Consider the following 137,683-nt stretch of genomic DNA (forward strand, 5'->3'; position numbering starts at 1 on the left):
GATCCCAAACACACCGCCCGGGCAACAAAGGAGTGGCTTCGTAAGAAGCATTCCAAGGTCCTGGAGTGGCCTAGCCAGTCTCCAGATCTCAACCCCATAGAAACTCTTTGGAGGGAGTTGAAAGTCCGTGTTGCCCAGCAACATCCCCAAAACATCACTGCTCTAGAGGAGATCTGCATGGAGGAATGGGCCAAAATACCAGCAACAGTGTGTGAAAACCTTGTGAAGACTTACAGAAAACGTTTGACCTCTGTCATTGCCAACAAAGGGTATATAACAAAGTATTGAGATAAACTTTTGTTATTGACCAAATACTTATTTTCCACCATAATTTGCAAATAAATTCATTAAAAATCCTAAAATGTGATTATCTGGATTTTTTTTCTCATTTTGTCTGTCATAGTTGAAGTGTACCTATGATGAAAATTATAGCCCTGTCTCATCTTTTTAAGTTGGAGAACTTGCACAATTGGTGGCTGACTAAATACTTTTTCCCCCCACTGTATATGATGAACAGAGAGTAGCAGTACGCACTACCCTCTGTAGTGCCTTGTAGTCGGAGGCCGAGCAATTGCCGTACCAGGCGGTAATGCAACCGGTCAAGATGCTCTCGATGTTGCAGCTGTAGATCCTTTTGAGGATCTCAGGACCCATGCCAAATCTTTTTAGTTTCCTGAGGGGGAAAAGAGGGGTTGGCGAGAGGTGGGACACAATGCAGATAGCCCGGTTAGCCAATGTGCGGGAGCACTGGTTGGTCGGGCCAATTGAGGTAGTATGTACATGAATGTATAGTTAAAGTGACTATGCATATAAGATAAACAGAGAGTAGCAGCAGCGTAAAAGGGGGGTGGCACACAATGCAAATAGTCTGGTTAACCATTTGGTTACCTGTTCAGGAGTCTTATGGCTTGGGGGTAAAAACTGTTGAGAAGCCTTTTTGTCCTAGACTTGGCACTCCGGTACCGCTTGCCATGCGGTAGTAGAGAGAACAGTCTATGACTGGGATGGCTGGGGTCTTTGACATTTTTCAGGGCCTTCCTCTGACACCGCCTGGTGTAGAGGTCCTGGATGGCAGGCAGCTTTGCCCCAGTGATGTACTGGGCCATACGCACTACCCTCTGTAGTGCAGGCCGAGCAATTGCCGTACTAGGCGGTAATGCAACCGGTCAGGATGCTTTCGATGTTGCAGCTGTAGATCATTTTGAGGATCTCAGGACCCATGCCAAATCGTTTTAGTTTCCTGAGGGGGAATAGGCTTTGTCGTGCCCTCTTCACGACTGTCTTGGTGTGTTTGGACCATTCTAGTTTGTTGTTGATGTGGACACCAAGGAATTTGAAGCTCTCAACAGTCGAAAAACAGTTGATTTGATATGATATGAATGTAACATATTTACTGTTTGTGATGAAAGACCAAACCAGGTGTGAGAACACACTCTGGCTTATTTAGGGTGCGTTCCTAAATTCACTCTGGAGTGCCAGAGTGTGCTCTGGGCGTTCCTAAATTCAGAGCAGTGCCAGATTGTTTGCACACACACATACGCCCAATGTTGATTGTTGCCCCAAAACTATCCCACCATCCACAGAGCGTTTCGCTCTCGGAGTGTTCAGAGCGCACACTGTACGCTCTGGCCGAGGAGAAGGGTTGACCTGAGTGTTCAGAGTGCACACTGTACGCTCTGGCCGAGGAGAAGGGTTGACCTGAGTGTTCAGAGTGCACACTGTATGCTCTGGCCGAGGAGAAGGGTTGACCTGAGTGTTCAGAGCGCACACTGTACGCTCTGGCCGAGGAGAAGGGTTGACCTGAGTGTTCAGAGCGCACACTGTACGCTCTGGCCGAGGAGAAGGGTTGACCTGAGTGTTCAGAGCGCACACTGTACGCTCTGGCCGAGGAGAAGGGTTGACCTGAGTGTTCAGAGCGCACACTGGACGCTCTGGCCGAGGAGAAGGGTTGACCTGAGTGTTCAGAGCGCACACTGTACGCTCTGGCCGAGGAGAAGGGTTGACCTGAGTGTTCAGAGCGCACTGTACGCTCTGGCCGAGGAGAAGGGTTGACCTGAGTGTTCAGAGCGCACACTGGACGCTCTGGCCGAGGAGAAGGGTTGACCTGAGTGTTCAGAGCGCACACTGGACGCTCTGGCCGAGGAGAAGGGTTGACCTGAGTGTTCAGAGCGCACACTGTACGCTCTGGCCGAGGAGAAGGGTTGACCTGAGCGTTTAGAGCGCACACTGGACGCTCTGGCCGAGGAGAAGGGTTGACCTGAGCGTTTAGAGCGCACACTGGACGCTCTGGCCGAGGAGAAGGGTTGACCCGAGAGTTCTGACCCCACAAAGAGAGTCAAGCACCCAAGCTAACTGGCTAACGTTGGCTATCTAGCTAGCTACTTCCAGACAAACATGAGAGAACAGCTCACTCTGACCATTTTACTTGCCCTAGAAGAGCTGGTTAGGCTGTTTTCATGTTATCCAGAGCGTTGGTGACTGTAACTGTGCTGCTGGCAACAATTTAAATATGATTTTTTTTGCCGGCATTTACCGGCACCGGCCATATTCAACAGGTGTTGAGCGTTTGTAAATTCATCAGTTATTATCACTCTCTGGCACAGAGAGTGCTCTGAAATTGGAGTAGATAGCCAGAGCAAATTTACGAACACACCCTTAGACTACTAGCCTTATTTCCACTGTGCCTAACTGGGCACTAAATAAGCAGAAGTTGCAATAGTACAATGTTCTCCAATGCTGGAAGGGGGTCCTGAGTGAAAATGAGATTACTGTGAAGGCTGCAGCAGTAAGACAACAGAGCCTGGGTGATCCAGACAGATAGACAGACAGGCAGCAGGTTGCAGTACAGGAGAAAGGGCAGCACTGCTCTGTTTCTTACATCTCCCTTGAGCTTTCCTGACCCAGAATAGTAAGGGGGAAAGTTTGTTTTCTGGGGTACCTGAAAGTTGCAGACACCTCGTTCTATATAGGCTGGATCCTTCATCATCCAGTGCTCTCCTTGTTTCACTCTCCCAGGCTCCCTCTCTTTCTCTTTACTTTCTTCAACAGCATCCCTCATTCTTTCAACTCTTCCTCATTATTTTTGTCTAGCTCTCTTTGTGTTTCACAACGTATCCTGTTTCTCAGTTGTAAGGCTGTTGGTTAAGGTCCTCTTTAGTTCATGCAGGTCTCATCCTATTTTCATGATCTGACTAGGAAAAACTTCAGGCCCTACTCATACTGCATACCATTCCAGTGATGCTTGCTCTTCTTAACTAGTGGCCATTAATTTGTTCCAATTCCTCTCCCTCCCTAGACACAAGCCCCCCGTACCTGCCTTCTGCACCTGTTCCTATTATCCAGCCTGGGTTTTCTTAAAAAGTTTTCATTAGCAGTCATACTCCATTATCCCATACTATCATACTGTTTCAATGAAAACACTGAATGTGAGAGATTAGAAACAGAGCAGGACAGGACAGTATGAAACAGGGAGGTAGAGTGAGATATTAGAAACAGAACAGGACAGGACAGTATGAAACAGGGAGGTAGAGTGAGATATTAGAAACAGAGCAGGACGGGACAGTATGAAACAGGGAGGTAGAGTGAGATATTAGAAACAGAGCAGGACGGGACAGTATGAAACAGGGAGGTAGAGTGAGATATTAGAAACAGAACAGGACAGGACAGTATGAAACAGGGAGGTAGAGTGAGATATTAGAAACAGAACAGGACGGGACAGTATGAAACAGGGAGGTAGAGTGAGATATTAGAAACAGAACAGGACGGGACAGTATGAAACAGGGAGGTAGAGTGAGATATTAGAAACAGAGCAGGACGGGACAGTATGAAACAGGGAGGTAGAGTGAGATATTAGAAACAGAACAGGACAGGACAGTATGAAACAGGGAGGTAGAGTGAGATATTAGAAACAGAACAGGACGGGACAGTATGAAACAGGGAGGTAGAGTGAGATATTAGAAACAGAACAGGACGGGACAGTATGAAACAAGGAGGTAGAGTGAGATATTAGAAACAGAACAGGACAGGACAGTATGAAACATGGAGGTAGAGTGAGATATTAGAAACAGAACAGGACGGGACAGTATGAAACAGGGAGGTAGAGTGAGATATTAGAAACAGAACAGGACAGGACAGTATGAAACATGGAGGTAGAGTGAGATATTAGAAAATGGTGGTGTCACAAGTAAGAAGTAGTGAGAAGGAGAAGTGAGAACTAAAAAGAGAGAGGAGGGAGGTCAGTTCTTCCCTTCCTGTTAGTTCTTCCCTGTGTCCTCATTACTGACACTGACTGAGTGTTGAGTGCACTCCTTGCTTTAGGATGGAGGTTGAAGGTGGGAGGATATGCTGTTTTAGTGAGATGGTACTGTAACAGTATCATAACCCTAACACACACACACACACCCCAGGCATGAGGCACAGAGAGCGAAGCATGCTGCTCATCAATCACAAAGAACAGAACTGCTCAATAAGGTCAGCTGCCCTGGGCTCTAATTTTCTCTCAGGCTATTGTCTCTCAAATGCACATCAAACTATTAAAGACTGCTCAAATATCTATAATGAAGTAAACTTATTCAACTATTCCTTCTGACCTTAGAGAATGACAAAGTGAGAGCTGTATTGTGTGAACTCTGCCTTACTCCCACTGCCAAATTCACACTGACACACACATAATTTATTGGGTGGCAGGTAGCCTAGTGGTTAGAGCATTGGACTTGTAACCGAAAGTTTGCCAGATTGAATCACCGAGCTGACAAGGTAAAAATCTGTAGTTTTGCTCCTGATCAAGGCAGTTAACCCACTGTTCCTAGGCCGTCATTGAAAATAAGAATTTGTTCTTTACTGACTTACTAGTTAAATTAAGGTTAAAAAAATGACAAGGATAAGCTATCTGACCCACTCACCAGAGAGGCGAAAAAGGTGTGTATTAGTTTTGCTCTCAGTTCTGAAAGTGGTATTGCCATTGGTTATCATATACACCCTTATCTTCTTGTGCGTAAAGAATCACCCACAAACAGGGTTTTTCTGTTGCTTTATGTTCAAAAACGGAAAGCATTATCAATAGGGATGTAGGAGGTGGTTTAACCCATGAAGAGACTTAAAGAGTCATAGAACTGGATATGTGATAGAGAAAGTGAGGAAAGAAAGAGATTGAGAAAAAAGAGAACCAAATACTTTCTCATGACATTGGGTTGACATTTCTGGGTCTGCACCTTGTCTCGCAACGCAGTGGAGAGAGAGAGAGAGGAGAACAGGAGAGGGGAGAAGAGAAAGGGAGAGGTAGAAGAGGGTGGAAGAAGAGCGGGACAAGCTGTTATGTCCCATTTTTTGCGACTCTACATGCCGCTCACACTGACAAGTCACTGTTACACCTCTTCCCCCTTCCTCCATACCTCCGTCCCTCCACCAGTCCAGGTTTAGAATCCTCCCGCTCTTCCTCCCTGAACAAAACATAAAGTCCCTCAACCCTGTGTTATCTATACATGGAGAGTGTGTCATGGTTTCCATATTCTGTGTCATCAGTGTCAGTCTGCAGAGGGGGAACATAAACAAGCGAGCGGCACTTTTTAAATTTATACTCAACTAGACAAGTCAGTTAAGAACAAATTCTTATTTACAATGATGGCCTACATCAGCCAAACCTGGATGACACTGGGCCAATTGTGCACCACCCTATGGGACTCCCAATCATGGCCGGTTGTGAGACAGCCTAGAATCAAACCAGGGTGTCTGTAGTGACACTTCTTGCACTGAGGTGCAGTGCCTTAGACCGCTGCACCACTCGGGAGCCCAAATGGACACCACTAAAGTCCAGCTGAGTGGGTAGGTGCCTGTGTCCGTGTCAATGGATGTGTCCCAAATGGCATCCTATTTCCTAGTGCACTATTTTTGACCGGGGCCTCTGTTCAATAGTAATGCACTATACCTGTATAGGGAATAGGGTGCCATTTGGGACTCGGGCTATGTCTGTCTGTAGTGGTGGTGAGTGGTATTAACTGTCCCTGGGGGATAAAGGTATCTTATTGGCTGGGGGTCATTAGCTGGGCTTTCATAACAACGCAAAGTCCCATTATGCTCACCAGCACGACAGGGCTTCCTTTCAATTTAATCAAACAATGATCACATTACCACATTACACTGAGTGGTTCTCATTAACTTATCAAAGAGACTCCGTGTAGATACTCAGTAGTAGAGATAGATAGTAGTACCACTAGGCAGAGGAGTCAGAAAGTATCAGTGGAACATGTACATCATGGACCCTCTGGGTGAGCATGTGGTCATTAACCGTGTATGTGTCCCAAAGAGCACCATATTCCATATATAGTGCACGACTAGAGCTCTATGGGGTCCCATTTGGGACATAGTCGTGCACTATCTTCCTCCGGCTGCTGTGACCTCTTGCTTCTGTAGCTGTGACCTATTAGAGCATTAGAGCCATGTATGTCAGTGCAGAGCTGGGAGAGTCAGCTGTGTGGAGCCAGATCCACCAGGAAACCAGCGCTCAATGTAATCTAAACATGCTAAATGTACCTCCCCTCAGTGTTCTGCAGCCCAGCAGGCGAGCAAACAGAGACAGGGCCATATTGCAGAGTCACACCCCACAGAGATGGAAGCAGTGGATTGAAGGAGCCAGAGGTTTTGGGGTCCTGGCCCCACACTCTCAGTGGTTGGTGGGATAGTTTTGGGGCAACAATCAACGGTGTGTGTGTGTGTATGTGTGTGTGTGTGTGTGTGTGTGTGTGTGTGTGTGTGTGTGTGTGTGTGTGTGTGTGTGTGTGTGTGTGTGTGTGTGTGTGTGTGTGTGTGTGTGTGTGTGTGTGAGTGTGTGTGAGTGAGTGAGTGAGTGAGTGTGTGAGTGTGTGTGAGTGAGTGAGTGAGTGAGTGTGTGAGTGAGTGAGTGAGTGAGTGAGTGAGTGAGTGAGTGAGTGAGTGAGTGAGTGAGTGAGATAGTAGTACTAAATCAAAAGTGCAGAGTCAGAAGCTGAGTTCCACACCCACAGGTGTGCAGAGGGCGTCCTGCAGGATAAGGACTTCCCCAGTTCTGTCATGAGTCAGGATCTACCTGTTATGTAACCATGCCTGGAGTAGAGCAGTGACACACACCTGTACCGACCGGTCCCACAGATGTCTTACCGTACAGCAGGGCATACACACATGCATGCATACACACACACACACACACACACACACACACACACACACACACACACACACAGTTTAATTAATGTATAATTAAGCCTCCATATAGCTATAGACAAATGTATATGTGCACTTAACTTAACTCTGTGATGAGCTCTTTAGTAGTGATGGTGTGTGTGTGTCTGTGAATGCGTGTTTGCCAATGTGCGTGCCGTGAGCTTATGTGTGTGCCTGCGTGTGGGGTGGATATATTTGCACATGATGCAGAAACATTGGATGATGTTGAGTAATTTACAGTTCTGGTGCCAGTTTAGCCTCAGGGACAGTGCTAGCAGCAGCAGCAGCCAACTCTACCACCTCCACACCCGCAGAGTTTTGCCCAAACCCAGACTACACCCACAGCCTACCCGTGTGATCCAAACCCACACACATCAGGACTTTACGTAAAACTCAGCCCAAGTCTTCTCCCACATAGAGAGTTTTAGGACAGACATACTCACAGTACTGCACATATACTACACTCTAGCCTGTTTAGGAGACTACAACAAGTCACAGTGAAATGCAGTGAGGGAGTGGATGCAGTTTTGACTAAGCAGTTGCACTATTGTAAAACCACATTTTGAAGATGGCAATCAATCATCATCACCCATTGGTATAAATGTTTCATGATGTGTGTACAATAGTAAGATCATTCAATGTTACACAGGAGATGACCAAGAATCTGTGAAACCAAACGAGGACACTTGTGCATAATAACTAAGACTGCTGCGTCCACAGTGCAGTGTGTATGTAGCTACCTGGTCGACGTCACATTGCCACAGTCTACAGAGCAAGCGAGCAGTAAAGGCTACTTCCTCGATCAACGGAATCACAGAACGAGCAACGGGAAGGAAGACAAGAAAAAGAAAAGTCACAGAACAATAAATTATCTCTACATTTGCAAGACGAGGTAAGTCAAGGGGAAAATACTTTCGGTCATTTGAACAATTGAGAAAGACGCGTATACGTTCATAACTTCGCTGTTGTTACGTTTTGCAATGTAGTTTAATACCTTTTTAGGTTGATTATTTAAATAGGCTTTATTGAAGAAAACATTACATACAGTGCACTGGAAACTTTACGAAAGCTTGCGCAAAGCTTGCGTGAATACTAGGTAGGTAGTATTTCCGTAACCCCAGAAAATGAAGAAAACGTTGTCAACTGTAATGTTATATATTGATATTGGCGTGCACTGACATCCGCTACATTCCGGGTAAAAAAAATTGTACAGTACATTTTCATGTGCAAGGGGCAAATGAATTATTCAAATAGAAACTTGGCATTTTCGAATACTGGGGGAAAACGTGGTTGGTTTTCATACTTTTGACTAATTGTGTATTTCTCAACACCATGTATTTAACTAGGCAAGTCAGTTAGGATCAATTCTTATTTACAATGACGGCCTACCCCGGACGACGCTGGGTAAATTGTGCGCCGCCCTATGTGACTCCCAATCACGGCCGGTTGTGATACAGGCTAGAATCGAACCAGGGCCTGTAGTGACGCGAGCACTGCGATGCAGTGACCACTGCCTTAGACCACTGCCCCACTCGGGAGCCCCACTATTAGGCTATATCTCACGAGACTATTTTCAATATTAGGAGAAATACCAAGGTCTTGGGTTGAAATGGGGAAGCTTTGTATCCTCCTATCTTATTCCAACATAGAGTTACAAGCCATTAACACACCACTTGTGACAAACAGCCACATCCAGGGTTGGTTGTCACACAGTATGGGCAAAGATTTTTATATCTAACCCAAGATAGACCACAGCCTGTCGTTTCCAATGGAGCAAATTAATCATAGTCGGCAGCACAAGTAAGGAGGTGGGCAGAGCCAAGTATACCCGAGCCAACAAGGTGAAAAATGTGTTGAAGTGCCCTTGAGCAAGGCAGTTAACCCTAATTTACTCTATACTACTATGGCTGACACTGTAAAATAACACTTTTCACTTCACCTATCCGGTGTATTTCACAATAATCGCAGTGTTTGCCTTTTTTTCTAGCAACAATTGAACTAATTTACAATAAAATAAACAAGTTCAGCCGTTATTTGAAAAAAGAAAAGTCTTTATTTATTTAACAGTATTTCTATCTAACATAATAAAAATAAATAAGTAAAAATGTATTAACCATAGTTGAATATTTGCTTTGACATTGTAGTTCTTACTCCACTCAAATTGTCATATCAACACTTAATAAAATCAACAGTAACCATCAGATATTTGGATGAAAATATATATATGTGTGTGTGTGTGTGTGTGTGTGTGTGTGTGTGTGTGTGTGTGTGTGTGTGTGTGTGTGTGTGTGTGTGTGTGTGTGTGTGTGTGTGTGTGAGAGAATGTTGCTGCTGACTCTCAGTCGGAGTCACATGACTCACATTTTTGACAAGCAGGTCCGGACTGGACCAAATCTGAACCAATCAGAGATGCCTGTGTTTCACAAGTTTGGACAGCACAGTATACAGTAGAGCATAGTAGAGTACAGTACAGTAAAGTAAATAAAAGTGTAATGAACTCAGTGCAGTACAGTAGAGTAGTATAGAGTACCGTAGGGTACAGTAAAGTAGAGTATAGTTCAGTACAGTATAGTACAGTAGAGCACAGTAGGATACAGTACAGTAAGGTAAAGTAGAGTACAGCACAGTATAATGTACTGTATTATGTCCTACTGTACTCAACTGTACTGTGGTGTACTATAATTTACTGAATTAAACTAAACTGTACTCTATCTTGCTCTACTTTACTGTACTCTACCAAATTAAACTGTTTTGCACTGTACTGTGCTGTAGTGTGCTGTCCAAACTTGTGAAACAGATGTCTTTTCAACATCTGGAAAATAAGTATTCTAGGCATCTTTTCATCGTCATTTAGCTTACTGGGTACATTGTTACAATGGGGATGGTTGTCAGATTGTAACAAGCAACCCCAACATCAATTTGACAACCATCGCCAACCACCCCAATGCTAATTAAGATGCTAGTTACCACATTGCTTGACCTAGGAACTCACAAATAGGCTTGAAATAAAGCTATCCCTTTCCTCGTTCCAATAAATATATTTTATGGATACTTCCATCAACTATTTATAAAAGAAATAACAAGCATACAAATGTTTACTTTCAACCATGAAACATTCTATTAACCGTCTCACCTCGATGTTTTGTGATCCTGTCCTGAATTGACCACATGAAGGACCTCTCCTATAGAGGACACACATGTTTATGTTGAAATGATTACACAGTAATAATAAGCAGTGATAATCAATCCATGAGACAATCAACCGTGGTCTTCCCTTCTTCAAATTATTCTCAACTGTAAACGCATGGGTCTTATTGTGAGCAGACTGTCAACACATTTAAATAAATAAAGCCAGACCTTACTCAGTTATGAGACAATGAGAGAAAACATTATTTTTCATTTGTAATACCTTGCTTTCAAAGCACTCTGGGGTTTCTCAAGATCATGACATTCTGTGGGTTCATTGTGACATGCATGATGCAAGGCATTGCCATTGATGTAGAAGCAGTTTTAAAGACTTCCACTTATCCACACTGTTCGGTTTATTTCCCAATTACTGGACATGTCATGACCACTTCTGCATGTTTGTTGTTCACTAATAACTAGGTTGAAAACAAAGGTAGTTTCTATACATTTACTGTCAAACTTTTATATGCAACTTTACTTGCGAAAAGAAGCCCCTTTTTAAGTTGCATTGCATTTGATGAGTCAACACTGTGTCTTATCATAATGCCAACTGAATTTTGTGAACCACATCCACATTTGACAAACAGCGCACAGATGAAGCAAGAACAAGACAAGATTTCTGTACACCCACCCGTTAACCAACTTGTACTGATCTGATGGTGTGTGTGTGTGTGTGTGTGTGTGTGTGTGTGTGTGTGTGTGTGTGTGTGTGTGTGTGTGTGTGTGTGGTGTGTGTGTGTGTGTGTGTGTGTGTGTGTGTGTGTGTGTGTGTGTGTGTGTGTGTGTGTGTGTGTGTGTGTGTGTGTGTGTGTGTGTGTGTGTGTGTGTGTGTGTGTGTGTGTGTGTGTGTGTGGAAGTGTGTGTGTGTGTGTGTGTGTGTGTGTGTGTGTGTGTGTGTGTGTGTGTGTGTGTGTGTGTGTGTGTGTGTGTGTGTGTGTGGAAGTGTGTGTGTGTGTGTGTGTGTGTGTGTGTGGAAGTGTGTGTGTGTGTGTGTGTGTGTGTGTGTGTGTGTGTGTGTGTGTGTGTGTGTGTGTGTGTGTGTGTGTGTGTGTGTGTGTGTGTGGAAGTGTGTGGAAGTGTGTGTGTGGAAGTGTGTACAAGTTTGTACAAGTGTGTACAATGTACATGGAGTAAAGATATCATTTAACTTCCTATTCCATTGTGTACCACTATAAATACTGGACTGTGCATTGTGCTGCGTCCTCCATCACAGGGTGGTCATCTTTATCCATATGCTACCAGGCTTTTTTTCTGGATTAAAAAGGGGTTTAGGTGGTGAGCGTGACAAGGGGCGTGGCAAAGGGCCTGAATTTTAGAGAACATTTTAGAGGCCCCCATCTTGGTGGTGTTTTTTGTTGTTGCATTTTTAGCACTTTTAAGCCAATTACAGTGTTTTTTATTGCACAGCTCAACGATCAGAAGATCATGCCTACACTGTAACATCGTTCAGCTAACTAGTTGCCATGGCTTCGGCTGTGACTGCATTGGACCTGTGTCATAGAGTAACAGCTGAATAATGATCACTTTGAATGGCCCATTACATTTAAGTTATGAGTCTGTGTTAGAAATCTTGTAGTCATTACCGCTCTCTCTCCCTTCATCCCACTCTCCCTTCATCTCCCTCTCTCTGTTAGATCATAAGTATTTGTTCTTGCCCGTTGGTTTGGTAACAGACTTCAACACTAAATTGCACTATATGTAGTACAGTACACTACTGGCTCTAATCTCTCATGGACAAACTACGTAAACATAAATGGTACCGTAGATATGTCATGATACAGCGGGATGCGTGAGATAACAAGCAGCATTAGTTCCGGTGTTTGTTTTATCACTGGTTATTTGGACAAATCACAATTTCGCAGGTGTTAGCATCCTTCGAATTTCAGGAGGGAATATATGGCCCATAGACTTTACGTAACTTGCAAGAGAGTGGAGCTTTCCGTTCCGGTTCCGATCCTCGTTCTATCTCTTCTCTATATCTTATCTCAATTTTGTTATTTTAACAACCAGGTAATCCAATAGCAAAAAAAAGTACGATACATACAAATTGCCCTTTAAATGTAGTATGCTACAGTACTGTAAATTACAGGATATTACACTGTTTTCACATTAGGCAATACACTTGCACTACCCATTAAAATTGACTAAACATCACATTTCCATAATGTCTATACCATGTGTGATCATTGAAGAAATGAACTAAACAATGTTTAGCAGACACTAGTTTGCATCAAACTTGTCTTGAGCATTTGGCCATAGGTTCCCATCGAAATCTCAGTGAATATCCTCATTGTTCATGCACCTGGGAAAAAACCTTTTGGCATGGCGAATCCAAGCCTGATTTAGGCCTGGACTGAAATCATTGCATACCTCATCCATGGCCTGAATGAGGGTGGTACGCTCATGGGGATGACAAGCAAACATCTTCCACTGGGGTCACATACCAAAATGTGTGGACTGTTGTCACTTTGGATTAAAGTATCTGCTACATAAATAGCATATATTACAGTATTACAGCACTGTTTTGGCCAACGCAATTTTAGTAAAGCAGTATGAACCTCTCCCTTTCTTGTTTTGGACATTCTGGATTATTTGCATATTGGTATTGTATTGATATTGTATAACTGCACTGTAGGGGCCAGAAACACAAGCATTTCGCTGCGCCTGCTGTAACATCTGCTTATCTGTAGTAGACAAACCAGTTTACATGGCAAATCTAAATGTTTATCAAATGTTTAAGTGATCATCAATTAAGAGCAGTCGGATTAAGTAGTAGTAAAATATATTTTAACAAAAGAGAAGATAATCATGTCAAAAGTAATGTGAGCATTGCAATGTGAAAGGCAATTACTTTATATGAACATGTATTTCAATTTGAAACATGTATTTCTAGATGAAACACTAATTAGGTGTTTATAGACTATTTTTTACTGTATTATTGACTGTATGTTTGTTTATTCCATGTGTAACTCTGTGTTGTTGTATGTCTCGAACTGCTTTGCTTTATCTTGGCCAGGTCGCAGTTGTAAATGAGGACTTGTTCTCAACTAGCCTACCTGGTTAAATAAAGGTGAAATAAATTTTATATATTTATAACACCAGCACGCTTATATATATATATATGACCCAAATATATATATATAGGTTTGTAGGTTTGGTGAAAAAGTGACTATATGATTTTGTGTGATGTACTTAGTCAATTAAACATGTGCTTAGAGTTGTGAAACAACTGGCTTTTTTTTGATGATCTATTTTGAGCTTGGAAATAAATCTTAATCACCAAAGCTTTATTTTATTTTATTTAACCTTTATTGGCAAGTCAGTTAAGAACAAATTCTTATTTTCAATGACGGCCTAGGAACAGTGGGTTAACTGCCTGTTCAGGGGCAGAACGACAGATTTGTACCTTGTCAGCTCGGGGGTTTGAACTCGCAACCTTCCGGTTACTAGTCCAACGCTCTAACCACTAGGCTACCCTGCCGCCCCAATATATTATATTATTATAATATTATAATATTATAATATCAAGTTTGAGAGGAGTAAAACAGTGAGCTGACATTCCCTTTTTATGCATTGTAGAGAGGCCCACAGTATTTGAGCCTCGCAGGTCCCGTTTTGGACGTGCGTAAAACCCTGATGTAGTCTACGTTTCCATGCCCAACATGAAACGAGAGATGATAACCTTGGTGAATACTGGTGAACCTCCTATTTAGAAGTCATATGTAACCAGTAAAAATAGCTTGTTTTCCGTGTCATATGTTCAAAACCCAAGCCCTCCCATAGGCCTACTATAACGACGGCTGGTTCGACAGCAATCCCGGTCTTTAAAAAAAAACATGGATATATTATGATATCTTTACATTTTACATGTATTTATTGTTGTTTAAAAAAAACTGGTGGCTTGTTTTTCGTTACATTTTATTACAGCCAAACTTCTTAGAAGGATTCACCTTCCTCGCACGCTCGCAACTTCTGGAGATGTGTGAATGCGATCTGATCTGTAAAATGGTTCCGATTATGTTCATAAAACATAGGCCTATTGGGAGCAGTATAACGCTGCGTGGATATTCTCCCTTTCTATTTATATTGGATCTTTGTCCAGCATCTGTGAAAAGTTTGGATGTACGTAAACCCTCCATTGTATGCGTTGTTTTAATATGATATGCCCATGGGGAGAAATGATGGTGCCTGTAAGTTTGGCATAGCCGATTTAAAACAAGTTGTTTCGTTTTGATTACAATTATTCGTTATCTTCTGAGGCTTTATCAATCATTCATTTAATATTGCTTATTGACAACGTTAGGCATGTCCATGCTCAGCCATAATGCAATTTACAGTAATCCTAGCCCCTATATCAGTGCTAATTATATGTATATATTTTCATATAAAAACCAAGCAATTACTTAACGTATTTAGAAAAGATAGGTCTGTATTTTGTATTTTTCTTCTGTAAACCATTTAACAAACTATAGCGGACTAACATTGGAATTGGAGTTGATTATACGCAATACATAAAAGACTGTTTTGCCTTTGAACACGCTCTGATTGGCCAGTGAGGGCCAAGCCTCGACACACCCACAACGTGTTTATTCATCAAAACCCAGCTCTTTCGAGCCAATGCCATCAAGTGCGCCAATAATTGTGATAGTAAAAATATTCCTGACACACCCTTGAACATATAAGCTACTGCCTGTGGTTGATTTACCAAATAGAGCCCAGTGGTGTGTGATGTCATTGTCTGAGGTGCTATCAGTCAGCTGTCTGTGAGTCATAAGGGGAACAGGCACGCACACACAGAGTTTATTATTGTGTGAATGAGAGAGAGAGAGAGAGAGAGAGAGAGAGAGAGAGAGAGAGAGAGAGAGAGAGAGAGAGAGAGAGAGAGAGAGAGAGAGAGAGAGAGAGAGAGAGAGAGAGAGAGAGAGAGAGAGAGAGAGAGAGAGAGAGAGAGAGAGAGGAAACGGAAGGGGTTATGAGCTCACAGCACATTGATAAGCTCTACATAAATATAATGTGTTATTATTATTAGGTTCAGTTGCTACCACATATACTGTACAGAGAGAGAACTAACTGGTGGACAAGGTTAGTTAACAATGGACCTTGAACATAGGAAGAGAAAGGGTCCTTGTCAACCCAGGCTCTGATCTGATAGGTAATCTATATCAATCTCTGTGATTCCCTGGTAACACACGCACAGGCATGCACGCAGTCACACAAACACAGGCACGCACACACAGAGTTTATTATTGATCAACACCTGAAAGCAGCATAGCTCAAGGCTTGAACAAACACATGGACACCTCCTTTAGTACTGCATGACATTCCTGTCTCTCTTCCACCTCTTTCTGTCCTCTTAACGTTTTCTTTTTTTCCTGTCCTTGTTTCTGCCTCCATTTCCTTGTCTCCTGACTTATTGTTGATGTGTATGGGGTGGTGGTGTAGAGCTGGTGAACAGAAACACAGGACTTTGGACATATTGAGACCTGCTCCCTCCCAGGAATGCAGGGAAATACCTTCACTCCCAGAGTTACACTCAGAGAGGATCAGTTAACCTTGTGGGGACACACAATTCAGTCCCATTCAAAATCCTATTTTCCCTAACCCTAACCCTTACTCTAACCCTAACCCTAACCATAGCTCCTTACCCTAACCCTAAAACCAACCCTAGCTCCTAACCCTTATCATAATTCTAACCCTAACACTAATTCTAACCTTAACCTTGAACCAAGTAGCATTTGACCTCGTGGCAACCAACAAAATGTCCCCAGTTAGTCAAAAATTTGTTTGTTTACTATTCTTGTGGGGACATCTGGTCCTCACAAGAATAGTTAAACATGTCAACACACACACACACACACACACAAACACACACACACACACACACACATGCACATTCTTCAACACCTGCTCCTATAATTTCACACCATACATACGTTCTCACGGACAAAATGATCAAAGCAGCTGTCATTGACAGAAGTGCTTTGCCTTTCTGTGTTCCTACTGCAGCCTATGAGTGTGTTGCTTTGAATTAGGATTCTCCTAATGTGATATTGAACCCTCAGTTTAAGTTTAACCGGCAGTTCACAGTGTCATTAAAGTCAGAGTCTACTTGTTGCAGTATGTGAGAAGGGCATTGTTTCTCAGATTTGAATCATTATTTAGTTCAGTGATGGATCTCAGGCCTATTTCACAGAGACAGTTTCTGTTTGTTTAGGTGACTCATAGAATCTCTTTCTTTCTCTCACACACACACATCTCTCTCACTCTCACACACACATACGCACGCACGCACGCAAACACACAATCTCTTTCTGTCATATGACTCGATTAGGGGACTGATATCTAATCGCTTCTCCCTTTCTCTCTGTCTCTCCACATTTCCCTCTACCTTATCCATTTTGCTTGTCATCTTGAGTGGATACATATCACACCTTAGGCTTTGCTTATACTTTTACAATGATCAAACAATGAATGAAACAAATATCCATATTAGTTGCATGTGACTGATGATGCAGGGTGTGTGTATGTGTATGTATAGCTCTCATCACCATTGGTGATGTTCAGATGCCATATCTTAATTTGATCATCCCGTTGTTGCAGGAACATTTTTGTGTATTCAAGGTTTAAAAAGGCTTCTAAAGTTTGTAATTTCCACTTAAAAATGTCAGACTTGATTTGCCCTAATTAAAAATGTACCAACCCCTACAAAAAAGTCCAGTAATTATAATCCACATAACAATTGACATTTCCTGTTGCTGCAGGATTATTTTCCTGCTGTAGCAAACTGGCTCAAATTAAGATCCTACATCTGTAACTGAATCACGTCTGTCATGTGCGTATGAACAGAAGGCTGAGTGATGGACTGTTTCTAGAAATATGTTGCTGTGGTTACATTCTGCTTGGCCATGTCTTTGAACAGGTGGCCCAGTGACGCGTCACCATGGAACCCTTCTTGCGGATCGCCTTCAACTCTTACGATCTGGGTGTTCTGTCCCCCTTGGCCCCTTCTGATACCCCCTTCTGTGCCATCAAGATGAAGGAGGCCCTCACCACCGGTGAGAATCTGACTATTACTATAGTTACTAGTGTGTTATAGTAGAAATATATTAATCCCATTGTCCCACACAGTCACATTGTAACCCTGTCATTAAATACTTTATACTGTATGTCCTATGAAAGTCATACACGAGGACCAGTGTTGTACAGATATGCAGGTTTTTAGATTATTAGACAAGAGTATGAAAGAAATCAATCTCTATCTAATCTCTCTTTCTAACCTCTCTTTCTAACCTCTATATAATCTCTCTCCCCCCCTTCCCTCTCTCCCTCCTTCTCTCCAGAGCGTGGTAAGACACTGGTTCAGAAGAAGCCCACCATGTTCCCAGCCTGGAAGGCCAGCTTCGACGCCCACATCTATGAGGGGCGTGTCCTGCAGGTGCTGCTGATGAAGACTGCAGAGGAGCCATTGGCCGAGGTCACAGTGGGCATGTCTGTCCTTGCCGAGCGCTGCAAAAAGGCCAACGGCCACGCTGAATTCTGGGTAAGAGGGACTTTGACTACAGCCTGATTCTCTACTGTCCTGCATGAATTGTGTGTCTAACTTGCAGATGATTGTGTGTGTGTGTGTGTGTGTGTGTGGGTTCAGGTTGACCTGCAGCCCTCAGGGAAGGTGATGATGGCAGTGCAGTACTTCTTGGAGGGAGCAACTGATACAGGTAAGACTCAGGAGATGAAGCCCACCTCTACTCTTCTCATCCTCCTCTGTTCCCCTCCTATCTGGTCTGTTTGTGATCTATATTTTATATGTCATGTTTGTCACTCTGAAGCTGTCTGTCTGTTCCCTCGGTTCTCATCTGTTCAATGCTCACGTTTGGAGTACAGACGGAGCAAGAGGGAACAGAGACAAACTGTTTGTTTGTGTTTGTGGGGACCAAAAGTCCCCACAAGAATAGTAAACAAACTCGAATTTGACCAACTGGGGACATTTTGTTGGTCCCCACGAGTGTGTGTGTGTGTGTGTGGGTGTCAGCATGGACAGAGAGGACTTGGAGAGATTGGGAGTATATGTCCACTGCATTGAATCATATCTACAGTATAAGTCTCAGAGTCCCTGGTCCCTGTTCTAAAGTTTTTATCTCTATCCTTTTACACAAAGACCCACTCTACTATGTGTATGTGCTATCTATTCCACTGTCATCTGTCTCACTCAAGCACACACACACACACACACACACACACACACACACACACACACACACACACACACACACACATAGGTTTTGTGTATGAATACCTGTCTGTTAGTTTTTAAACATAGTTCTCTTACTGGCTCTATAAGGTTTTGCCGGTTTTCTCAAACCAACAGTGGACCAATCACTCCAAATGTTGTCACTACTGTTCCTAACGCTACAGTGATGTTTCTTAACCATAAGGCTGTGCTGTTAGCCTGACTCTCTCCCTGTCACCTATAGAGGGAAAGCCTCCCACAAAGGAGGAGGTAGGGGGTCCCACCATAAACCGCAGACGAGGAGCCATCAAACAGGCCAAGATCCACGAGGTCAAATGTCACGAGTTCATTGCCACCTTTTTCAGACAGCCCACCTTCTGCTCCGTCTGCAGAGAGTTTGTCTGGTCAGTTATCAATTTTGTCCAGCCACCTGTCCTCATGGCTCTTTACTCCTAGATCTACTTTCTGTTAGCTTCATGCTAACAGAAGTCATTCCCTATTTACACGTTTTATTATCAGTTCCATTCATCCAATTTAAGTGGCAACGTCTGGGTCGGTCTACTTTATACTGAGAGACTGAGTGGAGGGATAAGATAAGGCAATGTCTTAGTATGGCCTATGATCTCCTCCTATCTATCTAACTTTAGGGGTTGTGTTTCCGGGAGTGGGTCAGAAGTCTTGCATTGTCTGGAAATGCCAACACAAGACTTATCAACATTTAGCAATGTATTTGCAAAATCAGCACAGCTTCCACTACTAGTCCTGTATTATTAAACTGGAGTTGTGTTGTAGTAGAATAGGTTGTGTCTATGGAGATGGTGGATGAGTATCTGTGTGCTGCTGTATAAACGGTGCTCACCTGTCATCTATATAGTCCATTCTCACTGTGTCTCCATTCATCATCACCGGCCCTCCACAATCTCTCACTCTTATACCTTTGTATTCTACAGGGGGCTCAACAAGCAAGGGTACAAGTGCAGACGTAAGTGTACAATAATGTGGACAACCTACTGCTATACAACCACATACACATAACATCATAGATACACATCTATAAACCCTGTAGTTATAAACACTACCTCAATGCAGAGCAGATTGTACAGCCCTACCAGTGACTTCGATATCTGCCTGTATGAATGGTGCTCACCTGTCATCAATGTACTCCATATCTCTTCTCTCCCAGAATGCAATGCAGCTATTCACAAGAAATGCATCGACAAGATCATCGGCAGGTGTACGGGCACGGCAGCCAACAGCCGGGACACTGTGGTACGTTGGGACTACTAATTAAGTAATTAATTAGATTATTTATTAATTAACTTATTTGTGTCAATCCAATGTGGAGTTTACTCCCTATGAGTTTTCCGTTCTATTGACTAAACTGGTCAGGAGGTTTTCCTCCATTAATAATGTGAACAATAGCTGTGATGCCATTAGCTGTCAAGGTGTCATAGGGTCAGAGTCCAAACTGGCAGGCATCAATCAGACATGTAACCTTGACCAAGGATGAGGTCCCCTCACATCCCCATCAATATTCATCAATAGAAAGGGCCAAAGAGCACATGTAACTGAGCTTAGAGGTTACATTCAAACATGACGGAATTACCTTCACTCATACGTGAGGGGTGGTGAGAAGGGGTGTGTTCTGAGTTAGAAAGGGGCGTATATAAGGCCCTCTCTAGACTAGAGAGAGAGCAGGAGAGGAGACCAAGAGAAAGTGTGCCTGTCTATGACAGTCTACAGGACCCCACTGAAACTACTACAGACAGGACCTAGGCTCAGGAAGAATAACACCATGGCACGCGAAACAAAAGAAGATGGGGAGAGAACAAGGAAGGAAGGAGAGAGAGAGAGAGATGCGCGGGCCATGAGGTACCCTCCCAGGCGGGTGTTTTTCCCCCCTGGTACCGATGGATCTGGGTGTTGATGAGTTGTGTGTGTGTCCATCACAGTTCCAGAAGGAGCGCTTTAAGATTGACATGCCACACCGCTTCAAGAACCACAACTACATGAGTCCTACCTTCTGTGACCACTGTGGCAGTCTGCTGTGGGGCCTGGTCAGGCAGGGCCTCAAGTGTGAAGGTAAGGAGCCGCGTGTGTGTGTGTTGTGTCTGCATTGTCATTGTATTTAACTATATACTGTAACTCTTCTATGCTCTTGTAGATTGTGCCATGAATGTGCATCATAAGTGTCAGGATAAAGTGGCCAACCTTTGTGGAATCAACCAGAAACTACTGGCTGAAGCACTTACACAAGTCAGCCAGGTGAGTGAGGGAGCTGATTGTGTGCATGTGTGTGAATGTGTGTTCTTGCAAGTGCATGTGTGGGTGTGTGTGCGTTGACATATGTTACTGAATGCGTGTGACACCTGACCCAGATCTACTGTATCTGTATGGCTATGGGAACCTGAGCTTCTTGTCCTGGGCCCAGTTTCTTTAAAGTTCTGGATTTCGGCTATCGGGTAGGATAAAATGCATCGAAAAATAATTAATAGGACGGGAGTCCCAATTGAAGTCAATGATTTGTCTGTTCTATTCATTCTATTTCTATGCATTTTATCCTATCCGATGGGTGAAATCCAGATAGATAACTTCTGAAAAACTGGGCCCTGGTATGTTTATGGACAGGAAGACTTTTTGTGGTGCTGAGTCTTCCATCAACCCTAATGCTCCTTATCATGGCCCTGTCTAGCCAATAGCAATTAACTACCTTCCCCTGGACACTATGTTTATATATTATGTTATGACTAAGGTCTGACTGAATAAGCTGCTATGTCATTCTTAAGTCAGCATTATGTAGGCTGTATAACAATGGGGTCAAGTGAAATGCTGTATGACTGTTCAACAACAGTATGTTACAGCCCATCTTTGTTTATGGATATCTGTCAAAGGTGACAACGAAGGTCTTATTTGCTTCTCCCTCTCATCACCCTTCTATATACAGTGGGGAGAACAAGTATTTGATACACTGCCGATTTTGCAGGTTTTCCTACTTGCAAAGCATGTAGAGGTCTGTCATTTTTTAAATCATAGGTACACTTCAACTGTGAGAGACGGAATCTAAAACAAAAATCCAGAAAATCACATTGTATGATTTTTAAGTAATTAATTTGCATTTTATTGCATGACATAAGTATTTGATCACCTACCAACCAGTAAGAATTCCGGCTCTCACAGACCTGTTAGTTTTTCTTTAAGAAACCCTCCTGTTCTCCACTCATTACCTGTATTAACTGCACCTGTTTGAACTCATTACCTGTATAAAAGACACCTGTCCACACACTCAATCAAACAGACTCCAACCTCTCCACAATGGCCAAGACCAGAGAGGGTGTAAGGACATCAGGGATAAAATTGTAGACCTGCACAAGGCTGTGATGGGCTACAGGACAATAGGCAAGCAGCTTGGTGAGAAGGCAACAACTGTTGGTGCAGTTATTAGAAAATGGAAGAAGTTCAAGATGACGGTCAATTATTATTATTATTTTTTTTACCTTTTTTTAACTAGGCAAGTCAGTTAAGAAACAAATTCTTATTTTCAATGATGGCCTAGGAACAGTGGGTTAACTGCCTGTTCAGGGGCAGAACAACAGATTTGTACCTTGTCAGCTCAGGGGTTTGAACTTGCAACCTTCCAGTTACTAGTCCAACACTCTAACCACTAGGCTACCCTGCCACCCCAAATCACCCTCGGTCTGGGGCTCCATACAATATCTCACCTCGTGGGGCATCAATGATCATGAGGAAGGTGAGGGATCACCCCAGAACTACACGGCAGGACCTGGTCAATGACCTGAAGAGAGCTGGGACCACAGTCTCAAAGAACCATTAGTCATGGATTAAAATCCTGCAGCGCACGCAAGGTCCCCCCGCTCAAGCCAGCGCATGTCCAGGCTCGTCTGAAGTTTGCCAATGACCATCTGGATGATCCAGAGGAAGAATGGGAGAAGGTCATGTGGTCTGGTGAGACAAAAATAGAGCTTTTTGGTCTAAACTCCACTCGCCATGTTTGGAGGAAGCAGAAGGATGAGTACAACCCCAAGAACACCATCCCAACCGTGAAGCACGGAGGTGGAAACATCATTCTTTGGGGATGCTTTTCTGCAAAGGGGACAGGACGACTGCACTGTATTGAGGGGAGGATGGATGGGGCCATGTATCGCGAGATCTTGGCCAACAACCTCCTTCCCTCAGTAAGAGTATTGAACATGGGTCGTGGCTGGGTCTTCCAGCATGACAACGACCCAAAACACACAGCCAGGGCAACTAAGGAGTGGCTCCGTAAGAAGCATCTCAAGGTCCTGGAGTGTCCTAGCCAGTCTCCAGACCTGAACCCAATAGAAAATCTTTGGAGGGAGCTGAAAGTCCGTATTGCCCAGCGACAGCCCCGAAACCTGAAGTATCTGGAGGTCTGTATGCAGGAGTGGGCCAAAATCCCTGCTGCAGTGTGTGCAAACCTGGTCAAGAACTACAGGAAACGTATGATCCCTGTAATTGCAAACAAAGGTTTTTGTACCAAATATTAAGTTCTGCTTTTCTGATGTATAAAATACTTATGTCATGTAATAAAATGCAAATTAATTACTTAAAAATCATACAATGTGATTTTCTGGATTTTTGTTTTAGATTCAGTCTCTCACAGTTGACGTGTACCTATGATAGCAATTACAGACCTCTACATGCTTTGTAATTAGGAAACACTGCCGATTTTGCAGGTTATCAAATACTTGTTCTCCCCACTATGTATTATCTCTCCCTATATTTCCTGTATGTCTTTCAGAAATCCTCCACTCGGCGCTTGGACCCAACCCTAGCTGACCCAGATATAGGGGTCTATCAGGAAGTCAATAGGAATTCCACTACTGGTCTGGATGTTAATGGTCAGTCTGTGTTTGATTTTATGAACATATTTGATGTGTTATTTTAAATTAGCTGAAATCAAGTTTGTGTGAATGGTCTGGAGTAAAATATGTTTTTATATATAACGTTAATTATAATGATGATTATGATTGTGGTGATGACCTTATAAGCTGTGTCTTCCCCCAGACGGCCACCCTTATGGCAGGCTGTGGAAGGGCTCCAGCCCGCATCCCCCATCTCGCCTCACCCACCTGACACTCATCAACGTAGACAACTTTGTCTTTCACAAGGTCCTAGGCAAGGGCAGCTTTGGCAAGGTAAGCCTGGTACAGCAGACATTCAGGATTCCAGAGCAGTAAAGCAGTAAAGCTCACCACAGTACAGTTCACATACAATGAAGCAGTAGGGACAACAGACTTTAATATTACCACCAATATAATATTTAATCAGGCTCTCCTCTCTTCTTTCCTTTATTCTGTCCCTCCTCTCTTCAACCCCCTCTCTCCAGGTCCTGCTGGCAGAGTTGAAAGGTCAGGGGGAGTGGTTTGCGGTGAAGGCCCTGAAGAAAGACGTGGTTCTGATGGATGATGATGTGGAGTGTACCATGGTGGAGAAGAGAGTCCTGGCCCTGGCCTGGGACAACCCCTTCCTCACACACCTCTACTCCACCTTCCAGTCCAAGGTACAGACTGTAGCCCTACACACACTCCTTGGTCCTCTTACTGTGTGCCTTTCTGGTTATTATAGCAACATATAGCAGCACTATTTTTTCTGATTAACATTACTAATAACAATAAGTGTCTACAAAAGCTGTCTCCAATAAGAAGTGATGTAAACACAGACTCGCTATCATAGCTCATTACACTACTACTGTGCTAGGTAGCTTTACAGTATGTGTTATGATGCCTGACTTTGACCGTGTTGTCCACAGGAACACCTGTTCTTTGTCATGGAATATCTGAATGGAGGAGACCTGATGTTCCATATTCAGGAGAAGGGACGCTTTGACCTCTACAGAGCAACGTGAGTTTCCCCAGTCACACAGACCGAGATAAACACACACCCCTAATGTCACTATTACTCACTCATAGAGACATACAGACACTCACCACCAATACTTTGATGGAAACCAGACAGCTATAAAGCAAAGACGGTATTTACACAGTGTGAGAATGTAGCTGTGTGTTATGGGGTTTCCCTGCTACATACAGGGAAATTATGCATTGGTGGATTTTGGGTTGGTCACCGTTCATGGGTAGCTGTTCACCATGCAAATGAATCTGTGTGTCTCTCCCTGTCAGTGTGACTGTATTTGTTTTTGCAGGAGTCCCACAAGAGAAAGACTAGATTCAGATAGTTTGAGTGAGGTCAACCACAGAGAAGGTACAGAGTCGCATGGCTGTTGAGACCTTCTGAGTGTGGATCTGAAATGGGATGTTAAACTAACTGGTGCTTAGTTATAGTGGTGTTAAAGTTTTTCAGTCATTAGGTGTCTCTATCCCCTCTATGCTCAGGACAGGTGAGATGACAGGAGACATTCACTTCTACACTGTTGCCAGCTATACCTGATCCAGCATTGGCATCTGCTCCTATTGTCCTTACCCACGCTCCCCAAGGACCGTCTCAGAATGTTCACCTCTCTGCTCTCACTGTATTAATCATTAACTAATTGTGTGTGTGTGTGTGTGTGTGTGTGTGTGCAGCACACAAGCTGGCAGTGCAGAATGGAAAGTCTTGTGGGTTTGGTTTCCTGGTTATGTAATATGTTTCCCAGGGTAGTTTGGTGAACTGTTGAGTTTCAAATGAGTTCCACAATCACATAACAATAAACCTGTATCCACTAACTGACCCTAAGCATCTTAACGCAGTGGCACAGAGACACTGGGCCACACCCTAAACACACTTAACACAGTAAAACCCAATAAACCTGTATCCACTAACTGACCCTAAGCATCTTAACGCAGTGGCACAGAGACACTGGGCCACACCCTAAACACACTTAACACAGTAAAACCCAATACACACTGTTTCTTACTGAGTAGCCTCTTCACAATTTGGCATACTGTTGTGAGGTTCCCCCAGAATACTACACTGTGCATGTGTCTACATGCATGTGCGTGTGTGTGAGTGTATATGGGTCGTTCCACCAATAGAGTGCCTTTCGGGTAGTGTCATTTGGTAAAGAAATTCAATAATTTTAACATTCTGTCATAAAGACCACATGTTCTTCATAAAAACATGTTTTACCAACTAAAGCGGTTAAATTTAAAAAATACTTTAGTAAGTGCCAAATAAAGTAACAGGGCTGACCCTAACACAGTAGATGTTTTCAACATTAAATCCCCTTGTGACAGGGGGAATGGAAGCTTGTTGTGTGCAACACTGAGGGGCAATTAAAAGTTTGGTTCATGTAACAGGGTTGACCTTAAAATGAGGTAGAGGTAAATGAATCAGTAATCACATGAAATAAATAATAATCTTCAGAAATGACTGTCAAAACAACAAAATAACTAGGGCTTTACCATGATGGTGGAAACTTGGGGGTTAAGTGGGTTACAATATTCCAAGAAGTCAGAAAAACGTGAGGGACATGTCTAAATGCTGATTTTTGGAACTTTAACAAGTCTTTATTCATATTAAAAATCTGATTTATTGAATGTTCCGTGTGGTTCATATTAAAGGGCACATCATTTAATATAACAGGCTTTTAAAATTCAATATTGGTGCACTATTTCTACTTAAAATATCAAAAGCGATCTGTTCGTTGAACAAACTACCCATATGATGGTGTGTGTGTGTAGCCGGTTGATACCAGGACATCTTAGATACGGCTGATGCGTGTGACAGTATCTACTTGTGTGTTGAGTGAGAGTCAGAGGAGAAACCTGTCTGGACAAAGCTTACTTCAAGTCAATCATTCAGTCTCTCAATCCCAATCAATCACCAGCGACAAAAGCATACACAGTCTCTCTCCACCTATGTCAAGGCCCAATCAGTTTCCCCATGCCAGAGTTGAAAAGAGAAGCAGGTCAGAGATACTGTAGGCTAATCCTTCAGCTGTGGCTAGGCTGGGGCCACTGGGCCAGGAGCACCTCTCAGGTTTCACCCTACAGTATGAGGCCATTGTTCAGCTCTCCTCTCTGAGCACCACTCTATACAAATGGCCTCTTCAATAATGCAGCTAGCTACACACTGGACTGGAGTCCTCAGCGACAGACAGCAGTGTTCAGGGACTAACTCAATAGGAAAGTAGATAGAATAGTACTCTGCTGCCAGCCAGCTGGATCTCTAGACTGTGTAGTGATGTTTATCTCTCTTTTTCCTCCCTCCTTTCTCCTCTCCCTCCAGGTTCTACTCTGCTGAGATCATCTGTGGCCTTCAGTTTCTGCACTCCAAAGGGATCATTTACAGGTAAATAGCAAATGCCATCATCAGCACTCTAATGTACACTCACTAACTTCTTACTCACTCAATCACATTACCATACAGATAAAAGAAAATGGCCAGAGCCCTTCCACCAAGGATTGATATAGTGATAGTATCACGTTGTGGGACAGTGAGTATGTGATTATTAGCTGTGCTTTTCTGTCCTGTCACAACTCTAGTCACCCTCTCAACCTTTCTACACCACACATTTCTTCCCACCATGTCTTACCTCCAACTCTCCCTCACTTGTTTTGTCTTTCTGCCCTCAGAGACCTGAAGTTGGACAACGTGATGTTAGATCATAGCGGCCACGTAAAGATAGCAGACTTTGGCATGTGTAAGGAGAACGTGTTTGGAGAGAGCCTAGCCACAACCTTCTGTGGGACTCCTGACTACATCGCTCCAGAGGTATGGAACACAGACATACACTCTCAGAAAAAAGGGTTCCAAAAGGGTTCTTTGGCTGTCTACATAGGAGAACCCTTTTTGGTTCCATGTAGAACCCTCTGTGGAAAGGGTTCTACCTGGAACCAAAAGGGTTATTTAAAGGGTTATCCTATGAGGACAGCCGAAGAACCCTTTTAGGTTCTAGATAGCACCTTTCTTTCTAAGGGTATACTGTATACATGGCTGCATCTCATGACACCCTATTCCCTATTTAGTACCCTACTTTTGACCAGAGCCAAAGTAGTGCACTCTGAGAGATGGGTTAGGTGACAACATCACAAAAACGATGCGCACGCTTCAATGGGGCAAAAGTCTGTGTCCATGTGTTGTTGTGATTCTGGATGCAACAACGACAAGAAGCTGCCATGTGGGGAATCATAGGTGGCTGTTTTGAGTTTTTTCCACTGATGTCAAGTTTATGCTAATATGGCAACAATTTTGAAGCTAGCTAACCAACAACTGTAATGATGTATTTGAGAGACAACAAGTGTTCATTGTGGAAATGTATTTATGTTTTCAATAAAAATTGGAGACTAAGTACAGTTTACGTTCTCAACAATCTAAGCCAACCCTGTCTGTTTGCCCCCTTAGTTGAGTCTGTTTCTCTCCTCCTTTGTGTGTTTTTACCCTTGTTCACTGTTTCTCTCCTCCTTTGTGTGTTTTTACCCTTGTTCACTGTTTCTCTCCTCCTTTGTGTGTTTTTACCCTTGCTCACTGTTTCTCTCCTCCGGTTTTGTTGCTAAACAAGCGACCTGTCGATAGGGAATAGGGTATTATTTGAGAAGCAATCACTGCAAATATACCTTTGCGAGTGTCTCACTATGATGATGTCACTGACCGTGTCTTTCTATCTGATGACGTCACTTTTAGATACTGCTGGGTCAGAAGTACTCCTTCTCCGTGGACTGGTGGTCATTCGGGGTGCTGCTCTATGAGATGCTGATTGGTCAGTCACCCTTCCATGGTGATGACGAGGACGAGCTTTTTGAGTCTATCCGCATGGACACGCCACACTACCCTCGCTGGATCACCAAGGAGACCAAGGACCTGATGGAGAAGGTCTGCTCACCCCATTCCCTCCTCCCATACAGTGTCCTATTCTGCCTCGGAGTCTATTTCTCTCCTCCTTTGTGTGTTTTTATCCCTTACTCTCTGTTTCTCTCCTACGTCGCTGCAGCTGTTTGAGAGAGACTCAACTCGCAGGCTAGGCATCGTTGATAACATTCGTGTCCACCCCTTCTTCAAGACCATCAGCTGGCCCGCCCTGGAGAGGAGGGAGGTGGAACCCCCCTTCAGACCCAAAGTGGTACGGTCTAGACATGAGGTTTTATAGTGATGATAAAACAGTTGTAATATATGGGCCTACCATAATATAACGCACAGTATTTGGAGTCATTTCAAAGGGGAGAAGAGGCTGTCACTGACAGCCATTCATGTATCTAAACAAAGATCTACAATAATTTAACTACTGAATGCTCAGTAGAAATTAGGCATAATTTGATTAATCACCGATTGTCTCCATGTATCACTTGTCCTCCCTACTGATTGACATCTCTCCTGCCAATAACAGAAAGCCCCCAATGACTGCAGCAACTTCGACCGGGAGTTCCTCAGTGAGAAACCCTGCCTTTCCCATGGTGACAAGAACTTCATGGATTCCATGGACCAATCAGCTTTCGCCGGGTTCTCCTTCATCAACCCAGAGATGGAGCTTCTCCTGGAAAAGTGAGGGAAGGGCCTGTCAACCAATCCCCATGCTCTTAGTTCTCAGTGACATTACTGGGGTCATAGGGGACGCCAGCGATACATTACTAATGGGTCGTTCCATGAAATGGTTGTCTTTTGGACATGCAAACTTTTAAGAAATTAATTTACAAATATATTTTCTTTCAACATTCGATTGCATTCAATGTGATCAAACTCTCAACTTGAGTGAGCTGTTCAATGTTCAGTATTTGTGACTGTAATAGAAGCACAAGCAGTCTCCTACGGAAAAACACATTTTTCTATCGAAAGACATAAAAATCCTATGAACTAAGAGCATTTTATCTTCATTTGTACCACATTGTCAACCCTGTTACAGACACTTATGTTACTGCCTAACTATTATTTAAATGCATGTTTGAGATAAATCCAACATTTTCTCATTGATTAAGTATTCCTTGAACAAATAACTCACGTATAATATCAAACTGATAAAGTTACCGTTGGGCCTCTAACAGGGTTGACGATAACATTGTTGAGGTTTTAGGTGAAAATCATCCATTACTCCTCATGTGGTGAAGAGCATGGGACCACATGGTGCTCATGAAATTAGGAACTATATTTATGTTCCACACATAATGAAAGTTTAATCAAATAAAAATATTCCTAACATTAATTGAGCGAACAGGGTTAATGTGTTGAGATCGACCACCTCAGTCAAAGATGATAAAACAATTATAAATAGACCAAAAAGAGAGAGAGGACTTCCTTCCCATTCCACCATGCTTTTCAGAAGACCCAATTGATGTCCACTGCTGTGAATCATTTAAATGGGTGGGAATGGTCCATTATTTAAAAGGGGACAAATTGTTTGCAGAAGGGTTGGCCTTAAAAATGAGGGACAGAAGTGAATGCATCACTAATCACACAAATATAAATAATAATCTTCAGAAATGACTCATAGCAGCACAATAACTAGACCTTTACAATGATGGTGAAACGTTGAGATATTTTGGGATTAAGTGGGTTGAAATGTTCCTAGAAGTGACACAGGTTTGATGGAGGAACATGTCAAAATGCATAATTCTGGCCTTTATTCAGGTAAAAAAAATCTGATTTATTGAATTCTCGATGTGGTTTAAATTATAGTGCACTTCATTTACAGGCTTTTAAAATTCAATATTGGTGCATCATTTCTACTTACAATATCAAAGGGATGCAAAAGGCATCCATCTGGTGAAACGACCCTAGGGTCAGGGTCAGTTTGTCAAGGTGTCCTCATTCATGTGATCAAACCCTCAACTTGAGTGAGCTGTTGTATGTTTAGTATTTGTGACTGCAATAGAAGCACAAGCAGTCTTTGGTACTTAGAGAAATTATAGGATTTAAATGTATACAGGAATGGGCCTCTGTTGTACAGATATACTGTAGGTGTTACTGTTTTGTGTGCATGCTAGGGTGTCCAGATGTACACAGGGGGCCTTATATTTTAATGTTGTGACTTGTATTAGGGTTGGAAGGTGTATGTGCGTGCGTGTTTGTGGCTGTGAAAGGAAATGTTTAAAGACCTCATACCAACACCAACCACCTCTCAATCACAACCTCTAAATGTGTCACATGTTCTTGAAAGACTAACTTAATCCAAATGTCCAGTTCGTCACTGCATGGGGAGCCTTTGCCTCTATTGTGTGGTCATTTGGACTGTGTGCCATGTAGTGTTAAGAAGACCAAAAGTTCAGACTGAGCAACTACAGGAATCGCTGCCGTTACATGTAGCCTCAAATGGGACAGGGAAAGATTTGGTGTATGATTATTGTGCTTATTGTGTATGATGCTATGTGAAACTCTTTATTTGAATTGAACTCATTGAGATGCTGTATATAGATCTATTTATCTATATGTATATTGTTGTAAAATGTATATTATTGGTGTGCTAAGGATGTGCTTTTTTTACTGTCTCCATCTTTTACATCTTAATAAAAAATCATCAACTCCTAGTGTCTTCAGTCATTCTACCATATAAAGCATTTTAGATAGCGTGGTTTATAAAACGTCACTCCCTGCTATCACTGCACTCAAGAAGAAATGGCATTTGCTTTTTGCAAATTGTGAACAGACACAGAAACGCACACAATTGGCACAAGTAAATGTCCATTCTAAAATCTTTTTTGTTTGTTTTTGTATGCGATGTTGAACGTAACAAGCAGTATTCCCATGAGACTTCCATTTCTTATTTACGGTAGTTCCTGCATCCAAAACTCAACCGTTGGGGTGACCACGCCGCCTAGCGGGCCCACTTGCATAATATACACATCGTTCTGGTGACGTTGTAGTGACTTCCCATGTGTACGGAAGTTGATAGCATGAAATCTCTGTATGTAGCTGTATGTAGTCAGGTCTGGTCATGCGATCCACCAGAAAAGACAAATGGCACAAAAATTAGTACAGATTCATACTTCATAACGCACTTACTGTCCGTATCTGTGAGTCTGCTCCTTTTCACGGTGCAGTTTCTGGAGAAGCCTTGTCATACGCCTCAAAGAAAGAGGGCTAGCTAGCTAGCTGTACGATGAGTTCCCAAGATATGTTGAAGAATGCCTCCACTCTCGCGTCATACAATGTCTTGCTTCAGGTAAAGTAGCTAGCTATTATAATTAGCTATGCCAAACTCCTTTTTTCAAGTGTCCTTGATAAAATTCCTTATATCCACTCCCTCAGAGTAGCATGTGGAGGACATACTTTTAAGTTAGTTGTAGTGAAATATGCTTTTATGTAGCAATTTTTTTCTGAATGCCGGGATTTTGTAGCAGTTGTTGATACGATTATCTAGCCAATATGCGTTATGCTACAAATTGTATTTGTCACATGCGCCGAATACAACAGTGAAAGGCCTACTTACATGCCCTTAACAACCAATGCAGTTTTAAGAGAAAAAATACGTGAAATAAAAGTAAACAAATAATTAAAGAGCAACAGTAAAATAACAATAGCGGGGGTATCGGTACAGAGTCAATGTGCAGGGGCATGGGTTAGTCGAGATAATTGAGGTGATATGTACATCCGTCGCGCTCTCGCTGAGGGAGACTGAGCCTCTTCTGAGCGCAGAGGACCAGAAGTGGGGATCTATTAGCTCAGTGCGCTATCAGGCAGCGGCCCACTCCATCGGCTACAAAGGTAGGAAACATCAGGACTGGTTCGATGAGAACTCTGACACCATCACAACCTTACTGGACAATATGCACAAAGCGCATCTGTTACCCTTCACAAGCAATGGCGCAAACAACCTTGCGTGCTCTGCAGAACAAATGGTGGACGATAAGTCACAGGAAATCCACATTTCTACCAATCAACTAAAGCACATTTATTTTTTAACCTTTATTTAACTAGGCAAGTCAGTTAAGAACAAATTCTTATTTACAATGACGGCCTACCCCGGCCAAACCCTAACCCAGACGACGCTGGGTCAATTGTGCGCCACCCTATAGGACTCCCAATCACGGCCAGTTGTGATATAGCCTGGAATCGAACCAGGGTCTGTAGTGACGCCTCTAACACTGAGATGCAGTGACTTACACCATTGCGCCACTCGGGAACTGGGCCCTAGACGTTGGCCCTAGAAGTCGCTCCATCTATGGCCCTAGAAGTTGCTCCATCACTCCCATGAAAACAGCTGATAGTCTGACTCTCTTGAAGGACTAAAACTAGATCCTGATGAAGTGGGCTGACCAGTTTGACGCACTACTCAATTAGCACTCTCCTACAGACCTTCCAAGAGGTGTTATCAGCTATACGTTCCCTCAAGAACAACAAGACTCCTGGCGCTGACAGCATCCCGGCAGAGCTACTTAAGAAGGGAGGTTACTTCTGCACCAGAATGCTCCACCAGTACATCACTGAGGTTTGGGACCATGAGATATTCCCTCAACAGTGGCGGGATGCAAACATTGTCACCATCTATAAGAACAAGGGTGACAAGTCCATTTGCGGCAACAGCCGGGGGATATCCCTTCTGGCTGTTGCCGGCAAGGTCCTGGCCAAGGTGATGCTCACAGGCTGGCGAACAACATCACAGAGGAACTGCTGCCGGAGTCACAATGTGGATTCAGAAAGAACAGGAGTACGGTTGACATGATATTCATGGCACAGCAACTTCAGGAGAAGTGCCGTGAACAACATTAGGACCTTTTCATGGCCTTTGTCGACCTCTTCAAGGCCTTCAACACTGTGAGCAGGGAACTACTATGGGGCATTCTACTCAAATTTGGCTGTCCAGACATATTTATCAACATCCTTTGCCAGTTCCATGATGGGATGATGGCTCGGGTGGCCATAGGAGGCCAGGAGTCCGCGCGCTTTGGTTTGAGGCAGGGGTGTGTGCTGGCACCAGTACTCTTTAACATCTTCCTCCTATGTGTCACCCAGCTTCTCCACAAGGAGCTTGAGGACAGCAGCGGGTTGCGGTGGACTTCAGGCTGGATGGAAACCTATTCAACAACAGGAGGCTCCAAGCAACCACCAAGGTTTTGATGGAGCGGTTTCTTGAGCTGCAGTGTGCTGATGACTGTGCTCTTGTGGTCCACACTCCGTAAGACCTTCAGTCCATCCTTGTAGCGGCTGTGAGGGTCTATAGTAGGATGGGACTGTCTATCAACACCACCAAGACAGAGGTGGTCTGCCAATGGAGATCCAGCCCTCCACCCACCATGCCTGTCTTCACCATTGAACACAAATCACTGGCAATAGTCCCGTCCTTCAAATACCCGGGCAGCATCCTTTCGGAGGACTGCAGCATCGACCTCAAAATTCAAAATAGGATCAAGCAAGCATCAGCTGCCTTCGGGAAACTCAGGTGCAGGGTCTTCCAAAACAGGGATCTCCACCTCCACACCAAAGTCGCAATCTATTAAGCCGTCTGCATCACCACACTCCTTTACAGCTGTGAAGCCTGGGTCACTTACAGTCGCCACAACAAGCAGCTCAAGTGATTCCACATAAGATGCCTGCAGCGCATCCTGAGAATCATCTGGTGCAACAGTGTGGCTCATACAGATATACTAAGACCAACTGCAAGAGTATGGAGGCCGTGGTCCCCCAACACCAACTGCAAGAGTATGGAGGCCATGGTCCCCCAACACCAACTGCAAGAGTATGGAGGCCATGGTCCCCCAACACCAACTGCAAGAGTATGGAGGCCATTGTCCCCCAACACCAACTGCAAGAGTATGGAGGCCATGGTCCCCCAACACCAACTGCAAGAGTATGGAGGCCATGGTCACTCAACACCAACTGCGCTCGCTTGGGTATGTCATTAGAATGTTTCAGGAGCACTTAAGGATTGAAATTAGGAACTAATTTTAGGACTTTCAGGATTAAGTTCTACAAGGACCAGCTGAAAACGTTGCTGAAGAAATGCAACATCAAACCCACAGACCTAGAGGATGCTGCAGCCAACCATTACACCTTGTGGCAGTTCTGCCAGAGCGAGGAACAGAGGTGGGAGGAGGAGAGGAGCACAAAGAGACAGCAAAATCATCTCAGGAGACATACAACCATGCCTGCCCCGCCAACACAGACTGCATATGCCCCACCTGCAATACAGTTTGTGGATCTTGGATTGGACTCTACAGTCACCAAAGAATTCACCGTTAACTCAGAAGTGGAAGTTGTCATCGGATACGATGGGCTACCATAAGCAAGTGTGTGTTTGTTGTCCTAAGGCATCAAATATTCAAGTGGCAGAAAGACATCTAAGTTACAGAGCAATCTCTTTCCACGTGAGATAATCATGATGATGACCTTTCTATCTATGTGCCTACTGAATATGCTCCTGGTTATTTTTAGGTCATGTTTCGAGTGCTCACCTTTTTGCTGAACGCATTCACGCTGCGCTTTGTGTCCAAAGAGCTGATTGGAGTGGTCAACGTTAGGTAAGATTGTTTTACTCTGTGGCAATTCCATGGTAACAGAGTGATGCTGGGATTCAGTTTTTCACTTTAAAATGTATGCCAAACAAAAAATGATGATAGCAAAGTTAAACTAACTGTACAACTCTATGCACAAGGATGACTTTGAGCAATTTCCACAGAATATTTTACAAAAACATTTACTTGAAGAACAGTGCAGAAGCAAAGTTTAGGGAGTTGTGTGGTTTGTTTAACTTTGCAATCATTGGTTTCGGTTTGACGTACATTTTAAAGTGGAAAGTGTCTCAGCATCAGTCTGTTACTGTGGAATTGCCTTCTGTATAACATTACACCTGCTGCAATATGAGCTGTCCAAGCCTGCAGTTAAACAAAAATTAACACCACTACATTGTGTGTGTGTGTGTGTGTGTGTGTGTGTGTGTGTGTGTGTGTGTGTGTGTGTGTGTGTGTGTGTGTGTGTGTGTGTGTGTGTGTGTGTGTGTGTGTGTGTGTGTGTGTGTGTGTGTGTGTGTGTGTGTGTGTGTGTGTGTGTGTGTGTGTGTGTGTGTGTGTGTGTGTGTGTGTGTGTGTGCATGTGTGTGCATGCATGTGTGTGTTCGTGTATGCAGGTTGACACTGCTGTACTCCACGCTGGTCTTCTTGTCCAGAGAGGCCTTCAGGAGAGCATGTTTGAGTGGCGGAACAGATCACAACTGGAGACAAGTCATCAACCTGCTATGGCTGACGTGAGTGGGACTATAGGGGAGCTGCTGCTCCACAGTGTTGGCTCTGGTCAGAACATATACAGTTGGGTCTTTCATCGGCACTATCTGCATAACAAATGATTGTGTGTGTGTCATCCTCCCAGGTTGCCACTGGGTGTACTATGGGCATCTCTCCTTGTGTGTGTGTGGCTGTGGCTCCTGGAGGTTCCGGATCCCCTGACTATCCCCCACTACGGCCCCGCTGTGGGGCTCTTTGCCCTGGCCGCACTGCAGGAGCTGCTGGCTGAGCCTCTCTGGGTCCTGGCTCAGGCCCACATGTTTGTCAGGCTGAAGGTGGTTGCTGAGAGCCTGGCCATGGTGGCTAAGTGTGTTCTGACAGTGGTGCTGGTGGTCTCTGCTCCTCAGTGGGGGCTCTACATATTCTCTGCTGCTCAGGTACATACGTATGCAGCCCCATCCCTTATACAAATGATCTTATGTTTGTCTATTTAGCTCAAGCGGTTACCGACCTTTTGCAGAAAAAAATGCATTGAAAGTATAGGCAGCATTGCTTAATTCACCGCAATCAGCGTTTACCCACTTGTTTTTTTTTTTACCACTACATCACTGGTTACAAGGGAGTATGGTTAGAGGGTTGTGTGCATAGAAGGTATTGTCAAAAAGATGAGGTGGTCATGGAGTAAGGTTGTGTTAGTAAATATGAATCTATATAGGAGAGATGGTATTGCATGCAACCCTCATAAATCACTGTGGATGAGTGTCTACTTAGCTAACTGTTATACTGGCCTGTCCTTCATAGCTGGTGTACACAGGGTTCCTGGTGCTGTGCTACTTTGTCTACTTCCTGCATTTCCTGGGCTCTGGGGAGGCCAACAGGAAGTACTTCCCCCTGCAGCGTGTGGCAGACCTGCTGCCCTCCAGTGTTGAAGGAGAGGTAACATTCACCACACCAGCACTAACCATCACTCACCACATACACTCCTCACTGAGCTAGTATACAGTATACCCGAAAGCAATTGGTTGTATTAACTGACAAATCAATGATAAATTGATTGTTTGGCTCATTCATTCATATACTATGTCAGGTCACAACTGTGTGTGCTATGTCATCCCGTTGTGTGTGTCTGTAGCCTGTGATTGACTGGACGTTGGCCAGGCTGACGTGGAGCTTCTTCAAGCAATCCTTTCTGAAGCAGATCCTGACGGAGGGCGAGCGTTATGTCATGACCTTCCTCAATGTGCTGAGCTTCGGGGAGCAGGGCGTGTACGACATCGTCAACAACCTGGGCTCAATGGTTGCCCGTTTCATCTTCCTGCCCATCGAGGAGAGCTTCTACGTCTTCTTTGCCAAAGTCCTGGAGAGGGGGCGGGACGTCAGGCAGCAGAAACAGGTCAGAGGGCAGAGTCAGCCAATCAAATACCAGTCACTCATTTCACCATTTGTCAGTGGCCAATGACAAATAAAGTTGTCTGACACACACATATAGCTCATGCAGGTGCATTGATGCCACTTGCTGATTGGTCTGCAGGAGGAGGTTGCCATAGCAGCTGAAGTTCTGGAGTGTCTGCTGAAGCTGGTGCTTGTGATTGGTCTGATCATCACAGTGTTTGGTTACGCCTACTCTCACCTGGCTCTGGACATCTATGGGGGATCTCTACTGAGCAGTGGTGCAGGTGAGTCAACTAACCAAATTAATCAATGAATTAAGTGAGTCAACCACCATAGTCAACTGAATCACTGGAGTTATAGAGAGATAAAGGAACTTATTCAGCAATGATTGGAATAATCTAATTCCTCAAGCTACTGGTTTTATGTGAGTGGTTGTGTGTAATGATATTTGTGTTATATTGAAGGGCCCAGTCTGTTGCGATGCTACAGCTCCTATGTGCTCCTACTGGCCATTAATGGAATAACTGAGTGCTTTGTCTTTGCTGCCATGAGCAAGGAAGAGGTTGACAGGTGAGAGAAGGCAGGCACACACAGACACACACACACACACAGTGTGTATCATGTTGCTTACGTTGCCCTCTCGTCTTTCCCCAGGTATAACCTGGTGATGTTGGCTCTGTCTATCTCCTTCCTGCTCCTGTCTTACATGCTGACGTGGTGGGCAGGGGGCATTGGCTTCATCCTGGCTAACTGTCTGAACATGGGCCTGCGTATCCTTCACAGCCTGTTCTACATCCACCGCTACTTCCTGTCAAGCCAGTGGACGCCTCTGCTCGGCCTGAGGCCCTCCCCTCTTCTGCTGCTAGCTCTGGCTCTCAGTGCAGTCCTCACTGCTCTCTCTGAGGTACCACACTATAACTGTTCTCCTCACTGCTTTACTGGACACGCCAGAGGAGGCTGGTGGGAGGAGCTATACGAAGACAGGCTCATTGTAATGGCTGTAATGGAATAAATGGAGCTGAGTCAAACATGTGGTTTCCATTATGTTTGAAACCATTCCATTAATTACATTCCAGCCATTAAAATGAGCCCATCCTCCTATAGCTCCTTCAACCAGCCTCCTCTGATACACCCCACATACTGTATACACCATCCAATCACATATCAGCCAATCACACTTAAGTCTGTCTCTGACATTTAATGAAACAGTTATTGTTTCTACCTTACAATCATAGAAATGGGAGTTAGTATACAAACTATATATTTATTCTTCTCAAATAATCAGAGATAATAGTGAGACAGATTGTCTTATCTGTCTATGTATTTATTTACCATAGAATTCGATTTCCCATCTGTCTGTACTCTGCTGTTTCAGGGTGTGTTCTGTTGTGACGGAGGATGGTTACTAAGGCTGGTTCACATCGCCGTGGGAGCCGGGTGTCTACTCGGTGTACTTGTCACTGTCCTTCTCACAGAGACAAAACTTGTTCAGTTTGTTCGGACTCAGCTCTTACCTCGCTATGGGAAGAAACACACCTAAACCTGCCCAGCAGAGGAGTAACCTGCCAACTATAATGAGAGAGAGAGACAGGATAATCCGAATGGCAGAAGGATACATAGATCTGAACACAGTGACTTGGAGGGGAATGTGGAAACAGCTGCAATCCTAAGTGACCCTGTCATGGACTGAGGGTGAAGTTGGAATGAGCAGCTCACTGGCCAAAAGTGTGTGTGTGTGTGTGTGTGTGTGTGTGTGTGTGTGTGTGTGTGTGTGTGTGTGTGTGTGTGTGTACAGTAAGGTCTAAAAATATTGGCAACATTGATAAAGATGAGCAAAAAACACTGTATAAAATAAATACATACAAATACTGAGCTATATTGTATGCTCAAATTTCGGGGAAATTATATTATTATATACTTTATTATATACTAATACAATTGCTCAGAGAAAAAGATTTTGTTTAACAAGTAATGTTTGTTTTTTCTCAATTTTGTAACCAAATTAGGTTTTGATAAATAAAAGCAGGTGGATTTTGACTAATTGTTATTTGTAGCCTATGCCAGATTAGATACAGTGTATTAGGGAAATGTATCCCATATCATTGTATAAAAAAAACATTGCTAATTTACTCTGCGTGGCAGCGAATATTGTCTAGTATCAGTCAAGCATTGAAATTTAATGGAAGTAATTGCGTCGAGTTTCCCGCCACCCCACATCCATCCTTTTGTGCTTCTCGTGATGTTGTTGCCATGGAAACGGAGCAGTCAGACCTACTGCCCGAGCCCCCATCCTGCGAGAGGAAAAAGGAAAAGGCTATGGAATCAAAAAAGTACAACCTGGTCTTTGGCCTACAAAATTAGACTTTGATTTAAAAGAACATGGGGAAGGGGGATACAAACGAAAAGTTGCCTTTAGGATAGAGAATTGATGCAGAAAAATGATCTCGAGATAGGTCTATATTGTATTTAATTTGTTGTATTAACTACTGCTTTATTGCATGGCTCACGACGACTGGCTGTGTATGCTTGTTTTCTTTTGCTTTATCCTTGTTCGGTCAGCGGGTCGTTGTTTGTGGCAGAATATAAGTTGAATTGATTTAGATATGAATTTGTAATTTAAACAAAGAGAACACAGTGCCTTGGGCAGAGTATGTCAATGTTTTCCCTGTAATCGCTCAAATACATTAACAAGTCCATCAGTGCGGGACGCCTCTTGACAGCACCAGGTTGAGAAAGTGAATGATCGAGCATGCGCAGTTGAGGTTCGTGCCATATTGGAACGAGGCAGAGGACAGGAGAAAGACGGGGGTAACGTTTTAAATTTACTTGGAAGAACTAGGAAAAGGTGAGATTCACGTACGTGGACGAAATACTTACCTATTATTTATTATGTACTATTTTCAGCTGCCTTGGTGGCTCCCGTGTGTTTTTTCCTGGTGTCAAATAAGCTGTATTGTGCTCGACTGAGTAGGCAGCGCCATACCCATACTTGACATTTCAGTTGTTAACTTGCTCGTGGTCAGTGGAAACGGTGCATCAGCTTCGCGCGCCCGATCAATCTCCTCTCACTGACTTTAATATGTACGATCAACATTGTAAACCCGTCATAGGCAAGACAGCTTTTGTTATTCTCTTTTCAATGTTGTCAATTACATTTTACTCGAACACAATATAACATTGAAAGTTGGGGTGGCGCATTACGCCTTTGCCTGCAAGATTGTGTCAACAGTAGATTGCAATATTGCTGATGCTGACATAAACTATCCCTGAAAAGTCAGACTAGCTTTTTCTAGATTAGTGTTTTATCTGATGTTTGTTTAGCTTGCGATGTGTCATTGCAAGCGGCCTGATGTAGTAACATCGTAAACATTTTAACATTGTAGTTAATACACAGTACAGCCTATTACACTGTTTCACTGTAGTCTATGGCTGGCTATATGTGACCAATGACATCCTTGTATGTGACCAATACTATATTGACTGTTTCTTACAGCCATTTTCGTAACCAAATATGAAGATATTATGTGTAGGCTGGCATTAGCATTTTTTGTGCTGAGTTTGTCACGGTCAACCAACACCTTTTCTGAGATAAGAATATATCTTTCAGCTACTGGCGGGAACACCTGTCGCGAGGCAGAGGCTGCTAGGGTGCAATTTATAACCTCAAAAGTGCAGACTCCACACGCATTGCGATCACATCCCATGATCGTTTGATATTACTGCTTTGACAGGAAGGGGTTTTTCATCTTGAGTTCAGGAGGGAGGGGGGAATGGGTGTATAATATGAGATGGAGAAAGAGGGAGATGGTGGACTTGGAACTGTATAAGTGTGTAGTATGTGAGATCTAAAGGCCACTGAGTACCAGGCCCTAAACAGATGTTCCTCTACAGAGGTGTTTATTTATCATCCTGTCTTTTGTAACTTTTTCAGTTGGAAGTGGTTTTAGCTACTGCTAATACAGTCTCCTGGGTGGTGTTGGGAACACCGTGGGGGCATCATGAACCCAGAGACACAGGGATCTGGTGAGTCTCACAAATCAAATCAAATCAAATTTATTTATATAGCCCTTCGTACATCAGCAGATATCTCAAAGTGCTGTACAGAAACCCAGCCTAAAACCCCAAACAGCAAGCAATGCAGGTGAAGAAGCACGGTGGCTAGGAAAAACTCCCTAGAAAGGCCAAAACCTAGGAAGAAACCTAGAGAGGAACCAGGCTATGTGGGGTGGCCAGTCCTCTTCTGGCTGTGCCGGGTGGACATTATAACAGAACATGGCCAAGATGTTCATAAATGACCAGCATGGTCGTATAATAATAAGGCAGAACAGTTGAAACTGGAGCAGCAGCACGGCCAGGTGGACTGGGGACAGCAAGGAGTCATCATGTCAGGTAGTCCTGGGGCATGGTCCTAGGGCTCAGGTCGTCCGAGAGAGAAAGAGAGAGAGAGAAAGAGAGAATTAGAGAACGCACACTTAGATTCACACAGGACACCGAATAGGACAGGAGAGGTACTCCAGATATAACAAACTGACCCTAGCCCTCCGACACATTAACTACTGCAGCATAAATACTGGAGGCTGAGACAGGAGGGGTCAGGAGACACTGTGGCCCCATCCGAGGACACCCCCAGACAGGGCCAAACAGGAAGGATATAACCCCACCCACTTTGCCAAAGCACAGCCCCCACACCACTAGAGGGATATCTTCAACCACCAACTTACCATCCTGAGACAAGTCTGAGTATAGCCCACAAAGAAATGGCACAACCCAAGGGGGCGCCATCCCAGACAGGATGACCACATCAGTGAATCAACCCACTCAGGTGACGCACCCCTTCCAGGGACGGCAAGAGAGAGCCCCAGTAAGCCAGTGACTCAGCCCCTGTAATAGGGTTAGAGGCAGAGAATCCCAGTGGGAAGAGGGGAACCGGCCAGGCAGAGACAGCAAGGGCGGTTCGTTGCTCCAGAGCCTTTCCGTTCACCTTCCCACTCCTGGGCCAGACTACACTCAATCATATGACCCATTGAAGAGATAAGTCTTCAGTAAGGACTTAAAGGTTGAGACCGAGTTTGCGTCTCTGACATGGGTAGGCAGACCGTTCCATAAAAATGGAGCTCTATAGGAGAAATGGTTGAACAATGGTTGAATGGCAGAGGTGTATTCAGATGATATTTCTGTCTTTGTAAATAAGTTTGTGTGTGTCTTTCAAAAGGCGGCTCTGAACTGGAGTCTGACTTCAACTGGGATGAATATCTGGAGGAGAATGGAGTATTGGCGGTTCCACATCACGCCTTCAAACATGTATGTCTGATCACACTGCATCAGGGCCCATTTGGTACTTATATTTAGGGCCCAGAGTTTTTTGTGGTCATGGCCCTATTTATTGTATGTCCACATACACACCCTTCCCTCCCTCTCAGGTGGACCGTAGCCTGCAGACAGGGCTGGCTCCAGGGATGAGTTTGGAGGTGTGTGTGCGTTCGGAGCCTGATCAACCCTACTGGGTGGCCACCATCATCACCACCTGTGGCCAACTGCTGCTGCTGCGGTACGAGGGTTACCACGACGACCGACGAGCAGACTTTTGGTGTGACATTATGAACTCTGACCTCCACCCTCTGGGCTGGAGCAGACAGCACAGGCAACCAATGAGACCGCCTGAGGGTGAGTAGGGGGTGACTTAGGGTTTGATGGAAATAGACATTTGTGTTGCTGTAGACCGGTTTGGCCCTGTGTTCAAATAAATGCATTGGAAAACTTACAACTTTTCATACAGGAATGTACTGGATATCGATGTACAAAATGTATAAATATGATGTGTGTTCAGGTGTCCGTGAGAAACATGCTGACTGGGAAGCTGTCCTAGAGGAGGCTCTGGCTCTGGGAGGGAGTGCACCAGCACACCTACTGGAGGGGGTGAGTCTGGGGGGAGGGAGGAGCGGGGAGGGTAGGGACACTAGGACCATAACTATAGTTGGGACCTATTCAACATTACTAATAATTTCAGAACAGCTTGATTGTTTAGTGTCAATAAATAAAATAAATAAAAATTAAAACCTTCTCTGTCTGTGTCCAGGCCCAGACAGGGGGAGACCTGTTTCCCCTGGGGTGGTGTGTGGAGCTGCAGGACAGTGTAGACCCAGGGGTGGCCTGGGGGGCCCAGGTGGAGGACAACATAGGGGGCCGGCTGTGTCTGCGCTACACTGGGACGGAGGGGCTCACTCAGTCACAGACCAGGCGCTGGGTATTCTACCTGGACCCCCTCTTACACCCACCTGGCTGGGCTGAGGAAAACAGCTTCTCTCTCACCCCACCTGCTGGTAAGGAACAGAACTGCCTTTGCACCTTGTGGCGCTGTTGACCAACCATGGTTTTGGAAAACTACAGAGTAAACACAAATACACCTCAATCAATGAATCATCAAGATATTGTTGAATAAGATGTGTTAATGCTGGGCTGGTTGCCTGGTAACCACTGTTGTAGTGTGTTTATTTGTGTGTGTGTGTGTGTGTGTGTGTGTGTGTGTGTGTGTGTGTGTGTGTGTGTGTGTGTGTGTTGCAGTGCTTCGTGGTTTGCGCAGCGAGACAGAGTGGGAGGAGGTGAGAAAGAACATTAGACAGCCTAAAGAAGAAGCCATCAATGAAGACTTCTTTAAGGTATTTTCTCTCTCTCGCTCTCTCTCTCTCTCTCTCACTCTCTCTTTCTCTTTCTCTCTTTTCCCCCTACCCACTTTCTGTGTCCCTCTCCCTCTGGCATATCTCCTGTGTGTGTGTGTGTTTGTAGGACAGGCCAGTCCTCTCTCCTCACTGCTTCTCTGAGGGGATGAAGTTAGAGGCAGTGGACCCCGCTGCCCCCTTCAACATCAGCCCAGCTACTGTCACCAAGGTAACGCTTACATGTCACCATAGTAACACCCTCACCTCATCCACACAGCATCCGTCTTCTCCTGATAAGTGTTTACCAATGACACAATTATCATATGGTAGGTTTCCCCTAGTTGTATGGGGCTGTAGCAGTGATGCCATCATTGTGTTCCCCAGGTGCTGAGCGACCAGTACTTCAGGGTGCAGATGGACAGCCTGCAGGGAGACAGTGAAGGGGCGGGGCCTGGCTTATCCTTACTCTGTCACTATGGGAGCACCGGAATCTTCCCTGCCCAATGGAGCCTTAAAAATGGGGTACCCCTCAGTCCCCCTCCAGGTAGGGCAGAATACACTCACCTCAGGCATTCTACTGGTCCAGTGAAATGGATCACAGAGTTTACTGTGTCCCTGGGTATGTGGGTTTGTAGGTTACCAGGGCCAGAACTTTGACTGGGCGGATTACCTGAAACAGTGTGGAGCGGAAGGAGCACCAGAGAGCTGTTTCCCCGTGGTGAGACACACACAACCACACACACATGTTTGTTTTACTATCCTTTTTGGGAACAAACAGTTGATTCCCATTCAAAATCCTATTTTTCCCTAACCCTTATCCTAACCCAAAACCTGACCCTAACTGTAAAACTAACCCTGAGCCTAAAATAGCCTTTTTCCTTGTCAGTGAAATGTCCCCACTTGAAAAAATGTTCCTTGTTTTACTATCCTTGTGAGGACTTCTGGTCCCTACAAGGATAGTTAAACCAAAAACACACACCACTCCAACTGATTTGATGACAGGTGTTTTCTCCCCAGGGGCAGAGTGATCATGACTTTGTTGAGTCCATGAGGCTGGAGGCGGTGAATCCTGTCTCTCCTGAGCAAGTTCACGTGGCAACTGTAACCAGGGTCAGAGGTCAGCACATCTGGTTGCATCTGGAAGGTGAGAACAGAACAGCTGGAGGAGAGAGAAAAGGGCTGGGTTGGAGGGATGTAAGGTTTTGGGGGAGGGACAATAATGTTGTTGGGTGTCAATTTCACCTACCTGAATACTCAGTCTTATTATATATACAGTAACAGTCAAAAGTTTGGACACACCTACTCATTCAAGGGGTTTCCTTTATTTTCCTTTATTTTTTAAATAACACATATGGAATCATGTAGTAACCAGAAAAGTGTTAAACAAATCAAAATACACTCAGAAAAAAAAGAAACGTCCTCTCACTGTCAACTGTGTTTATTTTCAGCAAACTTAACATGTGTAAGTATTTGTATGAACATAACACGATTCAACAACTGAGACATAAACTTAGCAAGTTCCACAGACATGTGACTAACAGAAATTGAATAATGTGTCCCTGAACAAAGGGGGGTGGGTCAAAATCAAAAGTAACAGTCAGTATCTGGTGTGGCCACCAGCTGCATTAAGTACTGCAGTGCGTCTCCTCCTCATGGACTGCACCAGATTTGCCAGTTCTTGCTGTGAGATGTTACCCCACTCTTTCACCAAGGCACCTGCAATTTCCCAGACATTTCTGGAGGGAATGGCCCTAGCCCTCACCCTCCGATCCAACAGGTCCCAGACGTGCTCAGTGGGATTGAGATCCGGGCTGTTCGCTGGCCATGACAGAACACTGACATTCTTGTCTTGCAGGAAATCACGCACAGAACGAGCAGTATGGCTGGTGGCATTGTCATGCTGGAGGGTCATGTCAGGATGAGCCTGCAGGAAGGGTACCACATGAGGGAGGAGGATGTCTTCCCTGTAACGCATAGCGTTGAGATTGCCTGCAATGACAACAAGCTCAGTCCGATGATGCGGTGACACACCGCCCCAGACCATGGCGGACCCTCCGAATCGATCCCGTCTCAGAGTACAGGCCTCGGTGTAACGCTCATTCCTTTGATGATAAACGCGAATCTGACCATCATCCTTGGTGAGACAAAACCGCGACTCATCAGTGAAGAGCACTTTTTGCCAGTCCTGTCTGGTCCAGCAACGGTAGGTTTGTGCCCATAGGCGGCGTTGTTGCAGGTGATGTCTGGTGAGGACCTGCCTTACAACAGGCTTACAAGCCCTCAGTCCAGCCTCTCAGCCTATTGCTTACAGTCTGAGAACTGATGGAGGTATTGTGCATTCCTGATGTAACTGAGGCAGTTGTTAATGCCATCCTGTACCTGTCCTGCAGGTGTGATGCTCAGATGTACTGATCCTGTGCCGGTGTTGTTACACGTGGTGTGCCACTGCGAGGACAATCAGCTGTCCGTCTTGTCTCCCTGTAGCGCTGTCTTAGGCTTCTCACAGTACGGAGATTGCAATTTATTGCCCTGGCCACATCTGCAGTCCTCATGCCTCCTTGCAGCATGGGACCCTGGGCATCTTTCTTTTGGTGTTTTTCAGAGTCAGTAGAAAGACCTCTTTAGTGTCCTAAGTTTTCATTACTGTGACCTTAATTGCCTACCGTCTGTAAGCTGTTAGTGTCTTAACGAACGTACCACAGGTACATGTTCATTAATTGTTTGTGGTTCATTGACCAAGCTCTGGAAACAGTGTTTAAACCTTTTACAATGATGATCTATGAAGTTATTTAGATATTTACGAATTATCTTTGAAAGACAGTGTCCTGAAAAGGGGCCGTTTCTTTTTTTGCTGAGTTTATATTTTAGATTCTTCAAAGTAACCACCCTTTGCTTTGATGACAGCTTTGCACACTCTTGGCATTCTCTCAACCAGCTTCATGAGGAATGCTTTTCCAACAGTCTTGAAGGAGTTCCCACATATTCTGAGCACTTCACTCTGCAGTCCAACTAATCCCAAACCATCTCAATTGGGTTGAGGTCAGGTGATTGTGGAGGCCAGGTCATCTGATGCAGCACTCCATCACTCTCCTTCTTGGTCAAATAGCCGTCATACAGCCTGGAGGTGTGTTTTGGATCATTATCCTGTTGAAAAACAAATGACAGTCCCACTAAGCTCAAACAAGATGTGATGGCATATTGCTGAAGAATTCTGTGGTAGCCATGCTGGTTAAGTGTGCCTTGAATTCTAAATAAATCACAGACAGTGTTACCAGCAAAGCACCATCACATCTCCTCCTCCATGCTTCATGGTGGAAACCGCACATGCGGAGATCATCTGTTCACCTACTCTGCGTCTCACAAAGACACGGCGGGTGCAACCAAAAATCTCCAATTCGGACTCATCCGACCAAAAGACAGATTTCCACCGTTCTAATGTCCATTGCTTTTGTTTCTTGGCCCAAGCAAGTCTCTTCTTCTTGGTGTCCTTTAGTAGTGGTTTCTTTGCAGCAATTAGACCATGAAGGCCTGATTTCATGCAGTCTCCTCTAAACAGTTGATGTTGAGATGTGTTTGTTACTTGAACTCTGTGAAGCATTTATTTGGGCTGCAATTTCTGAGGTGCAGTTAACTCTAATGAACTTATCCTCTGCAGCAGAGGTAACTCTTGTGTCTTCCTTTCCTGTGGTGGTCCTCATGAGAGCCAGTTTCATCATAGCGCTTGATGGTTTTTGCGACTGCACTTGAAGAAACTTTTAAAGTTCTTGAAATTTTCCGTAGTGACAGACCTTCATGTCTTAAAGTAATGATGGTCTGTCATTTCTCTTTGCTTATTTGAGCTGTTCTTGCCATAATATGGACTTGGTCTTTTACCAAATAGGGCTATCTTCTGTATACCATCCCTACAACACAACTGATTGGCTCAAATACATTAAGAAGGAAAGAAATTCCACAAATTAACTTTTAACAAGGCACACCTGTTAATTGAAATGCATTCCAGGTGACTACCTCATGAAGCTCGTTGAGAGAATGCCAAGAGTGTGCAAAGCTGTCATCAAGGCAACGGGTGGCTACTTTGAAGAATATAAAATTTATTTGGATTTGTTTAACAGTTTTTTTGGTTACTACATGATTCCATATGTGTTATTTCATAGTTTTGATGTCTTCACTATAATTCTACAGTATAGAACATAGTAAAAATTAAGAAAAACCCTTGAATGAGTGGGTGTGTCCAAATCTGTTTTACTGGTACTTTACATATTCTATTCAGCCACATGTTCAGCCACTCATAAACTCCCCTCTGCTTTGTGTGTTCTTCTCAGGGTTGAAGCAGCCTCTCCCTGACATCATCACTCATGTGGACTCCCTGGACATCTTTCCAGTCAGTTGGTGTGAGAGTAATGGCTATCCCCTCCAACACCCCTACAAACCTAGAGGTCAGGCTCCAAACAAGAACCTCTTGACCATTTTGGTGATTGGTCTATATCAGTGTTTTATCTGAAGGTTACTGGCATGTGTAGATGTTGACTTTTGTTCCTGTTCTGTTGCAGCTCAGAGGAAGAGCCATGTGACCGTGGTGCAACCAGAAAAGCAGTGAGCTTTGCAGACCTTGATTATTACAGAGAGCGAGGGATTAGAAATAAAAAAAGCGAAACTTACCTCTACTGTTACCCAACTTTGTAACGTTTTATTTTATTTATTTTGGTTTGATCTGATTGCAGATCTCCACTTAAAGCCATGGCCCCTGATGCAGCGAGGCAGCAGGATCTGAACCAATCGGAGAACGGTGAGTGTAATTCCTTGTGAAAAATCATTTGTGCAAAAATAATGCGTATGAGAAAATCTTACATGTGTGTGTGACTGTCTATGTCAGCAGCTCAGGGTAACGGGAAGTACAGCTGCCCAAAGATCTATTTCAACCACCGCTGTTTCTCTGGCCCCTACCTGAACAAGGGCCGTATCGCTGAGCTGCCCCAGAGCATTGGCCCTGGCAACTGTGTCCTGGTGCTGAAAGAGGTGAACGAGAGAGCAGCACACCTCTACCAGCTCCTCTCTATCTTACACAGGCACAACTGTAGATGACAACTCATTGTTATCCCCATACAGATACATATTCTATTTCATTCTGTGGTGTATCCTACCATGTCATCTTCTATGGCTTTCTAACCCCCCTGTATCCTGTCCTGTGGTCCAGGTGTTGACTCTGCTGATCAGCTCGGCCTACAAGCCCAGCCAGGTGCTGAGGGAGCTGCAGCAGGACCCAGAGCTCAGGGGGCACGGCCAGGGAGAGACTCTGAAGGCCAAGTCAGTCTACCCACCACACTATAACACCATAATAATGCTACGTTAACCTCACTAGGGTACGTGGGACGCTAGCGTACCACCTGGCCAACATCCAGTGAAATTGCAGAGCGCCAAATTCAAAACCAGAAATACGCATTGTAAAAATTCATAAAACATACAAGTGTTAAACATCGGTTTAAAGATTAACTTCTTGTTTATCCAACCACGGTGTCAGATTTCAAAAAGGCTTTACGGCGAAAACATACCATGCGATTATCTGAGAACAGCACCCAGCAGACAAATCATTACAAACAGTTACCAGCCAAGTAGAGGAGTTACACAAGTCAGAAATAGAGAGAAAATGAATCACTTACCTTTGATGATCTTCATATGGTTGCACTCACAAGACTCCCATTTACTCAATAAATGTTAGTTTTGTTCGATAAAGTCTGTGTTTATGTCCAAAAACCTCAGTTTTGTTAGCGCGTTTTGTTCAGGTATCCACAGGCTCAAACGCAGTCACAACAGGCAGACGGAAAATCCAAATAGTATCTGTAAAGTTCGTAGAAACATTTCAAACGATGTTTATAATCAACCCTCAGGTTTTAGCCTAAATAATAGATAATATTTCAACCGGACAATAACGTTGTCAATATAAAAGGTAAACAAGCAAGGCGCACTCTCGGTCGCGCACATGAAAAAGCTCTGGGACACTGGAGTGTCCACTCATTCAGAGTGGTCTTACTCCCTAATTTTTCAGAATACAAGCCTGAAACTATTTCTAAAGACTGTTGACATCTAGTGGAAGCCATAGGAAGTGCAATTTGAGTCCTAATTCAATGGATGCTGTAATGGAATTCAATAGAAAACTACAAACATAAAAAAATCCCACTTCCTGGATGGATTTTTCTCAGGTTTTCACCTGCCAAATCAGTTATTTTATACTCACATACATTATTTTATCAGTTTTGGAAACTTTAGAGTGTTTTCTATCCAAATCTACCAATTATATGCATATCCTAGCTTCTGGGCCTAAGTAGCAGTTAGTTTACTTTGGGCACGCTTTTCATCCGGAAGTGAAAATGGTGCCCCGTACCCTAGTGAAGTTAATAACACTCACCTTATATGATGATGTGGATGAGATACACTCGCACTGCTTCATAGGGATCATTAACTATATGCAGAGCCAGGAAATGATGATTTAGGCTAAGTCAGTGGACATTACAGAGTATTCACCATAACAACAAATCAAATTGTATTGGTCACATACACATTTAGCAGATGTTATTGCTGGTGTAGTGAAATGCTTGTGTTCCTGGCTCCAACAGTGCAGTAGTATCTAACAATTCACAACAATACACACAAATCTAAAAGTAAAACAATAGAATTAAGAAATATATAAATATGAGATTGGAGTGGCGTTAAATAAAATACAGTAGAATAGAATACATAATATACATATGAGATGAGTAAAGAGGTATGTAGACATTATTTAAACATTATTAAAGTGACTAGTGTTCCATTATTAAAGTGGCCAGGGATTCCAAGTCTATGTAGACTACCATTCAAAAGTTTGGGGTCACTTAGAAATGTCCTTGTTTTTGAAAGAAAAGCACATTTTTTGTCCATCAAAATAACATCAAATTTATCAGAAATACAGTGTAGACATTGTTAATGTTGTAAATGACTATTGTAGCTGGAAACGGCAGATTTTTTTAACGGAACATCTACTTAGGCGTACAGAGGCCCATTATCAGCAACCATCACTCCTGTGTTCCAATGGCACGTTGTGTTAGGTAATCCAAGTTTATAATTTTAAAAGGCTAATTGATCATTAGAAAACCCTTTTGCAATTATGTTAGCACAGCTGAAAACTGTTGTGCTGGTTCTGATTAGCGCAAACTGGCTCTAACCAGAATAGAAAGAGGAGTGGGAGGCCCTGGTGCACAACTGAGCAAGAGGACAAGTACATTAGAGTGTCTAGTTTGAGAAACACGCCTCACAAGTCCTCAACTGGCAGCTTCATTAAATAGTACTCGTAAAACACCAGTCTCAACGTCAACAGTGAAGAGGCGACTCTGGGATGCTGGCCTTCTAGGCAGAGTTGCAAAGAAAAATAAAAGATTAAGATAGGCAAAAGAACACAGACACTGGATAGAGGAACTCTGCCTAGATGTCCAGCATTCCGGAGTCGCCTCTTCACTGTTGACGTTGAGACTGGTGTTTTGTGGGTACTATTTAATGAAGCTGCCAGTTGAGGACTTGTGAGAGCTGGTGGTTCCTTTTAACATGAATCTTCAATATTCCCAGGTAAGAAGTTTTAGGTTGTAGTTATTATAGTAATTATAGGACTATTTCTCTCTATAACATTTGTATTTCATATACCTTTGACTATTGGATGTTCTTATAGGCACTTTAGTATTGCCAGTGTAACAGTATAGCTTCTGTACCTCTCCTCGCTCCTACCTGGGCTCGAACCAGCAACACAACGACAACAGCCACCCTCGAAGCAGCGTTACCCATGCAGAGCAAGGGAAACAACCACTCCAAGTCTCAGAGCGAGTGATGTTTGAAACGATATTAGCGCGCACCCCACTAACTAGCTAGCCATTTCACATCACATCGTTACACCAGCCTAATCTCGGGAGTTGATAGGCTTGAAGTCATAAACAGAAGAGCTGCTGGCAAACGCACAAAAGTGCTGTTTGAATGAATGCTTACGAGCTTGCTGGTGCCTACCATCGCTCAGTCAGACTGCTCTATCAAATCATAGACTTAATTATAACATAATAATACACAGAAATGTGAGCCTTAGGTCATTATTTTATTTTATTTATCTGTTATTTTACCAGGTAAGTTGACTGAGAACACATTCTCATTTGCAGCAACGACCTGGGCAATAGTTACAGGGGAGAGGAGGGGGAGGAATGAGCCAATTGTAAACTGGGGATTATTAGGTGACCGTGATGGTTTGAGGGTCAGATTGGGAATTTAGCCAGGACACCGGGGTTAACACCCCTACTCTTACGATAAGTGCCATGGGATCGTTAATGACCTCAGAGAGTCAGGACACCCGTTTTAATGTCCCATCTGAAAGACGGCACCCTACGTTTATTCATTAATATGGTAGAATCCGGAAACTATCATCTCGAAAACAAGACGTTTATTATTTCAGTGAAATTCGGAACCATTACGTATTTTATCTAATGGGTGACATCCATCAGTCTAAATATTCCTGTTACATTGCACAACCTTCAATGTTATGTCATAATTAAGGCGGCCCAAACTGTTGCATATACCCTGACTCTGCGTGCAATGAACGCAAGAGAAGTGACACAATTTCACCTGGTTAATATTGCCTGCTAACCTGTATTTCTTTTAGCTAAATATGCAGGTTTAAAAATATATACTTCTGTGTATTGATTTTAAGAAAGGCATTGGTGTTTATGGTTAGGTACACGTTGGCGCAACAACAGTCCTTTTTTTGCGAATGCGCACTGCATCGATTATATGCAACGCAGGACATGCTAGATAAACTAGTAATATCATCAACCTTGTGTAGTTATAACTAGATTATGATTGATTAAGTTTAATGCCAGCTAGCAACTTACCTTGGCTTCTTACTGCATTCGCGTAACAGGCGGGCTCCTCGTGAGGCAGGTGGTTAGAGCGTTGGACGAGTTAACCGTAAGGTTGCAAGATTGAATCCCTGAGCTGACAAGGTTAAAAATCAGTCGTTCTGCCCCTGAACAAGGCAGATAACCCACTGTCGTGTCTTTGGCTATGCCGGATTAAGTGATATGACATACTATTCTATAAAATAATTTCTCCGTAATTGATATTACCTGATTGAGCTAATCATGTAAATGTAATTAACTAGAGAGTCGGGCACCACAAAATGATATTTATAGAGCTGTTATCATCTGAATAAACTCTTAAAGACCGAGTAATATTTTACATCAATAGAGCAGTCAATATTAATTGTCATCTTAATTCAGTCTCATCTGAAAGTTGTAAATTCTTGGTTATCTGCACGAACCCTGGCTAACAAGTTGAATCAGCAATACAAAATTGGGTTGAATTATTTATTTACTAAATACCTAACTAATCACACAGAATTACACATACACATATTTAAATCATAACTTGATTACAAATTACGTCATAAAGGAAAACATCCCTAGCGGGCGGAACAGATATGACAGCTGGTTACACAAAAGAAAAGGGGCTGGGTTTGAGTGAAAGAGCGGGAAGACTGAGGAACAAAGGGCGAAGCTGTGCTATCGTAAATACCGTATCTTATGCCTTCTAAAATTACCGCCCATTTGGAAAAGGAAAATGCAATAAATATTTACTCTGAGCTGTGCTTCGGTAGGTTGGTGGTAGATGGAAGGCCGTGTTGCCCAACGAGTCCTTTGTCCTTTGAAGAATGTCTCTGCTGGTAAATTGAATACGTTGTAGTAACGTCGTAGTGTGGTAGACGGGATACTCTGTCTGTTCCTTCCTAACCCTCGTTTGCAGCTGCTGTTGCTAACTCAACGGCTAGGAGGTATCACTTCTGTAGTGAATAAGAGTTCAAAGTTCATACCATTCGCAACCAAAGCTCACACTGATGTTGGCTTTGTTCTGTTGTTATTATCTGAACCATTCTGACATTGGACTGTCGTCCTCGGAACAGGAGGTTATATTGTCATCAAGGGCTTATATAGGAAGGGAGAGCAGGGCGTGTTTGAAAAGTTTTATAGCCCATGTCCCTTCACAGGGGCGGGCCACTGATTGAGCAGAGCCCTATTTTATGAAAACCCAATCTCACATTTTACAAGTTAAAATCACATTTCATCCCATCACGAATAATTTCATATTCAAACATTTAAATTGAACAACAATTCCATGTGAATCCGATAACTACAATGTGCAGACTTTTCACTGTAGAGTTTGTCATCTTATCATTGATGAGAATGTCTCAGATGACAACCGAACCGACATCATATTCATTAAGTACCACCGCATATGTTCAATTGGTCGGATTACCAAAATATAGTTAATTTCCCCCCACCTTCTTATGTTCCCAGAATATCTATGTTAACCAAGGGTTTTGCAAATGTAACATCAGTAGGGTAGAGAGAGGAAAAGGGGGGGAAGAGGTATTTATGACTGTCATAAACCTACCCCCAACGTCATGACACCACCGTTTCTATGCCGTCATTGAAAATAAGAATGTTCTTAACTGACTTGCCTAGTTAAATAAAGATTAAATCAAGGTGTAAAAAAAATAAAACATCTGCAAAATCACCGTCCAAAATTACAGATTTCCGATTGTTATGAAAACTTGAAATCGGCCCTAATTAATCGGCCATTCCGATGAATCGGTCAACCTCTACTCACACCATGAGTAGTTAATCATGAAACATACACCCCCGACTTCCTTCTTCCCGGAGAATTCTTTATTCTTGTCTGCTCGTTATATTGAGAACCCAGCTGGCTGTATGGACGGAGCCATGTTTCCGTGAAACAGTATGTTACAATCACTGATGTCTCTCTGGAAGGAGATCCTCGCCCCTAGCTTGTCTACTTTATTATCCAGAGACTGAACATTACCAAGTAACATATTCAGAAGCGGTAGATGGTGTGCATGCTGTCTGAGTCGGACGAGAAGTCCACTCAGAATACGTTTTCTACGCCGGTGGTGTTTTGGAGCAGCCTCTGGAATAAGTTAAATTGCCTTGAGGGGTACGAACAAAGGATCCAATTCATGGTCGTAATGCTGGTGAATTACTACAGCCCTGATAACTAAAAGTTATTTCCGGGCTGTATGTAATAACATTTTTTTTTGGGGGGTTAATAATGTAAAAAATAACACACAAAAAAACAAAATACTGCAAAGTTGCTTAGGACCTAGAAGCTGAGCTGCCATATCTGTCGGCGCCATCTTGCCATTCCCCACCAAAGTGCCCCCTGAGCTCTGGGTCCTGCTGTAGCTCCCTCAGCACCTGGCTGGGCTTGTAGGCCGAGCTGATCAGCAGAGTCAACACCTGGACCACAGGACATGAGAGGATAACGGGTTACTAACATATTCAAAGATTGACATATTTTAATTAAAAACATTATTTTGATGAATTTATTTATACTATTTCATCCTTCCACAAGATCTAGTCCCAAGGCAAATCTAGGGTTGCTACTCAAGCCGGCTGGTCGTTTGTTCTATCGGTTCGGTTGCCAGAGATGTGACCCAGTCGTTCAGTCTTTTTCTTCTGTATCTATGGACGCGACCCAGTCGTTCGTTCTAAATGTTCCATTGCCATACTGGCTGGAAACTTTCTTATCCCTTCCTTGCTAGCTAGCCAACTACGGCTAGGTGATGTCAAAAAGTACAGCCAGAATAACAGCAAAGTAGCTGCATTTGCATTTGTTTAAGCTGTTTTCTAGTGACATTTATTTGGACACATCCATAACAATGAGTTAATGAGGCTGATTTCGCCTGGCATAGAAAATGTGCTCACTTGTCAGGACACTGTTGTTCAGAGGACCTAGCCAACAACACAGCTCACACAATTTCTTCAAAATGAAGCTGGAAAGACTGCAAACTAGCAGCAGTTAATTTTGTCTTACCTTTTTTCAACTGACATTTCTTTGTATATATCCACAAAAATGAAGCCAGCTGATTCATGAATTCAACTGGCTGAGAAATGCTGCCTGCCTGCCTGTCTGTCTCGTCCCGATTCCCGACATGCTCATTACTATGGGACTGCTGGAGATTGAATATGAATATTGAAACAATGTTGCAAATGTCGGATAGACAAACAGCAAGGTTTGTACAAATCTAGACTGTTGAAAACTAAATGTTAGTCTAAAAAAATCTGAGATAATGTCAAGAGGCTTTTTATTTTGGAGATCGAATTTATAAATTGCCTGGCTGGGCTGATGAGACAGTGGATTGCGCAGTCAGATGGAACAGAATAAATAGGTATTTTAATGTCATAAAATTTAGCTGGTGGTAACTTGTGGAATAGACACCTGCTGGAATGCGCTTTTAACCAGTCAGCATTCAGGATTAGACCTACCTGTTGTGTAATTGCTGTTTAGATTATAGTATTTACTGTACAGTATTGTGATAAAATGAGAAACCATACACAATTTATTTCTGTATGCTGTAGATTTGGTCTATTCTATGTCGCTATGTATGCACCATAACGCCACTATATACAGTGCATGGCAAAGTATTCATCCCCCTTGGCGTTTTTCCTATTTTGTTGCATTGCAACCTGTAATTTAAATTGATTTTTATTTTGATTACATGTAATGGACATACACAAAATAGTCCAAATTGGTGAAGTGAAATAAAAATAAAAAACTTTAAAAAATTAAAAAATATTTTTTTAAACGGAAAAGTGGTGCGTGCATATGTATTCACCCCCTTTGCTATGAAGCCCCTAAATAAGATCTGTTGCAACCAATTACCTTTAGAAGTCACATAATTGGTTAAATAAAGTCCACCTACAGTGCCTTGCGAAAGTATTCGGCCCCCTTGAACTTTGCGACCTTTTGCCACATTTCAGGCTTCAAACATAAAGATATAAAACTGTATTTTTTTGTGAAGAATCAACAACAAGTGGGACACAATCATGAAGTGGAACGACATTTATTGGATATTTCAAACTTTTTTAACAAATCAAAAACTGAAAAATTGTGCGTGCAGAATTATTCAGCCCCCTTAAGTTAATACTTTGTAGCGCCACCATTTGCTGCGATTACAGCTGTAAGTCGCTTGGGGTATGTCTCTATCAGTTTTGCACATCGAGAGACTGAAATTTTTTCCCATTCCTCCTTGCAAAACAGCTCAAGCTCAGTGAGGTTGGATGGAGAGCATTTGTAAACAGCAGTTTTCAGTTCTTTCCACAGATTCTCGATTGGATTCAGGTCTGGACTTTGACTTGGCCATTCTAACACCTGGATATGTTTATTTTTGAACCATTCCATTGTAGATTTTGCTTTATGTTTTGGATCATTGTCTTGTTGGAAGACAAATCTCCGTCCCAGTCTCAGGTCTTTTGCAGACTCCATCAGGTTTTCTTCCAGAATGGTCCTGTATTTGGCTCCATCCATCTTCCCATCAATTTTAACCATCTTCCCTGTCCCTGCTGAAGAAAAGCAGGCCCAAACCATGATGCTGCCACCACCATGTGTGACAGTGGGGATGTTGTGTTCAGGGTGATGAGCTGTGTTGCTTTTACGCCAAACATAACGTTTTGCATTGTTGCCAAAAAGTTCAATTTTGGTTTCATCTGACCAGAGCGCCTTCTTCCACATGTTTGGTGTGTCTCCCAGGTGGCTTGTGGCAAACTTTAAACGACACTTTTTATGGATATCTTTAAGAAATGGCTTTCTTCTTGCCACTCTTCCATAAAGGCCAGATTTGTGCAATATACGACTGATTGTTGTCCTATGGACAGAGTCTCCCACCTCAGCTGTAGATCTCTGCAGTTCATCCAGAGTGATCATGGGCCTCTTGGCTGCATCTCTGATCAGTCTTCTCCTTGTATGAGCTGAAAGTTTAGAGGGATGGCCAGGTCTTGGTAGATTTGCAGTGGTCTGATACTCCTTCCATTTCAATATTATCGCTTGCACAGTGCTCCTTGGGATGTTTAAAGCTTGGGACATCTTTTTGTATCCAAATCCGGCTTTAAACTTCTTCACAACAGTATCTCGGACCTGCATGGTGTGTTCCTTGTTCTTCATGATGCTCTCTGCGCTTTTAACGGACCTCTGAGACTATCACAGTGCAGGTGCATTTATACGGAGACTTGATTACACACAGGTGGATTGTATTTATCATCATTAGTCATTTAGGTCAACATTGGATCATTCAGAGATCCTCACTGAACTTCTGGAGAGAGTTTGCTGCACTGAAAGTAAAGGGGCTGAATAATTTTGCACGCCCAATTTTTTCAGTTTTTGATTTGTTAAAAAAGTTTGAAATATCCAATAAATGTCGTTCCACTTCATGATTGTGTCCCACTTGTTGTTGATTCTTCACAAAAAAATACAGTTTTATATCTTTGTTTGAAGCCTGAAATGTGGCAAAAGGTCGCAAAGTTCAAGGGGGCCGAATACTTTCGCAAGGCACTGTATGTGCAATCTAAGTGTCACATGATCTGTCACATGATCTCAGATTATATACACCTGTTCTGAAAGGCCCGAGAGTCTGCAACACCAGTAAGTAAGCAAGGGGCACCATAAAGACCAAGGAGCTCTCCAAACAGGTCAGGGACAAAGTTGTGGAGAAGTACAGATCAGGGTTGGGTTATAAAAAAATACCCGAAACTTTGAACATCCCACGGAGCACCATTAAATCAATTATAAAAAAAGAAAAAAAAAGAATATGGCACCACAACAAACCTGCCAAGAGAGGGCCGCCCACCAAAACTCATGGACCAGGCAAGGAGGGCATTATTCAGAGAGGCAACAAAGAGACCAAAGATAACCCTGAAGGAGCTGCAAAGCTCCACAGCGTAGATTGGAGTATCTATCCATAGGACCACTTTAAGCCGTAAACTCCACAGAGCTGGGCTTTACAAAAGAGTTGCCAGAAAAAAAGCCATTGCTTAAAGAAAAAAATACGCAAACACATTTGGTGTTTGCCAAAAGGCATGAGGGAGACTCCTCAAACATATGGAAGAAGGTACTCTGGTCAGATGAAACAAAAATTGAGCTTTTTGGCCATCAATGAAAATGCTATGTCTGGCGCAAACCCAACACCTAACATCACCCCGAGAAAACCATCCCACAGTGAAGCATGGTGGTGGCAGCATCATGCTGTGGGGATGTTTTTCATCGGCAGGGATGGCAAAACTGGTCAGAATTGAAGGAATGATGGATGGCGCTAAATACAGGGAAATTCTTGAGGGAAACCTGTTTTCAGTCTTCCAGAGATATGAGACTGGGATGGAGAATGACCCTAAGCATACTGCTAAAGCAACACTCGAGTGGTTTAAGGGGAAACATTTAAATGTCTTGGAATGGCCTAGTCAAAGCCCAGACCTCAATCCAATTGAGAATCTGTGGTATGACTTGAAGATTGCTGTACACCAGCGGAACCCATCCAACTTGAAGGAGCTGGAGCAGTTTTGCCTTGAAGAATGGGCAAAAATCCCAGTGGCTAGATGTGCCAAGCTTATAGAGACATACCCCAAGATACTTGCAGCTGTAATTGCTGCAAAAGGTGGCAATTATGCACGCTCAAGTTTTCCGTTTTTTTGTCTTATTTCTTGTTTGTTTCACAATAAAAAATATTTTGCATCTTCAAAGTGGTAGGCATGTTGTTTATATCAAATGATACAATCCCCCCCAAAAAATCTATTTTAATTCTAGGTTGTAAGGCAACAAAATAGGAAAAATACCAAGGGGGGGTGAATAATTTTGCAAGCCACTGCATGGTAGTAGTCGAGTGACACTGAGGATATACACACTCTGCTGCATAAACATCATACTGGAAGAGATGCTCCCTACCACATTGGTGTCTGACAGACAGTAATGGATCAGATTCTGCTCTGGACCATGTTGTGGTTTGAAGGTACAAAGGGAAGAGTTACCGGGCCACTGTGGGGATTGCCCGTACAGCTGACCAGGTGGCTGAGTTCTGCAGGAAGACGTGTGTGAGGCTGGAGTGCTGCCCCAACCTGATCGCACCTCACATGGTGCTGGAAGACTGCTCGGAGAACTGCTCCCTTCTCACCAAGACCAAATACAGTACGTGATACCAAACATGCACACACGCATACATACAGTACCAGCCAAAAGTTTGGACACCTAGGGTTTTTCTTAATTTTTTACTATTTTCTACATTGTAGAATAATAGTGAAGACATCAAAACTATGAACTAACACATATGGAATCATGTAGTAACCAAAAAAGTGTTAAACAAATCAAAATATATTTTTTAGGTTCTTCAAAGTAGCCACCCTTTGCATTGATGACAGCTTTGGACACTCTTGGCATTCTGTCAACTAGCTTCAACTGGAATGCTTTTCCAACAGTCTTGAAGGAGTTCCCACATATGCTGAGCACTTGTTGGCTGCTTTTCCTTCACTCTGCGGTCCAACTCTTCCCAAACCAGGTCATCTGATGCAGCACTCCATCACTCTCCTTCTTGGCCAAATAGCCCTTACACAGCCTGGAGGTGTGTTGTGTCATCGTCCCACTAAGCGCAAACCAGGTGGGATGGTGTATCGCTGCAGAATGCTGTGGTAGCCATGCTGGTTAAGTTTGCCTTGAATTCTAAATAAATCAGCGACAGTGTCACCAGCAAAGTACCATCACACCTCCTCCTCCATGCTTCACGGTGAGAATCACACATGCAGAGATCATCTGTTCACCTACTCTGCATCTCACGAAGACACAGCGGTTTCAACCAGAAATCTCAAATTTGGACTCATCAGACCAAAGGACAGATTTCCACCAGTCTAATGTCCATTCCTTGTGTTTCTTGGCCCAAGTAGGTCTATTCTTATTATTGGTGTCCTCTAATAGTCGTTTCTTTGCAGCAGTTTGACCATGAAGGCCTGATTCACGCAGTCTCCTGTGAACAGTTGATGTTGAGATGTGTCTGTTAATTGAACTCTGTGAAGCATTTATTTGGGCTGCAATTTCTGAGGTGCAGTTAACTATAATGAACTTATCCTCTACAGCAGAGGTAACTCTGTGTCTTCCTTTCCTGTGGCGGTCCTCATAAGAGCGAGTTTCATCATAGCGCTTGATGGTTTTTGCGACTGCTTTTAAAACTTATAGTTCTTGAAATTGTCCATATTGACTGACCTTCATGTCTTAAAGTAATGATGGACTGTCGTTTCCCTTTGCTTATTTGAGCTGTTCTTGCCATAATATGGACTTGGTCTTTTACCAAATAGGGCTATCTTCTGTAAACCACCCCTAGCTTGTCACAATGCAACTGATTGGCTCAAACGCATTAAGAAGGAAAGAAATTCCACAAATTAACTTTTAACATGGCACACCTGTTAATTGAAATGCATTCCAGGTGACTACCTCATTAAGCTGTTTGAGAGAATGCCAAGAGTGTGAAAAGCTGTCATCAAGGTAAAGGGTCGCTACTTTGAAGAATCTTAAATATAAAATATATTTTGATTCGTTTAACACTTTTTTTGGTTACTAAATAGTTTCCTTGGTGTATGTCTATGTGCTCTATAGCTCATTACTATGGTAAGCAGAAGACCAAGCGAATCAGCCTTCCCCTTGGTGGTTACACCAACCTGGAGAGCAGCACCAAGCAGGGGAGCAGGAGGAAGAAGAAAAAGCCCCTATTTGTCCACAAGAAGAAACACCTGTCTACCTCTGTAGACAGCACCCCTGCTGGCTCCCCACTGGTACTGCACTTTCTTACGTTCATCTCCTTCAACTGCCATTAACTTAATCATCACAGAGAAGCCAGAAGAGTTGCCTCTAACTATTGGTCCCGGGTCAGATGTTATCTAATGGTTAAGGTTAGGATTTGGGGTAGGTTGCAGAGAAATCTGATTCTAGATCTGATGTTACGGGGAACTTTTATATGAAAGGAGCCTGTATTCAAACTAATCATAACTGTCCACATTTCTTCCACCCCAGGCTAGTGGAGAAGAGGAGGACCTGGATGAGGACTACTCTCTGAGTGAAGAGGACTCAGGCTCAGAGCTGCAGGATGACTATGAGTTATCAGAGAGGAAGTCCCAGCCCCCCTCTCCCTCCCCCTGTCCTACCCCTACAGAACCTCGCCCCCGGGACAGACCCCGTCGCCAGCGCAGGAAACCCGCCCGCTCACCCTCCTACTCAGACGATGAGAACGGTCCCACCTTACCTAAGGTAGTGGTGGTTACATAATTATGCACACAAATACACACACACACACACACTGATCCTGGAACTATATATGTGTAACCTCCCCTTTGTGTGTGTTCTGTCTCAGAGTGGGCGGGTGGAGGTGCAGGAGAAGCTGCATCTGGACAGCAGTCCTCTGGGCTGGAGCATCACTGATGTGACCCGTTTCATCAGAACTACTGACTGTGCCCCGCTGGCACGCATATTCAGGGACCAGGTAGGAGTGACGCACACACCAGGAAAAACACACACTCACATACACACACTCACAGTGTGCTAATTTTCTGAGCCATGTTGTTGTGCGTGTTGACAGGAGATAGATGGCCAGGCCCTGCTGTTGCTGAGCCTGCCCACAGTACAGGAGTGTATGGGGCTGAAGCTGGGCCCTGCCATCAAACTGTGCCACCTTATAGAGAGGGTTAAACTGACCTTTTACCAGCACTTTGCCAGCTGAGGAGTGTGTGTGTGTGCGCGTGTGGTTGGTCTCAAGTTCATTACTAAGCCATATCACATCCAGCGTTGTTGTAATGTACAGTATGTGCTGCTCCAGGATGGACACAGCTTATAGCTTCAGCTGTTCACCCTGGAATGTGACTGGATTCTGTATCTTTCAGGGATTTCATGTTTACAGTGCCTTCAGAAAGTATTCACACCCCTTGACTTATTATACATTTTGTTGTTACAGGCTGACTACATAACGGATTAAATTGATTTATTTTCTCACCCATTTACACACAATACCCCATAATTACTCATTTACATAAGTATTTTCACCCCTTAGTCAATGTTAGAATCACCTTTGGCAGCGATTACAGCTGTGAGTATTTCTGGGTTTTCCACACCTGTATTGTTCAATATTTGTAAATATTTTTTAATTTTATTCTTTGAGCTCTGTCAGGTTGGTTGTTGATCATTGCTAGATAACCTATGGCAAGACTTGAAAATGGCTTTCAGGCTCATTTAAGTCAAAATTGTAACTAGGCCACTCGAGCATTTAATGTCATCTTAGTAAGCAACTCCAGAGTATACAGTTGAAGTCGGAAGTTTACATACACCTTAGCCAAATACATTTAAACGTTTTTCACAATTGCAGACATTTAATCCTAGTAACAATTCCCTGTCTTAGGTTAGTTAGGATCACCACTTTATTTTAAGAATGTGAAATGTCAGAATAATAGTAGAGAGTATTATTTATTTCAGCTTTTATTTCTTTCATCACATTCCCAGGGGGTCAGAAGTTTATATACACTCAATTAGTATTTGGTAGCATTGCCTTTAAATTGTTTAACTTGGGTCAAATGTTTCAGGTAGTCTTCCACAAGCTTCCCTCAATAAGTTGGGTGAATGTTGGCCTATTCCTCCTGACAGAGCTGGTGTAACTGAGTCAGGTTTGTAGGCCTCCTTGCTCTCACACGCTTTTTCAGTTCTGCCCACAAATGTTCAATGGGATTGAGGTCAGGGCTTTGTGATGGCCACTCCAATACCTTCACTTTGTTGTCCTTAAGCCATTTTGCCACAACTACACTTGGGGTCATTGTCCATTTGGAAGACCCATTTGCGATCAAGCTTTAACTTCCTGACTGATGTCTTGAGATGTTGCTTCAATATATCCACATAATTTTACTCCCTCATGATGTCATCTATTTTGTGAAGTGCACCAGTCCCTCCTGCAGCAAAGCACCCCCACAACATGATGCTGCCACCCCTGTGCTTCACGGTTGGTGAATGGTGTTCTTCGGTTTGCAAGCCTCCCCCTTTTTCCTCCAAACATAACGATGGTCATTATGGCCAAAGAGTTCTATTTTTGTTTCATCAGACCAGAGGACATTTCTCCAAAAAGTACGATCTTTGTTCCCATGTGCAGTGGCAAACTGTAGTCCGGCTTTTTTATGGGGGTTTTGGAGCAGTGGCTTCTTCCTTGCTGAGCGTTCTTTCAGGTTATGTCGATATAGGACTCATTTTACTGCAGATATAGATACTTTTGTACCCGTTACCTCCAGCATCTTCACAAGGTCCTTTGCTGTTATTCTGGGATTGATTTGCACTTTTCGCACCAAAGTACGTTCATCTCTAGGAGACAGAACACGTCTCCTTCCTGAGCGATATGACGGCTGTGTGGTCCCATGGTGTTTATATTTCCGTACTATCGTTTGTACAGATGAACGTGATACCTTCAGGCGTTTGGAAATTGCTCCCAATGAGGAACCAGACTTGTGGATGTCTACAATGTTTTTTCTGAGGTCTTGGCTGATTTTTTTGATTTTCCCATGATGTCAAGCAAAGAGGCACTGAGTTTGAAGGTAGGCCTTGAAATACATCCACTGGTACACCTAGAAATACATCCACAGGTACACCTCCAATTGACTCAAATTATGTCAATTAGCCTATCAGAAGTTTTTAAAGCCATGACATCATTTTCTGTAATTTTCCAAGCTGTTTAAAGGTTACAGTCAACTGAGTGTATGTAAACTTCTGACCCACTGGAATTGTGATACAATGAATTATAAGTTAAATAATCTGTCTGTAAACAATTGTTGGAAAAATTACTTGTGTCATGCACAAAGCAGATGTCCTAACCGACTTGCCAAAACTATAGTTTGCTAACAAGAAATTTGTGGAACGGTTTAAATGAGTTTTAATGACTCCTACCGAAGTGTATGTAAACTTCCGACTTCAACTGTATATGGTCTTGTGTTTTAGGTTATTGTCCTGCTGAAAGGTGAATTTGTCTCCCAGTGTCTGTTGGATAGCAGACTAATCCATTTTTTCCTCTAGGGTTTTGCCTGTGCTTAGCTTAATTCCATTTATTTGTATGCCTAAAAATACATCCTAGTCCTTGCCAATGACAAACATACCCATAACATGATGCAGCCACCACTATGCTTGAAAATATGAAGAGTGGTACTCAGTGATGTGTTGTGTTGGATTTGACCCAAGCATAATGCTTTGTATTCAGAACAGTAAATTTCTTTGCCAATATTTTTGCAGTTTTACCTCCGTGCCTTATTGCAGACAGGGTGCATGTTTTGGAGTCTTTTTATTTTTTCTGTACAGGCTTTCTTCGTTTCACACTGTCATTTAGGTTAGTATTGTGGAGTAACTACAATGTTGTTGATCCATCCTCAGTTTTCTCCTATCGCAGCCATTAAACTCTGTAACTGTTTTAAACTCTGTCACCATTGGCCCATGGTGAAATCCCTGAGCAGTTTCCTTCCTCTCCGGCAACTGAGTTAGGAAGCACGCCTGTTCGTTTGTAGTGACTGGGTGTATTGATACACCATCCAAAGTGTAATAACTTCAACATGCTCAAAGGGATATTCAATGTCTGCTCTTTTTTTTTTGCCCATCTACCAATATGTGCCCTTCTTTGTGAGGCACTGGAAAACCTCCCTGGTTGAATATGTTTAAAATTCACTGCTCAACTGAGGGACCTTACAGATAATTGTATGTGTGGGGTACAGAGATGAGGTAGTCTTTCAAATATGATGTTAAACACTTAATTGCACACAGTGTGAGTCAATGCAACTTATTATGTGACTTGATAAGCAAATGTGTACTCCTGAACTTATTGAGGCTTGCCATAACAAAGGGGTTGAATACTTAATGGCTCGGGACATTTCAGCATAGAATTTTACGTATATATATTTTTTTTATTCAAACATAATTCTACTCTGTTATTATGTGGTATTGTATATAGGCCAGTGACACATCTAAATTTAATCCATTTTCATTTTAGGTTGTAACACAACCATAAAAATATATGACATTCAGCAGACTTAGTCATGCATACATTTTACGAACCCACAACCCTGGCGGTGCAGAGCACCATGCTCTACCAACTGAGCCTTACAGAACCACAACCCTGGCGGTGCAAAGCACCATGCTCTACCAACTGAGCCTTACAGAGCCACAACCCTGGCGGTGCAAAGCACCATGCTCTACCAACTGAGCCTTACAGAACCACAAAGTCAAGGAGTGGTGTTAATACTTTCTGAAGGCACTGTATGTGTTTGTTTACCATTTGTTTGTGTACGATCAGATACATAGTGGAGGGGAATTGAAAAGCACAAGATAATTGTATGGAGTCATGATGGAATTATTTTTCATCCATCCATGACTGAGCTATTCAGGGTATAATGAACACCCAAGGTAAAGTATGTCAACAAAATACATCTGGATTCCTGTTTAGGTACTAGTTCACCCCTCATTGTGAAACAGTAAAAATATGAATAATGTGAATAACAAACAGCACCTGATGTGGGGAGACACATTTGCACTATCACAGCTAGGTTTTTACATTGGTCTACAGGGCTATGTTATCAATTTGACTGACTTCTTCTTGAATATAAATAGCAGCTCAGACGTTTGGGTCTGGTTTCCAACACAGATTAAGCCTAGTCTAAAAAGCATGTTCAAAGAAGATTCTCCATTGAAAGTTGTTCTTAGTCCAAGATTAGTCTTAATCTCTGTGAAATCGGCCATTGGATTGTGATTCATTGCATTTTAAATGCATCCTATTAGATTCTCAAGGGGTTAGGCTGTTCTTAAACTTTTGTCTTTATGATGACTATGATGATTGTCACTTTAGTTGTGTGTAGTATAGTAAGTCACTCGTTCTGTGGCCATGGGGTGTACGACAGCATTATAAGATGGTCCTAACAATTATTGACATCTCGGTTCATACAAATATTTTTATAGATTGTTGAGGACCTGTCTGTCATTTTAGCTCTTGTATATTGCAGCTTGATCAAAGTATGAACTTGTGTTTTTACAGGTATTTCTAAAGATTAAATATAAACTATGCTCGAGAAGCTTTCTGTAGATGGCTTTGAGTAGGCTAAAACATGTCTTTATTGTTTTGATTTATGTCATGTTTTTGAGGATAATATGATACACTAATGCTATATCTAAAAATTAACTGTACTGAAGGCAAAGCTGAACAGGTAAGGTTCTATGTAAAATGACATTTTTGTTAGTTCTGCATATGGTTTAGGTTGGTTTTGTTGAAAAACAAAATGTTGTGCCATGTTTGAGACATTCTGTTATTTATGTATCTGTTTTCACATTCCACATCAGCTTGGTTTTTCATTCAGGGCTGTCATTCTTGTTCACTATACACTATATCGATTACACTTGATTTTACACAACCTGTTGCTCATGTTGAATATAAGTGTTGGCCGTTGATGTAAACTAAAGGGATTTCTCGTGAAACAATCAAAAATGTAAATGGTTATTATTGGTTTGTGGATGTTTCCAATGTGAATATGTTTACAGAATGATCATTATTAAAAGTTATTGCTTTTGAAACTCATAAAATTATAAACTGATTTTCTTATATTTCCTGTATTGTGTCATTTGTTTAATCCCAATCTTCACTGAATGATCTCATTCATATTTAGTAAAGCTAGGGTCCACCTTTGAAAACCATTACCTAGCAGCCCTGAGAATGATAGCATGAGTATATTGTATTGGCTTTCAAATGTCTAGAGGGAGATGTAAGGTGGAAACAGCCTTCTGTAGCTCCAGCTGCTCTCTTCATGATTCACAATGTTAATTAAAGATCCTACTAGGTTTTATATGGGACTTCTGTCAGCCCCCCCCCCATTTTTCTGAAGAGGTTTAGATGAACGACATAATGACAGAACAAAGGAAGGAAGGGGAGGGAATGAGACATACCTCTGTTGCCATGTAAGTTGTTTCTCTGCCCATGTTATTTGTTTGTCCATTGAATGATTGTGATATGGACATATGCATGGTAAAGTGTTGCTCTGTTTGACTGTAGGGTCTCTTCTATCCATTGATGAGTGTAAGGGTTAGATTGGTTCCTTAGATTGTTATTGTTGAGGATTGAAAGAAGTCTTGATCTCATTTCAATTTTGGCCTAGTGACAGGAGAAAAGGAGGAGGGCCATGACAGAATGTTGTCATAGTGGAGGAGGAGTTGAGTTGTAGACTTTGATTTGTGATCTTTTATTCGTCCTTGAGGAGTTGCTTTAAAAGAAGGCAAGATCGTTCCAACTGTAGAGCAGATCACGTCATTCACTCCCTAATGATACACCACCCTGAGAACAAACAGACCCAGAGAACGTGAGAGAGAAGAAAGAAGGGAGGAGTCCACTGACCCACTGAGTCATCTACTGGGCCTGCAGACAGAGTTACAGCTCACTGGAGAGTTACAGTGTGTGTGTTGGCCTGCACTGCAGAGAGGGAGAAAGAGAGCGCCGCAGTCATTCTGACCACAACAGTCTTTATCCAGGAGGATCATCCACTACTTCAGTCAGTCACCATGTCTCAGGTAAGACTACAGTGCTGGACTAGGGAGGGACATGTAGAGTTATGACATGATCTCACTGAAACTTGCCTAGAAAGTTCCTGCTTAGTAAACCTACTGGAGAACTCTACATGGGAACTTTTCTTCAGCATTCCAATTCTTCCCTCTCTTCTTCTCCAGCCTGAAGAGGGGGAGGAGGGACAGCTGAAGCGTCCTGAGGTGAGCGAGGAGGATCTGATCGGAGCGAAGGATAAGCTGAGCTTCAAAGGAAAGCTGAAGGGCAAGACCATAGAAGTGATGGATGAGTGCGGTGAGCAGTGCCGCTTTTATTGGCATGACAATGGGGTTAGGGCAACGTTTCCCAAACTTGGTGCAATTTTGGTTTTATTGCCCTAACACAACTGACTAAAATGATCAAAGAATGAAGATTATCTGATTATTTTCATCAGTTGTGTAGTGCTAGGGCAAAAACCAAAATGTGCCCCCTTTGGAATCCTGAGGATGGAGTTTGGGAAACCCTGGTTTGGGGTAAGTCTACGGGGCAGGAGTATATATTTAAAAACCTCTGAAATCTGTTTGTCGTTTTTGTGGTGGATTTAAAGCGGCAATCAACAGTTGACACTATAACAAAATATACTCCCCACCCGTTTCTGTAGAAGGTTGAGGGATGGGGCTGAAATGTAACAAATCTCAATTCATATATAGAGCTATGGATGCAAGGACTGGCTAATACATATCGAAATTATAGATTGAATCCTGTTGAGGCTATATAGTGTTTGTTTGCATTTATTTGTTTACAAACATTTTAATAAAACAACTTATTATGGTTTATTATGGGATATGACAGTTGAATTAAGCTTCAGACATTTCTAAGTTATATTCTTCAATAATCAATGGGTACATATTAAGTCTAAGAATGGAGGTAGCAACTGCTGATTGCTCCTTTAAGATTTGGAAATAAGTTTACATACAAGTATACATGTAGAGAACCTGGGCTGTGTTTAAACAGGCAGCCCAATTCTGATATTTTTTCCATTAACTGTTCTTTTGACCAATCACAGATCTTTTCACATCAGATCTAATCTGTCAAAAGATCAGAATTGAGCTGCCTTTCTAAACAAAGCCAGTGTTATTGAACAAGAGAGGGAGTTAGTGATTAGAGAAGGGCGTTCCTTACTGTGATGAAGTTTCCACTCCATATACAGCGCAGTTGAGGATGTTCAAGACTGTCAAACACACTGCCCATCTCCCTGCTGCATGAACTATGGATGTTTATACATATCTACTGTATGACATAGCTCTTCGACTGTAGCGACCTGACTTCAGAGTGATGGATGGATCTGTGTTGTGTTCACAGAGCGTGCGGGTAAAGTCGCCCCTTCTGTGTTCAGTGGAGTGCGTTCAGGGAGAGAGACCGCCATCAACAAGCCCCAGGCTCGACAAATCAAGAAGTAGCAGAGGCAGTAAAGCCACTTCTTATACTCCAGCCTAGCCTATATTTAAAACCACACTTGTGTGACTGAATGGGCCTTCTGGTCAAGTACTTCTTAACTTTTTAATAAAAAGCTTGAACCCTCATTCTGTCAGGAGTCTTGATTGTTAAGAAAGGAGTTTAAGTGGGCATTAACTGGATGTCAGTTGAGTAGGCTGTATTGGTTGTGTGTGAATATATTTGAGTTGGGCCGCCCGAGTGGCGCAGCAGTGCTAGAGGCGTCACTTCAGATCTGGGTTCGATCCCGGGCTGTCGCAACCGGGAGACCCATGAGGCGACACACAATTGGCCCAGCGTTGTCCGGGTTAGGGGAGGGTTTGGCTGGCTAGGATGTCCTTGTCCCATCACGCTCTTGAGTTCTTGTGGCGGCCGGGCGCACACACGCTGACGTCGGTTTCAGAGGACGCATGGCTCTCGACCTTCGCCGAGTCCGTATGGGAGTTGCAGTGATGGGACAAGGCTAACTACCAATTGGATATCACTAAAAAGGGGTAAAAAAAAATAATGATTCCCCAAAATACATATTGGTGCTGTTCAGCTATACACTTTCGGTGTTCATTGAGAAGTGGATGTTTTCATTATGCTAAGGAGCATCTCTTTGCCATTCCCAGTCCTGTACTGTATCAGTTAACTCTAGCTAGTGTTTCTGATACGTCTGAAAGCAAAAATGACATATTAAGTTTTCAGTTTTATTGAAAAAATCTAATTTTATTAACACGCATAGAACCTTTATAACAATGTATTTATCTGAACGTAACAAACTACTACAGTGGATGATGCACAGATGGGGCAGCTTGATGGGGGCTCAGAACAAAAGGATGAGAGGAAGGCTGGAATGAGAGAAACAAGAGAGCAGGATGAACATTACATGAAGGAGAACGAGGAGAGAAAGAGACTGTCAGGGTTTACAGACATTTGATGCCTTGTGGTAGAAAGTGAGGATGAAGGGAGGTAGAGAATGGTGGAGGAAGTGGACGATAGTTCTTTATTTCATGTACTTGTGCTGCTGGTCCTGGAGGATCTTAGCGGAGGACTTGGCATCGTAGAAGAGTTCGTTGATCTCCTCCACCTGCTCCCTCTCTACTCCCTCCTTCCCCTGGACTCTGCCTAACAGACTGGCTGGGGTCAGCAGCTGAGCCGCATACCTGATAGAGGAGGAGAGGGGTGGGTGAGTCAATACGCACGCGCACGCACACACACACACACACACAGAGTATGGGTCTCTCCAACCTTTTCTAGCATGAGAGCTACTTTAGAATTATGAAATATGTCAAGAGCTACTTAATTTTTTCCCCTAGCATTCAAATAGGCACTCTTTGTATTTTCTCTGTTATTTTTCCTGGTTTGGGGATTTTTGGTGGGATTTTCACTCAAAATCACAACTATTCATAGAGAAACAAGAAATTGGATGTTTGGAGTTCATCTCAATGCTTAAATCACATAGGAATACAATTTTTGCGTGCTGAAAAAAAAAGAACAAATTCAGATTAGAGTATTAATACCCCTTTAATTGTGCATTTTGCAAGAGAGGATTTTGCTGGTCTAGGGATGTGTTTGCTGTTACATATGCCATTTAAAAAATATATATATATTTCACCTTTATTTAACCAGGTAGGCTAGTTGAGAACAAGTTCTCATTTGCAACTGCGACCTGGCCAAGATAAAGCATAGCAGTGTGAATAGACAACACAGAGTTACACATGGAGTAAACAATTAACAAGTCAATAACACAGTAGAAAAAAAGGGGAGTCTATATACATTGTGTGCAAAAGGCAGGAGGAGGTAGGTGAATAATTACAATTTTGCAGATTAACACTGGAGTGATAAATGATCAGATGGTCATGTACAGGTAGAGATATTGGTGTGCAAAAGAGCAGAAAAGTAAATAAATAAAAACAGTATGGGGATGAGGTAGGTAAAAATGGGTGGGCTATTTACCGATAGACTATGTACAGCTCCAGCGATCGGTTAGCTGCTCGGATAGCAGATGTTTGAAGTTGGTGAGGGAGATGAAAGTCTCCAACTTCAGCGATTTTTGCAATTCGTTCCAGTCACAGGCAGCAGAGAACTGGAACGAAAGGCGGCCAAATGAGGTGCTGGCTTTAGGGATGATCAGTGAGATGCACCTGCTGGAGCGCGTGCTACGGATGGGTGTTGCCATCGTGACCAGTGAACTGAGATAATGCGGAGCTTTACCTAGCATGGACTTGCAGATGACCTGGAGCCAGTGGGTCTGGCGATGAATATGTAGCGGGGGCCAGCCGACTAGAGCATACAAGTCGCAGTGGTGGGTGGTATAAGGTGCTTTAGTGACAAAATGGATGGCACTGTGATAAACTGCATCCAGTTTGCTGAGTAGAGTGTTGGAAGCAATTTTGTAGATGACATCGCCGAAGTCGAGGATCGGTAGGGTAGTCAGTTTTACTAGGGTAAGTTTGGCGGCGTGAGTGAAGGAGGCTTTGTTGCGGAATAGAAAGCTGACTCTTGATTTGATTTTCGAATGGAGATGTTTGATATGAGTCTGGAAGGAGAGTTTACAGTCTAGCCAGACACCTAGGTACTTATAGATGTCCACATATTCAAGGTCGGAACGGATGCAGGCAGCGAACGGTTGAAAAGCATGCATTTGGTTTTACTAGCGTTTAAGAGCAGTTGGAGGCCACGGAAGGATTGTTGTATGGCATTGAAGCTCGTTTGGAGGTTAGATAGCACAGTGTCCAAGGACGGGCCGGAAGTATATAGAATGGTGTCGTCTGCGTAGAGGTGGATCCGGGAATCGCCCGCAGCAAGAGCAACATCATTGATATATACAGAGAAAAGAGTGTGGCACCCCCATAGAGACTGCCAGAGGACCGGACAGCATGCCCTCCAATTTGTCACACTGAACTCTGTCTGCAAAGTAATTGGTGAACCAGGCAAGGCAGTCATCCGAAAAACCGAGGCTACGGAGTCTGCCGATAAGAATATGGTGATGACAGAGTCGAAAGCCTTGGCAAGGTCGATGAAGACGGCTGCACAGTACTGTCTTTTATCGATAGCGGTTATGATATCGTTTAGTACCTTGAGCGTGGCTGAGGTGCACCCGTGACCGGCTCGGAAACCAGATTGCACTGCGGAGAAGGTACGGTGGGATTCGAGATGGTCAGTGACCTGTTTGTTGACTTGGCTTTCGAAGACCTTAGATAGGCAGGGCAGGATGGATATAGGTCTGTAACAGTTTGGGTCCAGGGTGTCTCCCCCTTTGAAGAGGGGGATGACTGCGGCAGCTTTCCAATCCTTGGGGATCTCAGACGATATGAAAGAGAGGTTGAACAGGCTGGTAATAGGGGTTGCGACAATGGCGGCGGATAGTTTCAGAAATAGAGGGTCCAGATTGTCAAGCCCAGCTGATTTGTACGGGTCCAGGTTTTGCAGCTCTTTCAGAACATCTGCTATCTGGATTTGGGTAAAGGAGAACCTGGAGAGGCTTGGGCGAGTAGCTGCGGGGGGGGCGGAGCTGTTGGCCGAGGTTGGAGTAGCCAGGCGGAAGGCATGGCCAGCCGTTGAGAAATGCTTGTTGAAGTTTTCGATAATCATGGGTTTATCGGTGGTGACCGTGTTACCTAGCCTCAGTGCAGTGGGCAGCTGGGAGGAGGTGGACAGCTTCCATCTCAAGGCCGTCATACTGTTAAATAGTCACCACTAGCCGGCTAACACCCGGTTACTCAACCCTGCACTTTAGAGGCTGCTGTCCTATGTACATATTAAAGTGTCCAGTGTTCCACGTCTAAAGTTTACATACTGTTTTAGCCATTTCATATGTACAGTGCATTCAGAAAGTATTCAGACCCCTTGACTTATTCCAAATGTATTTTCGTTACAACCTTATTCTAAAATGTATTAAATCGCTTCCCCCCCTCAATCTACACACAATACCCCACAATGACTAAGCAAAAACAGGTTTGTAGTAACTTTTGCAAATTTATTTAAAAAAAATAAACAGATATAACATTTACATAAGTATTCAAACCCTTTACTCAGTACTTTGTTGAAGCACCTTCGGCAGCGATTACAGCCTTGAGTATGACGGTACAAGCTTGGCACACCTGTATTTGGGGAGTTTCTCCCATTTTTCTCTGCAGATCCTCTCAAGCTCTGTCAGGTTGGATGGGGAGCGTCGCTGCACAGCTATTTTCAGGTCTCTCTAGAGATGTTAGATCGGGTTCATATCCGAGCTCTGGCTGGGCCTCTCAAGGACATTCAGATACTTGTCACAAAGCCACTCCTGCATTGTTTTGGCTGTCTGCTTAGGGTCGTTGTCGTGTTGGAAGGCGAACCTTTGCCCCAGTCTGAGGTCCTGAGTGCTCAAGGATCTCTCTGTACTTGGCTCCATTCATCTTTCCATCGATCTTGACTAGTCTCCCAGTCCCTGCCGCTGAAAAACATCCCCACAGCATGATGCTGCCACCACCATGCTTCACCGTAGGGATGGTGCCAGGTTTCCTCCAGATGTGACCATTGGCATTCCGGCCAAAGAGTTTCATCAGACCAGAGAATCTGGTTTCTCATGGTCAGAGTCTTTAGGTGCCTTTTGGTAAACTCCAAGCGGGCGGTCATGTGCCTTTTACTGACAGGTGTGTGCCTTTCCAAATAATGTCCAATCAATTGAATTTACCACAGGTGAACTCCAATCAAGTTGTAAAAACATCTCAAGAATGATCAATGGAAACAGGATGCACCCCTGAGCTCAATTTCGAGTTTCATAGCAAACGGTCTGAATACTTATGTAAATAGGGTATCTGTTTTAAAAATGTTATATATTTGCAAACATGTCTAAAATCTGTTTTTGCTTTGTAATTATGGGGTATTGTGTGTAGACTGATGCGGGAAAAAATTATTTTACACATTTTAGAATAAGGCTGTAACGTAACAAAATATGGAAAAAAGTCAAGGGGTCTGAATACTTTCTGAATGCCGAATACTGTATTCTAGTCAAGTCCACCCTATTCAACTATTGCTGTACATATACTATTCTATGTATTCTTCAGATATAAACAGGATGGATAGAATATATAGTACACATTCCATCACATATTTATACGCCGGACTCTGACATTGCTCGTTCTAACATTTCTTAATTCCATTATTTTACATTTTAGATTTGTTTTCAAGATACTGTATGTAACTTTAAAAATAATCATCTCCATACAGGGATGATTTCTGTATTTTCAGAGTTACCTATTTTGAAAGCTTGATTGCTGACAAGCAAAACAGTTTGTGACTATGCCAACAATAGACTAATGAAACATCAAAATATGTTTTTTGGGTGGAGTTTTCCTTTTACAAGTAGATTTTGCTCATAACTCGTGTAGTAGCCCATCCTTCTCCCGACCAACTGCCTGTGACATGTCTGATTATCAATCAATGCGATTTTGTTTCAATTAATCTCCATCTGTACATTTGGATAATTGATCTCTGGCTGGGCAAGTTTTGGGATGGAATTTTCTTTTAAGCTACATAACATGCTAGCAAAATGTTTTGATCAGCTAATATGTGAGCAAACTATATATAATAAAGATAATCATTAGGACTCATCTCAACATAGCTAACATTTTCCCAGCCTAATTGTTACCAAATATCCAAACTGATTCAATGAAAACATTGAGTGATTTATCAAGAGCTGGGCTGCGAGCTACTCCTAGCTGGGCTGCGAGCTACTCCTAGCTGTTGGAGACCACTGCACTAGAGACAGTGGAGTGAGCACACATGCACAGAGTAACCGACTGGTGAGTGTTACCGGAGTGTGGTCTTGGTTCCGATGTCTCCCAGGTGACTGAGGGCCTCCTCACTGATGTTGATCCCCTCAGTCTGAGCACGAATCTTAATGATCTACAGAGAACACACACACGCTGTCAGCATCACGCTACAGTGACCACATACTTCATATATTAACATACACACTTCATATGTAGGAATGCCATCTCAGACATAACACACACACCTGCTTCATCTCCTGCGGTGTGTAGAGCATGGTGCGGATGATCATGACTCTGTCCAGCAGGTCCAGGGGAATGCCATGAGGAGAGCTGATGTCCTCTGTCCCCCTGATAACCAACCAACCACACAACAGAAAGGTTAGTAAACAGGGTAATAGGTTGCTGTAACCCTAACATGTTTGGGAGCATAATTAGAGTGTGCAACTTTATAAGTTCCAAAACAAACTGTCAGAGTAACTCACATTCATGCACATTAGCACCCACCCACCCACCCACCTGATGAGGCAGTTGCCCCTGTTGGAGGCGAATACTACGATGGGTGCGATGGTGCTCTCCAGAGCTCGGTGCAGGTAGGTGAAACATTCGATATCCAGCATGTGCACCTCGTCCACAAACAGCACCCCAGGGACCAGCTCAGCCACACCCTGGTCAATGTAGCGGTTTACCACCTTGTTGATCTCAGCTCGCAGCTTGTCTAATGTACAGCATGAAGAGCCAATGAAGAGCCAGGGATCAAGCAAGGGAGCCAATCAAAAGGCAAGGACAGAGCAGAAAGGGTGGGGTTCTTTTGAATGATGCTTATTGGAGGGGGGTTGAATGTACAAGCTGCTATTACTACAAGGATAGAACTAGGGTTGTGAGTTTAAAAAAGTTAGGTTACGTGCTTCAGGTCTTACCTGTGATCTCAGTCTTCTTGGGCTTCATCAGCTGTCCCATCATAGACAGGATATCTTGACCTCCCTGAGAGGACAGGAACCTCACTTTAACAACCAAAGATCAAGTGTGTCTTTGTTTGTGCATAATTATTTTTCAATCAACAGTTATTTTCTAAGTGTATATTTGCAGTGCAGTCTCATATTCACTTGAATCAGGGTCTAGGGAGACTGTGTGTGTGTGTGTGTGTGTGTGTGTGTGTGTGTGTGTGTGTGTGTGTGTGTGTGTGTGTGTGTTTGTGTACCTGTGGTCTAGCATTGGCAATATCCAGGTCGTGTAGCGTGACGTCTTGGATAATCTCTTTCTTCTTGTGGACGTCCCCCTTAGGCAGCGGCACGTACTCCTCAGCCTCCAGGTCAAACTCTGTGGCAAATGTGTCACACCGACCTTGTCTCTGTGCACACCCCACACACATGGAAGGAATGGTTCAACACAGAACACAGGCATCAAATATTAACCCAATCCCATTCAGAGGTGGTCAGGTGGCTGAAACTAGGCCAATCCCATTCAGAGGTGGTCAGGTGGCTGAAACTAGGCCAATCCCATTCAGAGGTGGTCAGGTGGCTGAAACTAGGCCAATCCCATTCAGAGGTGGTCAGGTGACTGAAACTAGGCCAATCCCATTGAGGCGGTCAGGTGACTGAAACTAGGCCAATCCCATCAGAGGCGGTCAGGTGACTGAAACTGGGCCAATCTCATCAGAGGTGGTCAGGTGGCTGAAACTAGGCCAATCTCATCAGAGGTGGTCAGGTGGCTGAAACTAGGCCAATCCCATCAAAGGTGGTCAGGTGGCTGAAACTAGGCCAATCACTTCATAGGGGAACAAAAAGAAGGGATGGGAGGAGTGAGAGCAGGTGTATGATTGGACTCCATGCCATCTCAAGGAAGGCATGAAAGAGGGGGGGATGAAAGAGTCAGGGAGGGTCCTCTGGGGCCTGTCAACAGCAACAAATGTAAGGCCCCCAGCCACCTGTCCCCCCCGTCCCACCTACACCCTCGGCCCACCTGCACCGATTAAAGAAGCCGTCAACACAAGCGTCAAACTATGCCATGAGGCTGTCCACCAGAACAGAGGAAGCGGAGGAGAGATGGAGAGATATGGAGAATAAAACCCAGGGGCGATGAAGAGCTGGAGAATGCCTACAGTAGAGAGATGAAACAGAGCCGGCATGAAGGACTGGCCCAGGAGGATAGCGCACTGTTCTTTTAGTGCTGTTTCGTTTGGGGGGGTATTCTTAGTTTGTGTACTTGTTTGTTAGTTTATCTACTTACTCCGTTTACAATTACTCTGGACTTAAACGTTTAAGCCATTGCAAATGTGTAATTTGTGTATGGGAGCCTTTCCAAAGCGAGTGTTTGTATAGAAGTGCACTGTAATAAGTGGAAGTGTACTGATACCTTGACGGCGCCACTGTTTGCTTCAATGTAGATGACGTCTCCCGCTTCCACACGCTCCTTCTGCAGGCTCTCATAAATACTGGGGTCCAGCTACAAAAACAACACAGAGACAGACAGTGAGACACATGGGCAACTTCTACATGGACTGGTCTAGCCTCTGACTCGTGCCTGACCTTGAGCTGCTTGGTGCCCTTGCCGGTCTTCAGTCCAATGATGACGTGGCTGATGGTCTTCCCATAACCACCCATGGGGTTCTCTGTCTCACAGGGGGTCAGCTCTGTGACCTCCCCCTCATACACCTCCTTGGTCTCCTTAATACGCAACCCTGGAGGAGGGAGGACAGGATCACACACAATGAATGAAGACTCTGTAAAGCCTTACCCTCTTGAATCAATAAAAAATGCCACATCCTTTGGTCTACCTGGTGGATCATTTGATGGAGATTGTGAAACTGTGTGTACAGTGCATGGTCCTCTCTCTTTGTAATGTGATCACACTGTAGCCCTTGTTCCTCCTGCATACAGCCTCCCAGTGTGTGAGTGGCAGGGGGGGGGCACACTTCTGAGGGAGAGACCATCTGTCAGAGTGCTCTTATCAGGGGGGTGTCGACAGGCTCAGAATGTATCCTGCCATTTTCCTCCATCGTTAAACTTGTGTGTTCTGTGGGGTGAGGGTGCTGACCACCACTCCGCTCTCAACCCACGCTCCATTTCCTTCTCTGTGACAGGTAATGTCAACACTCCAACAAACCCCTTCCCCCAATCCCTCTCCAAGGCCATCCTCCCCAGTGTCAGCCACACTGATACCCTCCCCGAGTCCTGCTTCTGTCCAGCAGGAGGAGAACACCTGGCTCTGGAGTCTATTCTGATGGTGGTGCAGCAGGGGAATGGAGGGTGCAGCTTTATCTGGTCTCCAATTGAGATAAATCAGATCAAGACCAAACTGTGCAATGTAGTAGGGAGTTATAATTTCCAACAGGTCAATATTCTACATATACTGAACAAAAATATAAGCAATATATAAAGTGTTGGTCCCATGTGTCATGAGCTGAAATTAAAGATCCCAGAAATGTTCCATATGCATGAAAAGCTTATTTTTCTCAAATTGTGTGCACAAATTTGTTTACATCCCTGTTAGTAAGCATTTATCCTTTGCCAAAATAATCCATCCACCTGACAAGCTGAATAAACAGCCTGGTCATTACACAGGTGCACCTTGTGTTGGGGCCAATAAAGAAGCCACACTAAAATGTGCAGTTTTGTCACACAACACAATGCCACAGACATCTCAAGTTGAGGGAGAGTGCAGGAATGTCCACCAGAGCTGTTGCCAGAGAATTTAATGTTTATTTCTCTATCATAAACCACCTCCAACGCCGTTTTAGAGAATTTGGCAGTACGTCGAACCGGACTACGTGTAACCACGCCAGCCCAGGACCTCCACATCCGGCTTCTTCATCTGCGAGATTTCATCCAGACAGCTGATGAACCTGAAGAGTATTTCTGTTTGTAATAAAGCCCTTTGTGGGGAAAAAAATCATTCTGATTGGCTGGGCCTGGTTCCCCAGTGGGTGGGCCTGCCCAGTCATGTGAAATCCATAGATTAGGGCCTAATTAATTTATTCCAATTCTCTTCCTTATATGAACTGTAACTGGGTAAAATCTTGAAATTGTTGTATGTTGAGTTTATATTTTGTTCAGTATAGTTTCACACATTAAAACGTGGTAATTAACTACAATCACCATAATCCATTGCACGTCTACTTGTCCGGTCTTACGCCTGCTACGTAAAAGAGAGAAGAATGCATAATCGAGAGGGATAGAGAGCAGTTGCTTTGAGGTAAAATACATGACCTAAGTGATTGATAGTTGGTATTCAGCAGTCATAAAGTATGCCTTATTTACTTTGAAGAACTACTAAAATAGCGCATATTGAACATTTCTACCGCTTCTTAGACTTGCTTTCAATGAGAAAGATAGGACTATAACTCACATTTCTATGTGAATTTAGTCAGGTCGCCCAAAAAGTTACATACTGCAGCTTTAAAGTCCCCCAAAAAATGTGAAACTTAAATCAAAAACTGGGATAATTTTTTACATAATCGAACTGAAACTACCTCAAAAAGCACAACTCGCTCAGCACTAGCGTGCGTGATCCATTCCCAGTGGCCCTGTGTTTGTGAGTGGCCCCTCACCTATGGCCCTCCTGAAGTTCTCCATTAGCACCTCTGTTTTCTTGATCTCAGAAGAGTAGACCTCACTGCCCACCATGGGGCAGAAGGGCACCTTGTTGCCGAGCTCCTGTGCCATAGCCAAAGCCAAGGCGGTCTGCAGGGGGGGAATGAGATGGTGCAAAGTAGGGTTGGTCAAAGTCTCTCAAGTTGTATTCTTTCTATTACTGTGGAGGCCAGAAGACACAGTAAGCATATCAGACATTTCACAATTACGACTTTGGGGCATCATTGAAGTACTGCAGTAACATCTTGTCTACCTTTCCTGTACCGGGAGGTCCAGCAAGTAAAACTGCCCTTCCCGACATCTTCTTTGAGCGGATCAGTTCCACAATGATTCCACAAGCCTGTTGACAGAAAACAAAGGTAAAGAACATCCATAAAAATATGTATATGTTTAATTGAAAAAGAGGAATAGAAAAATAAATAATACATCTAAGAAAAATGCAATACAAACCTGATTTCTGAAATACAGTGGCTAGCTAAATAACTAAACGTAACCTACTTTTGATATAACGTTAACTAGTTAGCTTGGCATCTCGTTTGCTAATACCTCTCTTGCGGTCTCCTGTCCAACAAGACCTGACGCATTTTGCTTTGCGTTCCCGGCATCGTCTAGCCCGAGTCCTTTCACATGACTGTGAGACGCGATGCGCTGGGTTTTCGTGGTGCTTTTGACTTCCTCGATCTTCATGGCTGTGTATTTTATGAACGTCTTATAATAAAGTAACAAATGCAAACAAAAATACTCCCTTCCTGATCGTTATTTATTCACATTTAGAATTGGCGCGGTAAAACAAAACAAACAGATGCGATCTGTTTCAGTGAGGTATTATAAGAACTGTTTCCATGTGGGTTACCAAGGAAGTTGAAGGAAATAACACAAAAGTTCATTTTTTAGCTCTAAGAGGTACACTATTGGACAATTATGCTCTTCTGTTATAAAGCGATTGGATAGAAGCACTGTCAATCTCACTCATACAAAAACCACCACGCCTCTTTTTGGCTTTTATTTCCGCTTGTGTTCACGTCACTTTGACTTTACGGAAACTAGTACATCATTTGAGATTGATTCCTGCCTTTGTGATTGCATTCCATCGCCTACACTCTCTTATCAAAAAGTTTGTTTAATAAATGTAATTCGTTTTGAGTTCTAGACGGATATTTTCTTCACACCTCATGATTTTGTAGCCTCTTGTGAGAGGGAGTAAAACGTTACTCACACTGGCATAATTTCCAGAGGACTGGTTTTACTGATACGCAGGAAGAAAAGTTTTGTGTAGCTCGACAGCTAACGTTTGTGTTTAGTTACCTTTATTTCATCAAACACATGAATTAATTGTAACGTAAGGAGTTTAATGTATGAATTTATTGAATGAATATTAGTTTATCGTAAATGTTGTCAATCGTGTTGTGTCATTAACTTACTGAACGTAACTAGAGTTCAAGGCACAGCCAGTAACGCTAACTGCTGAGGTTGCGACAGGAGCAGATAGCGAGCTAACTACCAGTCATGGCAGACTCGAGCAACAACCACCCGAAGACCCTCAATTTTAATGTGGGGGTACTTGGGCATGTCGACAGCGGGAAGACGTCGCTTGCCAGGGCGCTCAGCAGCACAGCGTCCACGGCTGCCTTTGACAAGAACCCCCAGTCCCGAGAGAGAGGCATCACTCTGGATCTCGGCTTCTCCTCCTTCAACACGGACCTCCCCGAGCAGCTGCGGGAGGACCCCGGGGGCCACGGCTACGACAACCTGCAGTTCACGCTGGTGGACTGTCCTGGACACGCGTCCCTCATTCGCACCATCATTGGGGGTGAGAGAAGTGAATGAGAATATCATATTACTGCAGAGAGAAATCGATACCCTAACCGTAGTAGCAAGACAGCAAAAGTTCAGGTGTTGACACCTGTGTAATGGTGGAGATCCCATCACTCACACTAAATGACTGTACATGACAGTAGTGACATATTTCAACTGTCCAGTCGGCTGTCTGACATCTCCTGGTACTCTAGCAAAGAGTTTGACAGCCAGCTTCAATAATGGCAAATGGGAACACACTGGGGCTGCAGAATAAAGAGTACACATTAGAGGTCGACTGATTTATGATTTTTCAACGCCGATACCTATACCGATTATTGGAGGACCAAAAATGTATCGGCCGATTATTTTATTTGTAATAATGACAATTACAACAATACTGAATGAACACTTATTTTAACTTAATATAATACATCAATAAAATCAATTTAGCCTCAAGTAAATAATGAAACGTGTTCAATTTGGTTTAAATAATGCAAAAACAAAATGTTGGAGAAGAAAGTAAAAGCGCAATATGTGCTATGTAAGAAAGCTAACATTTCAGTTCCTTGCTCAGAACATGAGAACATATGAAAGCTGGTGGTTCCTTTTAACATGAGTCTTCAATATTCCCAGGTAAGACGTTTTAGGTTGTCATTATTATAGGAATTATAGGACTATTTCCCTCTATACCATTTGTATTTCATTAACCTTTGACTATTTGATGTTCTTAAAGGCACTTTAGTATTGCCAGTGAAACAGTATAGCTTCCGTCCCTCTAGTTAGCGTGCGCTAACAAGCTAGCCATTTCACTTCGGTTACACCAGCCTCATCTCGGGTATGCTTGAAGTCATAAACAGCGCAATGCTTGACGCACAACAAAGAGCTGCTTGCAAAACGCATGAAAGTGCTGTTTGAATGAATGTTTACGGCCTGCTTCTGCCTACCACCGCTCAGTCAGATACTTGTATGCTTGTATGCTCAGTCAGATTATATGCAACGCAGGACACGCTAGATAATATCTAGTAATATCATCAACCATGTGTAGTTAACTAGTGATTATGATTGATTGTTTTTTATAAGTTAAGTTTAATGCTAGCTAGCAACTTACCTTGGCTTACTGCATTCGCGTAACAGGCAGTCTCCTTGTGGAGTGCAACGAGAGAGAGGCAGGTCAGGTCGTTATTGCGTTGGACTAGTTAACTGTAAGGTTGCAAGATTGGATCCCCCGAGCTGACAAGGTGAAAATCTGTTGTTCTGCCTCTGAACAACGCAGTTAACCCACCGTTCCTAGGCCATCATTGAAAATAAGAATGTGTTCTTAACTGACTTGCCTAGTTAAATAAAGGTAAAAAATAAATAAAAAATCAGCGCACAAAAATACCAATTTCCGATTGTTATGAAAACTTGAAATCGGCCCTATTTAATCGGCCATTCCGATTAATCGGTCGACCTCTAGTACACATACACCTGATACAAATATACATTATTTCTTGACTCAACCATTTAATGCAGCCATTACATGGTTAACCCACACTGATTGACTGGCCCCTCCACTAGCCTGTGGCTTGGAAAGGAAGAGAGAGAGGAGGAATGGGTAGAAGTCTCCAGGAGGACATGAGAATTCCTTACGCCCCAGCTAAACCCTGCTTAGTCATTCCCCCTTTCTTTCTTGCTACAATCTCCCTTTCTCTCTCTCCTCACTCCTGAGGAGTGTTCTTTGGCTTTATCCACATTTTATTATTTTTGTTTAATTATTTCTAGGTAAGAAATTTACTGTGTATGCTATAAGTGGAGACTGCTTTGACAGGGCTGAGAGGTGAGGGTATGCATTGGTGGGAGAAGACGATTGAAACTGAAGGTAAGCAGGAGAAGGAGAGCACACATTCAGTGGGAGTGTGGCCTGAGTCAGTGTATATGGCTGGTAGTTGGCTATATAAAGCCAGTGTGTCCCTGTGGATGGCAAATGCTGTGGATTAGGGCAGAAGGAAGGTGTGGGGATCAGGGTATGTAATAAACTTCCTCTCCTGTCCCCAGTGGGGAAAGCACAGGAAAGAAAGAAAGCCAAAGAGAGGCAGAGGAAAGAAAGACTGCCAAAGTGAAGGAAAGAAAAGAGGGAGAAGAAAGACAACCAAGTGAGCTGGGGCTCTAATTTCAGCCATCTAGCCCTTCTCCCTTCTTTATCCTTTGTACCCTCCCACTTCTCTCCCTCTCTTCGTTATTATTCTTGGTTGTCTGTTGCTGTTTCTCCATTGGTTGCTCAACTTATGACTGGTGCTTTGGGCCCTGTGTAGATGAGCTGTAACCATGCAGTGCTTAGTGGTCACAATCATTTCGCTGCAGTAGTTTTGGACTGGGGTGTTTATTATAGACAAGCCATATAGCATACATACAAGTCTAATAGTGAGTCTTTGTGTTTCAGGGGCTCAAATCATAGACTTGATGATGCTGGTGGTAGACGTGGTGAAGGGGATCCAGACCCAGACAGCAGAGTGTCTGCTGATAGGAGAGCTGACCTGCCCCCGCATGGTGGTCATTCTCAACAAGACTGACCTGCTGCCGCCCAACAAGAGACAGACCGCCATCGACAAGATGACCAAGAGACTGCACAAGACACTGGAGAACACCAGGTAACACACACACCAGGCCCCCAGTGTCCTTTCTGGAGTGTGAAGTCACCAGTTCTGCTGGTCGGCTTCTATGTAGCAACCTAGCGGTGCCAAAGCTCTGGGCCTGTATCCACAATGCATTTCAGAGGAGAACATTTGTGCTAGGTGCTGAGAATCGAGACATTTTACTCCTACTCTTATGGGTAAAAATGAAGGCTATGCAAGAAGGGCTTTAGTCATAAGAGATACCAAGTCGACAGATTATTTAGGACGCCTCATAAGCTGTCCTAACCGGTTATTAGTTACCAGCAGGTGTCTTGATAATAGAAAAATGCAGCAAGTAAGTGGTTCCTGCACCACATGCAACTGCTTTGCAGTTGTTGAAAGAATGTTTTGATATTTCTATACAATAAATCTATAAATAATGTAGACCTACATGCTCTTGTCTTTGACAATGATTTCACATGAGGCCTATTACACGATGTGCCTAAATACGTAAAACCGCTAGGCTAATAAATATGTCTAATTGGGCATGTTTATAAGTTGGGAAATTGGAGGAATCTAGGGCTTATGTTTGATTGTTTGATGAAAATGATAGACATTTCAAACATTGCATGCAACATTATCAGCAAGTGACATTGATGCCTACTGTGCCAAATCGATGTAGATCTGTTAAAAAGGAGTGACGAGTGTGTCGATATAATGGTATTGTCAAAATTCCACTTTTAACAACCATCAGAATTGGTTTAAAAAAAAGTTTATGCATGCCAACATATTAAGCAATCATTAAGAGTAGGCAAAGTGATCGTGTCGGTCGGAAATGATATAAAACGTTTTACCATTGAAACGTTTGAACATTCACATTCATTGTGGTTGTCTGAAGAAACGTGCTATAGAGTTCACAGCTGGCAACGCCTCATCAGGATTGGTTATTCCACAATTTGCAACATGTCAATGAGCGTCATCACTATCTTTCCTTTGTGGTACCTCAACTGTTGTGATTACCAGCTGAGATAAACTTTTATGGGGTTGATTTTGTCTGGGCCCTGTCTTAACATCATCCTAAAACCTACTCTGAGTTTGGATTTTTTTTGGTCTTTAAGCAGGTTTTAACAGGATTCTAAGAATGTTTCTGGGATGCTTTGTAGATATGGGCCCAGGTCTGACCTAGAAAGCCTGTAAATTACGATCTAGATCTAGATCGCCAGTATTGCCAAACACATTTTGTTTAGTTTTGTGCTCTAAAATGTGTTTATTATGATCAAGTTCGATCCCCACTGTGAATTATTTTAATGTTTGCTACAAACCAAGATACTGAATTAAGTAGTGATACATTGTGACTACTATATTTGTCGTCACACAGGATCAGGTGCTGACACAGACCAATCATGGCCGGCAGGCTATTAGGAGGCTCCATAAACATTAAGGCAGGATGAAAACTACTACATCGACCATGATCCTTTGCTGCTTATTGCCACCTTCACGATGATCCTTAGCTATTTTTTGGGGTGCCATTCAGCCCCATTCAGCAATAATGGCGTGCTTCAAATTCAAATACTACCAGCTTCATGAGCCATCGAGTTTTGCATAGGAATACATGGATGACATCAATGCTATCACTGTCTTCTGGTTTTAATGTCTATGACACACACAAAATAATTCTAACCCTCGTTTCATCCCCTGTTGGATAGATTTAAAGACTGTCCTGTGATTGCCTTGTCAGCAAAGCCTGGGGGTCCTGAGGCCCCTGAAACAGAGGAGCCACATGGAGTGCCTGAGTTAATAGAGGTAAAGACCCTGGACACACTGGTGCCCCAGGAAGTGCCTGCGCTATTAGCAGTTTGGCTTAGTATTCTGACTGATGTGTAGAAGGCTTCAATGATACATACAGTATGATTCAGTAAAAGGTCACTCTTACAGAACAAAGAGGTATGACAGACACTGTCAGGTCAGGGGTTCTGCCCTATAATTAAATCACAAGATCACAAGAGACACTGTCAGTAAGTGTTGATGAAACCACAGGATACACACTCAACACTACAATATGGCTCTCTGTGTGTATGACTGAATCACACTCATGCCTACAAGGACGTTACAATGTTAATGAGAGCAGTTTTGACTTTGGTGTGTGTGTGTGTCCTAGTTGTTGAAGAGCCAGACGTACCTCCCTCACAGAGATCCGGGGGGAGCTCTGCTGATGGCTGTGGACCACTGCTTCTCCATCCGTGGTCAGGGCACAGTCATGACTGGAACCATCCTACAGGGGGCGCTGGCTGTCAATGACACTGTGGAGATCCCTGCGCTCAAGGTATGGTCACTTACCACAGAACACTGATGTACATGACCACTAAAAGAAGTCTTGATCAGTGGTTCTCAACCTCAATCCCACATGTCTATAGACCAGAAACCATTTGTTGTGACATTGTAGAACATTAGAGTGCATTAGCCAATTTAATTTGTTCTAATTTTAGGTTATGTGGTCCTATAAAGAGACTATAGCATGATGGTAGTCCCTGCTTCCAAAAAGGTTGAGAATCATTGATGTAGTAGAAGAGCCCTGATTCAGATGACCTGGATGGCTGGAGTAGAAGATAAAAGCTACAGAGATTTTTGGGGAAGTTCAGAAGTTGACTGCAAGAGGAGGGGGGGAGGGATGGGAGTGGAGTGGAGGATGTGTCTGTGTTTTTGGGGAGACTGGGGAGGAGGGGTGGGGTATTGGCAGTACAGGAGCTGGCTAATTCAGACCAGATGCAGTTGTAGGCCAGCCCAGTTTATTATCTTGAACTTTACTGTCAACTGGTGTCATCATAACATCCTCCACCGGGTGGCGGCAGAACCCTGGATTAACCAGCAGGTAGTGTCGGAGAGATTGTGGTTAGGCTACACCGACCATACTCACCCACTCACAACATAAAAACAACACTCAAAGATTATTCTGTTATACACTGAACAAAAAATATAAGCAACATGTAAAGTGTTAGCCCCATGTGTCATGAGCTGAAATAAAAGATCCCAGAAATATTCCATACGCACAGAAGGCTTATTTCTCTCATTCTCTGTTAGTGAGAATTTCTCCTTTGCCAAAATAGGTGTGGCATATCAAGAAGATGATTAAACAGCATGGTCATTACACAGGTGCACCTTGTGTTGGGACAATAAAAGGCCACTGTAAAATGTGCAGTTTTGTCACACAACACAATGCAACAGATGTCTCAAGTTTTGAGGGCGCATGCAATTGGTATGCTGACTGCAGGAATGGCCGCCAGAGCTGTTGCCAGAAAATGTAATGTTAATTACCACTCCAGCCCAGGACCTCCACATCCGGCTTCTTCACCTGTGGGAAGATCTGAGATCAGCCACCCGGACAGCTGGTGAAACTGTGGATTTGCACAATCAAATCATTTCTACACAAACTGACAGAATCCATCTCAGGGAAGCTCAGCTGTACTGGGCAGATGGCAGCCTGTAGGCTCGTGTGGGCGAACGGTTTGCTGATGTCAGCTTTGTGAACCGAGAGCCCCATGGTGGGGGTATGGGCAACAATCTTAATAGCATTTTATCGATGGCCATTTGAATGCACAGAGATACCGTGATGAAATCCTGAGGCCCATTGTCGTGACATTCATCCTCTGCCATCACCTCATGTTTCAGCATGACAATTCACAGCCTCTGTACACAATTCCTGGAAGCTGAAAATGTTCCAGTTCCTCCATGGCCTGCATACTCACCAGACATGTCACCCATTGAGCATGTTTGGGATGCTCTGGATCAACGTGTATGTGTCCCAGCTCCCGCCAATATCCATCAACTTTGCACAGCCATTGAAGGCTATATGCTAAGGAGATGTCAAACTGTGTGAGGCAAATGGTCATGACACCAGATACTGACTGGTTTTCTGATCCACGCCCCTACCTTTTTTAGGTATCTGTGACCAACAGATGCATATCTGTATTCCCAGTCATGTGAAATCCATAGATTAGGGCTTAATGAATTTATTTCAATTGACTGAATTCCTTATATGAACTGTAACTCAGTAAAATCATTGAAATTGTTGCATGTTGCATTTTATATTTTTGTTCAGTGTAATATTGAACATGTTCATACTCTGTCAATTGTATACCTAACCTTGCACAAACAATCAATAGAGCTGATGAGGTAGTTTGATAGCCTCTCTGTGTTTGTCTTTTAACCCCTAGGTGACCAAGAAAGTGAAGTCAGTTCAGATGTTCCGGCGGCCGGTGGCTGGGGCCATGCAGGGTGACCGGGTGGGCGTGTGTGTGACCCAGTTTGACCCTAAACTGCTAGAACGGGGGGTGTTGTGTACCCCTGGTTCCCTACACACCCTCCACGCAGCCATCATCTCTGTCAGAAAGATTGGCTACTTCAAGGGTTCCCTGGCCACCCGTGCCAAGTTCCACATCACCGTGGGACATGAGACTGTCATGGCCAGGGTCACCTTCTTCGGTCTGCCCCCTGGAGAGACCCACCAGACCTCCACTACGGACCCCCAGCTACCCACCTCAGACCCCCACGCCTCTGAGCCATCCCTTAGACCCCTGGACACACCCTTCTCTTTTGACCGGGAGTACTTCCACCAGGATGAGTATGTGATTGGCCAACGGGAGGCCGGCGGGGCGGGACAAGACCCGGAGCAGTGGGCGCTGCTGGAGTTTGAGCATCCGGTCACATGTCCCACTCTCTGCCTGGTGATTGGCTCCAAGCTGGATACAGACATTCACGCCAATGTGTGCCGACTGGCGTTCCAGGGGCGTCTGCTGGAGGGTTTTGAGGAGAAGAGCTACTCTGAGACTACACTACTCAGACTACGTATCTACAAGACCAAACACAAGGAGGGACAGGTGGAGAGGGTGAGTGGACCCCCTGCCACACACAGACACATCTTCCACCCCCTCACTCCCCTAATAGGCTGCACACACACACCCTTTCCATCAGTCTTCGTGCTTGGCTCTATGTCCTTGTTCCTCTGCCCCCTCCCCTTCCTGTATTCTGGTCCTTGTTCCTCTGCCCCCTCCCCTTCCTGTATTCTGGTCCTTGTTCCTCTGCCCCCTCCCCTTCCTGTCTTCTGGTCCTTGTTCCTCTGCCCCCTCCCCTTCCTGTCGTCTGGTCCTTGTTCCTCTGCCCCCTCTCCTTCCTGTCTTCTGGTCCTTGTTCCTCTGCCCCCTCTCCTTCCTGTCTTCTGGTCCTTGTTCCTCTGCCCCCTCCCCTTCCTGTCTTCTGGTCCTTGTTCCTCTGCCCCCTCCCCTTCCTGTCTTCTGGATCTTGTTCCTCTGCCCCCCTCTCCTTCCGGTCTTCTGGTCCTTGTTTGGATGTTTCTCATTACTGGTGGCACTGGAGAGATTTTCAGGGACTGAGCTCCCATTGTGGACACACACACACACATACAGACAGAGTCCCGGCGATGCGGCGTGTAGAAGAATGCAGGGCCTTTGCGTGTGCTAGGCGTGTGTCCCCTTGACGCCAGTGGCGACAGCCAGGCTGGTGCTGTTTGGACCTGAGTGGCACAGGAATATACCCACATCCACATGGCTCTGCATTCCCCCAGGCCCTCACTCTGGCCCCTGCTCTCTCACGCTCATCTCTCTTTCTCTCTCTTTGAGTCCTCAATCCATTATGCTTTTCGATCTCTCACCTTTACCATCTATCTCCCTGGCTCGATCTCGCTCTTGTAATATATTCAATGACTTATTTTGTCATTTAATTCAACACTTCTCTGACTATTTTGTTGTTCCTCAGTTTATCTTCCCATTTTGACTCATAAGAGTCTTATCTGCCTCGTTGCTCCTGCCTGTTTGTCTGTTTCAGTGTTGTCTGCAGCCAGCAGCGTGTCTGTGTGTACACAGTACGCATCCTCTCTCAGGATCACTCACAGGTCAGAGGTCAAGTGTGTGGACAAGTTTTACTGCTGTTAGGCTGTTACACATAGGTCGTTGACCCTGAGGTTGATCCTCTCCCTGTGAGGTCAGAGTCAGGTCTTGTGACATGGGTTCCCCTCCCAGAATGAGGAAGTCCTATTTGTTTCGTTTTTTTCTAAGAGGACAAATATCTGAGTTTGAGATATGGCTTTGTCATCCCTTGGTCACTGGGTTGTTTTATTAGGATCCCCGTTAGCAGTTGCAAATGCAGCAGCTACTCTTCCTGGGGTCCACATAGAACATGACCTAATACAGAACAAAAATAGACAGGAACAGCTCAAGGACAGAACATACATTTAAAATAAGAGTGTAATTTTAACCAACTGTAGCTTATCAGCGGTGACGCATCAGTCAGAACCGAATGTCAGAGTGAGCGAAGGAAGGAAGTGACAAAGGGGAGAAGTAGCGAGGGAAAGAGCGGTGCCCTCCCTTTATCGGATCAGTGACGGGTGAGAGAGTCTCTGATGGACAGATACAAAACAGAAGAAAACATGCGAAGAGGAATGAGAGGACAGACGGCAGTCCTAGGGGAATGTGGCTCATAGCAGCGTTGGGTTGGGACAGGGGACAAAACAGTGTCATGGTGGGGTCAGCCACCCCCCCACCATTCACTATGGCGAAAGAGTGGCAGCATGGCAACACACGAGATCATGCAGCAGTGTGTGTGTTAGATCAGAGAGAGGAACATGAAAAACAAACACACACTGTCTGCCTCAAATCATTAAGGGATATGCTGGAGCGTTAGTTAATAATGGTATTTGTATGATATTTGTTACAGGAAGCTGCTCATTTAATGATCATATTATTTAAGTGTATTGCATTACAATAAGTATATTTTGTTGTATCTGTCATTGGTGCCTCGCTCAAGTCTCCTCCTCCTTCTGGTCAGGTGACAGACGACTACACTGTGATTGGCCGAAATCTCTTCAAGAAGGAGACCAACCTGCAGTTATTTGTGGGGTTAAAGGTCACGCTGTCGACCGGCGAGGAGGGGGTCATCGAGGGCGGCTTCGGACAGAGCGGGAAGTTTAAGATCCGGGTGCCAGGTATGTAGGCATGGGCCTGTATGAATGTGTTAATGATAAAACAGACCTCGCTGCTGAGCGGTTTAAAGCAGCGTATGGGTGTATGATCACATCTGACCAACAGATATCAGACATTTTATATGAATTTCCTGCCGTTTGTACATGTTGAAATGCCACCACCCTTCGTTGACACTCACCAGTACTGCACACGGCCGCCGTTCATTATGCTGTGTCTTTCCTTCTACTTCCTGTGGTTGTCCGTGGTCCGTTCATTATGCTGTGTCTTTCCTTCTACTTCCCGTGGTTGTCCGTGGTCCGTTCATTATGCTGTGTCTTTCCTTCTACTTCCCGTGGTTGTCCGTGGTCCGTCCGTTCATTATGCTGTGTACTTCCGTGGTTGTCCGTGGTCCGTTCATTATGCTGTGTCTTTCCTTCACTTTATGTCCGTTCATTATGCTGTGTCTTTCCTTCTACTTCCCGTGGTTGTCCGTGGTCCGTTCATTATGCTGTGTCTTTCGTGGTTGTCCTTCTACTTCCCGTGGTTGTCCGTGGTCCGTTCATTATGCTGTGTCTTTCCTTCTACTTCCCGTGGTTGTCCGTGGTCCGTTCATTATGCTGTGTCTTTCCTTCTACTTCCCGTGGTTGTCCGTGGTCCGTTCATTATGCTGTGTCTTTCCTTCTACTTCCCGTGGTTGTCCTTGGTCCGTTCATTATGCTGTGCTGTGTCTTTCCTTCATTATTATGCTGTGTCTTTCCTTCTACTTCCCGTGGTTGTCCTTGGTCCGTTCATTATGCTGTGTCTTTCCTTCTACTTCCCGTGGTTGTCCGTGGTCCGTTCATTATGCTGTGTCTTTCCTTCTACTTTCCGTGGTTGTCCGGGGTCCGTTCGTTGTCAGAATCAGGATGTGGTGTGCTGGGAATCCCTCTCCAGGATCCTCTGGAGGTAGCTCTGGTTCCGGGGAAAGTCTGCACCCTGTTTATTTGACCTTCTGTCGCTCCTCTCACCTCCGACCCACAGATAGGCTTCACACTGGGCCCGGCGGGAAGAGAAAACTAAAACATTTAGAAAGACAACCGTACCTACTTCCTCTCAACTCACTCACACTGGCGTACACACTCACAAACATGCTCTTATATATACACTGACATACTTGGCTAGTCACTTAAGACATTCAGCATGCTCATTGCTCAGTCACTCTCATAGTTTGCCCTCTGCTGTGTGTTCTTCTGACCTCTCGCTACTCTGGGTGTGCTTGTGTGTGCTCCCTTTCTCTCATTGTTTTTTGCCCCTTCAGGGCATATGATTCAAAATGGAGAAAGTGAGGGAGAGAAGGGAAAAGAGGGCTAGTTAGATTTGAGTCTTTGAAGGCCCCCCAGACCCCTCACAACCTCCCCCTTCACACACACTACTGTCCAATTCCCCCCAGCAACCCGCTCTGACCCCAAACTCATCCCCTACAAGCCCCTTAGGGCCACCAGCCTGGCACTAGACAGCTATTCTAGAGGAGGAGAGAGAGATGGATAGATTTTGGGAAAGGAGCAGAGGGGGATATCGGACCCGATTTAAAGAAAAATATTAAAAAATACATTTTTTAATTTTTTAAATGGGGACCTGAACGGACCCGAGAACAATCAGGTCCATTCGGGTTCAGGTTCGATACAACCAGACCTAGACCCGGCCTGTACCCGATAAAAACATGTTTATGATAAAAACATGTTTATCAACCAAGTTGATCTTCTGGTGGGTCCACCTATGGGTCCACTCTGTTCTATCAGCTGTAGTTGCATAGACCCAATGACAATCAAACAGGACCCGACCTGGACCCGAGGGAAAAGTTAGATTTATGAATCCAGACCCTCTCGGGTATTCAGGTTACATTTTACATTTGAGTCATTTAGCAGACGGTCTTATTCAGAGCGACTTACATACTTACATACATACATACATCGGACTTCTACTTTGTCTATGTGATATGTCAGCCTGTAATTAAAAGGATAAAATGCATGTTCATTATGTTTGTTTAATGCAAAAAAAAAAACTTGTTATACGTTTGTGGTGATAGCTTTAGGGGGATCATTTAATATTTTTAGTAATTATGCTGAGTAAGGGGTGTGTGTGTGCTGACTCCATTTACAACAAAAAAATAAAGTTCAAGCATTGATGAACTGGATTTTATTTGAAATTACATCACACTGATTAATTTGTGTGTGTGAGCGGTGTGAGCTAAGGCCAAGTGAGTTCTGTAGATCTGAGATTCTGCCTGGCTTGTAACCATAACAACCTCCTCTGTGGCGCCATGTGATGCGGGTAGATGAGGTCAGCCAGTGCGAAGGTTTGCTCAGGGAACATTTCTCACCTCTACGTGAGTGGAACAACAAGCAAACAAACATGTCAAACGCACACACACACAGGAAGGGATGCCCCAGCGGAATCCACAGCACGTGCCCAGTCGCCTGAGGTCTGTCAGACACCAGAATAAATGTCAGCCAGAACAGAAACGCCACATAGAACCCTGACAGAGAGACAGAGTCAAGGTTCTTTCACGACCTTGAGCGTGAAACTGGAACCGTGAGACAAGACCACAACTGCTTAAGTTAAGGAGACAATGACTGGTGGAACAAAGTTGCATGTGTGATTGGATGCCCAATCTGGACGGTAAATATCAGATGAAACAGGACCGTGAGTCAGGACTGTGACCTTTGTCTCCACTCTATCAGCAGCAGGATCAGGAGGCTGAGGTTGGCGATCCAGTTCAGGTTCAGCAGACCACAGTGGCTCCAGCATTGTCGTTCTTTAAGTAGAGCAGAGAAAGGATCACTATCTATCTGTTCTCTCTCTCATCTCCTATCTCTGTCAACGTCAGTGTAAAGAGCAGATGTACTGTTGACCCTGAGACACCACTATAGAGCAGTAAGAATGGGACTAGTGGTGTGGAGGTTTTTAAAAGTGACTTGTGTGGTCTAGCGGTCTAAGCTGCTGCCTCCAGATCACATACACAGAGTATACCAAACATTAGGAACACCTTCCTACACTTAACAAAAATATAAATGCAACATGTAAAGTGTTGGTCCCATGTGTCATGAGCTGAAATAAAAGATTCCAGAAAATTCTGTTCACACAGAAAGCTTATTTCTGTCTTTTTTTGTGCACAAATTAGTTTACATCCCTGTTGGTGAGAATTTCTCCTTTGCCAAGATATGCCACACCTGTCAGGTGGCTGGATTATCAAGAAACTGATTAAACGGCATAATCATTACACAGGTGCACCTTGTGCTGGGGACCATAAGCCCACCCTAAAATGTGCACTCTTGTCTCACAACACAATGCCACAGATGTTATTTTTTATTTTTTATTTTTTTCACCTTTTATTTTACCAGGTAGTCCAGTTGAGAGAGAGTTCTCATTTACAACTGCGACCTGGCCAAGATAAAGCAAAGCAAGTGCGACAAAAACAACAACAGAGTTACAAAAAGGATAAACAAACATACAGTCAAAAACACAATAGAAAAATCTATGTACAGCGTGTGCAAATATAGTAAGGTTAGGGAGGTAAGGCAATAAATAGGCCATAGTGGCGAAATAATTACAATTTAGCATTAACACTGGAGTGATGGACATGCAGATGATGATGTGCAAGTAGAGATACTGGGGTGCAAAAAATAAATGACAATAGGGGGATGAGGTAGTTGGGTGTGCTATTTACAGATGGGCTGTGTACAGTGATCAGTAAGCTGCTCTGACAGCTGATGCTTAAAGTTAGTGAGGGAAATATAAGTCTCCAGCTTCAGTCATTTTTGCAATTCGTTCCAGTCATTGGCAGCAGAGAACTGGAAGGAAAGGCGGCCAAAGGGGGTGTTGGTTTTGGGGATGACCAGTGAAATATACCTGCTGGAGCACGTGCTATGGGTGGGTGTTGCAAAGACTGATAGATGATCTGGAGCCAGTGGGTTTGGTGCCGAATATGTGGCGAGGGCCAGCTAATGAGAGCGTACAGGTCGCAGTGGTGGGTATTTTATGGGGCTTTGGTGACAAAACGGATGGCAGAGTATTGAAGGCTATTTTGTAAATTACATCGCTGAAGTCAAGGATCATTAGGATAGTCAGTTTTACGAGGGTATGTTTGGCAGCATGCGTGAAGGAGGCTTTGTTGCGAAATAGGAAGCCGATTCTAGATTAAATTTTGGATTGGAGATGCTTAATGCGAGTCTGGAAGGAGAGTTTACAGTCTAACCAGACACCTATGTATTTGTAGTTGTCCGCATATTCTAAGTCAGAACCGTCCAGAGTAGTGATGCTAGGCGGGCGGGCAGTTGCGGGCAGCAATCGATTGAAGAGCATGCATTTAGTTTTACTTGCATTTAAGAGCAGTTGGAGGCCACGGAAAGAGTGTTGTATAGCATTGAATCTCGTTTGTAGGTTTGTTAACACCGTGTCCAAGGAAGGGACAGATTTATACGGAATGGTGTCGTCTGCGTAGAGGTGGATCAGAGAATCACGAGCAGCAAGAGCGATGTCATTGATATATACAGAGAAAAGAGTAGGCCTGAGAATTGAACCCTGTGGCACCTCCATAGAGACTGCCAGAGGTCTGGATAACAGGCCCTCAGAGTTCAGTGTGTCAAATCGATCTGAAAAGTAGTTGGTGAGGCAGTCAGAGAAACCAAGGCTATTGAGTCTGCCGTTAAGAATGTGGTGATTGACAGAGTCGAAAGCCTTAGCCAGGTCGACGAAAACGGTTGCACAGTACTGTCTTTTATCTATTGCGGTTATGATATCGTTTAGGACCTTGAGAGTGGCTGAGGTACACCCATGACCAGTTCTGAAACCAGATTGCATAGTGGAGAAGGTACGGTGGGATTCTAAATGGTCGTGATCTGTTTAACTAAGGATATGGATATTCTTAGTATCATTTGAAAGGAAACACTCTGAAGTTTGGAAATGTGAATTGAATGTAAGAGAATATAACACAATAGATCCCGTAGAAGAAAATACAAGGAAATTAATTTGGTTTCATCTTTGAAATGAACAAGAACAGCCAAAATATTCAGATATGATGCTGGGGATAATTTAAAATAAGAACATAAGTGGGCAACAGTATTTTACCAAAGTTTCAGATAGATACCTTCAGGAATGAGTGAGTTACATGCCATTGAGTATGAAGACACCCAGGTGTCCCTCACAAGCTTCCCAAATGTACCCAAGTGGCCGAATTGGTAGAGTGATACATTGATGCAAATAACTATATACACTGCTCAAAAAAATAAAGGGAACACTAAAATAACACATCCTAGATCTGAATTAATGAAATATTCTTATTAAATACTTTTTTCTTTACATAGTTGAATGTGCTGACAACAAAATCACACAAATTATCAAAGGAAATCAAATTTATCAACCCATAGATTGGGTTTGGATTTGGAGTCACACTCAAAATTAAAGTGGAAAACCACACTTCAGGCTGATCCAACGTTGATGTAATGTCCTTAAAACAAATCAAAATGAGTCTCAGTAGTGTGAGTGGCCTCCACGTGCCTGTATGACCTCCCTACCACGCCTGGGCATGCTCCTGATGAGGTGGCGGATGGTCTCCTGAGGGATCTCCTCCCAGACCTGGACTAAAGCATCCGCCAACTCCTGGACAGACTGTGGTGCAACGTGGCGTTGGTGGATGGAGCTAGACATGATGTCCCAGATGTGCTCAATTGGATTCAGGTCTGGGGAACGGGCGGGCCAGTCCATAGCATCAATGCCTTCCTCTTGCAGGAACTGCTGACACACTCCAGCCACATGAGGTCTAGCATTGTCTTGCATTAGGAGGAACCCAGGGCCAACCGCACCAGCATATGGTCTCACAAGGGGTCTGAGGATCTCATCTCGGTACCTCATGGCAGTCAGGCTACCTCTGGCAAGCACATGGAGGGCTGTGCGGCCCCCCAAAGAAATGCCACCCCACACCATGACTGATCCACCGCCAAACCGGTCATGCTGGAGGATGTTGCAGGCAGCAGAACGTTCTCCACGGCGTCTCCAGACTCTGTCACGTCTGTCACATGTGCTCAGTGTGAACCTGCTTTCATCTGTGAAGAGCACAGGGCGCCAGTGGCGAATTTGCCAATCTTGGTGTTCTCTGGCAAATGGTGTTTGGCTGTAAGCACAACCCCCACCTGTGGACGTCAGGCCCTCATACCACCCTCATGGAGTCTGTTTCTGACCGTTTGAGCCGACACATGCACATTTATGGCCTGTTGGATGTCATTTTGCAGGGCTCTGGCAGTGCTCCTCCTTGCACAAAGGCAGAGGTAGCGGCCCTGCTGCTGGGTTGTTGCCCTCCTACGGCCTCCTCCACATCTCCTGATGTAATTGCCTGTCTCCTGGTAGCACCTCCATACTCTGGACACTACGCTGACAGACACAGCAAACCTTCTTGCCACAGCTCGCATTGATGTGCCATCCTGGATGAGCTGCACTACCTGAGCCACTTGTGTGGGTTGTAGACTCCGTCTCATGCTTCCACTAGCGTGAAAGCACCGCCAGCATTCAAAAGTGACCAAAACTTCAGCCAGGAAGCAAAGGAACTGAGAAGTGGTCTGTGGTCCCCACCTGCAGAACCACTCCTTTATTGGGGGTGTCTTGCTAATTGCCTATAATTTCCACCTGTTGTCTATTCCATTTGCACAACAGCATGTGAAATGTATTGTCAATCAGTGTTGCTTCCTAAGTGGACAGTTTGATTTCAAGTGTGATTGACTTGGAGTTACATTGTGTTGTTTAAATGTTTTTTTGAGCAGTGTACAAAATACAAAAAAAATATTCTAACATACCCCCAAAATAAAATATTGAAGAAAAAAATATATATATATTGAAAAAATTCTAAATAACAAAGGGTAACTATTGACAATTTCAATGTACAATAATGTGAAGACCCTCAGTCCTCTACACAATATTGTGCTGCTGATGCCATAGCCCATAGCAGTCTCTTTCTGGTGTGAAGCAGAGGGTCACCGAACAGGTGGTACAGGTGACAGGGGATTTCTTGTGGCACAGACAACGAAGCCTCCCAACTGAGCCCTTTTTGCCCTGAGACACATTCCTGCCTGCAATGATACATTTTGGCATGTGAACACCACTGGTTGGAGCAGAAGGGACAGAGGTAGAGGGGACAGAAGGTGCTACAGTGGTCTTGCTGTAGCTAGCAAGCTCCTGGATGAGCAGCTCCCTGAAGGCTAGCTGTGAGAATGGGGGCTGTCCACAGCTCCTAGCCATTTCCTTCTGGAGCAATGTCAATAAAATGATAAACAATGTCTTGTATCATTTCATGGTTTTGTGGAGAACATTATAGTAGCCTATCACCGCATCTGACAGCAGCTGGAATGGGGACATTTTTGGTGGTCCATGCCCCAGTAGCGCCCTTCACACGCCTGACGACGTGATCACCACTGAAGGACTTGTGGATTGTTGTGCACATCACCACCTCTCTGGTATCCATGCACTTCACAAAGAGCAGGCCGTCTTCACGGATCCATCTCATGTAGTGGTCGACCGATTATGATTTTTCAACGCCGGTACCGATTATTGGAGGACCATAAAAGCCGATACCGATTAATCGGCCGGTTTAAAAAAAAATATTTGTAATAATGACAATTACAACAATACTGAATTAACACTTATTTTAACTTAATATAAAACATCAATAAAATCAATTTAGCCTCAAATAAATAATGAAACATGTTCAATTTGGTTTAAATAATGCAAAAACAAAGTGTTGGAGAAGTAATATGTGCCATGTAAAAATGTGTGCCATGTAAAAAAGCTAACGTTTAAGTTCCTTGCTCAGAACATGAGAACATGTGAAAGTTGGTGGTTCCTTTTAACATGAGACTTCAATATTCCAAGGTAAGAGGTTTTAGGTTGTAGTTAATATAGTATTTTCGGACTATTTCTCTATACCTTTTGTATTTCATATACCTTTGACTATTGGATGTTCTTATAGGCACTATAGTATTGCCAGTGTAAGTATAGCTTCCGTCCCCCTCCTCGCCCCTACCTGGGCTCAAACCAGGAACACATCGACAACACTCAAAGCATCGTTACCCATCGCTCCACAAAAGCGCAGCTTTTGGGGAATAACTACTCCAAATCTAAAAGCGAGTGACGTTTGGAAACAGTATTAGCGCACACCCAGCTAACTAGCTAGCCATTTCACATTGGTTACACCAGCCATTAGGCTGATAGGCTTGAAGTCATAAACAGCGCTGTGCTTGCGAAGAGCTGCTTGCAAAACGCACAAAAGTGCTGTTTGAATGAATGATTACGGACCTGCTGCTGCTCAGTCAGACTGCTCTATCAAATCAGACTTAATTATAACATAATAACACACAGAAATATGAGCCTTTGGTCATTAATATGATCAAATCCGGAAACTATCATTTCGAAAACAAAACGTTTATTATTTCAGTGAAATACGGAACCGTTCGGTATTTTATCTAACGGGTGGCATCCCTAAATCTAAATATTCTTGTTACATTGCACAACCTTCAATGTATGTCATAATTACGTAAAATTCTGGCAAATTAGTTTGCAATGCGCCAGGCAGCCCAAACTGTTGCATATACCCTGACTCTGCATGCAATGAACGCAAGAGAACTTACACAATTTCACCTGGTTAATATTGCCTGTTAAACTGGATTAGTAGTTATAACTAGTGATTATGATTTGATTGTTTTTATAAGATAAGTTTAATGCTAGCTAGCAATTTACCTTGGCTTCTACTGCATTCGCATAACAGGCAGGCTACTCATGGAGTGCAATGGTTAGAGCGTTGGATTAGTTAACTGTGCTGTTGCAAGATTGGAACCCCTGAGCTGACAAGGTAAAAATCTGTCATTCTGCCCCTGAACAAGGCAGTTCCTAGGCAGTCATTGAAAATAAGAATGTGTCGTTAACTGACTTGCCTAGTTAAATAAAAGGTATGAAATAAATAAATGTAGTTTTTTTATATATATATAATCGGAAATTTCCGATTGTTATGAAAATTTGAAAATCGGCCATCCCGATTTAATCGGTCGACCTCTAATCTCATGGTAGCCCGCTTAGGCATGTCGTTCACCCTGGTTTTCGAAAATCCCACTCTGTTGGTCCGAATGGTGCCACAGGCCCACATCTCCAGCTTCCTCAGGTCTGTGAACAGGGTAGGGCTTGTGTAGAAGTTGTCCACAAACAGTTTGTAGCCCTTCCCTAGCAGCTGAAAATCGAATAACTCCATAACGGAGTCATAGCTAAGCCCCTTACCGGTCGCACAACTGCTCTTCCCCTCATAGACCAAGACATTGCACGTGTATGCACACACAGAATCGGCCAAAACAAACAGTTTGTAACCCCATTTAGTCGGTTTGTTACGCATGTACTGTTTTAGGCCAATTCTGTCCTTTGAGGCTACCATCCTCTCATCTATGGAAAGGTTCTGAGCAGGCTGAAAATAAGTCTTGCAAGCCTCAAGGATGTCGAGGTAGAGAGGTTTGATTTTGCAGAGCTTATCAAACCGTGCCGTGCCTCGCTTCGTCTCGTTGTCCTCGTCAACTTTTGGGTCACTGATATGAAGTGCCCATGAGATTGTCAGAAACCTACTGCATGACATGACCGTGGTGGGGAAAGGCAGTTGATAGAGGGGTGCAGATTTCCAGTAGACCTTCAGGGTTTTCAGCTTTACAAGACCCATGTAAATGACCATAGAAAGGTAACAAAAAAGATCTGACATGGAAATGGGCTTCCATCCCTCTTTCTTGCCTTCCTGCTTCTTAGCTCCGTACTTATTTGTGTTCGACACCAGGGAATCAACAACTGCCGAGGTGAAAATCAACTGAAAAAGTTGCATGGGGCTGTATTTGGAGGTCATGTCCAGCTGAGGTCCTGGTGGCCTTTTTGGTCTGAATATTGGAAGTGGTGGCGCCACATCCTCCTCCAGCACAGAGTACCAACGACCCTCCTCTGCTCTGCCAGCAGGTTCCACACTTCCCTTCCTCCGCTTCTTTGTCACCGACTTCACACCTCTTGATGGCCGGGCGGGGGTAGGTGTTGTGCCGGACACAGCAGGGGTCCGGCTGGATGGACCAGCTTCAGTGGGGGATTTGCACCTTGGCAGTATGGGCTCCCAATCAGAATCGCTGGGACTGTGAAATAAAGACACAGACACAGATTATATATAGAGTAGGGAATGAAATCACTATGGTGAGGAGCTGATCCATTCCATGTTTAGATAAAATAAAATGTAAAAAATATCTAATATATACAGACACACAGACATACACTCACCCACAATGTAGAGCAGTGTACTTTACACATTTCAATACTGATTATATTTTTATATATGGCAAATAAAGTAAAAATATCTCAACTCAAATTAATAATATTTGATATTATACATTTCAAATAACGTTACTCACCAATCCAACACAGAATCTTCTCCATACAGGAACATCTCCTCAGATTTAGAGTCAAAAGAATTCTGTCTGTCTGAATCATCTTGTAGTAATGTCTGAATCATCTTGTAGTAATGTCTGAATCATCTTGTAGTAATTCACTGTCACTATCTTGATCAATTTCTTCAATAATATTGTGTAGATATGTATATTTTGTCTTTGTCTTTGATTTGAAAGTTTTACTCGCCATAATTCTTCTCTGAAAATGCTCTCAAAACAGAAATGCTGCCCGTAACCAGCGTGGCTGATTCTAGTAGAATTTTCAATGGCGAATGGTTGTGTCTTTACGCTCAAGTTTCCCACAAAGGCTAGTCTTCCTGGATAGAACCATCACTTGTTGTCGTTTACCTCCGCTCATTGGCTATCTACCAAGCTAGATTTCAAAACGATCAGTGGTCATTGGTCCGAAATACAGTCAATCAACGAAGAACTGGTCATATCATTGGTGCGCAATGAGGTCATAGTTTGGTGTGTTCAAATCAGTTCCTTTCACTCAATATGTCCCGGGAAAAGAACCATGACGTATGGCTGTATTACTAACAAACAAAGGATTGCAATGAAACCAAACATGACTCGATAAACATCTGTTTAGAGTGAGCAATTACATCGAATGTTACGTCCAAAGTTGAAGGACACTGAATTTATGACACAAAGCCATTTACAAAACGTTTCCTGTTAGGCTATAAAAATGGATTATATCGAACAAAACAACAATTTATTGTTTCATCGTGACCTTTAGTATTGCCAAATGAAGAAGATCTTCAAAGGTAATTGATTAATTTTATTGCTATTTCTGACTTTTGTGACTCTGACTTTTTACTTGGCTGGTAGCTATACATAATGTTTTGTCTAGTGATCGATAATCGCATGGTTTGCTTTCCCAGTAAAAACGTTTTTAAATCTGACATGGTGGCTAGATTAAAAAGAGGTTTAGCTTTCATTTGCCGTATTGCACTTCTGATTTAATTAAAGTTAAATATTTAGAATAATTACATTTCTGCAATTTTGACGAAACGGAACGCTAACGGAACGCCATTCCTAGTCAGGTTAACTTGGCTTTCGAAGACTTTAGAAAGTCAGGGCAGGATGGATATCGGTCTGTATCAGTTTGAGTCTAGAGTGTCTCCCCCTTTGAAGAGAGGGATGACCGCGGCTGCTTTGAAATCTTTGGGGATCTCAGACGATACAAAAGAGAGGTTGAACAGACTAGTAATAGGGGTTGCAACAATTTTGGCGGATAATTTTAGAAGAGAGGGTCCATATTGTCTATCCCAGCTGATTTGTGGGGGTCCAGATTTTGCAGCTCTTTCCGAACATCAGATAACTGTATTTGGGTGAAGGAGAAGGGGGTGGCTTTGGCAAGTTGCTGCGGGGGGGTGCAGAACTGATGGCCGGGGTAGGGAGAAAATGCTTATTGAAATTCTCGAATATCGTAGATCTATCGGTGGTGACAGTATTTCCTAGCCTGTGGGCAGCTGAGAGGATGTGGTCTTATTCTCCATGGACTTTACGGTGTCCCAAAACTTTTGGGAATTAGTGCTACAGGATGCAAATTTCTGTTTGAAAACGCTAGCCTTAGCTTTCCTAACTGACTGTGTATTGGTTCCTGACTCCCCTGAAAAGTTGCATATCGCTGGGGCTATTCGTTGCTAATGCAGTACGCCACAGGATGTTTTTGTGCTGGTCAAGGGCAGTCAAGTCTGGAGTGAACCAAGGGCTATATCTGTTCTTAGTTCTACATTTTTTGAATGGGGCTTGCTTATTTAAGATGGTGAGGAAAGCACTTTTAAAGAACAACCAGGCATTCTCTACTGATGGGATGAGGTCAATATCCTTCCAGGATACCCTGGCCAGGTCGATTAGAAAGGCCTGCTCTCTGAAATGTTTTAGGGAGCTTTTGACAGTGATGAGGGGTGGTCTTGACAGAAGCAGGCAGTGATCGCTGAGATCCTGGTTGAAGACAGCAGAGGTGCATTTAGAGGGCAAGTTGGTCATGATGATATCTATGAGGGTGCCCATGTTTACTGATTTAGGGTTGTACCTGGTAGGTTCCTTGATAATTTGTGTGAGATTGAGGGCATGTAGCTTAGATTGTAGGACGTCTGGGCTGCTAAACATTTCCCAGTTTAGGTCACCTAACAGTATGAACTCTGAAGATGGATGGGGAGCAATCGATTCACATATGGTGTCCAGGGCACAGCTGGGGGTTGAGGGGGGTCTATAACAAGCGGCAACAGTGAGAGACTTATTTCTGGAAAGGTGGATTTTTAAAAGTAGAAGCTCGAATTGTTTGGCACAGACCTGGATAGTATGACAGACCTCTGCAGGCTATCTCTGCAGTAGATTGCAACTCCGCCCCCTTTGGCAGTTCTATCTTGATGGAAAATGTTGTAGTTGGGGATGGAAATTTCTGGATTTTTGGTGGCCTTCCTAAGCCAGGTTTCAGACACTAGGACATCAGGGTTGGCGGAGTGTGCTTAAGCAGTGAATAAAATATATATGCATAGTTACTTTAACTATACATTCATGTACATACTACCTACATACTACCTCATTCCAGGGTTTTGCTTTATTTTTACTATTTTCTACATTGTAGAATAATATTGAAGACATCTAAACTATGAAATGACACATGGAATCATGTAGTAACCAAAAAAGTGTTTCAGATTCTTCAAAATAGCCACCCTTTGCCTTGATGACAGCTTTGCCCACTCTTGGCATTCTCACAACCAGCTTCATGAGGTAGTCACCTGGAATGCATTTCAATTTAACGGGTGGGCCTTCTTAAAAGTCCATTTGTAGAATTTCTTTCCTTAATGCGTTTGAGACAATCAGTTGTGGTGTGACAAGGTGGGGGAATATACAGATGATATCCCTATTTGGTCAAAGACCAAGTCCATATTATGGCAGGAATAGCTCAAATAAGCAAAGAGAAATGAAAGACCCTCATTACTTTAAGACATGAAGGTCAGTCAATATGGAAAATTTCAAGAACTTTGAAACTTTCAAGTGCAGTTGCTAAACCATTAAGCGCTATGATGAAACTCACTTTCATGAGAACCGCCACAGGAAAGGAAGTCCCAGAGTTACCCCTGCTGCAAGTTCATTAGTTACCAGCCTCAGAAATTGCAGCCCAAATAAATGCTTCAAAGAGTTCAAGTAACAGACACATCTCAACATCAACTGTTCAGAGGAGACTGCGTGAATCAGGCCTTCTTGTTCAAACTGCTGCAAAGAAACCACTACTAAAGGACACCAATAAGAAGAAGAGACTTGCTTGGGCCAAGAAACACAAGCAATGGACATTAGACCGGTGGAAATCTGTCCTTTGGTCTGATGAGTCCAACTTTGTGATTTTTGTTTCTAACCGGCGTGTCTTTATGAGACGCAGAGTAGGTGAACGGATGATCTTCGCATGTGTGGTACCCACCGTGAGGCATTGAGGAGGAGGTATGATGGTGTGGGGGTGCTTTGCTGGTGACGCTGTCTGTGATTTTATTTAGAATTCAAGGCACACTTAACCAGCATGGCTACCACAGAATTCTGCAGTGATACGCCATCCCATCTGGTTTGCGGCTAGTGGAACTATAATTTGTTTTTCAACAGGACAATGACCCAACACACCCTCCAGGCTGTGTGAGGGCTATTTGACCAAGAAGGAGAGTGATGGAGTGCTGCATCAGATGACCTGACCTCAACCCAATTGATATGGTTTGGGATAAATTGGACCGTAGAGTGGAAAAGCAATCAACAATTGCTCAGCATATGTAGGAACTCCTTCAAGACTGTTGGAAAAGCATTCCAGGTGAAGCTGGTTGAGAAAATTCCAAGTGTGTGTAAAGATGTCATCAAGGCAAAGGGTGGCTACTTTGAAGAATCTAAAATCAAACATATATTATGATTTGTTTAACATGTTTTTGGTTACTACATGATTCCATGTGTGTTATTTCAGTTTTGATGTAGAAAATAGTAATGCAGAAAATAGTAAAAATAAGTAAAAACATTGGATTGAGTAGATGTCCTAACTTTTGACTGGTAATGTATACATATTTAATTCCTCTGTCCTATCCAATAAACAAACGATATGTGAATACTTTTTTTAAAGGAGGGAAATATGACTTGTATAAACTAACAGCAATTCTAATTCTAATGATCTCTTTCTTTATCTCTCCCTCTCTCTCTTCCCTATTCCCTCTTTCTTCTCTTCAGAGGGTCTCAGTCTAGAGACTAAGCAGCTCCTCTCCTCCTCTGCCAAGAAGAGAGTTAAGGGTGGTGCTAAGGGGGAACCAGCCAAAGAGGATGATGCCAAGACAGACTCTCAGCCAATCTGCATCAACCTCCAATTCAAGAGATACGTCTTTGACCCCCACAAGAAGATGGTTCAGAGCTGACCTCTGCAGCAGCTATAGGATGATACCTGTGATGTCGTGTAAAAAAATAAATGTTGCTTAAAAGCTGATCTCCGTTCATGGGGAAAGTATTGCTCGCTATATTTTCAATGCATTTTTCTGCGATCGTCTCAGCCGTCTAAGGCACTGCATCTCAGTGTAAGAAGTGTCACTACAGTCCCTGGTTCGATTACAGGCTGTATCACATCCGGACGTGATTGGGGGTCCCATCGGGCTGCTCACAATTGGCCCAGCGTTGTCAGAATTTGGCCGGGGTAGGGTGTCATTGTAAATAATAATTAGTTCTTAACTGACTTGCCTAGTTAAATAAAGGTTCAATTTTTAAAAATAAATAAAAATGTAAACAAAAAAGGTGCACAAGTGTTGTTTGTATGCGCTTACCCTCCGCTATACCACTACCATGTTACAGTGATGATGGATAGAGGAGAGAGAAGACAGTGGTTCATAGACCATGTAGAGCCTGGCCTCTGTATCTGGGGAACAGATGCTTCCATCTTCTCTTCCACACAGACTGAGGACCTAAAGATCTCACCTGAATTCCCATCAATATATATGTGCTTCTTTGTTTCAACCACATTTTCCCAGTGACAGTAGTGACAGCCTAGGTTTTTTGTCTCATGTTACTCCCCAGTTATCGCAGAACACCCCCTCGTTGTTTTGTTGGCTGACCTGATAGTTGCTCATGTATGATGTGGCAAATGTCATGTAGTTTACAATGGTTCAGTCAGTAAAACAGGTCTTAATAGTTGGCTCTCTTTAACTTCATACAGTAAGCATAATATAATTCCCATCGTTTCCTATTCTACGGACGTGGTAAGAATGTATAAAAAAACATCTTTATCAGTATAGCGTCATGTCTCTCCTCTTTTCTATTAGCCACATGCAGAATCTCATTCAACCTATTTATCTTATAGCCTGTAAGCACAATAATGCCCCTTCACACTTGCTGTTTTACCTACAGTTGAAGTCAGAGGTTTACATTCACCTTACCCAAATACATTTAAACTCTGTTTTTCACAATTCTTGACCTTTAGTCCAAGTAACAATTCCCTGTCTTAGGTCAGGTAGGATCACCACTTTATTTTAAGACTGAAATGTCAGAATAATAGTAGAGAGAATGATTTATTTCAGCTTTTATTTCTTTCATCACATTCCCAGTGGGTCAGAAGTTTACATACACTCAATTAGTGTTTGGTAGCATTGTCTTTAAATTGTTTAACTTGGGTAAAACATTTGGGGAAGACTTCCACAAGCTTCCCACAATAAGTTGGGTGAATTCTGGCCCATTCCTCCTGACAGAGCTGGTGTAACTGAGTCAGGTTTGTAGGCCTCCTTGTTCGCACACGCTTTTTCAGTTCTGCCCACAAAGTTTCTATAGGATTGAGGTCAGGGCTTTGTGATGGCCACTCCAATACCTTGACTTTGTTGTCCTTAAGCCATTTTGCAACAACTTTGGAAGTATGCTTGGGGTCATTGTCCATTTGGAAGACCCATTTGCGACCAAGCTTTAACTTCCTGACTGATGTCTTGAGATGTTGCTTCAATGTATCCACATCATTTTCCTCCCTCATGATGCTATCTAGTTTGTGAAGTGCATCAGACCCTCCTGCAGCAAAGCACCTTCACAACATGATGCTGCCACCCCCGTGCTTCATGGTTGGGATGGTGTTCTTCGGCTTGCAAGCCTCCCCCTTTTTCCTCTAAACATAACGATGGTCATTATGGCCAAACAGTTCTATTTTTGTTTCATCAGACCAGAGGACATTTCTCCAAAAAGTATGATCTTTCTCCCCATGTGCAGTTGCAAACCGAAGTCTTGCTTTATTGGGGTTTCGATGCCATCTGCTCCAAATAGGGCTACGTGCTATCAAAGCATTTAGCTCCGGGAATCTTCCCTCTGAGACGAGGCCACTACCCAAACTATTTTAATCAACTTTCATATTGCATTTTGTGTCTGTTGTTATTTCAGTTAAGCCTTAAACTCAAATGAATTTAATATCCTGACTCTCTCGCTCTTGCACTCTTTCTTCCCATATCTATTTCCCCTTTTTTCTCTCTGCCTTAATTAATAGGCATGACCACATTAGCTAGTGTTGCCACAGAAATCATCCGTTTTACAAACGTTTTACAAACGTTAACTCCTTTCATGTGATTTCAAATTTCATTTTTCCCTTTTAATGACATTTACATTTCTGGATGGGTTGCAGCAGACCTGCATTTGTGCCTGATTGCCAGTTGTAATGGGAGAAGTTACTCTTGAGTTTCGATTTGAATAATGATATAAACTCAGCAAAAAAAGAGATGTCCCTTTTTCAGGACCCTGTCTTTCAAAGATAATTTGTAAAAATCCAAACAACTTCACAGATCTTCATTGTAAAGGGTTTAAATACTGTTTCCCATGCTTGTTCAATGAACCATAAACAATTAATGAACATGCACCTGTGGAACGGTCATTAAGACACTAACAGCTTACAGACGGTAGGCAATTAAGGTCACAGTTATGAAAAGTTAGGACACTAAAGAGGCCTTTCTACTGACTCTGAAAAACACCAAAAGAAAGATGCCCAGGGTCCCTGCTCATCTGCGTGAACGTGCCTTAGGCATGCTGCAAGGAGGCATGAGGACTGCAGATGTGGCCAGGGCAATAAATTGCAATGTCCGTACTGTGAGATCCCTAAAACAGAGCAACAGGGAGACAGGACCGACAGCTGATCATCCTCGCAGTGACAGACCACGTGTAACAACAACTGCACAGGATCGGTACATCCGAACATCACACCTGAGTGACAGGTACAGGATGGCAACAACAACTGCCCGAGTTACACCAGGAACGCACAATACCACCATCAGTGCTCAGACTGTCCGCAATAGGCTGAGAGAGGCTGGACTGAGGGCTTGTAGGCCTGTTGTAAGGCAGGTCCTCACCAGACATCACGTGCAACAACGTCGCCTATGGGCACAAACCCACCATTGCTGGACCAGACAGGACTGGCAAAAAGTGCTCTTCACTGACGAGTTGCGGTTTTGTCTCACCAGGGTTGATGGTCTGATTTGCGTTTATCGTCGAAGGAATGAGCGTTACACCGACGTCTGTACTCTAGATCGGGATCGATTTGGAGGTGGAGGGTCCGTCATGGGCTGGGGCGGTGTGTAACAGCATCATCGGACTGAGGTTGTTGTCATAGCAGGCAATCTCAATGCTGTGCGTTACAGGGAAGACTTCCTCCTCCCTCGTGGTACCCTTCCTGCAGACTCATCCTGACATGACCCTCCAGCATGACAATGCCACCAGCCATACTGCTCGTTCGGGTGCGTGATTTCCTGCAAGACAGAAATGTCAGTGTCCTGCCATGGCCAGCGAAGAGCCCGGATCTCAATCACATTGATCACTTCTGGGACCTGTTGGATCAGAGGGTGAGGGCTAGGGCCAATCCCCCCAGAAATGTCCGGGAACTTGCAGGTGCCTTGGTGGAAGAGTGGGGTAACATCTCACAGCAAGAATGGGCAAATCTGGTGCAGTCCATGAGGAGGAGATGCACTGCGGTACTTAATGCAGCTGGTGGCCACACCAGATACTGACTGTTACTTTTGATTTTGACCCCCCTTTGTTCAGGGACACATTCATCCATTTTTGTTAGTCACATGTCTGTGGAACTTGTTCAATTTTTGTCTCAGTTGTTGAATCTTCTTATGTTCATACAAATATTTACACGTTAAGTTTTCTGAAAATAAACGCAGTTGACAGTGAGAGGACGTTTCTTTTATTCAGAAAGAATAAGTAAAGCAAACACATGCTTAACATCCACTTCTGTCTCTTATTGATGTGTGTGTGTCTGGTGAATACATACACCCCTCACAGACACTTCCCAAAGGTAACATATGACTCATGAGCATAACTATGGGATATGAAATCTGTATTGTGTTTGACTGGGCTTTTGGTAAGTAGAGTGATGTGATTTTGGTGGGCTCATTGTGATTGGTGTCAAATGACTTCTGCCTAATGATATTGTTGTGATTGACAGGTGACAGAGTAGGCATGGGTTGATTCTGTTGGATTTCAGCTGTGTGTGTAATGTCTACAGTGCCTACAGAAAGTATTCACACCTCTTGACTTTTTCCACATTTTGTTGTGCTACAAAGTGGGATTAAAATAGATTCCATTGTCATTTTTTGGGTCAATGATCTACACAAAATACTCTGTCGAAGTGGGGAAAAAAACATTTGTATTAATGGAAAATAAAACACTAATATATTTTAATAAGTATTCAATCCCCTGAGTCAATACATGTTAGAATGGCAAATAAGTCTGGCTGCACAACCGATTGGCAAACGTACTGTAAATTGAGAAATCATGTGACTAAAGTGAACAATAATAATAAGAAACTATACTATGAAACAAAGATATAAATTATTTAAAGAATGATAGTAAAAAGCTCTGGATCACCTAAATTAACATTTCATCACTAAACCCACTGTAATTGACAATTATTTTCATTATTTTTTTCATTTGCAAGATTAGCAAATTTAGGCATGACATGCCAGCAACAAATGCTGACACTACAAATTCAAGTTTAACTGATCAAATGATGAAAGAAAATTGTAATTTTGAATTCTGTGAAGTAAGTGTGGAAGAGGTGAAAGAATTATTGTTGTCTATCACCATGATAAGCCACCAAGGTCTGACAACTTGGATGGAAAATTACTGAGTATAATAGTGGACGACGTTGCCACTCCTATTTGCCATATCTTCAATTTAAGCCTACTAGAAAGTGTGTGCCCTCAGGCCTGGAGGGAAAGTCAAGTAATTCCGCTACCAAACAATAGTAAAGCCCCCTTTACTGGCTCAAGTAGCTGACCAATCAGCCTGTTACCAACACTTAGTAAACTTTTGGAGCAAAAAAATATTTGACCAGATACAATGCTATTTTACAATGAACAAATTGACGACAGACTTTCAGCAAGCTTTATAGGGAAGGACATTCAACCAGCACAGCACTTACACAAATGACTGATGATTGGCTGAGAGAAATTGATCATAAAAAGATTGTGGGGGCTGTCTTGTTAGACTTCAGTGTGGCTTTTGACATTATCGATCATAGTCTGCTGCTGAAAAAAGCGTGTGTTCTGGCTTTACACCCCCTGCTACAATGCATTTGGGAAGTATTCAGACCCCTTGACATTTTCCACATTTTGTTACGTTACCGCCGTATTCTAAAATGTATTAAATTGTATTTCCCCTCATCAATATACAATATACACACAAAACCCCATAATGATAAAGCACAAACAGGTTTTTATATATATATATATATTTTCTTATATATAAAATCAACTGATATCACATTTACATACAGTACTCAGACCCTTTACTCAGTACTTTGTTGAAGCACCTTTGGCAGCGATTCCAGCCTTGAGTCTACAAGGGTGTGACGCTACAAGCTTGGCACACCTGTATTTGTGGAGTTTCTCCCATTCTTCTCTGCAGATCCTCTCAAGCTCTGTCAGGTTGGATGGGGAGCGTTGCTACACAGTTATTTTCAACTCTCCAGGAATGTTCGATTGGTTTCAAGTCTGGGCTCTGGCTGGGTTCCTCAAGGATATTCAGAGACTTGTCCCAAAGCCACTCCTGCGTTGTGTTGACTGTGTGCTTAGGGTCGTTGGCCTGTTGGAAGGTGAACCTTCGCCCCAGTCTGAGGCCCTGAGCGCTTTGGAGCAGGTTTTCATCAAGGATCTCATTCTTCTTTGCTCTTTTCATCTTTCCCTCGATTCTGACTAGTCTCTCAGTCCCTGCCGCTGAAAAACATCCCCACAGCATGATGCTGCCACCACCATGGTTCACCGTAGGGATATTCTAAACTTGATAAAATCAACAATACTCCATAATGACTAAGTGAAAACAGGTTTTTAGACATTTTTGCAAATGTATTCAAAATAAAAAACAGATACCTTATTTACTTAAGTATTCAGACCCTTTGCTATGAGACTCGAAATTGAGCTCAGGTGCATCCTGTTTTCATTCATTATCCTTGAGATGTTTCTAAAACTTGATTGGAGTCTACCTGTGGTAAATTCAATGGATTGGATATGATTTGGAAAGGCACACACCTGTCTTTATAAGGTCCCACAGTTGACAGTGCATGTCAAAGCAAAAACCAAACCATGAGGCCGAAGGAATTGTCTGTAGAGCTACGAGACAGGATTGTGTTGAGGCACAGATCTGGGGAAGAGTACCAAAACATTTCTGCAACATTGAAGGTCCCCAAGAACACAGAGCCCTCCATCATTCTTAAATGTTAGAAGTTTGGAACCACCAAGGCCCTTCCTTTTATTTTTAATACATTTGCAAAACATTTATAAAAAAACTTTTTGTTTATTGTTTATTGAGTATTGTGTGTATATATTGATGAGGGGAAAAAAAACTATTTAATCCATTTTTAGAATAAGGCTGTAACGTAACAAATGTGGAGAATGTGAAGGGGTCTCAATACTTTATGAATGTACTGTACATGATTTGGTAAACCAGTGGGGATTTGGTAAACCAGGACTGGTCAGCCAGTGGGGATTTGGTAAACCAGGACTGGTCAGCCAGTGGGGATTTGGTAAGCCAGGACTGGTAAACCAGGACTGGTAAACCAGTTGGGAATTGAGCATCTAGTGTGTGATGTCAGCAAAGCGCCTCTGTGGACCGTTCCTATATCTGAGCAGGAATCAGTGGAAATAGGAGAGTGAAAGTGAGGGAGAGGGAGGAGAAGGGGACACTACTAGGATTGTTCCTCTGACTGACAGTCCTTTTAGTCTTATCTCCTCCAGTTCCTCTTATAGAAAACCAGACGGAGGGGAAAAACCCTCTCCCTGTTCCTCTCCGTATTCCTCTCTTTCTCAAATTTCTCCCCTGCTCCATCATGTCTCTCCATCTCTCCATCCTGCTTTTTATTTCAGCTTGTTTCTGCCGGTCTGTCACTCTCTCATCCCCTTGTCACGTTGTGCCTTCCTATTTTCCCACGCTCTCATTCTGTCTGGTTTTCCTCAGTAGCACCTCACTTATCTTTGTGTGAAACCTCACTCCTCTCACACAGATTGTATCATACTGTTCTCTGTGTTGTGGCGTTAACAGAAAGGCCAGAAACAACAAAACAGGGATGTGGATGTTCACATACACATTATTTGTACAGCTGTGTATATTTAGTGTGTGTGTGTGTGTGTGTGTGTGTGTGTGTGTGTGTGTGTGTGTGTGTGTGTGTGTGTGTGTGTGTGTGTGTGTGTGTGTGTGTGTGTGTCTGTGTGTGTGTGTGTGTGTGTGTGTGTGTGTGTGTGTGTGTGTGTGTGTGTGTGTGTGTGTTTGTACCCACCTGTGCATGTGCCAGCTAAGGTATGTGTGTACGTACCCAATAACGTGCAGATCATATGTCATTGTCATTTCCTCAGACGAAGACAGTGCGGCTCTAGGAGGATTTGGGGAATGAGGAAATATAAATATATTTTTGCTAAAACAATTCCCTCCAATGTATATATTGCCTTATTGTGTTGGTCTTTATTTGTGAAGTGATGTGACAAATGTGACTGGGTGTTACTTCAGAAACAAGCCTTGGATATGAGCACACCAACTAGATGGAGAATATCTGTGTTACAAGAGTAATAAACCATTCTGTTATTGGTCTCCATCATCCATCCTGTTAGCTCTTTTAGTCTCTTTTAGTCCTGCAGACTTATCATCTATAATGAACAGGGGTTTTCCCTGTATAATCTATAACCCATACTATATAGATCTTAAATATTCCCACCACCTAAACTATGTTTTATGTGTATGTTTTCTGTTTTTTTTTTGCAAAACAAGACCAAACTGTACAGAACGTAGAGAATGTGTTTTTTTGTTTAAGAGGTAGATCAGCTTTAATATTGCAGATAGATTGAGGCCTCTATAAATGTAACTGTCTGCATAATTTCTAATCCCCCTGTCACGCCCTGACGATAGAGAGCTTTTTATGTCTCTATTTTGGTTTGGTCAGGGTGTGATTTGGGTGGGCATTCTATGTCCTTTTTCTATGTTTTGTGTTTCTTTGTTTTGGCCGGGTATGGTTCTCATTCATGGACAGCTGTCTATCGTTGTCTCTGATTGGGAACCACACTTTTTCCCACATGGGTTTTGTGGGTAGTTATTTTCTGTTTTGTATTTCTGCACCTGACAGGACTGTTCCGGTTTTCTTTCATTCTCTTTGTGATTTTTGTTATTTAGTGTTCAGTTGAAGTAAAAGTATGAACACTTACCACGCTGTCCTTTGGTCCTCACCTTCTTCAACAGACGATCGGTACAGAATGAACACTTACCACGCTGTCCTTTGGTCCACACCTTCTTCAACAGACGATCGTTACAGAATGAACACTTACCACGCTGTCCTTTGGTCCACACCTTCTTCAACAGACGATCGTTACAGAATGAACACTTACCACGCTGCACTTTGGTCCACACCTTCTTCAACAGACGATCGGTACAGAATGAACACTTACCACGCTGTCCTTTGGTCCACACCTTCTTCAACAGACGATCGTTACAGAATGAACACTTACCACGCTGTCCTTTGGTCCACACCTTCTTCAACAGACGATCGTTACAGAATGAACACTTACCACGCTGCACTTTGGTCCACACCTTCTTCAACAGACAGAATTAACACTTACCACGCTCTTTGGTCCTCACCTTCTTACAGAATGAACACTTACCACGCTGTCCTTTGGTCCACACCTTCTTCAACAGACGATCGGTACAGAATGAACACTTACCACGCTGTCCTTTGGTCCACACCTTCTTCAACAGACGATCGGTACAGAATGAACACTTACCACGCTGCCCTTTGATCCACACCTTCTTCAACAGACGATCGGTACAGAATGAACACTTACCACGCCGCACTTTGGTCCTCACCTTCTTCAACAGACGATCATTACAGAATGAACACTTACCACGCTGCACTTTGGTCCACACCTTCTTCAACAGACGATCGTTACACCACCATATATTTTTATATACACTGCTCAAAAAAATAAAGGGAACACTTAAACAACACAATGTAACTCCAAGTCAATCACACTTCTGTGAAATCAAACTGTCCACATAGGAAGCAAACACTGATTGACAATAAATTTCACATGCTGTTGTTCAAATGGAATAGACAACAGGTGGAAATTATAGGCATTTAGCAAGACACCCCCAATAAAGGAGTGGTTCTGCAGGTGGGGACCACAGACCACTTCTCAGTTCCTATGCTTCCTGGCTGATGTTTTGGTCACTTTTGAATGCTGGTGGTGCTTTCACTCTAGTGGTAGCATGAGACGAAGTCTACAACCCACACAAGTGGCTCAGGTAGTGCAGCTCATCCAGGATGGCACATCAATGCGAGATGTGGCAAGAAGGTTTGCTGTGTCTGTCAGCGTAGTGTCCAGAGCATGGAGGCGCTGCCAGGAGACAGGCCAGTACATCAGGAGACGTGGAGGAGGCCGTAGGAGGGCCGCTACCTCCGCTTTTGTGCAAGGAGGAGCAGGAGGAGCACTGCCAGAGCCCTGCAAAATGACCTCCAGCAGGCCACAAATGTGCATGTGTCTGCTCAAACGGTCAGAAACAGACTCCATGAGGGTGGTATGAGGGCCCGGCGTCTACAGGTGGGGGTTGTGCTTACAGCCCAACACCGTGCAGGACGTTTGGCATTTGCCAGAGAACATCAAGATTGGCAAATTCGCCACTGGCGCCCTGTGCTCTTCACAGATGAAAGCAGGTTCACACTGAGCACATGTGACAGACGTGACAGAGTCTGGAGACGCCGTGGAGAACGTTCTGCTGCCTGCAACATCCTCCAGCATGACCGGTTTGGCGGTGGGTCAGTCATGGTGTGGGGTGGCATTTCTTTGGGGGGCCGCACAGCCCTCCATGTGCTCGCCAGAGGTAGCCTGACTGCCATTAGGTACCGAGATGAGATCCTCAGACCCCTTGTGAGACCATATGCTGGTGCGGTTGGCCCTGGGTTCCTCCTAATGCAAGACAATGCTAGACTTCATGTGGCTGGAGTGTGTCAGCAGTTCCTGCAAAAGGAAGGCATTGATGCTATGGACTGGCCCGCCCGTTCCCCAGACCTGAATCCAATTGAGCACATCTAGGACATCATGTCTCGCTCCATCCACCAACGCCACGTTGCACCACAGACTGTCCAGGAGTTGGCGGATGCTTTAGTCCAGGTCTGGGAGGAGATCCCTCAGGAGACCATCCGCCACCTCATCAGGAGCATGCCCAGGCGTTGTAGGGAGGTCATACAGGCACGTGGAGGCCACACACGCTACTGAGCCTCATTTGGACTTGTTTTAAGGACATTACATCAAAGTTTGATCAGCCTATAGTGTGGTGTTCCACTTTAATTTTGAGTGTGACTCCAAATCCAGACCTCCATAAATTTGATTTCCATTGATAATTTTTGTGTGATTTTGTTGTCAGCACATTCAACTATGTAAAGAAAAAAGTAAGAAAAGAATAATAATAAGAATATTTCATTCATTCAGATCTAGGATGTGTTATTTTAGTGTTCCCTTTATTTTTGTTGAGCAGTGTATATATACCGTACCAGTCAAACGTTTGGACACACCTACTCATTCCAGGGGTTTTCTTTATTATTACTATTTTCTACATTGTAGAATAATAGTGAAGACATCACAACTATGAAATAACACATATGGAATCATGTAGTAACCAAATAAGTGTTAAACAAATCGAGATATATTTGAGATTCTTCAAAGTAGCCACCCTTTGCCTTGATGACAGCTTTGCACACTTTTGACTGGTACTGTGTGTATATGTATTCCTTGTTAATTTTCCCCTAACCCATCCACCCATTCCCCATTGGAGTAAAATAATGGACAACAACACTTAGGCTTCTACTTCCAGTTTATACATACTATATACATTTTACAGACACAGTATATTTAACGTTAGTTATCTTTTGTTTATTTCTAGTCCCATCCTTCAGCTAACCTGAACCCCTCCCATCTTTCTCTGAACACCATCCAGTTTTAATTTCGCCATTTATTTTTCAACTTTCACAAAAGTTCTGAACCTTTCTAATCTCATAGATTCTACAGATTGTAAATGAAAGATATACAGTTTAGCCAAGAGTTATTATATTATTAATTGATTGACTTTTCAATTTGAGCAGTGTTTGTTGGGGAAGGATGGAAAAGAATATGGAGAAGTGATCCTCTCTCTTCAATCCTTCTCTTCATTCTTCTCTCCCTCCGTGATAAAGATCTCCTCGGGGTTCATTGACAGACAAGCCAGTGTGTGTATTATAACATGCATACTAATCCTGTTGGTGTGTATGTGTGTGTGTGTGTGTGTGCTGGGATCATCGCTGGAGCCCAATCTAGGCTTAGGTGAGGAGGGTTAAGGGGGGTCTAATCCGGTTTTAGAGCCATGGCTGATTGTGGCAGGAGGAGGCAGACAAGAAGGCGATGTGACTGGGACTAGGGGTGCATTCTCGTCCCAGCTCAGACACCCCTCTTCTAATACTACAGACAGACCAACAGACAGACATACAGACAAGTAGGAGGAGAAGAGACAGACACCAGACAAACAGAGCGATCAAACCTTTACTCTCAGGCCAGCACACAGACACCCACTACACAAAGTGATATTATTAGATTACTTGTATGTGTAAATCTATGCTCACACTGTATTTAACCACAATGAATCCAGTGACTGGGGAGGTTTCACCAGGTCTTCTCTCCTCCACACGGAGATAACAGACAATCAATGACGTGTTTCAATTTAGGTCTACAGTGACCCTAGTATCGTTTCTGTCCACGACCTCAGGGTCACGACAGGGCCAGGGGTCAACAGCTGAGCACCCACATTTACAAACAGAAGAGAGGAACGGAGAAGGACACAGACAGAGAGAGAGGCTATAGAGTAATACAAGAAAAAGAGATGAAGAGAGGGGAACACAGGAAAGTAAGAGAAAAGAGGGAGAAGGAGAAAGTGGTGCGAGGCAGAGGCAGAAGATTAAAAAGAGTAATTAGCATGTGTTTGGCTGATGAACGAGAGTGTGGTTAATTAACAGCTGTTTAACCAGTGGGCATGTGGTTAGGCTACTGACGTCCTCTCTCTGTTTCTCCTAACTCTTCCTCACTCTCTCTCTCTCGTCCTCTCTCTCTCTCTCTCTCTCACACACTCTCTCTCTCTCTCTCTCTCTCTCTCTCACTCTCGTCCTCTCTCTATTTAGTTTACTTTTGTAGTTGTGGTGTCAGTCTTTTTACTCCATGATTGGTTTGGATCATGTGCGGATTCTTCCCAGTCACTGACTGCGTCTTTGGATCACAGTTTGCTCAGAAGATAGACGGGGTGAATGTTCCCATTCGTTGTCAAGTGCGTTGGCAGACCTATAGTACACAACCCTGTCTCTTAGTACTGTTGTCACAGCTCTGGATTCACATGAAGTCATGCTTCCTGCTTTACAATATAATCGAACCTTTGTCATAAAAGAGCAATGCCAATTTTTATGTTATTGATGATATGAAGACGGAAATATAGTCACTGTTTCTATTGAAAAGAAAAACCCTGCATTGTGTTGATGAGCACGAGTGATCAAATAATTAATGGGTTCAGATAGAATCACCCTCTAGCCCCTCTCCCTCTAGCCCCTCTCCCTCTAGCCCCTCTCCCTCTTTCCTTTCCCTCTTGCACAAATGTAATTAACTATGATTAAAATGGGCATTCTTTAATTTATACTACACTGCCTCTTTTCGCTCTCTACCTCTCAATTTCCTGTCTCCTATCTCTCATCCCTCCATCACCCTTTCTCTTTCCCTTTTAGCTGCTGTGTTCTCTCGTTCTATCCCTCTACTGCTTGGCCCATCCTCAACGTCGGAGGATGTGAACGTAAATGTACATGTGCAGACAGTTGCCTCATTCTTTTTGGCTTAGAGATTCTCCAGTACTTTTCTATACTTTTAGCCAGTAGTTCTGAAAATAGCGCCCACGAGCCAAAAGTGGTCCCTGAAACGGCATGCGACGTCATATATGTTCAGATATGTGCACCATGTCATTGCTTTCTCTCTGCTGTGTGTGCATCTATCCTATCTGTCACTGAAATGGCGAGGGGCTGAAGGTCATTGGCTTGAACTCGATTTGCTAGGGGGCTGGCCCACGCGGGAGAAATGTAGAGAAAATGGCGCCGCACAGCTTCTGGAAAACTATGGATTTCGTGGCTAATTGAGGTAAGACAGTAATTCTGCTCATAGATTATGCATGTATGAATTGCACATTGACACGTCCAGTCCAAAGCGGGAAGTTTAAAAAAAAACTTACTAGTCAACAAAGTTCCTAAACATGTCTTTAAAGCTTAGAAAAATCAGAATCTCCATCTCTCCCTTCGCTGTTGTATGTTCGTCAACTTATACTGCATAGTTGAGCAAAGGATGGATGGATCTAAGTGCGTAGGCTACAGTACAACAGTATACATGGAATACATTTAAATAATGGTCATGGGAGTGTTTAAAAAAAAATAACAGGCCTAATGCCCCACAATGTTACTATGTCTCAGCAGAACGGGGTAGAAGTATAAGTCCTTTTGACTAAATGTGTACATGAATATAGAAACTATGTTAAGTGGATGAGCTTCCTTAGGAACATCAGAACAGAGTATGGTTTTAATAAAGCAGGGCACTGGTCGTCATGGGATCCAGCATACTGTCATTTTTGCCCTCCCTTCTCCAAATCCTGGGTCTCAGAGTTGTGCCTTAAATGCGGGTGAAGAAGAGAGGGGTTTGGTGTTTAGGTTCTGGTCCAAGTTAAATGGGAAGAATGACAGGCGGAGGGACTCGGCAAGAGCTTTCAGTATTGTATTATAACTAAGATAACTTCATATGAGCCATTTAAAGGGAGAGGCATCTTCACAGTCCATTAGGTTTCATACAGCTTGACAGGTCCCTCTCTAGACCTAAACCTACACTGATCCACGGTAGCCATCTTTATCACCTTCCTTATGTGCCTGATTTGTGTTGATGTGGTTTAATATCAGCATTAGATGGAAATAGCACCAGGAAAAGATATCGTATCATGTGCTATTGAGTTCAATAATACTGGGTCGTACACTGCTCCAATCAGCTGTGAAGATAGCAGATGCGTGAAAACATGAGTCTCTCAGAAGTTCAGTTAGCAATGCCACATTTCTGTTTTATTTACATACAAAAGAAACCCATTAGCTGATCCTTCAGTAAAATTGGTGCAAGGCAAAAAGCAGAACACCCTTATGAAAGAAAAGCAAATGACCCTTCAAGGCCACCATTGTTCTCCCATCACCGCAAGCTTGTTTGCATATCTATTCCTGTCTCATTACTCACACAGAGAAAAACATTCATGCAAATTAGTGCTGGCACCCCAGTAAAGCAATGTATTGATATACTGTTTCCATATCCTTGACGCTCGCCAGCAGACGCACACACACACACACACACACACACACACTAACCTCTCTTACCCAAAGGTCCAGTTGTGTGACTGCTGTCTTTGTGTTTACCGGCCCTGTCAGCCCCCAGCTCTTAACGTCACCTTAAGAAGAGGAAAGAGAGTGTGTGTGGGAAGGGGGGAGAAACTGATGGCTAAAGAATAACTGCCAATCATGGCGACTGAACAGAGCCCATCAGAACCGAGCCACTGAGGTCAGGGGTCAGCAGCGGCAGTGGCACCTTGAGAAATGCCAGGCAGCCCCACTGTATCGCCGTCACTGTGTCATCCTGTCCATCCTAGACCACCCCGACCAGGCGGCCTGGCCCTCTGTGCTTTATGATGGGCTGCATGCACACTGCCACCACCACCACTTCTGTATGCAGCTGTGAGCCAGAGATTGGGGCCTCTTTGACAGCGGGGTGGAGTCATGCAGACTGGGGATGTCAGGACGGTTTGGAGAGATCCAGGGTGGCTTTCTATCAGTCTCTTTCTTCTGCTTGTCTTCTACTTCCCTCACTTTTAACACCCCATGCCTGCTTCATCATTCTAATAAAAATCATACAATGTGATTTTCTGGATTTTTGTTTTAGATTCCGTCTCTCACAGTTGAAGTGTACCTATGATACAAATTACAGACCTCTACATGCTTTGTAAGTAGGAAAACCTGCAAAATCGGCAGTGTATCAAATACTTGTTCTCCCCACTGTATATACATTTGTCCACCCCACATCTATAACCAAAGTTGTGCCCCTGGTGTTTGACTACTGTGTGTAATAAGTGCAATTTTTTGAGAGCGTGTGAATATTGTCCTAACATAAGGTAAAGCGGAACTTTCAGACACAAGCTGATGAGATTCCATAAACATTTGATGTTTCACCATTATGGTTAAAGTATTTCTTTCCCTCCCTACCACGGTTTGTCAGGGAGACAACAATAATTGAATGCCCTGTTTCGCTCTGCAGCTCATGCTGATATTGCAATGTCTTTAAGCACAAAACCATTTAACTCTTCACATTCCTGTTCCTAATTATGCCCATGCCATATTGACTGCACACCAGTGTTGTGTCACAGTTAAACCCTGAATACTCTGTGTGGGTGGTGACCAGGCCACAGGGAGGGGTTAGGGGGCATTGTGTGGCCCAATTTGGCAACCCCACCATGCTGCTCAGTCAATGTCACCTTTGATCGGGGGCCAGTGACAGCACGGTGACATCATGGCTCTGGACCGCCATTGTCACAGATTGAATGTTCAGAATATAACATTAGGCAGAAGTTTGTGTTCTCTGTCTCTCTCTCTATCTCTCTATCTCTCTGTCTGTCTGTCTGTCTGTCTGTCTGTCTGTCTGTCTGTCTGTCTGTCTGTCTGTCTGTCTGTCTGTCTGTCTGTCTGTCTGTCTGTCTGTCTGTCTGTCTGTCTGTCTGTCTGTCTGTCTGTCTGTCTGTCTGTCTGTCTGTCTGTCTGTCTGTCTGTCTGTCTGTCTGTCTGTCTGTCTGTCTGTCTCTCTCTCTCTCTCTCTCTCTCTCTCTCTCTCTCTCTCTCAGTGAATGAACATCTAACCCAACATCATCATCATCATCATCATTAACTCTGTGTGGAGGTTATTTGACCATGTTCAAACTGCAGGGTTGGGGTCAGGGGTTAGGTGTGGGACAGAGGGGCTTTTGCTGGCTGTGTTATGTATGCCCCTGAGGTATTCTGTGTTCAGCTGGATGGGTGATGGGGAGGGAGAGGTTGGTTGAGGGGTGGGGGTAGTCAAAAGGCTGTGAAGTTGGAGCAAGACTTCTGCTTAGAATGGGATGTGAAAGGTTGTGTGAAAATTCCCCTTCCTCACTGGATGACCTAGAGGAGTAGGCTGCACACCGTGACCCGCACGTGATGTCACAGAGCTTGTCAGTGTCGTCTAGAGGTCACTCTCCCCTACTCCACAAACCGCGCTCTGTTTTCATTTGACCCTTTTTCTAAGAATGAGCGTATTTTTAGATATCTGCTCCATGCTATTATTATTATACTCGATGTGGTTGTTATTTAAAGACGTAGATCATGGATGGTCCGTGGAGAGTCCCTGTTTATCTGTACTCTTGACCTGCCGCCGTTTTAGGTTTACCTCGTCCTTTCATTTTGTATTTTTTTTAAATCTTTCCTTTGTCACATGTCAAAGTTGACCTGTCTGACTGTCTGTCTGTGGAAAGAGAGATATTGTTGATATTTTCCTGCAGTGAAAATGCTGTTCTGAAAAGAGTAGCACCATATATAGGATCTGAACAGTCAACAGTGTTTTATATTTTGTTGCATGCATCTCTAAACCATCAACTGAGATGCTATTTCTATGATAGCGTGTTATGTGTATGTACGTGTTGTATAAACAGTGTTCCAGATACAGTACTGTATCATAGTGGAAGAGTCTTTGTTGATACTATACAGTAAGGTTATCAGATCAGGACTGTAGAGGATATTTATTGTGGCCTAGGGGCTGTGTTGTATGGACTGTAATAGCAGCAGACTGTATACAGAGTTAATCCTGGCCTGACATGCTCAGACCAGCTAGGGTCCTGGTGGCCCTGGGGGGGGGTGTCTCGGCAGGTCCGACCATCTGCGACCCGTCTAGTTCTGTCAGGCAGGCCCATACAGAGGCAGAGGTTCAGGGGGACTTGGAAGGAATGGGGGTGGGGGAAGGGCCTGATGAGGCTGTTAGAGCGGCAGGCAGAGTGAGTGACGGAAGTTTAGAGCAGACTTGACATGGCGGACTGGAGAGCTGTTTATGTATGCTGGCCCTCCAAACCTGTGTTTATGAAAACAGCGGCTCGCTGCCAATCAGATAGTGCTCTGACTAGTGCTGGGATGGGGACTGAGAGAAACAGAGGGAGGGGGGGGTAAAGAATCAAAAAAATATGGTAAAAGCAAAGGATAATAGAAATGAGAGACAAATTGTTTAAAAACAAACAAAATAACTATTTTGTTTATTTATTTAACCTTTATGATGGCCGTGGATGAGTCAATGATAATAATCTGTCATTACATTCAGATATAAGGGGTGAGCGTAGCTATATTCAGTAACATTAAATGTTTCATACTTTATCATGGTTGGTGTCTTGACGGATTTGTTCAAAATCGTGTGAAGTAAAGCATTACTTTTCTATCCTTGCATTTATGGCAGTGTAAGTTGTCATATCATATATTAGACATTAGAGTCTCGTGACGAACAGCTATGTACATGTGACGCACCAGCAGCCCAAGTGCTGGAGAAAAGGTGTTTGTGAAGGTGTTTCCAGAATATCTTGGTGTCTCATTCGTTGTTCTGGTGAAGACAGTTGTTGATGTTGATCATCTGTTGTTGTCTACTTGATTTACAGCAGGGTCTCGTTATATTTAACAGAGAAAGCATCAAGGTAATGTGTTCATGTTTTCATGTCTTTGTACCTGGGATCGGACACTAAGTATACTGTGCACAATTGTGTAGGACAGACTATTGCGCAACACACAACTGTATTCCTATGAATTATGATTTATATAATGACAACAAATGGCAGCCTAGTGGGCTTATTCACAATATGATCGGGTAATGAAATAGCATGACAAAACAATACAAGTGGCTTGAAGTAGCCAACCTGAATTTGGAGCGCAGAAATTGAAATAGGCTACTGGCCTATCTTCTATCTCCTCTTCCTCCTCCTCTTCCTCCTCCTCCTCCTCCTCTTCCTCCTCCTCCTCCTCCTTCTCCCCCTCCTCCTCTTCCTACTCCTCTTCCTCCTCCTCCTCCTCTTCCATCTCCCCCCTCCTCCTCCTCCTCCTCCTCCTCCGCCTCCCTGTGTCAGCCAAGCTCAACTCTCTCATAGAAGTAACTTAAGTTTGTCTCTTACTAATCCTCTCTAATTTGATTTGTCTCTCCGCTGTTTCACCCTGACAGACAGTTGTATTTTCCCTGTAATTAGATCCTCTCGTCTCCCTCTGGTTTCATAGATTGGGAGAGTTGACTCGCAGACGGCACTGCCCCAAATCAACTATATCAATCTCCTCCCAATACTTATCCCTCTCCACCCCCCTCTTTCTACCTCCCCTTCTGTCCTGCTTCCCTGGCACTCCGGAAGCCAAAATAGCGTTGTTGTTCCAAACCCCCCCCAAACCCCTACATTGCTTGCCCACTGGCTGCAGTAGACTGAGTTCCCTTGCCTTTGAAGTGGCACATGCAGAATGGAGATTCTGTGGCTGTTATGCCCTGCACTGTGCCCGCTACTATAGCCCGCAGGCAGCACAGTCAGTCTGCAGATCGCTGGCAAAGGAGTCGTATTCACAGCCCATGACCGTTCCTGTGAGCATGTGATGTTTATTTCTGAAAGTTTATTTGTGTGTGGGTGTCAAATGAAAATCTAATTGTATTTGTCACATGCTTGGTAAACAACAGGTGTAGACTAACAGTGAATTGTTACTTACTGCTCTTCCCAACAATGCAGAGAGAAACATTATAGAAAGATAATAACACGAGGAATAAATACACAATGAGTAACAATAACTTGGCTATACACACTGGGTACCAGTACTGAGTCAATGTGCATGGGTATGAGGTAATAACTTGGCTATATACACGGGGTACCAGTACTGAGTCAATGTGCAGGGGTATGAGGTAATAACATGGCTATATACACGGGGTACCAGTACTGAGTCAATGTGCAGGGGTATGAGGTAATAACTTGGCTATATACACGGGGTACCAGTACAGAGTCAATGTGCAGGGGTATGAGGTAATAACTTGGCTATATACACGGGGTACCAGTACAGAGTCAATGTGCAGGGGTATGAGGTAATAACTTGGCTATATACACGGGGTACCAGTACTGAGTCAATGTGCAGGGGTATGAGGTAATAACATGGCTATATACACGGGGTACCAGTACAGAGTCAATGTGTAGGGGTATGAGGTAATAACATGGCTATATACACGGGGTACCAGTACAGAGTCAATGTGCAGGGGTATGAGGTAATAACTTGGCTATATACACGGGGTACCAGTACTGAGTCAATGTGCAGGGGTATGAGGTAATAACATGGCTATATACACGGGGTACCAGTACAGAGTCAATGTGCAGGGGTATGAGGTAATAACTTGGCTATACACACTGGGTACCAGTACAGAGTCAATGTGCAGGGGTATGAGGTAACAACATGGCTATATACACGGGATACCAGTACAGAGTCAATGTGCAGGGGTATGAGGTAATAACTTGGCTATATACATGGGGTACCAGTACAGAGTCAATGTGCAGGTGTATGAGGTAATAACATGGCTATATACATGGGGTACCAGTACAGAGTCAATGTGCAGGGGTATGAGGTAATAACATGGCTATATACATGGGGTACCAGTACAGAGTCAATGTGCAGGTGTATGAGGTAATAACATGGCTATATACATGGGGTACCAGTACAGAGTCAATGTGTAGGGGTATGAGGTAATAACATGGCTATATACATGGGGTACCAGTACAGAGTCAATGTGCAGGGTATGAGGTAATAACTTGGCTATATACATGGGGTACCAGTACAGAGTCAATGTGCAGGTGTATGAGGTAATAACATGGCTATATACACGGGGTACCAGTACAGAGTCAATGTGCAGGGGTATGAGGTAATAACTTGGCTATACACACTGGGTACCAGTACAGAGTCAATGTGCAGGGGTATGAGGTAACAACATGGCTATATACACGGGATACCAGTACAGAGTCAATGTGCAGGGGTATGAGGTAATAACTTGGCTATATACATGGGGTACCAGTACAGAGTCAATGTGCAGGGGTATGAGGTAATAACTTGGCTATATACATGGGGTACCAGTACAGAGTCAATGTGCAGGGGTATGAGGTAATAACTTGGCTATATACATGGGGTACCAGTACAGAGTCAATGTGCAGGGGTATGAGGTAATAACATGGTTATATACACTGGGTACCAGTACAGAGTCAATGTGCAGGGGTATGAGGTAATAACATGGCTATATACATGGGGTACCAGTACAGAGTCAATGTGCAGGGGTATGAGGTAATAACATGGTTATATACATGGGTACCAGTACAGAGTCAATGTGCAGGTGTATGAGGTAATAACATGGCTATATACATGGGATACCAGTACAGAGTCAATGTGCAGGGGTATGAGGTAATAACATGGCTATATACATGGGGTACCAGTACAGAGTCAATGTGCAGGGGTATGAGGTAATAACATGGTTATATACACTGGGTACCAGTACAGAGTCAATGTGCAGGGTATGAGGTAATAACATGGCTATATACATGGGGTACCAGTACAGAGTCAATGTGCAGGTGTATGAGGTAATAACATGGTTATATACACTGGGTACCAGTACAGAGTCAATGTGCAGGGGTATGAGGTAATAACATGGCTATATACACGGGGTACCAGTACAGAGTCAATGTGCAGGGGTATGAGGTAATTGAGGTAGATATGTACATATATAGGTAGGAGAAAAGTGACTAGGTAACAGATGGAGAATAAACAGGAGCAGCAGCGTATGTGATGAGTCAGAAAAGTTAGTGCAAGATGGGTCAATGCAGATTGTCCAGGTAGTTATTTGACGTGTGTGAATGTGCTTAGTCTTTCTAAATACTTTACCACATAAAGCATTTTGTTAATGTGATGTATTGTATATTGACCTAAATGTTGTAATATATAATATAATCATGTATCTGTGTTTAGTTGTTACTGTGTTCGTCAGACACATCATGTGTTGATGATATTTCCTTTGTGTGTCTGCGTCATGTCTGTGTGTTTGTCTCTGTAGGATCACATCTTGGTCGGAGGTCACCCTACTATTTCTCCGCTTTGTTTTGGTCATGTGACATTATAGTAGAGGGTACAACAGGACAGAGGTGAGGGAAAAGTGAAATGACTGAAATACATAGTTCAACAGCGTGTTTCAAATGTCTGTAATTTTTATTTATTTTACCTTTATTTAACTAGGCAAGTCAGTTAAGAACAAATTCTTATTTTCAATGACAGCCTAGGAACAGTATGTTAACTGCCTGTTCAGGGGCAGAACGACAGATTTGTACCTTGTCAGCTCGGGGATTCGAACTTGCAACCTTTCGGTTACTAGTCCAACGCTCTTAACCACTAGGCTACCCTGCCGTCTGTAATTGTATTGTGTTGCTTTTATTTATGTCTGTAATATGCAGAATCCCCTGAAGGTGCTTTGTGGCTGAAACACTTTACTTCCTTTGATTTGGAATCATTTGGCTTTTTAGTGCTAGTGTTAATTAACCTCCAATTGGAGAAACTAGCAGAGAGGCAGAGCGGCACACTGTTACGAGCCCACCTTCCAGTACACACACACAGATGCAGAACTGATGAAAGTTCTCTGATTTTGATCAGCCTGCTATTTAAATGTTCTGTCTGCAAACTCTATTACAAACATCTCTCCGCCTCTCTCCCTCTATCTCTCTCTCCCTCTCTCCCTCTTTCTCTCTCTTTACGTACAGCAGTCTCTAATTCTATCTCGTCTTTGTTTCGTCCTTTCACTGATTCTTTGAACTTCTGTGAGAACAGAAACAATATAACACGTTGAAAGACGACACCTCTTCTTACTTTGCACTCTTTGCCGTTAACTCTCTCTCCCTTTCTCTCTGTCCACGCTATGTGTCATCATCTTCTCTTGTGTTTTTTATTTCCTATACACAGCCCTTTGTCTGGTAAAACACTCCATCGTTTTGATACAGCCTCTCATTAGCTGTTCAGTTTAATTAAAAAGCTCATTCATATGAAAATGGGGGACTGATAGTGATTTTCCTCCCGAGCAACAGTCATCTACCTCTCACAACAACTTTTAATTAGAATGCTGTTTGATTGACGTTGGGGTCGCTGGCTGTTCTCTCCATAGACACACAGGAGTGCACAGACACACACACACACACACACACACACACACACACACACACACACACACACACACACACACACACACACACACACACACACACACACACACACACACACACACACACACACACACACACACACACACACACACACAGACACACCCACACACATTGTAATATGAGGGTCTGCTGGCACTGGTCTTTCACTTAGTGTAAACTCTTCTTCTCCTTGCTTCTCTCTGTTTCTCATCTCTTTCCCCTTAATCCTCTCCTCCTGACTCTCTCCTCTCTTTCCCTTTCTCCTCTCACCCTGACTCTCTCCTCTCTTTCCATCTCTCCTCTCCCCCTGACTCTCTCCTCTCCCCCTGACTCTTTCCTTTCCACCTGACTCTCTCCTCTCTTTCCCTCTATCTTCTGCCCCTGACTCGCTCCTCTCTTTCTCTCTCAACTCTCCCCCTGACTCTTTCCTTTCCACCTGACTCTCTCCTCTCCATGGGACAGTCTCCTCTCCCCTGACTCTCTCCTCTCCCCCTGACTCTCTCCTCACTTTCCCTCTCTCTCTCCCCTTGAATATCTCCCTTCTTTCCATCTCTCTTTTGCCCCTGACTCTCTCCTGACTCACTCCTTTCATTCCCTTTCTCCTCTCCCCTGACTCTCTCCTCTCCCCCTGACTCTCTCCTCTCCCCCTGACCCTCTCCTCTCCCCCTGACTCTCTCCTCTCCCCTGACTCTCTCTTCTCCCCCTGACTCTCTCCTCTCCCCTGACTCTCTCTTCTCCCCCTGACTCTCTCCTCTCCCCCTGACCCTGACCCTCTTTTTTCTTTCTTTCTCTCATCTCCCCCTGTCTCTCTCCTCTCTTCCCTCTCTCCTCTCCCCTGACTCTCTTTTGCTTTCTTTCTCTCATCTCCCCTGTCTCTCTCCTCTCTTCCCTCTCTCCTCTCTCCCTGACTCTCTCCTCTCTTTCCCTCTCTCCTCTCCCCCTGACTATTTCCTTTCCACCTGACTCTCTCTTCTCCCCGGGACAGTCTCCTCTCTCCCTGACTCTCCCTCTCCCCTCACTCACTCCTCTCCCCCTGACTCTCTCCTCTCCCCCTGACTCTCTCCTCCCCTGACTCTCTCCTCTCCTCTCCTTTCTTCTCTCCCCTGACTCTCTCTTCTCCTCCTGACTCTCTCATTTCCCTGACTCATTCCTCTCTTTCCCTCTCTCCTCCCCCTGACTCTCTCCTCTCCCCCTGACTCTCTCCTCTCCCCCTGACTCTCTCCTCTCCCCCTCTCCTCTCCCCTGACTCTCTCTCTCCCCCTGACTCTCTCCTCTCCCCACTGGCTCTCTCTCCTTTCCCCTGACTCTCTCCTCTCCCCCTGACTCTCTCTTCTCCCCCTGACTCTCTTTTTTTCTTTCTTTCTCTCATCTCCCCTGTCTCTCTCCTCTCTTCCCTCTCTCCTCTCCCCCTGACTCTCTCCTCTCTTTCCCTCTCTCCTCTCCCCCTGACTATTTCATTTCCACCTGACTCTCTCTTCTCCCGGGACAGTCTCCTCTCTCCCTGACTCTCCCCTCTCCCCTCACTCTCCTCTCCCCCTGACTCTCTCCTCTCCCCCTGACTCTCTCCTCTCCCCTGACTCTCTCCTCTCCTCTCTTCTCCTCTCCCCTGACTCTCTCTTCTCCTCCTGACTCTCTCATTTCCCCTGACTCTCTCCTCACTTTCCCTCTCTCTCTCCCCTTGAATATCTCCTCTCTTTCCATCTCTCTTTTGCCCCTGACTCTCTCCTGACTCACTCCTTTCATTCCCTTTCTCCTCTCCCCTGACTCTCTCATCTCCCCTGACTCTCTCCTCTCCCCCTGACCCTCTCCTCTCCCCTGACTCTCTCCTCTCCCCCTGACTCTCTCTTCTCCCCCTGACTCTCTCCTCTCCCCCTGACTCTCTCTTCTCCCCTGACTCTCTCCTCTCCCCCTGACCCTGACCCTCTTTTTTCTTTCTTTCTCTCATCTCCCCTGTCTCTCTCCTCTCTTCCCTCTCTCCTCTCCCCTGACTCTCTTTTGCTTTCTTTCTCTCATCTCCCCTGTCTCTCTCCTCTCTTCCCTCTCTCCTCTCTCCCTGACTCTCTCCTCTCTTTCCCTCTCTCCTCTCCCCCTGACTATTTCCTTTCCACCTGACTCTCTCTTCTCCCCGGGACAGTCTCCTCTCTCCCTGACTCTCCCCTCTCCCCTCACTCACTCCTCTCCCCCTGACTCTCTCCTCTCCCCTGACTCTCTCCTCTCCCCTGACTCTCTCCTCTCCTCTCCTTTCTTCTCTCCCCCTGACTCTCTCTTCTCCTCCTGACTCTCTCATTTCCCCTGACTCATTCCTCTCTTTCCCTCTCTCCTCCCCCTGACTCTCTCCTCTCCCCCTGACTCTCTCCTCTCCCCCTGACTCTCTCCTCTCCCCCTGACCCGCTCCTCTCCCCCTGACTCTCTCCTCTCCCCCTGACTCTCTCCTCTCCCCACTGGCTCTCTCTCCTTTCCCCCTGACTCTCTCTCTCTCCCCTGACTCTCTCTTCTCCCCTGACTCTCTTTTTTCTTTCTTTCTCTCATCTCCCCCTGTCTCTCTCCTCTCTTCCCTCTCTCGTCTCCCCCTGACTCTCTCCTCTCTTTCCCTCTCTCCTCTCCCCTGACTATTTCATTTCCACCTGACTCTCTCTTCTCCCCGGGACAGTCTCCTCTCTCCCTGACTCTCCCCTCTCCCCTCACTCACTCCTCTCCCCCTGACTCTCTCCTCTCCCCCTGACTCTCTCCTCTCCCCTGACTCTCTCCTCTCCTCTCTTCTCCTCTCCCTGACTCTCTCTTCTCCTCCTGACTCTCTCATTTCCCTGACTCATTCCTCTCTTTCCCTCTCTCCTCTCCCCCTGACTCTCTCCTCTCTCCCCTGAATCTCTCATTTCCCCTGACTCTCTCCTCTCTTTCCCTCTCTCCTCTCCCCTGAATCTCTCCTCTCCCCCTGACTCTCTCATTTCCCCTGACTCTCTCCTCTCTTTCCCTCTCTCCTCTCCCCTGACTCTCTCCTCTCCCCTGACTCTCTCCTCTCCCCTGACTCTCTTTTTTCTTTCTTTCTCTCATCTCCCCACCTCTCTCCTCTCTTCCCTCTCTCCTCTCCCTCTGACTCTCTCATTTCCCCTGACTCTCTCCTCTCTTTCCCTCTCTCCTCTCCCCTGACTCTCTCCTCTCCCCTGACTCTCTCCTCTCCCCTGACTCTCTTTTTCTTTCTTTCTCTCATCTCCCCTTCTCTCTCCTCTCTTCCCTCTCTCCTCTCCCCTGACTCTCTCATTTCCCCTGACTCTCTCCTCTCTTTCCTCTCTCCTCACCCCCTGACTCGTTCCTTTCCACCTGACTCTCTCCTCTCTTTCCCTCTCTCTTCTGCCCCTGACTCGCTCCTCTCTTTCTCTCTCTCCTCTCCCCCTGACTCTTTCCTCTCCACCTGACTCTCTCCTCTCCCTGGGACAGTCTCCTCTCCCCCTTACTCTCTCCTCTCTCCCCTGACTCTCTCCTCACTTTCCCTTTCTCTTCTGCCCCTGACTCTCTCCTCTCCCCCAGACTCACTACTTTCATTCCCTTTCTCCTCTCCCCCTGACTCTCTCCTCTCCCCCTGACCCTCTCCTCTCCCCCTGACTCTCTCCTCTCCCCCTGACTCTCGCCTCTCGCCTCTCCCCTGACTCTCTCCTCTCCCCACTGGCTCTCTCTTCTTTCCACCTGACTCTCTCCTCTCCCTGGGAAAGTCTCCTCTCCCCCTGACTCTCTCCTCTCCCCCTGACTCTCTCCACTCCACCTGACTATCTCCTCTCTTTCCCTCTCTCCTCTCCCCTGACTCTCTCCTCTCCCCCTGACTCTCTCCTCACTTTCCCTCTCTCTTCTCCCCTGACTCTCTCCTCACTTTCCCTCTCTCTTCTCCCCCTGACTCTCTCCTCTCCCCTGACTCACTCCTTTCATTCCCTTTCTCCTCTCCCTAACCCTCCTCTCCCCTTGACTCTCTCCTCTCCCCCTGTCCCTCTCCTCTCCCCTGACCCTCTCCTCTCCCCTGACTCTCTCCTCTCCCCTGACTCTCTCCTCTCCCCACTGGCTCTCTCTTCTTTCCCCTGACTCTCTCCTCTCCCCCGACTCTCTCCTCTCCCCTGACTCTCTCCTCTCCTCCCTGACTCTCTCCTCTCTTTCCCTCTCTCCTCTCCTCCTGACTCTTTCCTTTCCACCTGACTCTCTGCTCTCTTTCCCTCTCTCCTCTCCCCCGACTCTCTCCTCTCCCCCTGACTCTCTCCTCTCTCCTAATCTGTTTTATAAACGTGCCTGCTTGTGTCAATGTTCTGATAGGTTCATTCACTCAGTGTTTGCTTTGCTGAGAAGTCCTTTTTCTCGCTCTCTGTTTTTCTTTTCTCTATCCCTCTTTTCTTTTTCCCTTCCCTCGCTCCATCTCTGCATCTTAATCAGGTGTGTGTGCACAGCTTTATCGCATGTAGGCACACAGAGGGAGCGAGGGATGGTGGAGACAACGGCGAGGAGGAGGGAAGAGGTTTAAAGAGGGAGACATTGAGCAGAAGACAGTGAGTGATGATGTAGGGGAAACACATCCCATCTTCCTCCTCCTTTTATGTGTTTGACCACATAGGGGGTGGTGTTTTTTTTTAATGGTGTATATTGATACGGACTAATATCAATATTGTGAAATTGATCCCATCCCATCCAGCCTCACCTTTACGTATACTATACCGCCAGATCCAACTGCGTGTTCGTTCTTCGGGAAGGGAAATTCAATGAGGAAATCAGATTAGTCACACTCGCAACTCAGATTCCCATTCTGTACCGAAGGGGGGAGAGTGGGGGAAGATGGACGAATGGGGAGCTTTGAGGGAGAGGGAATGGGGGAGTAGGGTAGAGGGGTTCTCCAGTACAGTCAGGCTCAGAGCTTCAGGGTAGTGTCCCATGGAAATGAGCCATTAGAATTGAAGATTTCTTTCCTTTTTCCTTTTCTGTGGTGGTGATGGAGGAAGGGGGGGGGGCTGACTAAAGTTTTGAATGATTTGGTGGATGGACAGGACAGCCCCCACGGCAGCCTGTCTTGGACATGTTCAATCAATCCCTTTAGCGAGTAGACAGAACCGTTGGTCTCCATCCACTCTCCTTCTTAGAAACATCACATGCAGGGGATTCAGGATAAAGCAGGCCCAGACAGTAAAGCAGGCCCAGACAGTAAAGCAGGCCCAGACAGTAAAGCAGGCCCAGACAGTAAGTGGGTAAAGCAGGCCCAGACAGTAAAGCAGGCCCAGACAGTAAGTGGGTAAAGCAGGCCCAGACAGTAAAGCAGGCCCAGACAGTAAGTGGGTAAAGCAGGCCCAGACAGTAAAGCAGGCCCAGACAGTAAGTGGGTAATGCAGGCCCAGACCGTAAGTGGGTAAAGCAGGCCCAGACAGTAAAGCAGGCCCAGACAATAAAGCAGGCCCAGACAGTAAGTGGGTAAAGCAGGCCCAGACAGTAAAGCAGGCCCAGACCATAAGTGGGTAAAGCAGGCCCAGACAGAAAGCAGGCCCAGACAGTAAGTGGGCAAAGCAGGCCCAGATAGGAAAGCAGGCCCAGACAGTAAATGGCTAAAGCAGGCACAGTCAGTATAGCAGGCCCAGACAGTAAGTGGGTAAAGCAGGCCCAGACAGTAAAGCAGGCCCAGACAGTAAAGCAGGCCCAGACAGTAAGTGGGTAAAGCAGGCCCAGCAGTAAGTGGGTAAAGCAGCCCAGACAGTATGTGGGCAAAGCAAACCCAGACAGTATGTGGGTAGAGCAGGCCCATACAGTATGTGGGTAAAGCAGGACCAGACAGTAAAGCAGGCCCAGGCAGTAAGTGGTTAAAGCAGGCCCAGACAGTAAAGCAGGCCCAGACAGTAAGTGGGTAAAGCAGGCCCAGACAGTATGTGTTTAAAACAGGCCCAGACAGTATGTGGGTAAAACAGGCCCAGACAGTATGTGGGTAAAACAGGCCCAGACAGTGACTGCCACCTCCCTGCACCTCGCCACCAAAAGCAAGATGTGGGTGTATCTTCTTACCCATGTTCCAGCATTAGCCCAGCCATATCCCAGCCCAATATTAATGTACTTTTCCACCTCCTTGCTCTTGATTGTGGCTTTTGACAGCTTTGTCTAGTGGGACTGATGACAGGCGTTCCACGCCCACTCCCCTGCGCCACCCGCTCCAGTGTTGAAGAGATGGGGCGAAAGGATAGCGGTGAGAGCTAAAGGAGGTGTTTGAAGTTACGGATGAGGTGTTGCCTTATCGCTGGGAGCAGGTCTGAGGCGTCTGCCAGGCCCTTTGAAGTAACAGATGAGCCAGACGTTGTGGAGACGGCAAGGTGAAGGATTGCCATGGAAATGAGTGGTGATGAAGAGCCAGGACACACGCAGATACAGATGAGCTCCCCCACACCAAAACATCAACTATCCTCCTGACAACAAACATCCACCAACACAACACTGTGCTACTGCTGGGCTGTGAGGACGTTAGACAAGACCAGAGCAGAGTACTGCAGGTCCTCAGCTCAGTGAAGACACTCAGTTCAGTATAATGCCTAATGTGCATGTTCGATATTGTAGCTAGTGACTTTTGGTTGGTGTACTTGAGTATGACTAATGTTAAATTGGTAAACCTGAAGAGCACTGTGATTACTGTAGCAGCAGCCTAACTTATGGTTCCCAGTTCATCCCCAACACACTCATCCATTTTCACTATAATATATGTCTCCTTATTAATTTGCTTAACATTTCAGCATTTTCATGTGAGGAGGAAATCCATTGACAGACTCCAGTGTCAGACTATCCATCTCCTTCTCAATGTGTATTAATATCCATAATCTGTGTTTATTGAATGGAATGTGCAGTTGATTTAAGGCCTGAGTGAACTGGGAGGAGGAATAGACATTAAGACTGCTTCATCTGGAAGAGGTTATCCGGCCAGGCCGCCCTCCCGCTCTCATCTGGATGTACTTTTTACTTATGGAATACACATTTTGGTTCATTCGTTCATTTTCTTCCCCTGCTAATCTTTTCTTTCCTCTTCATCCTAATAAAGTGAAACTGTTTGCAAACACGAACTTCTCTTTCCTGTTCCTCTCATCTCTGGGTCTGTCCCACTGCCAATAGGATTCTGGTGCCAGACCAGACCAGACCAGCCCCCCACCCCCCCTGTCTTTACTTGGCTCCCATTTCTCCTCCTCCTCCTCCTCCTCTCCTCCTCCTATCCCACCTTGTCTTTATTCTTTATGTTAATACTCTCTGCTCTTTCTGATCTAAATTTTCCTCCAGCCTTTGACATGGAAGAGTTCCAGTGTTGGATAGCCATATTCAGCAAGCTAACATAGCATTCCTTTCTGTTTGAGTGGGGTGTTTGAGTAGGCTAAACTATCTAGATGCATTCACTAACTAAGTAAGTGAAAATGAAATTGAAAAAAAAATACACTTCTTCATTTTTGAAGAAATGAATTTGTTCCTAACTGTTCTACTATTGTCTTTCTCTCTCGTTGAGTAAACAACTCACCATATTTTATGCATTGCAGTGCTAGCTAGCTGTAGCTCACGCTTTCAGTACTGTCCTGAACAAAAATAGAAGCGCGACATGTAAAGAGTTGGTCCCATGTTTCATGAGCTGAAATAAAAGATCCCCGAAAAGCATATTTCTCTCATATTTTGTGCACAAATTTGTTTACATCCCAGTCAGTGAGGATTTGTCCTTTGCCAAGATAATCCATCCACCTGACAGGTGTGGCATATCAAAGAAGCTGATTAAACAGCATGATCATTACACAGGTGCACCTTCTGCTGGGGACAATAAAATGCCACTCTAAAATGAGCAGTTTTGTCACACAACACAATGCCACAGATGGCTCAAGTTTTGAGGGAGCGTGCAATTGGCATGCTGACTGCAGGAATGTTCACCAGAGCTGTTGCCAGATAATTTAATATTAATTCCTCTACCATAAGCCGTGTCGAACGTCGTTTTAGAGAATTTGGCAGTTCGTCCAACCAGCCTCACAACCGCAGACCACGTGTAACCACACCAGTCCAGGACCTCCACATCAGGCTTCTTCACCTGCGGGATGGTCTGAGACCAGCCACCTGGACAGCTGATGAAACTGAGGAGTATTTCTGTCTGTAATAAAGCCCTTTTTTAGGGGAAAACTCATTCTGATTGGCTGGGCCTGGCTCCCCAGTGGGTGGGCCTGGCTCCCAAGTGGGTGGGCCTATGCACTCCCAGGCCCACCCATGGCTACGCCCCTGCCCAGTCATGTGAAATCCATAGATTAGGGCCTAATTCATTTACTTCAATTGATTTCCTGATATGAGCTGTTACTCAGTAAAATCGTTGAAATTGTTGCATGTTGCGTTTATATTTTTGCTCGATATTTAAACATTCGTTCTCTCACCCTTTGATTGGGTGGACAGCATGTCAGTTCATGCTGCAAGAGCTCTGATAGGTTGGAGGATGTCCTCTGGGAGTTGTCATAATTACTGTGTAAGTCTATGGAAGGGGGTGAAAACCATGAGCCACTTAGGTTTTGTATTGAAGTCAGTGTACCCAGAGGAGGATGGAAACTAGCTGTCCTCCAGCTACACCATGGTGCTACCCTACAGAATGCTGCTAAGGCTATTGTAGACCTTCATTGCTAAACAGTGTGTTTTAATCAATTATTTGGTGACGTGAAGTTTTTTTAGTTTTATCTAAAAAGGATGACTTTTTTAATGTTTCACTCACAATTTTTATTTTTATGAAATTCACCGAGGAGGTTGATGCTCCCTTTCCTCCTCTGAGGAGCCTTCACTGTATGACACCTCTCTGTTTTCTCAATGACAAAAATGAAATGAATGAAATGAAAAAAAGGCACATGTTTAAGTTTGTTCTACCTGAGCGAGTCAAGCCAGAGACCGCTATGATGACACACCAAATGCATTTGATGGACCTTTTTGTCTTCTTCGAATGCCTATTAAGGGGGAAGTAATCCAAAGGTAACAGAAAGTAATCTGATTACATTACTGAGATTAAATTATGCAAAAGTTATGTTACTGACAGGTAACTTGTAACTATAAAGGATTACATTTAGAAAGTAATCTACCCAA

The 137,683-nt window shown here is 44.0% G+C and overlaps 6 protein-coding genes across 10 annotated transcripts; 5 read left to right on the forward strand and 1 right to left on the reverse strand.

The window, feature by feature from the left end:
* The first annotated feature begins 7,696 nt into the window (after positions 1 to 7,696).
* LOC112254618 (protein kinase C delta type) lies at positions 7,697 to 31,039 on the forward strand. The gene is made up of 18 exons (XM_024427336.2): positions 7,697 to 8,086; positions 17,300 to 17,435; positions 17,721 to 17,920; positions 18,026 to 18,095; positions 18,852 to 19,011; positions 19,558 to 19,589; positions 19,791 to 19,876; positions 20,560 to 20,689; positions 20,772 to 20,872; positions 23,388 to 23,487; positions 23,654 to 23,784; positions 23,976 to 24,149; positions 24,399 to 24,490; positions 26,816 to 26,878; positions 27,163 to 27,301; positions 28,211 to 28,399; positions 28,518 to 28,646; positions 28,911 to 31,039. The coding sequence occupies exons 2-18, from the start codon at positions 17,321 to 17,323 to the stop codon at positions 29,067 to 29,069; spliced, it is 2,070 nt and encodes a 689-aa protein (XP_024283104.1). The 5' UTR covers positions 7,697 to 8,086; positions 17,300 to 17,320; the 3' UTR covers positions 29,070 to 31,039.
* A 333-nt stretch (positions 31,040 to 31,372) lies between these two features.
* On the forward strand, positions 31,373 to 39,099 carry rft1 (RFT1 homolog). Its single transcript, XM_024427337.2, has 10 exons — positions 31,373 to 31,676; positions 34,886 to 34,971; positions 35,577 to 35,693; positions 35,816 to 36,107; positions 36,472 to 36,606; positions 36,803 to 37,063; positions 37,202 to 37,346; positions 37,527 to 37,632; positions 37,717 to 37,966; positions 38,438 to 39,099. The coding sequence occupies exons 1-10, from the start codon at positions 31,614 to 31,616 to the stop codon at positions 38,600 to 38,602; spliced, it is 1,620 nt and encodes a 539-aa protein (XP_024283105.1). The 5' UTR covers positions 31,373 to 31,613; the 3' UTR covers positions 38,603 to 39,099.
* A 150-nt stretch (positions 39,100 to 39,249) lies between these two features.
* On the forward strand, positions 39,250 to 62,841 carry LOC112254620 (scm-like with four MBT domains protein 1). Of its 3 annotated transcripts, none has more exons than XM_042324477.1 (21): positions 39,250 to 39,918; positions 40,994 to 41,085; positions 42,275 to 42,363; positions 42,483 to 42,726; positions 42,890 to 42,978; positions 43,139 to 43,382; positions 43,624 to 43,718; positions 43,846 to 43,947; positions 44,103 to 44,262; positions 44,354 to 44,436; positions 44,736 to 44,862; positions 48,041 to 48,154; positions 48,269 to 48,311; positions 48,440 to 48,504; positions 48,592 to 48,734; positions 48,913 to 49,022; positions 59,572 to 59,747; positions 61,203 to 61,378; positions 61,617 to 61,850; positions 61,954 to 62,082; positions 62,179 to 62,841. In XM_042324477.1, exons 2-21 carry the CDS (start codon positions 41,061 to 41,063, stop codon positions 62,317 to 62,319), a joined length of 2,589 nt encoding a protein of 862 aa, XP_042180411.1. In that variant the 5' UTR covers positions 39,250 to 39,918; positions 40,994 to 41,060; the 3' UTR covers positions 62,320 to 62,841. The 3 variants fall into 3 exon arrangements, with proteins under 3 accessions (XP_042180411.1, XP_042180410.1, XP_042180412.1); XM_042324476.1 differs by having other exon boundaries at positions 39,250 to 39,907; XM_042324478.1 differs by having other exon boundaries at positions 39,250 to 39,907; positions 48,595 to 48,734.
* A 5,018-nt stretch (positions 62,842 to 67,859) lies between these two features.
* Positions 67,860 to 69,713, forward strand: mustn1a (musculoskeletal, embryonic nuclear protein 1a). Its single transcript, XM_024427338.2, has 3 exons — positions 67,860 to 68,159; positions 68,316 to 68,445; positions 69,493 to 69,713. Exons 1-3 carry the CDS (start codon positions 68,151 to 68,153, stop codon positions 69,588 to 69,590), a joined length of 237 nt encoding a protein of 78 aa, XP_024283106.1. The 5' UTR covers positions 67,860 to 68,150; the 3' UTR covers positions 69,591 to 69,713.
* Positions 69,714 to 70,302: 589 nt separating this feature from the next.
* On the reverse strand, positions 70,303 to 80,821 carry LOC112254623 (ruvB-like 1). 2 transcript variants are annotated; one of them, XM_042324479.1, is made up of 12 exons: positions 80,498 to 80,821; positions 80,205 to 80,291; positions 79,909 to 80,041; positions 77,888 to 78,039; positions 77,715 to 77,804; positions 76,561 to 76,710; positions 76,280 to 76,343; positions 75,879 to 76,077; positions 75,608 to 75,710; positions 75,404 to 75,495; positions 70,626 to 70,772; positions 70,303 to 70,457 (listed from the first exon to the last, which is right to left on the reverse strand). In XM_042324479.1, the coding sequence occupies exons 1-12, from the start codon at positions 80,636 to 80,638 to the stop codon at positions 70,433 to 70,435; spliced, it is 1,383 nt and encodes a 460-aa protein (XP_042180413.1). In that variant the 5' UTR covers positions 80,639 to 80,821; the 3' UTR covers positions 70,303 to 70,432. The 2 variants fall into 2 exon arrangements, with proteins under 2 accessions (XP_042180413.1, XP_042180414.1); XM_042324480.1 differs by lacking the exon at positions 80,498 to 80,821 and having other exon boundaries at positions 79,909 to 80,111; positions 80,205 to 80,281.
* Positions 80,822 to 81,000: 179 nt separating this feature from the next.
* On the forward strand, positions 81,001 to 106,398 carry eefsec (eukaryotic elongation factor, selenocysteine-tRNA-specific). 2 transcript variants are annotated; one of them, XM_024427341.2, is made up of 7 exons: positions 81,001 to 81,761; positions 84,168 to 84,375; positions 86,046 to 86,142; positions 86,498 to 86,662; positions 88,551 to 89,222; positions 91,177 to 91,333; positions 92,209 to 93,406. In XM_024427341.2, exons 1-7 carry the CDS (start codon positions 81,458 to 81,460, stop codon positions 92,295 to 92,297), a joined length of 1,692 nt encoding a protein of 563 aa, XP_024283109.1. In that variant the 5' UTR covers positions 81,001 to 81,457; the 3' UTR covers positions 92,298 to 93,406. The 2 variants fall into 2 exon arrangements, with proteins under 2 accessions (XP_024283109.1, XP_024283108.1); XM_024427340.2 differs by lacking the exon at positions 92,209 to 93,406 and adding an exon at positions 105,998 to 106,398 and having other exon boundaries at positions 81,006 to 81,761.
* The last annotated feature ends 31,285 nt before the right edge of the window (positions 106,399 to 137,683 follow it).

The sequence above is a fragment of the Oncorhynchus tshawytscha genome, linkage group LG07 (genome assembly GCF_018296145.1).
Source record: "Oncorhynchus tshawytscha isolate Ot180627B linkage group LG07, Otsh_v2.0, whole genome shotgun sequence".
In the NCBI taxonomy this organism is placed as follows: Eukaryota; Metazoa; Chordata; class Actinopteri; order Salmoniformes; family Salmonidae; genus Oncorhynchus; species Oncorhynchus tshawytscha.

Bases quoted from the DNA above. Each gene is read 5' to 3' on its own strand.
- LOC112254618 (XM_024427336.2), top strand. From the start codon at position 17,321: ATGGAACCCTTCTTGCGGATCGCCTTCAACTCTTACGATCTGGGTGTT. The intron at 17,921-18,025 runs GTAAGAGGGACT...GTGTGGGTTCAG, and splicing joins ACGGCCACGCTGAATTCTGG to GTTGACCTGCAGCCCTCAGG. The intron at 24,491-26,815 runs GTGAGTTTCCCC...CTCTCCCTCCAG, and splicing joins TTTGACCTCTACAGAGCAAC to GTTCTACTCTGCTGAGATCA.
- eefsec (XM_024427340.2), top strand. From the start codon at position 81,458: ATGGCAGACTCGAGCAACAACCACCCGAAGACCCTCAATTTTAATGTG. The intron at 81,762-84,167 runs GTGAGAGAAGTG...TTTGTGTTTCAG, and splicing joins CATTCGCACCATCATTGGGG to GGGCTCAAATCATAGACTTG. The intron at 89,223-91,176 runs GTGAGTGGACCC...CCTTCTGGTCAG, and splicing joins AGGAGGGACAGGTGGAGAGG to GTGACAGACGACTACACTGT.
- LOC112254620 (XM_042324477.1), top strand. From the start codon at position 41,061: ATGAACCCAGAGACACAGGGATCTG. The intron at 43,719-43,845 runs GTATTTTCTCTC...GTGTGTTTGTAG, and splicing joins TCAATGAAGACTTCTTTAAG to GACAGGCCAGTCCTCTCTCC. The intron at 44,263-44,353 runs GTAGGGCAGAAT...GTGGGTTTGTAG, and splicing joins ACCCCTCAGTCCCCCTCCAG to GTTACCAGGGCCAGAACTTT.
- LOC112254623 (XM_042324479.1), bottom strand. From the start codon at position 80,638: ATGAAGATCGAGGAAGTCAAAAGCACCACGAAAACCCAGCGCATCGCG. The intron at 76,711-77,714 runs GTATCAGTACAC...GGGTGTGCACAG, and splicing joins CAAACAGTGGCGCCGTCAAG to AGACAAGGTCGGTGTGACAC. The intron at 70,458-70,625 runs GTACATGAAATA...CTCTCATTCCAG, and splicing joins CTCCAGGACCAGCAGCACAA to CCTTCCTCTCATCCTTTTGT.
- rft1 (XM_024427337.2), top strand. From the start codon at position 31,614: ATGAGTTCCCAAGATATGTTGAAGAATGCCTCCACTCTCGCGTCATAC. The intron at 37,347-37,526 runs GTGAGTCAACTA...GTTATATTGAAG, and splicing joins TCTACTGAGCAGTGGTGCAG to GGCCCAGTCTGTTGCGATGC. The intron at 37,633-37,716 runs GTGAGAGAAGGC...GTCTTTCCCCAG, and splicing joins AGCAAGGAAGAGGTTGACAG to GTATAACCTGGTGATGTTGG.
- mustn1a (XM_024427338.2), top strand. The intron at 68,446-69,492 runs GTGAGCAGTGCC...TTGTGTTCACAG, and splicing joins AGAAGTGATGGATGAGTGCG to AGCGTGCGGGTAAAGTCGCC.